This window comes from Drosophila takahashii, chromosome 2L (genome assembly GCF_030179915.1).
Source record: "Drosophila takahashii strain IR98-3 E-12201 chromosome 2L, DtakHiC1v2, whole genome shotgun sequence".
Lineage (NCBI taxonomy): Eukaryota > Metazoa > Arthropoda > Insecta > Diptera > Drosophilidae > Drosophila > Drosophila takahashii.
In genome coordinates this window covers 19,110,155-19,251,405 of record NC_091678.1, presented here as the reverse complement: position 1 = coordinate 19,251,405, position 141,251 = coordinate 19,110,155, and the positions used below count along the sequence as shown (strand labels likewise).

General features: G+C 38.9%; 15 protein-coding genes across 37 annotated transcripts; 7 read left to right on the top strand and 8 right to left on the bottom strand.

Annotated features, from left to right (window-relative positions):
- The first annotated feature begins 39,735 nt into the window (after positions 1-39,735).
- Positions 39,736-94,269, top strand: LOC108067452 (dual specificity calcium/calmodulin-dependent 3',5'-cyclic nucleotide phosphodiesterase 1). 6 transcript variants are annotated; one of them, XR_011419151.1, is made up of 10 exons: positions 39,736-40,240; positions 63,110-63,367; positions 68,767-69,331; positions 70,313-70,426; positions 70,861-70,923; positions 72,818-73,300; positions 87,605-87,854; positions 88,710-89,829; positions 90,679-90,773; positions 91,672-91,900. XR_011419151.1 is itself a non-coding variant. In XM_017156463.3 (9 exons), the coding sequence occupies exons 1-9, from the start codon at positions 39,751-39,753 to the stop codon at positions 91,830-91,832; spliced, it is 3,504 nt and encodes a 1,167-aa protein (XP_017011952.2). In that variant the 5' UTR covers positions 39,736-39,750; the 3' UTR covers positions 91,833-94,269. The 6 variants fall into 6 exon arrangements, 5 of the variants coding, with proteins under 5 accessions (XP_017011952.2, XP_044251225.1, XP_044251222.1 ...); XM_017156463.3 differs by lacking the exon at positions 90,679-90,773 and having other exon boundaries at positions 91,672-94,269; XM_044395290.2 differs by lacking the exons at positions 70,861-70,923; positions 90,679-90,773 and having other exon boundaries at positions 91,672-94,269.
- Positions 46,453-50,846, bottom strand: LOC108067455 (maltase 2). Of its 4 annotated transcripts, XM_070219484.1 has the most exons (7): positions 50,761-50,846; positions 49,227-50,388; positions 49,019-49,169; positions 48,608-48,803; positions 48,405-48,545; positions 46,694-46,780; positions 46,456-46,614 (listed from the first exon to the last, which is right to left on the bottom strand). In XM_070219484.1, exons 2-7 carry the CDS (start codon positions 50,364-50,366, stop codon positions 46,488-46,490), a joined length of 1,842 nt encoding a protein of 613 aa, XP_070075585.1. In that variant the 5' UTR covers positions 50,367-50,388; positions 50,761-50,846; the 3' UTR covers positions 46,456-46,487. The 4 variants fall into 4 exon arrangements, with proteins under 4 accessions (XP_070075583.1, XP_070075585.1, XP_044251227.2 ...); XM_070219482.1 differs by lacking the exon at positions 50,761-50,846 and having other exon boundaries at positions 46,453-46,614; positions 49,227-50,489; XM_044395292.2 differs by lacking the exons at positions 46,456-46,614; positions 46,694-46,780; positions 50,761-50,846 and adding an exon at positions 46,985-47,003 and having other exon boundaries at positions 49,227-50,486.
- Positions 51,630-53,740, bottom strand: Mal-B1 (Maltase B1). The gene is made up of 3 exons (XM_017156472.3): positions 52,516-53,740; positions 52,109-52,455; positions 51,630-51,911 (listed from the first exon to the last, which is right to left on the bottom strand). Exons 1-3 carry the CDS (start codon positions 53,704-53,706, stop codon positions 51,695-51,697), a joined length of 1,755 nt encoding a protein of 584 aa, XP_017011961.2. The 5' UTR covers positions 53,707-53,740; the 3' UTR covers positions 51,630-51,694.
- On the bottom strand, positions 57,923-58,434 carry LOC108067458 (agrin-like). Its single transcript, XM_070217177.1, has 2 exons — positions 58,310-58,434; positions 57,923-58,258 (listed from the first exon to the last, which is right to left on the bottom strand). The coding sequence occupies exon 2, from the start codon at positions 58,191-58,193 to the stop codon at positions 57,960-57,962; it is 234 nt and encodes a 77-aa protein (XP_070073278.1). The 5' UTR covers positions 58,194-58,258; positions 58,310-58,434; the 3' UTR covers positions 57,923-57,959.
- Positions 58,195-58,689, bottom strand: LOC108067459 (serine protease inhibitor Kazal-type 1-like). The gene has a single exon (XM_017156482.3). It carries the CDS (start codon positions 58,671-58,673, stop codon positions 58,440-58,442), a length of 234 nt encoding a protein of 77 aa, XP_017011971.2. The 5' UTR covers positions 58,674-58,689; the 3' UTR covers positions 58,195-58,439.
- LOC123003264 (uncharacterized) lies at positions 58,929-59,101 on the bottom strand. The gene has a single exon (XM_044395293.2). It carries the CDS (start codon positions 59,061-59,063, stop codon positions 58,929-58,931), a length of 135 nt encoding a protein of 44 aa, XP_044251228.1. The 5' UTR covers positions 59,064-59,101.
- Positions 59,549-60,061, top strand: LOC108067457 (serine protease inhibitor Kazal-type 2). Its single transcript, XM_017156480.3, has one exon. The coding sequence runs from the start codon at positions 59,677-59,679 to the stop codon at positions 59,914-59,916; it is 240 nt and encodes a 79-aa protein (XP_017011969.2). The 5' UTR covers positions 59,549-59,676; the 3' UTR covers positions 59,917-60,061.
- Positions 61,076-61,419, bottom strand: LOC138913431 (ovomucoid-like). Its single transcript, XM_070217181.1, has one exon. The coding sequence runs from the start codon at positions 61,377-61,379 to the stop codon at positions 61,170-61,172; it is 210 nt and encodes a 69-aa protein (XP_070073282.1). The 5' UTR covers positions 61,380-61,419; the 3' UTR covers positions 61,076-61,169.
- Positions 73,819-77,783, top strand: esc (extra sexcombs). The gene is made up of 4 exons (XM_017156479.3): positions 73,819-74,407; positions 74,490-74,623; positions 74,693-74,864; positions 76,123-77,783. Exons 1-4 carry the CDS (start codon positions 74,348-74,350, stop codon positions 77,032-77,034), a joined length of 1,278 nt encoding a protein of 425 aa, XP_017011968.2. The 5' UTR covers positions 73,819-74,347; the 3' UTR covers positions 77,035-77,783.
- Positions 94,270-94,964: 695 nt separating the features above from the next.
- CycY (cyclin Y) lies at positions 94,965-100,108 on the top strand. Its single transcript, XM_017156525.3, has 3 exons — positions 94,965-95,088; positions 96,761-97,803; positions 98,817-100,108. Exons 2-3 carry the CDS (start codon positions 96,987-96,989, stop codon positions 99,197-99,199), a joined length of 1,200 nt encoding a protein of 399 aa, XP_017012014.2. The 5' UTR covers positions 94,965-95,088; positions 96,761-96,986; the 3' UTR covers positions 99,200-100,108.
- Positions 100,109-100,997: 889 nt separating this feature from the next.
- On the top strand, positions 100,998-116,989 carry crol (crooked legs). Of its 13 annotated transcripts, none has more exons than XM_070217135.1 (8): positions 102,536-102,689; positions 104,490-104,607; positions 107,470-108,988; positions 110,989-111,156; positions 112,272-112,442; positions 112,527-113,012; positions 114,031-114,243; positions 114,333-116,989. In XM_070217135.1, exons 3-8 carry the CDS (start codon positions 107,899-107,901, stop codon positions 114,944-114,946), a joined length of 2,742 nt encoding a protein of 913 aa, XP_070073236.1. In that variant the 5' UTR covers positions 102,536-102,689; positions 104,490-104,607; positions 107,470-107,898; the 3' UTR covers positions 114,947-116,989. The 13 variants fall into 13 exon arrangements, with proteins under 13 accessions (XP_070073223.1, XP_070073236.1, XP_070073249.1 ...); XM_070217127.1 differs by having other exon boundaries at positions 102,537-102,689; positions 107,470-107,566; positions 107,680-109,072; positions 112,272-113,012; XM_044395231.2 differs by having other exon boundaries at positions 102,537-102,689; positions 107,470-109,072.
- A 1,180-nt stretch (positions 116,990-118,169) lies between these two features.
- On the top strand, positions 118,170-120,070 carry LOC108067424 (uncharacterized). Of its 2 annotated transcripts, none has more exons than XM_070217159.1 (3): positions 118,170-118,324; positions 118,390-118,482; positions 118,543-120,070. In XM_070217159.1, the coding sequence occupies exons 2-3, from the start codon at positions 118,461-118,463 to the stop codon at positions 119,844-119,846; spliced, it is 1,326 nt and encodes a 441-aa protein (XP_070073260.1). In that variant the 5' UTR covers positions 118,170-118,324; positions 118,390-118,460; the 3' UTR covers positions 119,847-120,070. The 2 variants fall into 2 exon arrangements, with proteins under 2 accessions (XP_070073260.1, XP_070073259.1); XM_070217158.1 differs by having other exon boundaries at positions 118,171-118,328.
- A 1,457-nt stretch (positions 120,071-121,527) lies between these two features.
- Tsp33B (Tetraspanin 33B) lies at positions 121,528-123,340 on the top strand. Of its 2 annotated transcripts, XM_017156457.3 has the most exons (3): positions 121,532-122,424; positions 122,976-123,083; positions 123,142-123,340. In XM_017156457.3, the coding sequence occupies exons 1-3, from the start codon at positions 121,672-121,674 to the stop codon at positions 123,259-123,261; spliced, it is 981 nt and encodes a 326-aa protein (XP_017011946.2). In that variant the 5' UTR covers positions 121,532-121,671; the 3' UTR covers positions 123,262-123,340. The 2 variants fall into 2 exon arrangements, with proteins under 2 accessions (XP_070067596.1, XP_017011946.2); XM_070211495.1 differs by lacking the exon at positions 123,142-123,340 and having other exon boundaries at positions 121,528-122,424; positions 122,964-123,083.
- Positions 123,341-123,354: 14 nt separating this feature from the next.
- LOC108067443 (uncharacterized) lies at positions 123,355-124,506 on the bottom strand. Its single transcript, XM_044395168.2, has 6 exons — positions 124,408-124,506; positions 124,283-124,339; positions 124,182-124,226; positions 124,076-124,117; positions 123,964-124,020; positions 123,355-123,901 (listed from the first exon to the last, which is right to left on the bottom strand). Coding segments are annotated over exons 1-6 (603 nt in total). The 5' UTR covers positions 124,410-124,506; the 3' UTR covers positions 123,355-123,501.
- Positions 124,507-125,759: 1,253 nt separating this feature from the next.
- On the bottom strand, positions 125,760-126,790 carry LOC108067438 (uncharacterized). The gene is made up of 3 exons (XM_017156448.3): positions 126,631-126,790; positions 126,456-126,577; positions 125,760-126,404 (listed from the first exon to the last, which is right to left on the bottom strand). The coding sequence occupies exons 1-3, from the start codon at positions 126,677-126,679 to the stop codon at positions 125,901-125,903; spliced, it is 675 nt and encodes a 224-aa protein (XP_017011937.2). The 5' UTR covers positions 126,680-126,790; the 3' UTR covers positions 125,760-125,900.
- Between the last annotated feature and the right edge of the window lie 14,461 nt (positions 126,791-141,251).

Below are 141,251 nucleotides of genomic sequence, written 5' to 3'. Positions count from 1 at the left end.
TTGCAACTGATGGCTCCAATCCTTTGGGTTCTCCCAGCCTGGGGAGCCTGCAACGGGATTAACATTTGTGATTGCAAAGGGGGTGGCAGTCGGGAAACAGGATAACGTCTTTCAGGATTTTCCCTCACCTGCACAAACGAGGCCATACAATTGGCCAGCGATTGTTGCTGCTTAGCCCTGTCATTGTGGCAACTGTTGTTCTCGTTCGTTGGCAATCGAAAGTGGGCGGCAGGTTGGGGCCGTGTGGTTTCCTGGCCATGGCAAATGCGTCTGCTATTGAGTTGTGGCGACAGTTTGCCCATTTCACCGTCACTTTTGCATTCGAAAAAGCCGCTTAATTGGTTTCTTTGGGGCTGACTGAATTCCGCCAAGAACTGGGATTATTTACCAAAATATTTCTCAGTCAGGCGAAGGCCCATCGCATGTCTGGCTGCAGTACGTGCATTAACCGGCACCCATTCCATCTGATTTATGTCCTTGGATAAGCATGCAAATGACCCCAGGCTCGGCATAAATTGCGGCTTTATTTTTTAATTATTAAACAACGTCGCGGTCTGGCAAGTTATATACGTAGTACGGCCTATAATGTCAACGAACTTGCTCATCAAGCTGAGCTGAAGGCAATCAAAACTTTTCGTTCTTGGTTTTTTTGTTTTTTGGTGGACAAAACTTTTACGCCCGTCAATTATTGTACTTTCGGTAATTCTCGACAACTTTGCTGGCTGCCTTAGTCGCCAATGACTTTTACTCTTTAACTGTCATTCGTCCGGCAATATTCCCCCGGGAGCCAGGACATCTCATTAATGGAGCAAAGAGCCGGGGACATTCCTTAAGCCGGAGGATTTCCTTCGGTCGTCCTCGTGTCCTTGACATAATTTACAATTTCAATAACATTTCTTGTGCGCTTCTAAGCTAGGGAAATGTCGAGCAATTTATTTAAGCATTATCCTTTTGGCACAACTCCTTTGTCGTAAGTCGCAATCATCATTGTCATGATGACGACGAGGATGAGGGGCGGGGGCAACACGCGCATTTGTCAATATTAAGGATGGTTTGCAGGACTAAAAATTAGTCCGTAGTTGCCGGCATAGACCCTTGGTCCAGGATACGATTTATGCGTGTGCAGTTCTCCTCAAGAGTCACGCCCCGGCATTCGTTCTTGCTGCTCATTATGGCTTAAAAAAATGTTGAGCACGTCGACGCTTGTTTGCATGGAAATCGTCCTGCCTCCATTGTCCATGGTCCTTATTCCTTAGTCCTCGCTCTCATTCTCGTCCCGTCTTGGACAGCACTTGAAACCGGTCGCTGGGGTCCAAGCAGCTCTGCTCACCACTGCGGCCACTTGATAGTCAGCGCTGACATCTCATTATGGTTGTCTGCCCGTCACCAGTGCGTATGCGTGATGTCTTCTTGCCTCCGCCGACGGCCCTTTTTTTTTGGCCCCCTCATGTGCTAGCAAAATGTCTACAACGCGAATTATTTTTATGTGCCATTGAGGACCAATTTCTGTGTGTGCATTACACCCACATATATTTCCCTTTGCTGTGCGAAAATTTAAGTCTCTGTGCATTTCACTGGCATGTGACAGGGAAAAATAAATTGAGAGTAGAAAGGGTTTATGTGGAAGATCTTCCTTTCCTTTTAAACTAAATATTTCTGCACCATCAGACACAAAGTGCAGTTTTAAAATTCTTTAAATGGTATTGATTGACTTAACCATCAATATTTTGAACACACTATACAAATATATTATTTCAATACTGTCTAGACTCATTTGACTATATTGCTTATTAACTTCACCTGCCATAATTGCAAAATCATTTCGACATTTGTAACTTTATTCTGCCAATTGTTCGCTTGTTCAAGCCAACTTTACCAACAAGTTTATTGTAAAGCCAATCGTAACTAGGGAAACTTGTTTAGAGATTAAATTTCTAAATGCAAATTCAATTTAGGTCAATTGAAATATGAAATATTAAAGTTATTTTGCTGAAGCTGCTAATAAAATAAAGAAAAACTTAACCATACGTAAATTATTTTGCAAAATAAACAAATAAAGAGCAAATAAATTGAATAAAATTAAACTGGCCATAAAATGTACTGGCTTATATTACAAATTGGAGAATTTACATATCCTGACCGTTAGCCAGAGAGTTTTCATTTAGAGATTCCCAGAATTCCTGGCTTTGGGCCCGGGCCCCCTTCTAGGCATATATCTTTCGTTTGGCCCTTAATGCAGCCGAGTCAATCATGGCCCACTTGACCGCAGCCACTAAATCACTTTGAATGAGCCCGTTTCTCTGTGTTGGCCAGGCCCGAGCCACTTATCAGATGTTTATCTTGGCAGGGAGTACTCAGACCCGGGGACTCTGGCAGCAGGCTGGAAGTACGACTATGTGTGTCAGTCCTGAACAATCTCTGCCCTGCATGTTGACAGCGACATTTACATAGCGGGCGAACCATCGTCGGGGGGCGTGGCAAAATCAATTGCATTGTTGCCAACGAGATGGGGGAGGCATGTTTGAGGAGTCGCTGGAACCATCGACAGCACATTAACCCGCAGACAGACAAAATACACAAGGACGCATGCATTATTTATTAGCATTTTCCGCTCCAAAGACAAAGCAAAAAAAAGGAAGAAAGACAGCAACCTTAGAGCCCGAACAAAGGCAACTTTCGAGGAGCTGCCGAAAAAGTGCTCAATCAGCAGGTCGAATGAATCGCTGACTGACTTCGTTCGTACGCACGAATTGACACTTGAGATGGATTAGCATGACGCCTCAATGGGCCGAAACTTGGAGTAAAAGAGACAGAAGAGCAGAGGGAAGGGGACAGCCTGAGGCGTAGGGACAATAAATCAAAGCGATTGGAAATTTACAATCCCGAGAATGTGGATAATGTTAATTCTTCTTCGCATGGGCCATTTTTATTCTTAAAAAATAAAGCTTTTTATCACGATTAATACCGAAAAATAATCTCCTTAGAGAATAAATCTTGGCTAATATATGGATATATTGGTATAAATTTTAATAAATGGGTTTAAATACCTCTTTAAAAACTTAAAATCTTTTAATTTGTGTTTAGCCAACATTAAAAAGTTTAAAGGCATAGTATTAAATTGAGATCAACGCAAACCAACCTTTTATTTTCTTTAAACTAAAGAAAAAAAATTTTAAAGAGTAATTATACCCGTTACTCGTAGAGTAAAAGGGTATACTATATTCGTGCAAAAGTATGTAACAGCTAGAAGGAAGCGTTTCCGACCCCATAAAGTATATATATTCTTGATCAGGGTCACTAGCCGAGTCGATCTAGCCATGTCCGTCTGTCCGTCTGTCCGTCTGTCTGTCTGTATGAACGCTGAGATCTCAGAAACTACAAAAGCTAGAAGGTTGAGATTTCCCACACATATTCTTTGGCTTCCTACGCAGCGCAAGTTTATTTTAGCCGAGCGCCACGCCCCCTCTAACGCCCACAATCGCCCACTAACGATTTTAAAATGGGTCCTGCGCCCACATCTTTAAAGATTTCCGAGAAGTATAAATGCAATTTTGTTGTGTATATTTATACCTATCGAAATGTAGAAGACATTTTTCAAATCGGACCATTCATTAAAAAGTTATACGCTTTATAAATTGTCAACATATATCTATCTCCCTCGCACTCCCTTTAGCTGAGTTACGATTATTAGTCGGGACACCAACCCGACACAGCGTTCGCACTCCCTTTAGCTGAGTGACGGGTATTAGATAGTCGGGACACGAACCCGACTATAGCGTTCTCTCTTGTTTTTCAAATATTTTAGATAAAAACATAAGAATTATTTTAGTCATAAAATGCTAAAGAAAAATTGGTTTCCTTGAATAGGAATATTTTTGCTATTTTTCCTTTCCATCAAGCCTTTGTTATTATTCATTGCTGAAGAAACACAAGTGAAAGCAAGAATCCATTATATTTAAATCCCTGAAAAATTTGTTTCGTCTTGTGGTCGCAGTTGGAGCGTCAAATTGAAGCATCTGTTTTCGGTTGTTAGCCTCCTTGGCTGGCTGTCGACTTTGGCTCATTTAGTCCGGATCCGCGGTGTTGGAAACTAACCACTTTCGCTGTCTTTTCCCACTCATTTTCCTCTGTCTCGGGCACTTTTGCCATCGTCATGCTATTTCCCGTTTCCGGCAATTCCGCCTTGTAGCGCTTGTAGTTAGCTAAATGTAAAATAGGGTTAGCGCCATCTAGGAGTCGCTCGGCGGTATGGGGTGTGGCAAAAGAAAAGCGGCAAGGAGAGCAACAGACCTTTCTGTCAACTTTCCCTTTCTCTATCTAATCTACCCGGCTAGAGGTTACCGCCATAATTGTGGCGTCTGAATCTGTCTGTTCTAATCGTGGCGTCAGAGGTACAAGTTGTGCTGGACAAAAGTTAAAATTATACAGTCCAAATTACATTTTTTTGTGCGGAAGTAATCCCCGGCAGCTTGGCGATCTGAGAAACGCAAAAGCGTTCAAATATCCAGCGCAGCGCTAAATCCTAGCTGGTGAGTTTGCAAAGCGTAGGGTTTGGGTGAAGTATAATTTAGAACGGAATTTATTTCATTAGGCTTGGCGCTAAAAAAAATCACAATTATCAATTGGGAAGTAAGCGCACCAAAATTGAGTGCATATTGGCAAAGTGAGGACCGAAGAAAGACGAAGGCTTGCAACAACAAGAAATCTCCAAATCGCCGCCCCTGCTTGAGTTTTTCTGGATTCGCGCAGTTGTCGCGCAGCCGCCTTCGAGGGCGAATTATTTTACGCCGGGAAGAGGATGACCGAAAGTCGCTAAACTTTCTTCGGGAAAATTCAGTTTTAGTGGGAAAAATAGAGGAAAAATTTCCAATCATGAGTGCCCCGACCGAGTGACGTGAAAATTGTCAAAGCCCAATTTAGATCCCCCAAAGCCAACAAATAAATGGCGCACATATAGTTGTTGAAATGTCGGAACGAATCCGAATGCCCAATGATAAAAAAATATAAAAAAAAATCAGGCAGCAGAAAATTTTTAGTTAAGTCTTAATTTAAAGAAGAAAAAGGAAAAAAAAATATATTAGTTTAGTTGCTTAACCTAATTTAATTATATAATATCCATGCGGTGAAAAAAAAACGAAACCCGATCAAAGTGCGAAAATGATGAGAAAAAGGCAAAGGTCGATTTGAGTGGTTTTAAAAATTGAGTGGTTTTTTTTTTGGTGATTTCTGCCCGGCGACTCAATCGCATTTTTTTGTGTGATTTTTTTCTTATCTTAAATGTATAAAAAAAATATATATATATTTAAATCCCGTGGTATGTTTGTGCCGGAAAAAAAGAATATTTTCTGAAGTTTCAGGTTCATCCCGAGAAAGCGCTTTCGTCGAGGAGGACCCCAGCAGAAATTGTGGTGAGCGAACAAAAGTTCCGTATTAATTATAAACCATGACTTATAGAGGATAATCCAACAAAGAAAAAGTCACAAGTTAAAATATGCGATACTGAGAATTTATACAATTTTTTTCCTTAAAGTAAAATTAACCAAAAAAATCCCACGGGAAGATGAAAGCCGAAAATAAGAAATAAAGAAAACAAATGAGCGGTGGAAAATCAAAAAAAATATAATTCAAATAATTTGCGTTTTGCTGCTCAAATCATGGCTATGTGTTTACACTTGGTTGCCAAAATAATCTGATTCGCTTTCTAAATTTTGTCCTTTTTATTTTTGATATCCAAGATATTTAAATCCGATCTCATCGCATAAAGGCCCGCATGAATATTTAACCTTTTATATAAACAATATTTTTATTCCATATTTTTATCGCAATTTTATTTATATATATTTTTATATTGTCCCATTTATTATATTTTTACTGTTCTCTAATTTATTATGATGTATAGCTGTCCCCATGAATTGCTCGTATTTGTCTTTTAGTTTTTAAATAAAATATTATAATGTTTTAAAATCCCCAATTTTTGACTCGGCATAAATGACCCCCTGACACCCCTGAACACCAAGGGACCGCTTCATAGAATATGGGTTTTTTTAATAAGGAAAGAAACGGTCAAAGGAAGGGAGGGCGAAGTAAAATCTCCACAACATCTGAGGTTTTAAAGTGTTCACAAAATAGGCGAAGTGCAATAGACACCCCCTAGTCATAGATTTCCGTATTGTCTGATTAAAAATATGTAGTATCTCGTCCCTTTTTCATAGCTTGTCCTGTCACGCGAATATTGTTTAGAATTAATAATGAAAATAGGCCAGTCAAGAGAAGTAGCTAAAACCTACACCAATGTCGACGAGCCAAGCCGGAAGATAATTTCGCGTGAGCTCTTCTCTTAGTCAACATCTTGGCCTGAGAATTATGAATGTTCGTTACATTTATAATTATATCTAATTATCATTATTATTTTATGGCGCCCAACGTGGGGCCACGTTTTTACGTTGCTCACGAGATACAATTCTATATTTTAGCCAGATTATAAATATTTGATTTTACTTAGGCAAAAAATCGAGCAAATAATTCTCGTATTGCTATTGGAGATTTTCAGATATTTTCACTCAATTCAGCTTCGAGCCTCGCTTAGAATTCCACTCAAACGCTTCGGAAACGAAGAGACAGAGTCCAGAGAGATGAGTCATTCGTCCACGCTTGACCAAAAATTTTAGGAAGAGGAAGAAGGCCCCACTAGTATACCCTTACATTTTTAAAGTCAATAGGTTTGGTTATTAAACGCTTAGGAACTACAGGTTTTGAGATTTGTAGCTATAATTTCGCTACCTGACCACGGTTAATTAACCGAAATTCAAAGTTTAAATTTTACAGGAGTAACCTAATTACTCATCAGTCAGATCAGCTTGCCATAATTCGCATTGGATATGCAGTGGATTTTATTTACATAAAGATTCGCTGACCACGATGAAAGGTTTAGCTAACATGCCCCGCAATTGTAAAGTGCGAAGCAGACGGCTCGGATTATAGGCATTGTCGCGAAAGTCGTACGATCGGCTAGCCGCTGTCTGCGAGTGGCGCTTATTGTTGTTGTTGCAGTTTTTGGCAAAGCGATAAGCGCAATGCACATGCAATTGCATTTTATGTTTTTTTCTATGCACTTGTCTTATTTTCGTTAGGTTTGTCAGAGGGGGAATATTTATGTCCGACGTCAAATTATTTTATGATATTCATTTCTTTTCTTTACGAATTAGTTTCATTTTAATTATTCTAATTTTTACTTTATTAATTTTATTATATTATTATTATATGTTCATATTTTTTTTGCTGTCAATCAATATTTGATTTTTCTCTGTGTATTCGAGCAGTTCGATTAGATTTTGGTTTGAGTTCGAGGCTTGAGTAATTTTGTACAGAGATTTGGACAGCTGATTGTTCAGCGGAGGTCATCGACCTCGCAAACAAAAGGAGATAAGGAGACCAATATTTCTGGTTTATGTAACGTGTGTTCTATATATCTCGGATTTATATGTTATTTTGAGTTTAGTTTTCACATTAGAATTTCTTTTATATATTAGCTTATATTTTTTTATAATTAGACTAGGATTTTTTTTATCTATTCAATATGGCTGATGGCGAAGATGCCGAAACCCGCCAGTGTTCGCTGTGCGAGTGTTATTTAGACTCCGCCAAGACATATAAAACTAAGTGTAAGCATGAGTTTCATCAATCTTGTATCGCAAATTATTCCAAGACCCACACTACATGTCCCATTTGCCAAACTGTCTGTTTTGAGAAACCAGCAACTCCTTCTCAAAATACACGACAGCAGAAGACTCAGGTGCTAGCTGCGAGTGGCAATACGCCAATAGGAGCTCGAGGTTCAGCAGGGTTGGGAACTTCTCAAACAGCATTAATTGAGAACACAGTCAAAAGCGCTATACAAGGCATGCAAAATGAATTACTAACCCTGTTGTCTGATAAAATGGCCCAGCTTATAGAAACCAACCTTGCGGCTCGCTTTCAGCCAACGGGTATAAATATCTCTGAGCATGAAGAAGAGGTAAATGTGGAGCGACAAATGTCAGTGGATCATTCAGGTGTTCGAGCAGGCTCGGGACGAGGAACTCCTAGGAGCTTCACATCCGATCTAAGCCAGAGGCCGGATAAGGTAGGCCACATCATAAATAGCTGGAAATTGCGTTTTAGTGGTAGTTCGGATGGCATTAGCGTAGATAACTTTATATATCGGGTTCAGGCTCTCACAGAACAGACTCTGGAGGGGAACTACTCGATCCTTAGTAGCAATGCGAATCTCTTGTTTGAAGGAAAGGCTAGGGAATTTTATTGGAGGTGCCATAGGAGAACAAGAAATCTTCAATGGGAATTCCTTTGCAATGCTTTGAGAAAACAATTTCGAGATGCTCGGACGGACATGGACGTAAGGGAGGCCATACGCGATAGGAAACAGCGAGAAAAAGAAGGATTCGACTCCTTTTACGATGCTGTGGTTGAAATGATGGACAGTTTGGAAGTGCCGTTGTCGGAAATGGAGATTGTTGAAATTTTAAAGCGGAATTTAAGGCCTGAAATTAGGCATGAGATTTTAAATCTGCAGGTTCTAACTGTCGAAAGGTTGCGAGAAATTTGTCGTCGTAGGGAAGACTTTTTGGAAGATGTGCGAAAGACTCAGGGCTACCAAAAGGTCGTACCGTTCAGAAAACAAGTCTCAGAATTGGTCGAAGAGGTCAAGTGGGAAGATGCCGAGGAATTTTCCGACGCCGATCTCAGTTGGGAAGTCGGGGCAGTGGCGCTTATCTGCTTTAACTGCCATAAAGAAGGCCACCGATACCAAGATTGTAAGGCTAAGAGAAAAGTTTTCTGTTATAAATGTGGCCTAATGAATGCCTACAGTCATACCTGTGTTCGGTGCCAAAAAAACGGAAGGACGAACACAGGCAGCTATCGCCAATCGACCTGTGTTCCACCAAACAAGGCAACCAACGAAGAGTCGAATCCCCCATAAAAGGTCCAAATGTTTGGGAGTCTGAGGCCAATGAAGGTCCAAAACTTTCAATTGGTTGGTCTAATATAGTTAGTAATAATGTTAGTTTAAACAGTCCGAAATTACCTAGAAAAATGTCGAGAAATACTAAAAGATTAAGATCGTTTTGGAATTCGATTAAAACCATTAATTGTATACGTTTTAAAAAACATGATAGTCGTCCGTACGCCGAAGTCAAGTTATTGAATAGGGTAGTAACAGGATTATTGGATACCGGTGCAGCTATAAATGTCATCGGCGGTAAATTAGCAGAGCAAATCATACTTAGTAGGGTTAAATTCAAAAGTGTTTCAATGGTAGCACACACAGCCGATGGAGCGAAACAGGATGTCATAGGTAAATTGAAAACCGAAGTGACTTTTAAGGACGTATCCAAGGAGCTTGAGTTTCACATCGTGCCGTCCTTAGGTCAGGATCTATATCTAGGGATACATTTTTGGAATACCTTTGACTTATTACCACCATCCATGCAAGTCTCTGAAATAGTATCAGGCAATCATATGCTGTCCGATATACAACGAAATACTCTCAGTCAGGTTGTTGCCAAATTTCCCTCTTTTGCAGTGTCTGGGTTGGGAAAAACTACATTGATTTCTCATGAGATCGATATCGGCGATGCTAAACCGGTCAAACAGCGCCATTTTCCCGTATCTCCCGCAGTAGAAAAACTTCTATATGCCGAAGTCGATAGAATGTTGGAAATGGGAGTGATAGAGGAGTCCCAGAGCGCTTGGTCGTCACCAGTTGTTCTTGTTCAAAAGCCAGGAAAAGTCCGTCTGTGTTTAGATAGTCGCAAAGTCAATGCTGTGACGAAAAAGGATGCATATCCGTTGCCGCAAATCGATGGTATTTTGTCACGACTACCCAAGGCAATGTTTATCTCCAGTTTGGATCTGAAAGATGCCTATTGGCAGATCCCTCTAGATCCAAAATCGCGCGATAAGACGGCTTTTACCATTCCGGGAAAGCCTCTTTATCAGTATAAAGTGATGCCATTCGGGCTTACAAACGCCTCGCAAACTATGACGCGCCTAATGGACAAGGTCATACCAGCCAATCTGCGCAATGAGGTTTTCGTTTATTTGGATGATCTGCTGGTGGTGTCGGAGAGCTTTGAAACTCATCTAAAAGTGCTAGGCTTAGTAGCTGAGCAGATAAAGATTGCTGGTCTAACTCTTAACGTGGAGAAAAGCCATTTTTGTATGCGATCAGTGAAATATTTAGGTCATATAGTGGGAGAAGGAGTTATACGGACTGATCCAGAAAAAATATCGGCAATGTCAGAATTCCCTCTTCCGAAAAACTTGAAATCTCTCAGAAGTTTCCTAGGGATGGTAGGCTGGTATCGCAAGTTTATTAGCAATTTTGCCTCGGTAGCAGCCCCACTAACTGACTTGCTTAAGCCCAAGAAAAAATTCCAGATGACTCCAGAAGGCGAAACAGCATTTAATCAGCTGAAAACTATGCTTTGTTCTGCTCCTGTATTACGCAGCGCAGATTTCAATAAGCCCTTTTTCGTGCAGTGTGACGCGAGTAAGTCTGGAGTAGGTGGAGTCTTGGTACAAAAAACCGAGGAAGGTGACGAATATCCAATCGCATTCGTGTCCAAAAAACTTAACAAGGCACAACGCAACTATTCAGTCACTGAGCAGGAATGTCTAGCGGCTATAGTGTGCATAAAACGGTTCAGGCCATACATTGAAGGACATGAATTTACGGTCATAACAGACCATGCATCCCTTAAATGGCTTATGTCCCAGACTGATTTGCATTCTCGTCTAGCTCGGTGGGCTTTAAAGCTGCAAGGCTTCAATTTTAAAATAGAGCATCGTAGTGGCAGGCTGAATGTTGTACCAGATGCCCTATCAAGGGTAAACGAGGCCGAATTAGCATCTATTGACTCAAGTCATGGATTATTAATCGATCTTCAGTCGCCACAGTTCAAATCGGATGAATATGTGAAGCGGGCAAAAAGTGTAGAAGCAAATCAAGATAAGTTGCCAGACCTGAAGGTAGTAGATGGACTGGTGTACAGGAGATCAGATCATGCCACTGGTGACCCATTGCATGATACCTTTATTTGGAAGCTTTGGATTCCCGACGAATTAGTCTCAGAGGTGTTAAAGAAATCCCACGATGACCCACTGGCTTCACATGGAGGCGTACATAAAACTTTGGAAAGGATTCGTAGACATTATTATTGGCCTGGTCTGATTAATGATGTCAAGTCATATATTCAATCCTGCGAAACATGCAAGACCACCAAGTATCCGAATAGAATACAGCGGCCACCGATTGGCGTGGCACCAGAGTCACAGCGTTTCTTTCAGCGGTTGTATGTTGATTTCTTAGGCCCATATCCCAGATCTCGCTCTGGCAATGTGGGAATTTTCATTGTGTTGGACCATTACTCCAAGTTTGTATTCCTAAAAGCGGTCAAGAAGCTCACAGCAGACGTTGTGATTAAGTATATGCAACAGGAATTATTCCATACGTTCGGATTCCCAGAGACTATAGTATCTGATAATGGTTCCCAGTTTAAGGCTGAAGCCTTTCAGAAGTTTCTAAGGGAATACCAAATATCTCATACCCTTACCGCGTCTTACTCGCCTCAGGCGAATGCTTCCGAAAGGGTAAATCGATCAGTGATCGCCGCTATCCGGTCGTACGTAAGGGCTGACCAAAAAGATTGGGATGAGCAGCTTAGTAGTATATGCTGTGCTCTACGTTCTGCAGTCCATTCAGCTATAGGGACCACACCGTACTATATGGTATTTGGGCAACATTTCCTCTCGTCCGGATCTTCCTATAAACTGTTGAGAGCGTTGGGGATTTTGGAGGACAGATCTGCGGTGTTTACGCGAGAGGACTCTCTGGAATTGGTCAGGAAAAAGGCTCAGGAAGTTATGAGTAGGCAAAACGCCAAAAATGAGCGTCAATACAATTTGCGGACAAGAGAGGTTGCATACAGCGAAGGGCAAGAAGTTTACCGAAAGAATTTTAAACAGAGTAGTTTTCCAGCCGGATACAGTTCAAAATTAGGACCGACGTATGTTAAAGCCAGAGTCCGAAAGAAGTTAGGAAATTCATGTTATGAGCTTGAAGATTTACAGGGGAATTTGGTAGGACGGTTCCACGCCAAGGACCTGAAGCAGTAGACTGAATGAACTACAAGCTTGGTGGTGATCATCCTTCGGGTTTGTAAACCCTAAGTCTGCTCTTAGGAGGGGGGCTTTTTTGTAGCGCTTGTAGTTAGCTAAATGTAAAATAGGGTTAGCGCCATCTAGGAGTCGCTCGGCGGTATGGGGTGTGGCAAAAGAAAAGCGGCAAGGAGAGCAACAGACCTTTCTGTCAACTTTCCCTTTCTCTATCTAATCTACCCGGCTAGAGGTTACCGCCATAATTGTGGCGTCTGAATCTGTCTGTTCTAATCGTGGCGTCAGAGGTACAAGTTGTGCTGGACAAAAGTTAAAATTATACAGTCCAAATTACATTTTTTTGTGCGGAAGTAATCCCCGGCAGCTTGGCGATCTGAGAAACGCAAAAGCGTTCAAATATCCAGCGCAGCGCTAAATCCTAGCTGGTGAGTTTGCAAAGCGTAGGGTTTGGGTGAAGTATAATTTAGAACGGAATTTATTTCATTAGGCTTGGCGCTAAAAAAAATCACAATTATCAATTGGGAAGTAAGCGCACCAAAATTGAGTGCATATTGGCAAAGTGAGGACCGAAGAAAGACGAAGGCTTGCAACAACAAGAAATCTCCAAATCGCCGCCCCTGCTTGAGTTTTTCTGGATTCGCGCAGTTGTCGCGCAGCCGCCTTCGAGGGCGAATTATTTTACGCCGGGAAGAGGATGACCGAAAGTCGCTAAACTTTCTTCGGGAAAATTCAGTTTTAGTGGGAAAAATAGAGGAAAAATTTCCAATCATGAGTGCCCCGACCGAGTGACGTGAAAATTGTCAAAGCCCAATTTAGATCCCCCAAAGCCAACAAATAAATGGCGCACATATAGTTGTTGAAATGTCGGAACGAATCCGAATGCCCAATGATAAAAAAATATAAAAAAAAATCAGGCAGCAGAAAATTTTTAGTTAAGTCTTAATTTAAAGAAGAAAAAGGAAAAAAAAATATATTAGTTTAGTTGCTTAACCTAATTTAATTATATAATATCCATGCGGTGAAAAAAAAACGAAACCCGATCAAAGTGCGAAAATGATGAGAAAAAGGCAAAGGTCGATTTGAGTGGTTTTAAAAATTGAGTGGTTTTTTTTTTGGTGATTTCTGCCCGGCGACTCAATCGCATTTTTTTGTGTGATTTTTTTCTTATCTTAAATGTATAAAAAAAATATATATATATTTAAATCCCGTGGTATGTTTGTGCCGGAAAAAAAGAATATTTTCTGAAGTTTCAGGTTCATCCCGAGAAAGCGCTTTCGTCGAGGAGGACCCCAGCAGAAATTGTGGTGAGCGAACAAAAGTTCCGTATTAATTATAAACCATGACTTATAGAGGATAATCCAACAAAGAAAAAGTCACAAGTTAAAATATGCGATACTGAGAATTTATACAATTTTTTTCCTTAAAGTAAAATTAACCAAAAAAATCCCACGGGAAGATGAAAGCCGAAAATAAGAAATAAAGAAAACAAATGAGCGGTGGAAAATCAAAAAAAATATAATTCAAATAATTTGCGTTTTGCTGCTCAAATCATGGCTATGTGTTTACACTTGGTTGCCAAAATAATCTGATTCGCTTTCTAAATTTTGTCCTTTTTATTTTTGATATCCAAGATATTTAAATCCGATCTCATCGCATAAAGGCCCGCATGAATATTTAACCTTTTATATAAACAATATTTTTATTCCATATTTTTATCGCAATTTTATTTATATATATTTTTATATTGTCCCATTTATTATATTTTTACTGTTCTCTAATTTATTATGATGTATAGCTGTCCCCATGAATTGCTCGTATTTGTCTTTTAGTTTTTAAATAAAATATTATAATGTTTTAAAATCCCCAATTTTTGACTCGGCATAAATGACCCCCTGACACCCCTGAACACCAAGGGACCGCTTCATAGAATATGGGTTTTTTTAATAAGGAAAGAAACGGTCAAAGGAAGGGAGGGCGAAGTAAAATCTCCACAACATCTGAGGTTTTAAAGTGTTCACAAAATAGGCGAAGTGCAATAGACACCCCCTAGTCATAGATTTCCGTATTGTCTGATTAAAAATATGTAGTATCTCGTCCCTTTTTCATAGCTTGTCCTGTCACGCGAATATTGTTTAGAATTAATAATGAAAATAGGCCAGTCAAGAGAAGTAGCTAAAACCTACACCAATGTCGACGAGCCAAGCCGGAAGATAATTTCGCGTGAGCTCTTCTCTTAGTCAACATCTTGGCCTGAGAATTATGAATGTTCGTTACAGCCTCTTGCCTTCTGATATCACAGCGGCAGCAACAACAATTACGCAGCGTTTTGCCATTATTCTGTAAATTATGAATTAGCAGTGAGTGGGATCCTTTCACCGCTGTCACAGCCCCATCTCCATCCGGCGCCTTTCTTTCCTTCAAAATTCAACCCAACCCTGCCAATGGTAATCCTAAGTGGGGTTTCCGCCAGCTCCTATATAATTCATTTAGCAGATCTCTGTCAACGTTGATTTAAAATTAACGAAAACCTTAACCGTAAGTGTTGGTTCACATAAAGATGGCTGCCTGAGAAGAATATTTTACTCTCAAGAAAGGCCATTGAACTTGAAGAGAAAATATTCCAATTTAATTTGCTTTATTTGAGTTTGGAAATATTCAAAAAAAAGAATTTGTAAAATTATCCTGTTTAATAAGTATTTAAAACTAAATATGATATTTAAAAACGTGAAAAATTGTATTTTTAAAAGCCACTCTTTTTATTAATCAATTTATTTTCCTCACTGGTTTTTATACCAGTGTATGTTTATTTTTAAAGTACCTTATCATTTTATTGCCTCTGCGCCTGTCCTGGGCCTATGTTAAATGCTTTGTCGTACATCAAAATTATGTCGGCATTTATTAATGAACTGTAAATGTGATTGATGCGCCTCTTGTTCCCCTGTTCATTACTGAACTCGGTATTTGGTTGTTGTACACAGCTGCATTTTCTGCGCGACTCGACTATAATGTACAACACACACATATACAGGGCGCTTTAAATTATATTGCACGCAATTTATTTAATTCAAGCTGAAGTGAAGCGGAATGAATCAAAATGAAATAGAATGAGTGCCTGTCTGTGACTGCCCTCCGCCTATTTGTCTGTCTGAGAGGATGCTCCCACATTTTTGCATTCCTCTTCACAGCCTTGTGATAGGAGGATTTTCTGGGAAAAATAAATTGTGGGATAAGCCAGTAGAAAATTGAGTAGGATAAATTTATGAAATATTTTCAAGATAAGAACGTTAAGGGAAAAAGTATTGTTTTAACCAAGTAAACCTGAAATATTCTTAAAATATTTTGTTAAACCAGCTTCCGCTTTTTTATAAATAACTATTTAAATTGAACAATTTATTATATTTGTAATTTTCTTTAAAATAATTTTGTATGATAGGAATATTTGCTTATGGGCTAACAGCAACATATTAAAATGGACGAGTTTATGGCATTAAATCGTATGATAGTTCTTTCATTTTATAAAAAAAGAAACATTTATCAAATGAAATTCCTGCTCTCTGCTTTATTCCTTTGGGTGTATAAAAGTCCATAACTTCCTTCCTGCTTATATCACTGCTCTATTTTCATTTCCTTCATCCACATAGCCTTGCACTTCCGTTTCTCATTTGAATTTCTTCAGCACTTGAGAGCTGGGAAGAATAAATACATTAAAACTGAAAGATGTAAACAAGTAGAGCTTATTGGGTGAATGGGAAAATAGAAATGCAACTCAACACGTTTCCCAAGTTTGTTGCAACAACTGCTGCAGCAGCATAGGAATGTCGCAAACAAAGCATCCAATTTGGCTTAGAAACTTCCCTATCCGCTGGAATCCCATTGCTCAGTTCCTCATTCTGGTGTAGTGTAATTACACGTAGTCAATTAGGCAAATCATTAGAGCCCAATCTGGAGAGCTAAGACAACAATGGGCAAACAAAGAAGATTAAGAGGCATCCGGTGTCGGTAAATAAGAGCTGGCCGAAAAACGTAATTAACCTGAGCAAGAAACTCTCTTAAAGGGTTCCAGAAAAGCCGGGATTTGGCTGGATTTGGGGGTCTGGTGCATTAAAAGTGCATTACGACAGCTGCAGAGAGGGTGGTGCAAAAACACAACAACGGGGGAAAAACGACAGACAACAAACTAAGTGAAACAGATTGCAGCTGTAGCAACTGAAGGACCCCGCTCTTCCTTCCACATCTCCCATACAAAAAACCCCGCACAATTTAAATTAATTAAGCCGGCAGGGGTGCGAGAAAGCAAGACATTGTATCTACTTTAAATGCAAGCCAAGCTTGTATTAAGCATACGCACTGTGGTGCGACCGTGCTTAACCTATTAGCGAACTTAACCTCAGAATAAAAATCTGATATAATAAATATTTACTTAAGAAGAGAAATAAAAGAAATGTTCGCATCCTTTTATAACAATTTTAAATGGAAATGAACGGAAATAATAACGTCAAACTGCTCGGTTTTTACGGAAACTAGATTATACTTATTGTGGTAATGTAACTTAGAGCTCCGATGTATGCATTTTTTGATAAAATAAGATATCAATATACATTTTTTTGGAAAAATGTATAATAAATTTATCCGAAATAATTAAATATTAAAAAAGTCGTCAGAATATTTCCCTCGCCGCCAATCCGTTTCTGTACGGATATTTACTTCGACCTCTGCCAATTAAGGGGTTGAGCATACGCACCGTGTTCAGCGTTCAGCGAGGAGGATGTGGTGTGGCTTAACCAACGATAATGACATTTTTAGCACCTGACATAATTAAACAATCAAGGCCCGCCGCTTCCCCAGCCAAGGGATCCCAGGGATTAGGTGTCGGCTTCATAATGCGAACGCTTGACCTTCGCCGGAGGAGCGTGAAGTGAATCCAAGAATCCGGCCAAGATGGATACGCACACACAACACAGCGGGCATTGTGTGCAAGGACCTGGCAAACATGAACAGGGGTACATAAACACACACATTACACACACAGCGACATGGAGGGCACTAAAATGCGCTTATGAGTTTTTGCGGCAGCCTCGACAGCGGCAACAACAAAACCAGCAACAACTTAAATATGCAAATATTTGCACAATGGCAATGCAAAGACGAGATAGGAAATTCAGCAGGGTAGTGGGGGTGTGAGGCTGAAAGGGTGTTGATGATGGCACACGACCACAAACCCCCTCGTCATGTGGTTCAGGCGACACTTGGCAGCGCCGAAAGCCCGAACCATCCAACCGTTTATGATTTACTATATACTTATTATCGCCCATCAGGCCAACAATCCTGGATACTGTCCCCGCTTTTGTGGCTTAATCTAGTCGAAAAACGAAATTGAAACATCCCCATGAACATTAGAATATCAATTTTGGCCAGTACACACATAATGACTGCAATTAAGACGGGTTAGCTGATGAGATTTCGCTGTTGCTAGTCGGCTTATGACATTTTTCGGAGGGTGGGGGTATTCTTATCGTCCTTATCAATGCGTAAGCCTAAGCTAAGAGAGTAAAATGGCCAAGTAAGAGAGTTGGCCTTAAAAAGCTTTCGAATGAAGCTCCACAAGTTGACAGGTTTTATCTTAATATGGTAAGCTTTTCACCACCCTCAATGCTTTTTCGAAAGTTCTGAGTAAAGCTGGTTGATTGTTGGTAACTTTTTTTGTCAACAGATGGCGTCAGCTCAATATATGAAACTGAAAACGAATATAAAGCTGAGTTTAATTGGCTTAAATATTTTTTTTTAATATACTATTTTTTAAAAATTGTTATTTCATTTGATATATTTTATTACATTTTAATCAACAATGATCACCCGGTTCGCCTGTTAAATTTAAATGAAGCTTTAGACACTAATTTCCCTTACGATTTTGAGGTTTAAAATTTAAACCATACTTTAAATTTAACAAAGGGACAAGAAAAAGGACCTTAGAGCTTAAACCTAACTTTAAGTCTTTAAGAATAGAGAAAGGATATACAAGTTTTAATAATTTTGGTTAAAAAGCCACACACTTTAATTCGTTTTAAATTTTGTTCATTATATAAAAAGTGCGTAAAAAAAGCTTTAGAATGCAGTAAAGCAAGAACAGTTTAAGATACAGGTTAAATGCCGCTGATACTGATTCTCAGCACTCCCACTGTCATTAAGTGGACTTTCGGCGCACCTATTTGAACGGCATTTAACCGCCCGTTGACAATCGGGCGATAAGGAAAAAAATTAAAACCGCTAACTTGCTGTCAAGTGGTGTCAAATAATAGGCCAATAGGCCGATGGCCAGATTCTCGATTCGGGCAACTCCGCAGCGGTAATTCTGGTAACGCTGCTCATTAGGCAAAACATCGAAAGTTGCTGCGATCCACAATTTGTATCGCCCGCTGATCGGTTGGCTTATTGAATTAAATTTAATTGGAGCCCAGGTAAACAGTCACTCAGTCGGGCAGTCAAACAGTCGGTGGTCAGTTAAGGCTACTCGTCTCTTTCCTCCTCGAACACGCGCTGCCCGGCCATATAAACGGTGATTTCGGATTGGATACTCCTCGCCCCCTTCCTGGCCAAAAAAAAAAAAACAGATACCCCGCGATCTGCGCATGCGTGGCGCGCATATTTCATGGCAAGGCGATAATTAATGCAACCAAAAACTGAAATACAAAGTGTCTCTTGTTGTTGCTGTCCAAAGTTGCGACGAATAAAAAATCCAAATATTATTTTTATTAAATTTGTTCGTTTATGGATACGCTACATAGAGTTGATTGGGGCGGCATTTTTGTTAGGTGGATAAAGAAACATTAATTTTGGATAGTTAAATATTTAAAAAGAAAATGTATAAATATACACTCAGAAAATGAATCGCCCTGAATTTTAGAAAATCGCCTATGGATTTGCTTCACTGGCGATTTTTTTCTTTAAAATAAAAAAATTTTCTACTGGTAAAGAAAATTTTCTTCCAATTAATCAAAATTCATTAAATTCAAGAAATATTCCAGAAATATAGAAAAAAATCGCCAGTAAAGCAAATCCATAGGCGATTTTCTAAAATTTTTTTTTGAGTGTACATTTCAATTTATTAAACTTCCCTTTTTAATTTTATTTGCCACTCGCAAACTTAATCAAACATTGTTTGTACTGAATCCCTTTTTCTTGTCAACTGAACTTGATTTTATGGCTTATCCTTGGACTCCGTAGGGCAGTCAACAAATCGGTCGATTGCAACCAGAAATTGCTTTCATGTCTGTCAACAGGTTTTTGACGTTTAACTCTCTCGACCACTGCGGTTCACGGGGTACGGGGTTCAGTATCCAGACTGCGACGGCAACGCGACTCAAAAATCTGTGCATGATGATTTATTGCCGGTGGCCCGCTTTTGGCATTTGACGCATTTGTGCAACATGCGTTTTGACATTTAAAGCTGATTTGTGTGAAATTTGAACGAACAAACAGCAACAACGCGCGGTGAATTAGTATTTTTTATACTTTTTACACCTCGCATTTGACGCTTGTCTAGTTCTAATTTTAATTAGAATTTGTTATTGATTTAGTTGTTGATTTATTAATAGCAGTGATTAAGTGCACACGGCTCCGGACTGAGACTGTGGCGCCCGATCTGATCCGATCCAGGCCGAGCCTGTCCAGTTTTGGGCAAGCCTCAAACCAGCTTTCTGGCCAACATGCACCACCAGCACCACTGGCACTACTAGCACCACACGCACCACTCGGTGGTTGGGCAGCTGCAGAAGTCCAGCGTCGCTTAAGCTGAGCACAAGGCTCCGGTCGCGTATCGGTCCAACACAGAAACTATTGATAAAGTTTAACAAGCCCGAATTAGATACAAAAATTAATCAGGAAACCGATTAAAGCCTATGTCGAGTCAAATTTTGGATAACCCTGAGGTGAGTGCGGACTCAATTGGATTAAATCGGTGCATTAGTTAATGTCATTGAAGCTTTTATGTTAGAAACTGCCAACCCCGTACGTTAAATATGAATAGTATTGATTTATTTTGAAATAAAAATTTACAAAGCTGTTAAAGTCAAATTAAAATAATATATTAATATTTACTGCAGTGGACTCTAGATTTTTAAATGATACTATTATTTAAAATAACAAAGTTTTATGCAAATATTATTCTGATAAAGCCTTAAAGATTTGAATATTTAAGGAACTGAAAGCAAAAGATAATAATAAAGAATTTTATGCTCAGTTCAAAGTAAAACTAAACTTAAGCCAACATGACACAGAATACAAATAATTAATTCAAGTTTAAGCCAAACCTAAGCAAACTTAGCCCTCACCTCACCTGCCTTTTCTTATCTGGTCAAAACTCATGGGTGCACATAACTTTGGTAAATTCACCTTGTCCTGGCATTCGGCAATTAGCATTTGGATAATTGTTGCAGACCAAGGCAGAGCTTCTGATGCTCTTTACTAATTGCTCTTCCTAATTGTTAATGCCCAATGCAGACCCCGTTCCCACTGATATGGAATTCCAGCCGCTCAACGTTGCGTATGAGAAATATTTACATTTGTGCAGCTGTAAATTGCATTTCGCACTGCTCTGCACATAGCCAAAATTTAATTACGTGTTTGCCGAGCGCAAGTCATAAACATTGAGTTAGCCAAGAAGCCAAATATTTAATGGATGAAATCATGAACTTAAATTCAATTTCAGAATGCCGGCAAAGGCTTCCATATTTAGACATTCAAATGCAGTGGCTTCTGAATGAAATTTCAGAGCAACAAAATTTGACAGGGTCCGATGAAGTGTGTAATGCAATTTGTCATCAGTTTAGGAAATGCATGTTATTTGAATTTTAACAAAATTACTACGAATACTTTGAAATAGTTGGTTATCTGATGGTTACACCACTCAAGGCCAACGTAATTTTCTGCCAAATACGATTTTCGTCTATTATTTCCTGAAAAGGAAGGATTATTTTGGAGGTCTATGTGACTATGCAAACATAATTTTACCATAAAAAGCCATTCACTTATAATATGGTGAGACATCTCTTTCAGAATAAGATATGGTTTAATATCATTAAATCAAATTGCATACTTTGTTACATAATATATTTTATTTGAAATAAAAAGTGCTATGTATATTAAGTTATTTTAAACTGAAGAGAAAACTTGAAGAAATATTAAAGTATTAGTATTACGATCTGCAATGGCAACAAAGGAAGACGACCAAATATCCTCTAAATCATTCCTTTGTGGCACTTCATGTATTGTTCGGATGATACAACTCCCCTTTAATTATCAGATAAATTCAGGCGATGCCGCAGTTTCATGTTTCCCTCAATTAAGGCTGATAGCCTGTCCGCTTCTATGAGATGCCCATTGTTTGGTCCTGACCCTAATGATTCCACCCTCTTGCACAACAGGGTTTTCCATTTCAAATCCCCGATAAGGTTGCTACAATTATTGCTCGTATTATAACTGTTTTGCTAACTGTTTTCCATCTGCTTTCTTTCAGGTAAGTCGCTGAGATACTTTGTGCTACTTAAAATCTTCGAGAGGCTTTGTTTATTTTTGATTCCTGGTAAGTCAGCCCTAAAAAGCAAATAATATGCAAAACAAAAGCGTACAAAGGGGAAAGAAAGAGACGCAGTAACTGGGAAAGGAAGTTGCAAACACTTGTACAACTTAAGGGAAACAAGAAATTTTTAGAATATTTTTATTTTCAGGGCGCCCTAAAAAAGGGCGTAGGTGTGTGAGTGTGGGGGTTTATTTTATAAAAGTATCAGTATGATTATATATGGAACCAGTGAGTGTGTGTGTGCTGGCCCCAAGGGTCGCCCTGTTGAAAATGCTTTTCATTTTGTTTTGACTCCCGAGCAGCAGCAGCAGGAAAAACCCCCCAGTGTGGGTGGCAACCTGTTGAAGGCGCCCCTCTGTAAACAACAACAAAGCCTCACACAAAAAGAGACAAAAAACAATGCTCCGAAAGCGAGGCCATAAGCGAGCAGAGAGCCCTTGGATGTGGGAGAGGGAAAACCAGCGGAAAATAATGGGAAATTGTTTCATGTGTTCCTGTATTCATATTCTTAAATTCCTTTCCACTATTTAAAATTCAGCCATATAAGTTAGATATGTTATTTCAAAATTATAATTTAATTATGTACCTTAATTTATTTAAAATAAAACTGTGTTCTATTTCAAATTTAATTTCGAAAAGGAAAAACCACCTAAAAAATGTTTCAGTTTTATTCGGTTCAATTGTTTTAATTTTTCTAAAATTGTATAATGAAATATTTAATGATATATTTATTGTTAAAAAATTGAGAGTAGTTGTATTAAAATTCTAAAATATCTCCTGTTAGAATATTACTTACTATATGAGTAAAAAAAAATTAATAATTTCTTTCAAAAATTTAACATATTATTTTTTTAACTCATACGATTCAGATTTAAGTTCGAAGCTTTTCCCAACTTTGTCTCAGCTTTTTCTTACCACAAGCTCTTTGGCTGGCCAAGCTTTTAGCCAATTTTCTTGAGCAAAAAATAGCGGGAAATGTGCCGCGAGCTTTCCCCGTTGAACCATGGAAACCATTCTCTCTCGCTTGGCAAATTTTCATGCGCAGATTTCTTCGGGGGCCTGAAAGCTTTCGGTGTGGGCCAATGTGGTTGTTGCTGCTGCCTTTGGTCGGGTTAGAGGTGTCTCTGTTTTGGATCTCGGTGTCTCTGAGATTCCGCTGCTCTGCCCGCTATCAACTCCGAATCCGAAAAATCCAGTTCCAGTTTATCCCCAGCAGGCAGCATGTGCGGACGTAGTGCTGCTCCTGCTGCCACAATTTCTTATCGCGCTCGCGTGCTTTCCACCTGAGCATCCAACCACCGGCTTATCGTGTGTTTATCGAACGCAGATCAAAATCGGAAACTCAGATCGAAGTTGATTTCTGTGAACAGTGTCAAAAATCAATTGTAATATTACCTAATCAAAAAAATATATTATTTAAATATTATAAATCAAGTGCATAACCGAACGAGTGTCTTTCCGCTGTTTTGTTTATAAATTTCTATTTTGTGGAAGTTTTCGTTTATCACTATCAAAAGCGTCCACGCCCTCGCCTATAATTTGTTTTTTATGCAATTGACTTTTATCTCTGTGTTGACTTTATTACGCCCTCACACACCCATCGTACAAAAAACGAACAGATAAATATATATCTGAGTATATTTTCAGTTACTCTGCCTGATTTATGTTCGATGCAATCAGCCCCGTGCAATTTGTCAAACTAACAAAAACAAATCGATTGTATCAATTACTGGGCTCTGCCTCTCGAAAATAAAACCAATAATTTCGCAAACCAAGTGTAAAATATGGCACAACAAGAATTGTTGCTAATCAAATTTATATTTCGCTGCTACTGGTTCGCTTGGGCGGGGGAAATCAGACTGTCAGATTTGACGTCATTATATTAGCATAAATAAATACAACAATCCACGCCACTCCATTAAAAAACACTTAAAATAAATAAATAAATTTATACAAATGATTAACGCAAATCTGACTCTCAATATGCTGCTCGGCCTCGTTTATGATATCATAAAAATCTAGTAAATATAATAATATCGAATACGCATTTGTGTGCCTCACATTTATTTGTATTTTATCGCATAATTTGTCCGCTGACACAAACGGAAACTTTACTTCCTTCCACGGCCCATTATGTCTGCGGCTAATACATAAATGTCGAACGAATAAGCAGACATAAAAAAGTGTAATAAAAATACACGAACATGAAATCTTAAATATTCAATAAGCTAACCAACTTGATTTTCTAATGTAATGGTCGGGACATATCGTCAAAATCACATCTAAATGTTGCAAAATGAGCTGCTCCGCGCAAATTGTTTATACAAATCTCAGAAATTGTGGCCACATCATGTTGCCGCTTTTATATGCACACACCGACGTACTTACTTCAATGCAAACAAAGTTGAAAAACTTTGGGCCCCAAACCGCCCCCCGAAATCCCCCAAATAGTAGTGCTGATCAAAGCCAACTGCGCACCGGACGCACGCGTCTACGCTGACGTCGAAGTCGGCATCGGCATCGGAATCGGAATCGGCGTCCAAAATATAGTAGTGGTCCGAAAATTCACATCGTTTGCATTCAGCCACACACACCTAACGGATGCAGTATCAACAGCACACGCACGCCACACGAAATGAAAAAGATACCGAGATACAAAAGTATCTAGCACGTTTTCAGCATTTCGCCTACGTCACGCCGCCAAAAGCAGAAAAAGCGTTGTATACGAATAAGAAATATCGAGTATATATAGATATTGTTAATTGCCCCTAGCAATTGTCGCCCCCGAAAAGTGGCACAGTGGTCGCCGAAGGGCGAATGGCTCATGAAATCGATCCCACTGTGCGGTGATCTTATCTTTAATCGTGTATTAAAACCAATTCGTTAATTGTTTGGATAGATAATATGTGTTTTATCTCACATATTTATAATAATTTGAACTTTAAATAGATTTTATGATTATAAAATAGGGGCTTATACATTCCTCGCAAGATCAAAGTGTTTATTTTAATTTAATTCACTGTCCGATGTGCATGTGAATGCATAGAAAAGTTAGTTTATTGCTTAATTACAATAACCTGTTAAAAGTTACAGTTTATATAATTTATTCATTCCCACATCCTAAGAAAGAAATTTAATTTCTTTAATGTGAAACATTGACAACGTTATTTATGAAAATTTAATTTAAATTTAATTTTGTAGCTTATAATCGCAATGCGATTTTAAAAATAACAAAATGTTTAATCCTATTAATAATATATGTTTATTTGTTTGTGTTTCTATATGTTGCGATTTCACTTTCATTTTTAAAGAATCTATTTAAATTGGACATTTTAAAATTGATTAATTTGGAATATTTCTTAACTTGAAAGTTAAAACCATTCGTAACAATATATACAAGACACTAAACATTTCACCTTTTAACTAAAAATTCCTAGAAAGCATTCAATGTTCATAAAAAAAACCTACCAAAGTATAGGCAAATACTGTTTTCACACTCTGGCTCATTCTGAAAAACAAACTTCCTCAGACACTCAACAAGATTCCTCCCCGAACTCGCCGCCAAAATTTTAATTGCGCCTATTGCATTTGCAAAAATTTGCAATGAGCGAACGCTCTCTGAATAGCTATGCCGTAGCTTGTTGTCATTCTCGTTGCTGTTGTCGATGTCTACTTCTAATTTGGACTATTGTTAGACATGGTCAAGATCCAGTCCAGCAGCTGCGAGATGCGACAGACGAAAACGAAAACGACAACGAAAAAAGTCGCGCCAAGCTTTTAGAGTGTCTTGGAGTGGACAACTGGTCGAGTGTTTGCTCTGGGCCAACATGCCAAGTTGGCCAGCGAATTGCGCCCATGCCCAGGGGATCAATTAGAGCCACAACCAGGTAGTGCACTCGTGATTCGGCTAGGCCTAGAAGTGGTCGAAAAAAATTGGAAATCAAAATAATGTCCAATACTTGGGTATTGGAATGCAATTCAAACAACGCGTGTACATTGCCCGATTTCGGTTACCCCTTTAAGCGGCGACAGGCACTCGAGAAATGCCAAAAATGTTTGACCTACATTCAAAAAAAAATTAATACAAACAGTTATGATACCAAAAAAAAAACCGAGCCGAACAAAAAAGCAAGACGAAAATCTCATTAAATTTCATGCAGCATTCGGTGCAGATACAAAGATACAAAATGTTACAAGACAACCGAAGATATTGAAGCGGCCCATCAATTTTCACTGCCCATCAGGCGGCGGCGGCGGCGGCGGCTGTTTCGTTGGCCCGAACTTGTTTCGGGCTCACACGCAACGTTGCCAAAAACCACATGGCCAAAACGGGGTGAAGGAGCAGGAGAAGGCGGTGCAGGAGCTGGCCATTCAGGACGGCGAGACAGGCAATTTAATTAAAGGCATTTATGTTGTTTACTGCCAGCTGCGTTGACTCTCAATTTCTGCATTATTCGAGGCATATTTGAGAAGTCGCGGAAGAGGAGCTCTAGAGAATTTATATTATTAACTCTTCAGTCTTATTTTGTATTCATTTAAAATGCCTTTAAATTGTTTAAAACTGGTGCTTACAATTTTGTTAATCCTTCAAGCCTACAAAATTTGAATAGAAACATTAACTGAAGCATGAAACTTCTGTCGATATCTTCTGCATTTATTACTATTTATTTTTTTTATTTTACAATTTAAAAAAACTTGTCATAAAATTGTTTTATTTAATTTTAAAGGGTACACCCTTGTCGATGGTTTCGCTTCACTTCTTTCCAGTTCCCCGGCCACTTCATATTCCAATTGCCTTTTGTCATCGTATCTGCATTGTCCACTTGCCATCTTCACATTCCTCGCGATGATCACAAGTGCAGAGGTCCGAGCCAGAAACGGGTTTTAATCTGGTCAAGAGGGACGGTTGACGGGTGGACCACTCGCAGTGCGCTTTTCTGGAACTGTCTTAACTGTCTTAAATGATGTTAACGATGCCCTTTGGGTGTTAATTACGAATACGATTTAATCTGGACAATCGAGTGTCATTAAGTGCAGCGCAAATGATCCGCAGATATGTGCTAATTAAAGCGACAGACCTTGACCAGAAACCACAAAGGAAAAAGCTGAAATTTTGTTCGTTCAAAATGTAAAGCACAAATAACACATATTTAGATAAAGACGCGTAAAAAATCCACATTAATTCAATTAGCCTGTCATAATGTTTTCGTTTTTCGCTTTCAAACGAACAAACAAGCAAAAATAAATAATGAAAAAGTAGATTTGTGGCTCTTGTTTATAGATAAATTTAGATGTCAGCGAGCGACCTCAGAAAAGTTCACAACAAAAACTTCTGACGCCACAGAAAAAGGGGAAGAGCGTTCCGAAAATGTTCTCAAAACATTTAATGTGCGGCTTTTCTTTCTGCCGCCTTTTCCTTCTTTTGTTTCCCTGTCTCTCTCTTATTTTTTTAAAATTTCGGTGTGTTTGCTTGGCGGCGTGGAAATGCCGACGCTCTTGTTTTGTTATTTTCCCTCATTGTTTGGCATTGTTTTCGTTGCCTTTTGTTTTGCTTTTTTTAAGTTTTTCTTTTCGGATTGGTGAGAAGTGAGGCGGAAAAGCGTCTGCTATAAAAATTAAACGCCATTTCGAGTCTTTTGATTGACTGACAGAAAGTTTGAAAATGTTAGGCAGGTGTCAACCAAATCAGACATCGCATAAAAATCAGTTATGCTGCCTGAGTGTTAGTGACATTGATAAGAAATTATTATCACTGCCACATAAATAATACTTATATATTTATGAATAAACTAAGTAAATTGTAGTTAATTTAATTACGAAATCAAATTATTTTTTAGAATAGGGTGTCACTTTAACCGAAAATATAATGTATTTGGTAAATCCCAAATAAAAAGTTAATAACGCCAGGGCCAAAAAAAAACAAAGTTTTCTTTCTTCCTTCTGGGAATTAACAACTTGGACTTAAAGTTTCTCTGCTAATCAAGGAGATCTACTGCTGACTCAATATACAATAGAGTGTCATTGTCTAATTCTCACCCACTCTCAACTTATCGAGTAGATAACAGTCGCTCCCACTGGCCAAGTTAAGTGACTTAAGTGCCGTCAAGTTAGCTTCTTTTTTTGTTATTTTTTAAGCTTTTACGGCGTCGGCTTTACGCTTCTTTTGTTTTTGTTTCCGCCGCCCTGGTTCTCCGGGGCTTTCTTGTGTGTGTGTTTTTATCTAATCAATAATCGCAAGAAATGTCCGAATAGCAAACGTGCAAAACCGTTGGGGACGACGACAAAGCAAGGACGTGCTTGAAAAAAAAGAAAATGAGAAAAATCAAGCGCTAAAGCCAAAGAGCAGACAGCGTTGACTTCGGTGTGTGAAAAACTTTTAAGCAAACAATTGTTGGGCGGCCTAATAAAATCAACACACACAAGCGAATATTGTTTCATTACACACACACACAGGAGCACTTGTGCTGACGATAATGGAATATTGGCGAAATTGATGAAGTTATTTCGTCGCCATTCCTGCCGCTTTTCGTAGCATACTTCGCAGCGCAGCCTTGCACCGAAATTCGATCCGAAGAGGCAGAGGCGTTGGCTTAATGGTCCTGGCGACTCTGAGCATACACCGACACGTGCCAATCGCCGCCTGCCAGCGCCTAACTATATGCAACGATTTTTCGATCCATCAGGCCATATATTCTGGTTCACCCCAACCAACCCACCCCTGCGGCCATTTGACGGCTTGCACTTAATGGCATAATGAATTTATGGCGGCTAGCCTAATTATTCCGATGAGAGTGCGGAGAAAGCACAAGACACAAGAGTGGCAGAGACAACAGAGCTTAAAGAGCTCGTTAAGAGCCGGAAATTTGGGTCATCAACTAAAAAAAGCTACAATCTTAATCTTATAAATACCTAATCTAATACAAAAGATAAGAAAAAACTTAAAAAATAATTTAAACTAAAATTTATTAAACTTAAGAGTTATCAAACCATTATATATACTTGACAGTATATTTCCATAAAATTAAACTACACACTACCTCATTCATCACTTTATGACAAACAACTCACATGAATAATTACGTAGGCTTGAGGCCTTATAAATTTGCCTCATTTGCATTCATCTCCAATTAGCCATTAGACCACACGACGTATACGTCATTTGTGTTGAATATATATCAAGAACCCACAAGATGACTTCTGCTTCAAGCCTAAAACTTTTAAACAACTTTCGATGGTTTAAATTGGTTGCCACTCGAAATCACTGCCATAAAACTCTAACTATTCGACTGTAGGAATCAAAACGCCTACCAGAGAAATCACAACTTGAAAATGGATAACGAATGAGAGCGGTGGATGTGGATACCGAATCTGAAAACTTTTTGCTGACAATTTGGAAAATTTTGTGAGGTCTGGGACAAATTCGCATTCATTGCCTTTGTTTGTGTCGTGTGTGTGTGTGTGTGTGTGGTGTGTGGGGCCCAGAGAAATGGTTTCACATTTCAGCGCGCCTAGAACTATACCACACATTGTGTATCTGTGTGTTTTGGTTGCCTGCCAGCCGCAGAGGCCGCAGAAACACAACGCAGTCATTTGTAGCCGCGCAAAAAGGGTCCTGGAAAATGTCCTTTTACTTGTCGGCTGGTAAACATATTTAAATTTTTTCCGCTGCCCTGACAGGCCGACCCTGCCCCCGCCCCCCTTTTTGTTATTTCTTCATTGACAATTTTCTGGCAGTTTTGGCCTGGCATTTTTTGCTACCGATTTTCAGTTGCGGTTTATTTTGAAAGCCATTTTAATTAGGAAAAACTTCGGTTGCTCGGGCCAGCTGTTGTCCTGGGAACTCGGGCAGGTGGGTGAAGTAGTCGGCGCATTTGAATTGCTAATCAAGTTGTTGATTCATGAAATGTGACGCAAAATTCTTAGCTAAAAAGAAGAAAACAAAAAGAACCTGTCCTAAGAAGTTTTTAATGATGCTGCAGCTAAAGTTCTTTCTGTTTTCAATGAAAACAAAAAGCAAGTGTAATTTGCTTTTAATTAATGCCGACAAAGCAGTTCAGAGTGGCACGGCAAAACTTGCCCAGCTCTGTCTTGCTTGACTTGGCCCTCGGCCAATTGGGCCATTTCAACTCGGTTCGGGCCAGGCGATAAACATGCCAAAAGCGTCAAAAGCCGGTGCTGCACAAACTGCTCAGGAAGTTGCTCGGCGAAGGGATCGAAAGGGGTATAAATCTGTGTTGGCCTGGCCTGCCAAGTTGGCCGTGGTAGTAGCATATAGTTTCTGGCATTTGGAAGTTCCTTTTGCCGTTCAACATTCTCGAAAGCCAAAAAGCTGTGCGAAAATGTTGCATACTTTCCCGGGCTTAGCAAAAGTTTGTTGCACCATGCAAATACCAAGAATTTGTTGAGGCCAAAATGGCAGAAGACAAGCGGAATTTTCCTGGATACACATAATCATAATTGCCATACCTTGTTCTGCAGCCGGGCGAAGATAGTTGCAATTTTTCGCTATTTGCGCCGCTCGGTAACCCCTAATCCAAAAAAAAGTTTACTAAAGACCTTAGTGTTTTAGAAATTTTAATTAAAAAGTACAGAATACATTTGAGCTTACACACAAAAAAATACGCCGGGATCAAATGGATATGAGCATGGTAAATTTATGGTATTTATACGCATATCGTTTTCACCAAGCAATAACTTCTCTGACTTAAAAAAGGGGAAAAAATGATACCACATAAAATTAAATCGATCATCGTTTCATATCAAGTTTTTTTTGGGTGTACGAAATATAGATTAAAATTTGATAGCTAACTATATTCAGTTTTATATAAATAAAAATGCACCAAATCCTTTTAATCCTTTGTGGAAATATGTTTTATAAAATTTCATTTATTTTTTTTAGCCATTTCATTTTGTTTTCATGGCTGTCATACATGAACGTTTCACATTATATTACCCATTTGCCTGACATTGCATCATCCAAAGGTACACAAATTAATGGCAACACTTGAGTATGCATTTGATGATGTCACTAATGTTTGTTCACCCTCCGTGCGCTCCAAAAATGCTAAGCATACAACCTCATAAATCGCATTTAATTGCTTGAATACCTTAACAAATGAATAGACGCTTCTGCCGAACCCCCAAGCAATTTTTTGGGGCCGTTAATAAACTTGATAAATGACAATGGCCGAAAGCAAAACCTCCGGGCGCCATTTTGAATTTCACACCATTACATGTGGGAATATTGCTCAAATCGTTGTTGTTGCGTGCCCGAAAAGATTTGAGAAATGGCGCATCATTTGGAAGGGAACAGGCCAAGTGGTGTCGAGTGCCAGGACTCTCAAAGTGATTCGCCAAATCATCCACAGAGCGGTGGAGCAAGTGGGGAGGATTCGGGGGGATGGGCATGTTTATTTACCCAAAAAGTCACAACTTTGTGTGCTGTGTGTATGGCAAATACAAATAAGCAAACATCAAAACGAAAATTGCACAAATACACTCAAGGAGGGGAATGAGCAGTAGGCTATCCGAAAAAGTATATTTCTGTATATGATGTAAGACAATTTGGTACACTTTCAACCCTTTTATGCAGAACCCGATGAGATATAAATTCTCTGAATGAGCACTTAAAAGATTTGGATGTGAATATTCATATAAAATGTCGTTGTAAATGTTCAAAATTAACATAACTGTAAATGCAAGATAAATTAGAAAATAATATAATTTACAATAATCATTTAAATATTGAAAAAAAATCTTTAAAAATATGGTTTAACCACTATCAAATAGAAATCTCCTGAGCCAAAAAGCCAATTTAATTCGAGTTTCGCCCAGTGGGGCATAAAATACAAGATGCATTTTCGAAAAACGAGTAAATCCATGCCATTTCTCCGATTCCTTGCCATTTCCCGCTTGAGTGGAACAAATTTCCCATCCAACCAACTCTTTTGGCCCAAAGAATACGACTTTTGTACAATCGTATGTACGCACACAGACCAACTTTTATGGCCAAAACAGTTAACAGACTTTGTTGGGGTTCCTGGCCAAAGTTGGTTGGCCATTCTGGTACTAATCGAAAGTTCCCTTCTTTTTGGGATGGCCAAATGAAGTGTTTGCATTTAACGGCCCAGGCAACAATTGTGGCCAGCAGAAGGGGGAGGTGATGGGTGGTAGGTGGTGGGGCGTTATGCAAAAACTGTTGCAAAAAGTTTTGCACTCCAAAGAGAAAACCCGAGAACGTGCCACAACACAGCGGCAACAATGACGTCGCCGCCTTGATTTGTTTTGGGCCACACTCGGATTCAATGAGTTGCACAAGAACTTCCAGACAATCAACGGTGGGTGCTATTGAGTGGGTGGGGCTCAGTGGGTGGTGGGTAGTGGCCAGTGGGTGGTGGGGTGGCACAGCAACAGCTGCAAGTGTAAACAGAATGAGGTCAGTTCTGGTGTTGCATGTTGCTCGGGCATTAGGGTAAACTGTTGATAGACGTTGGACGACGACTAATCACCGACTGCAGAGCGGCAGATAGGGATAGAATGGTCGATGCAGAGGAGGAGGACCGTATGCAAATGAAGCCACATTAATGACTTTAAAAGCTGCTCGCTGGACTCTGAGAATACGTTGTACTGTATATTATATTGCACCATACAGAAATATACAAATTATGAATAATGAGATGCTCAATTTATTACGTTACGCTTTTTTCCGTTTCACAAAGTTATTGATTTTACTTTGCGTTTATATGTTTAAAAATTTCCCCCATTTTGGGTAATAGTAATAGACGAAAAATTGATCAGTACAACAACATAATTACAATATAATATATTTTTTGAGATTTAGAAAACGAATTAGTTTTTTATTCGAATTAAATAGGTGAAGCTAAAATCACTTAAAAACACTGTTTAAGCTCTTTTTCACTTTAGGTCTCATATTTTCGATAGTCCTATCACTATTATTGATATTTCTAGCAAATTTTTAAAATACAAAAATGTATATTTCCATTAAACGCAACAAATCATAGAATAAAAACTGAAACATTTTTAGTTAAATGTGATCGGAAAATATGAAGAAATTTATATCTTTTCACCGAGCTCAGGCTTCTTGTTTAACCCTAAACGTTTAACGCAAAACTCAGCGCGGGGGCAAAAGATTTATGCCACCTTTTCCAGCAACTTAAACTTTTCCCTTCGGACGGGCTCAATCCTTCTACAAACTGGCGCATTCCTTACCCTCCTTTTTGCCCAGGGGCTCCTGATTCTCCCCTTTCTGCACTGCGTATGCCATAAATAATAAATACGTGGCACATTGCCACCCCTGTAGAACTTTTCTGCAGTGCGTTCTGAGGTTCCTTTGTGGTTTTGCTCGGTGCCAGGCCCTGGGGCAAGCTCCTCTCAACCTTCCATTTAATTGACAATTGTCTGCAGCTGAACAGGAATAAGACCATAAAACATTGACAAAGTCAACAGTGTGAAAAAGTATCCAAGAAAAGGAAATGTACGAGTACGAAATAAGGAAAAAACGCAAACTGTAGGGAAGCCTCGAGAAAAAAGTTCGGTGTACCAGGTCCCTTGCGCCCACGAACATTTTTATTTGTCGCCCTGCCAAGTACATAAAGCAAAGCTAAAATGTAAGCACAATAAACGCATCTGAAAGTTACTCCTCTCGGTCCCAAAAATACCTCCCCATTTCACCGCCTTTCTGCTTCGGCACTTCCTTACGTCTTTTTTGCGCACATATTTTTTGACAATTTATTTATGCGTTTAATAACGACATCATCAGCATGTAAGCGAGCACAGGCATAACGGACTCATATACATACTAGCATTTACATGTATGATGTGTCCAGGGGGCGGAACTGGGTGGCAATAAAAATGTCGCTGATTTGACAATGTTCTTTATGTTCAGAAAGTCGCCCCGAAAAGCTTTCAACGCCCCAGTTTTTACCCATCCGCCTGTGAAAGGTGGCTCAACTCATTATGCAGTAATTTAAAATGACTTGGAGCTGTCGGCGGGGGAGGAAACAACCTTGGGACTCACTTTAAAGGGTTGAACAAATGCTTCCTGCTCGCTATTAAATATTTAATATTTTTTCATTAGCAATGAAATCAAATCCCTGCCGAAGTCTTGCTTACCGTACAATTTACCCCGCCATAAAACATTCAAAGCAGCCCATTACTCTTTGTTACATTTTAATAGGGAGGTGAAGGAAAATAAAGGTCGGAAATCGGTGAATATCAATCAATTGAAGATTTTCGACCAGTCACGAGTAAGAGAAAAATAAACTCAAAAAAATACAAGAAATATCGATAACGATTAATATCACAAATATTTTAGAACTCATAGTTTTTGATCTTAATTCTGACTCTTCTGGCAGTGCAGCCACCGAAATATCTCTCAAAAAAAAAAGAAAGTTATTTATTTTCTATAAGATATTAATAGCCCTTAAAATACTTGTTTTCCCTCTCTAATACAGAACTCCTAGCTGCAGCCAAAAAAATGATGGACAACATTTTAGGTCATGCATAGCCTAAAACATTTTAAATGGACTAAAAGTTCCTTTTTAGGTCATGTACTGCCTAAAAATTTAAATTTTTGGTATATTTGCCCTACTATTTAGGTCCCGTATAGCCTAATATTTTAGGTCATCGTGGGCCTTAAAATTAATGCATTTTACCTAAATAAATTTGCACGGAACTCTGATACCGTTCTAGCGACGCTATAATTCCCAACCAGTTATAGCGCGGCTTGCATGGTAACCCACTTCGATCGTTGACCAAGACAGCGATTTCACTGCTAAACAGTGAAGCCTCTTCGCTCGTTTTTGTGTGTTGGAATAATGACGACTTCTTGAAGACTAAGCCGACATTGACCTCGAGTTAGCTATAAATTTCTCTGTATTTACTTTATAATATGAAACATTTTTCAGTACAAATTTTTAGGCCAAAGAAAGCCTAACATTTTGGAACCCCTATCCATTCTCATATTTTAAGGCATCCAATTACCTAAAATCTAGGCCAAAAATTACCCCATTTTAGGCCATTAATGGCTTAACATTTTAGGTCATACAATCCTAAATTTTAGGCCATTCAAGGACTTAGCTCCAGTTTAAGGCCAATTTTACCTAAATTCTAGGCCATTTTTTGACATTTTAGGTCATTTTTTTTTCTGGGTGTGCTCACTCCTAATCACTCCGCCTGAGCTCATGAAAATATAATAAGGATTTCATATCAAATTCTTCGCCCTCAGTCCATAATTTTTGCTCAGATGACCCTTGGCCAACTGTTGCATGAAGTTTTCCATGGTTGATTGCCAATCTGTGGCAATTATTTCATCCCGGGAAAACGGCAACTCCCCTATTATCGTTTTCGCATTGTTTATGCGTCAATGGGAAAACGAGTAAACAAACATGGCTATAAATAAGCGGCTAATAAGGATAATTGCCTGCTTTACAAATTGTCGCAAAGCAGGGAAAAAGAAGGGAAAAAAAGAAGGGGAAAAGGACTCAGGATACAGATAGGAAGCAGCACATCTACAAGTCAAAATAGTAATAAATTGCTAGAGAAAATTGCGTGGAGCGTTGGGAGAAAACCGAGCCGCAAGACCGAAACATATGGACAAGGATGCCGAGGAGGTCCTTTGAATTTTATGTGTGTATATGGCGAAAAGCGCGAGCCGAAGTGGGGAATCCGAGGACAGACATCCTTATTTATGGTCGTGCGGTGCGGCAAATTAATAATGCGACTTTTCTCATTTGTTTGCCGTTTCGTCTCTGGCGCTTGTCCTTCTATGTAAATGGGACTTTGTAGCAGGAACTGCATTTAGCCCCCAGCTGGGAGTCCTGTGTGTGTCGGTGTATAAATAACAAAAACAGAAACAATTTGCAATGTAAATGCTGATGATAATGTGGTTCCCAAAGCCAATAATGATGATGATGAGGTGGACAAAGTCAAGTCAGCTTGTCTGGCTTCCTCTTTTTTTCACATTTGGCCTCATATGGCTCCGAACTTTTCCTTTGCCCCAAAATGCTAATGAGCCGAGTCAAGGAATTCTCACTCAATTTCTCTCTCTCTGACTTTCTCTTTTACTTTTCCTTGGACTTTCCTTTGAAGTGTCTCCCCTTTCAAGGGGCAGTTGGAAAATTTATTGCACACTTCCTGTCGCTCAGTTTGTTTTTCCTGCTTCCCTTCAATTACATGCAATTCCTTCTGCTTTTTTATTGCATCCCGCATCGATCGGACGCAGAATGTGGTGTGTGATTAACGGGTGCGATTCGCCAGTCGTCCTTCGTCCTGACAGGCCGACATCCTACTCTTCAGGCCTGCCAGCTAGCTAGCTAGCCTTCCGTCCTGCGCAACATTCTTGGCCCCTACACTATCGCTCTTTAACTCATCTTTTATTTACACCAGAACCGAGACAAACCCGCAAAGGCGACGCACTGGCGCCCCCCTTCAACATCGGGGCGAAATTACACCAACAAATAACATGAACGGGTCATGTCAGGGGGCAACAACAACACCAAATTACAACAATTAAAACAGGGGGAACCCAAGAATACACAACCGTTTATATGTGCAAATGACAAAGGCGACAATGCAGCTCTATTTAATATACACTGATCAAAAGTCAGGGGTTTTGTGAGAATAAATAAAGCCATAAAATAAAGTTCTGTTTTTGTTTATTTTAAAATTAAAATATATTTTAACTACAATCAAATGAAAAAAATATCAAACTCAAATTTATTGTATGCACAAGCACTATTGCACACAAACAAATTGCATTAAAGAAATGAGAATTTTCTAAAATTTTCTTAATTAGAAGCCCCAAAAAGGTATGGCACATATGGAGATCCCAACTAAAAATCTAAAACAATTGTTTTCGTGTATGACTTCCTATGCGGCATTTTGCTCTCCCCTTTCTCCAACTGAATTGTGTATGCGCTTTTAATTATTGCCATGAGATGGTATTGTCGCTTCACTTTTATTATTCTCCTGTTATTTGCAATGTTTTCCTCCGAGCAACAGAGGACACGCCCAGCCTCAACTTGGCTTCAACGCCCACATTAACAGCTACATTCAGCTTCGGCAAGTGACAGCTTTTAATTAAATAATTGACTATGCAGTGACTAACTCTGTGTGTTCATTTGTTTGGGCCTCATCCAGCAGCTTTCATCTGTCAGATCAATGAGACAAAAGGCAAAAGGCAGGCAAACAAGATGTGGATGGAGTCCTCCAGATAGACATGTTTATGATGCTGGCCAAAACGTCTGACAGACAAACAGAGTTCATTGAAACTTTTCGACTACTGGCTGACTTTTGTGGCTCATCAGGAGAAGACCGAACAGAGAAACATATAAGCAGATATAGAGATAAATGGGCAAAACTATAATAAACAGCATTAGTTATGCGGGTCGCTAGACTTTGCTCCCAGAAACCAATAATAAATGTGGGCGGTCTAGATAAATAGCCAAGACCCTCGCTTTCACTCGCAGCGTTGTCCAATGCGAATAAATTTTAAATTTATTCCATAAAAGGAGTTCTCTGAACTCGAAATGTTACTGATGTTTCCAGAGGTTATCCACCCCCTCTGGCCACAAATATAAGGCGGATTTGGCGATTTATGATGCCACAAACGAAAATTGCAACGCAAAATGCTCTCTACTCGGCCATAATATCTTTTTGTTCGTCGCCCAGAGCGTTGGCATTGATTTCGGGCGAACATCTTTCGTTAATTGAGTCGTAAAGGCGGTGTTATTGATACCTCATTAGGCAGGCTGATAAACGCGGCGTATGCGCAATATTCCCACTCCTTAAAGAGCCGACGAGACTTAAAGCTGAGAACGGAGGGCAAAAGTGCTTTTAGCAGATTATGTAAGTCCTGTCAGCTGCTCCTGACATTTGCCTCTCGATTTTGCACCATTCAATCGAGTGGACAAACCAACAGCAGAGGCAGCAGCAACAACAACAACGACCCTAACCGCAAAAGGACAAAAGGACAGGCAATTGGGTTTTTGCGCCCAATGCGGGCTTTCTCAAACAACAACAAAAAGAATTTTATATATGTACATAAAAGCTTAATTAAAATTTTATGATTATCATTTGGAATTCGTCTGTTTACCTTGGCAGGGGTTAGGGTTTAATAAGGGAAAACAATCTCAAAACAATTTTGTTTTGTTTGCTGATTAACCTATATACACTACAGAAAAGCATTTGTTCTTTTTACAGTTTTTAAATTGTATCAAAGTGAGATAATTAATTATCTCAAGTATGCGCATAATATTAAACATTCATGATAACCACACAAAAGATTTTAAACGAAAGTTATTTGTCTGCACAACTATACAAAATTAGGCAAATTGTGTTTTAATTACAGCCATACGCAAAAAAAACTTGATAAGAAATGAAGATCGATTTAATGATTTGTGGTATCAATTTTGACTTGATGTGCACGAAATGTAAACAAAATATTCAATAATTATTATTATTATTATTATTATTAAATTATAATTTAAGTCCATATTCTTCAAAATAACGATATATATTTGATCCGGGCGTGTTTTTTTTGTGTGCAGACAGAATAAAGCAAATTAAAATAACTCATAATTCACAATTCTCTCTCAAGTCTTTTTGTCTGTCTTTTTTTGTAGTTATAAAGATTATTCTTCGTTCAATGAAAGCTCCCTGAGGCCCCATTTGTTAACGCTTTAATTAGGTGGCTAATAATGATAGAAGCCAGCTTTCGCATTGAACAAATAATCCTTCTCTAGCGTCACAGCGACCTGCAACACTCCCAAAAGGCGGCACGTATAGAAGCTGTCTTTTTTGAGCCAACTCAAGTCGAGTGAAACGCTTAGGCCACGTGCCAACAGTGAAAAGAGTTTCCACCTCCGATCCCCTGAGGCACATGTCGCCTTAAAAGTGTTGCCATTCAGCTTTATTCGTTGAACGTGACAAACCAACGACTTGAAAAAGTACGGATATATTTAAAATCTGTTTAAATATATGTTTATATAAATACTTTTTTGGGTAGGCCACACATGAAGTACCATAACAATTTAATAAAACTCGAAACGTCTGCATCCGTGTTGTGTTAAAACAAATCGTTTCGGCAAACACAAACAATAATAAAAATGAAGAACACAGAAAAGAGAAAACGGAAAGCCATATGGCATTGATGGATTTTTGATAAATGGACTGGCATTATGACAAATATGCAGAAAAAACAAAAAACCAATGACAAACTGACCAACCGAGGAGCCATACGAAAGGCGATAAAAATCCGAATCAAATAACGCCAAACAATGTCAGTCAAAGCAAGTGGAGTGGCGGGGCAATAGAGGGGACAGGCAGCAGACAAGCGAACCAAATAATTGACAGCAGCAGGGAAAAAAGTGCAATTAGAGTCAGGGCTGTATACACTAAAAAAAGGAAAAATAGACTACCATTCAGCCTTACATTTTTTGCACAGTAAAATCTCATAAAATACACAGCAAACAAACTAAAAATGAAAAAGTGTCATCAAAAATATTCATTACTATCCGATAAGAATTTAAAAATAAACTGAATAAACGAATGAAACAGTAATAAAAAATATTTAAAACACACACTTTTTTGGTTAAGTAAACTTACATTTTATATTCTTTTTGGAGTAGCTTGTACTTTCAATTTAATTGCTTTATTTGATTGTTCCCCACACTGCGTATGCGCAATTTCGTTGCATAGGAATTGTTTTGTCTGATTTAACCATTCAATTTTAATTTGTGCAACTGATTCAAATTTAATTTTACCTCAGAAAGACATCATAAAATTCCATAACGAAAGGATAATGTGATTTAAAGTGAATTTTAATAGTGAAATATGAAAATGAAATTTTAATCAAATACAAAATCCAACTGGCGTACGTCGACAAGGCAAATTGTTTCCCACGGTTTCGTAAAATGCATTTCGAGTCATAATAGTAATTCCACCGATTTACCCAGAGAGCGTGCTGATCTGAATCGTTGAAAATGGGCGATACATTGGACGAGACGCCGCCCACGCGCCGCGACAAGCCGCAAACATTGAACATTGGCCAGGAGGAGGGGGAGGTGGAGGTTGGAGAGGCAGCCACTCCGGCCACCGCCACCTCATCCGCGTCCTCCATGGCCATTCCCGCATCGCGCATAACGCGCAACCGGTTGCGCCACGCGGATCGGGATCAGAAACGCGATCATTCGAGCGACGGTTTGGTTTCGACCTGCGAACGTCGGGATGAATTTGTGGGTCTCGAGGCCCAGCCGCGTCGCGAGAGTCTGAATAGTTGCGAGGTCGGCAGCCCAGTGGCCATGTCCTCCAGTCCGGGAAAAATGGGTCAGCGGCTCAACAGCGGCTCCAGGTACCCGTCCGGCGGCTCCAGCGGCACCGCCGGCAGCATCGGCGTCAGCGTCCTGGGCAATCTGGTGGGCACCACCACACGCAAGTGCGTCCTGACGCTGGACGGGTACTCATATGTCATAGGTAAGTGGCTGCCACTCGGACTTAAGGCAATTTAAAACTCCAGTACTTGTGCTGAAGTACAATGAAAGGTCAAACAAAGAAGGCGTTGGACGAAGGAAGTGAAAGAGTAAACGGGTTGTGGTGTGGGGTAAAAATCAGACAAGGATACTTGAGAAAGTCCTTTAATGTAAAGGAAACTACTCAACAGCAAGTAGGATCTCTTACGTACAAGATAGGAGTCATAGAACTGGTTATTCAGTGCTTAATTATGTGATTTAATATTAAATATTTATTCGAAAGATTCAAACTCCTTTATTAGAAAGATTCAAACTCCTTTAGGGAGATCGTATTAAGCCTATGTTGGTAAAAGTTAATAAGTGTATGAAATTTTCAAAAATTTATAAGATTAAAAATTTTTTTTTAATTTTAAAAGTTATAAACTATAATGATACTTAAGAAATATTTAATACAAAATTGGAAAAATTAAATATTTCTATAAAAAACTCTAATGGAGTAAATATAATAAAATTGCTATTAAATACAATAATAAAATTTGTCGCCAATAAAACGTTAATTTATTATTTTTAAAATTTCAACTTAAAATCCATCTATTAAAGCTTTGAAATATGTTTAAGAAATGTTTAGCGTGTCTTTACTATTAAAGCACAACCAATGTGCAGAAAGAGTCACCTTGATGGTGGCCTTTGTTCCCGGCTTTGGCCCGACCTCATCTGAGCTCCGTGAACAATAAGGAGAACAAAAGACGAAGGGTCTCAAGCTCTAGTTTTAATTTTGTGCTACTCATTTTTCTTCTTGAATCTCATAAAATAATACCTCTAACAGCGAGTGTGTAACTTATTTTTCTATCATTTCATTGCAGGTAAGTCAATTCAAATGGCAACAAAAAGAGCTCCACAAAAAGAAGCTGGTTGAGGGTAATTCTCTGCAGAGCAGGTACGTTCTTCGTGGCTCGTTGCAGCATTAAATTGAAAATGAAATTGAATTTCCAACGAGTTGGGCTATTATAAAAGTTATCTCCCCGTGCCCCGTATGGCACCCATCCGGGTAGCAACAATTCATTTAGGATTCTTGTTGGCCATAGCCGGGTTGAGGTAGAAATTTATGAGAAACTTTTTATGCCCTCTCCATATGCCACGCAGATTTCCTGGCCACCGCTTAGAATCCCAGTGGCCCGTTGCGTATATACGGTGGGGAAATTTAAAAGTCTATTGCCAGGTAAACAAGGTTCGGGCCTCGATTCTCGTTTTGAGTGGCAGCCGTTCTGGCCAACTTTGATAACCTCCTTCTGTTGGCCATACGTACGATGTTTTTCCGTTTCCTCCGCAGCGCCCTTTTTGGCTTAGTTTACATACATGGCTGCCCGGTTGGTCAGTTGTGTTTTGGCTAATAAACTGCCCGGGACCACAACGTAAGCTCAGAATGGGGTGGGATGTGTTTCTGGGTTTTCCCGTATGTCCTTATGAGATTAAAATTCATGAATTGTATTTCAGAGGAAACGAGTTGGCCCCAATGCCGAAGTGCATCAGATATTCCGCAAAATACGCATGCAATTTCGGATTTTCTTTCGAGCAGCTTGGGAAATAGCAAAAGTATTTTCTTTGCAATAGATTGATGTCAGTTTTAATCTAAAATTTGTTATTAGTTTTGCTTAGAAAGCTAACAAACGTAAGTTCTTCAGTTCTTAATTTCTAATAATATATACTGCATTTAAAATATTTGAAATTGAAATTCGGTTATTCCTCTTAAAGTCAGCATTTTAAATAAATTAATTTTGGTTCCTAAGACCTCCTCTCCACTAGAATTATTACCTTTAATTCATTGTATTCTTTAAAAAAAAATCATTTCATTCTGTAAATCTTTTTCGCCTTTTAGCCATTGCCTTCATTTTCCTTTCGCACCGAAATAGTCGGCAGACAAAAATTAAACATTGGCCCAGAGTACTATTGCCAATTCCTTTAGCCCAAGGTCAGGTCCGCGCCGCACAGCCCTTTTGAGCTTTCGAATGTCCTGGCATGTCCTGGGGTGGCTCGTTTGCCCGGTCACGTAGCGGCCACAAATCGTGCGGCGATTTTGAGACAAAGCCGGGCCACGTCGAGTCTCAACCCCAGTCCCAAAAGCCACGCCCCCCGATTCCGATTCCGATTCCGAATCCAAAGCCTTCCTTTTTTTTGTCTTTTTGTGTGCCTTTTTAGCCAAGTCGCTCGGCGGCCGCCTGTCCTTTTGGGGTTTCAATTTATGGGCGCTGCAATATTTTGCAAATATCCGTAGCATATCCTTCGGCGACAGCGCAGACAGCACTGCAATAAATAGTCAAGAGTTTGCCAAAGTGTGTGTATATATGCCGGATTGGGTGAGTGTTTGGCTGGAAGTGTGTCCTTCAATTGACATATTACACTTGTTGTTGGCCCGGTCGCGGCTGTTTTGTCTTTCGCCCCTTTACTGGTTATGGCCCTCGATTTGTTTGGCCCGTCTCTCCCCGGGAAGGAGGCGTGTCTGACATGGTGGAGATGGATGGATGGATGGTCCTGAGGACGGGATTCGTACTGCTCCTGTCCGCTCGAAGGCATCGCTTGGCCGATCAAGCGTTCGACCGACAAGTTGGACCCATTGGCGGGAGTCTAATTGATGTGCCGGCAGACAGCAGATGGTCCCACTCCTTGGGCTCGTATTTATAATTTTTCTCTACCCAAAACCCTTGGCCTTGTGAAGAAAAGGGTTAAGTGGCTCATTTAGTTTGTGGTTCAACGGGCTTTCGTTTGGGCAATGGCTAATTTTCGGAAATGAGTTTAAAGTAATTAAATTTAGCAAGAACAAAGGAAACAAAGGGAGTCATTATGAAGATCGATGAGGCAACTTTAAGTTTCGATAACCCATTGAGTTATTAGCAGAATTATGAATAACGAAAAATCCCAAAAATAAATTTTTATTTATGTTTGAAGACCTTTTATTAGAAAGAGAACAAAATAACTTAATAATCTTCAAACTAAACTTTAATATCTATATATTTTTTTTTTGTTTAAACTTTTATGGTCTTATTACAAGAGGACTAGCCTATACTTTTTCTTAGGAAATTACTCTTTATAGTTTAACCCAAATTAACGCTTAGCTCGAGGAAGTTCTCACCAGTTGAGGACGGATCCTAGAAACTTCCAATGAATTACCAGAATCCGCGGCATACTCTCAGGCGTGGCAATGGAGAAGCGCATTGCTGAAATGCCTTGACCTGCCAGAGCTCCGTACTTCAGCCTTTCTGGCCGAAAGCTACCAGGAAATTTAATCAAATTTGCATAAATTCCGCTCGAACACAAAACGCTCAAAAATTCTCCGAATGCTAAGGAATGCGACAAAGGCAGCGTCAGACCAAAGCACATACATACATAAGCGAACATAAAGTTTTATTGTCATGTGGGGGAGGGCTTCATTGAATTTTCCCTTTTGCCTTGGCCAAAAGCATACTTTAAAGGATAATATATGCATTTTTGCTGTGTCCCTTTTGTACCCCCCTGTGTTTTCTTTTATGGCAATGGCCTCTCAATTGGCAATCAATTTGCCTTAGTCTCTGCGGGCCAACTTTTTCTTTCAAGTGTCAGCGACAGCGATAATAATAAAAGAAGAAAAAGGCTTAAAATCAATTTTCGTTAAACCCTTCGGAAAAGCAGCCAACACACAGACAAAGGCAGACATAACAAGAAAGGAAGCTACCTTCGGCCAGCCGAAGCTTATATACCCTTGTAGATAAAAGAATACTCACTCGGTGCAGTTCCAGGGATTCCAGATTCAGCGTTTCGATTTATTTCAATTTTGTTTTTAAGTAGTCAAGAATCAAAACGCCTACTTCCTACAAAGTTACAATGAATTTTCTTATATTTGATTGGGAGCCTTAAGATATAGTGGTCCGATCCGGCTGGCTCCGACATATGTACTACCTGCAATAGAAAGAAGACCTTCGGGAAAGTTTCATCGCGATAGCTTTAAAACTGAGAGACTAGTTCGCATAGAAACGGACAGACGGACAGACGGACAGACGGACAGACGGACAGACGGACATGGCTAGATAGACTCGGTTATTGGTGCTGATCAAGAATATATATACTTTATGTGGTCGGAAACGTCTCCTTCACTGCGTTGCAAACATCTGACTGAAATTATAATACCCTCTACAAGGGTATAAAAATGATTACCAATGGCCCGAACTCTGGAAATTTTTTAATTAAAAACAGTTAAAAGCGGCGCCAACGACTGTCTGCAAAATGTATGTGTAGCCGACAGTGCCGAGAACAAAAAAAAAACGAAAAAAAATCCCATAAAATAAGGCAAGGTCCAAAATGGCTGCTGCCAAGAGCAGAAGCACACGCGCCGAAAGGTTGGCGAAAATCTGGCGGAAAGGATGCCCGCAAGGATGCCACTTCTGGCATCAAGGTGCCCAGCCGCCTGTCAGAGCTTTTCCAACATGTTTGCTACAATTTGGCTAACTAGCACAAAGGCTTAAATACAGTCGGGGGGGTCGGGTGAATGTGTGTTTGCCCTCCCTGTTCGCCTCCCGCTCAAATGTCAGAGAACAAAAGCCAGACAGCGCGACGTCGTTGTCCTGGCAATTCGACAAGGTGTTCTTGCCATAATTTGCAACTCAATTTCGCTCAGATTTTTCGGGGCACTTTCCAGTTAGACGCTCTGAAGTTTGTGTAGCGCAAATGTTTCACTAAGTAAACTTAAATGTAATTTAAACTTTTTAAGTACTCCTCAGCATGTTTCAAATTACAGTCGCTAGATAACTTTTTGGAGGTTTTAACTTGCTCCTTTTGATTAAAGTTTTGGACTCGAAGTGACAAACATTTTTTAGATGTCACTTGTTTTATTTTGGGATTATGCGATCTTATTTTTCAAAAAATATTCTAAAATATACATTTTAGAATGATACTTCCCACTCATGTAACTTTAAGCGCTCTATTTCGAATTCAAAGAATAAGTTTTATTCGCTAATTTAAATTAAGTTTATCTCAGAGACAGAGAAATCTGTATTGCATAGCGAGTATAAGTATCAGCAATTTACCATGCGCATATCGATTTTATTCTGGTACGATTTTTGTGTGCACGCTAACATCATAAGTGTCAGAACATTCCTTTACTGGCTAATCTGAGCTCCAGTTCCGCAGTCAATAGTTCACTCACAGAGGTCCTTGTTGTCCTTGCCAGCCTTTCGCTCTGGTTAATTTGCAGGCACTTTGCTGTAATTTCATTGGCATATCCGGTTGCTGGTCATGTTGTTTCTGTTGCCAAGGCTTCTGTCATTGGCCCAACTAGTCAGCTCCGGAGGATGTCTTCTGTTCGGAGGCAGCAATGCGTTAAACTTGCAGCGACGGCTGCCAAATGCGGCGGTCCTTGCAAATCGCGAAACTATTTGAAAGCGGCAACAAATTGAATAAGAACGTTTGTTGACACTTTTCCATTCACTGCTGAACTCACTCACTTGAAATTCTGCCGCGCGAAGATAATTTATCCAGTTTGCTGGCGCTCAAGTGCAGCCGAAAACAAAAAAAAAACCCTTCCTTTTTCCGGAACGAGTTCGGATTTGTAAAGTGATATAGAGGGATGCAGTTTCAGTCGCAGGATAACACTTACATTTATTTGCCTTTTGCCAGCGCAGAGTGTCAAACGCTTAGCAGGAAGATAAGTGGTTGAGCAGACATTGAAACCAGTGAAATCTCAGACATTTAATGGGGTTTCAGGATAAACAAGACAAAAAGAAAGAATGAGTGGGGTCTGATGAAAAAATATTGTCACTCCATATTTAAACAAGGTATTCCAAAAAAAAAAAATTTACAGCAAAATTATGGAAATAAATATGATTATGAAAATGTATTTCTACTTAAAATATATTGACTTTATTCCAGTTTATCGCATTGAATATAATTTATACCTACTTATAAATATTTATAATATATGTAAGCTTAATCGGAAGCACTGCAATCACTACAAAATCAATTCCCCATTGTTGCGTAGCCCCTTCCCAAAAGAAAATCCATCTATCACCCCCGCCCCAGGATATTTCTCGCCATTTGACAGATCTACTGGTTGAGGAAATTAAATTTGCAAATCCCATCGGCCACATTCAGGAGTCGTTAGTCCTGGCCAACTGTTAATGACATTTAAGCTGATGTTCGTTTTATTAATTAATTAATCAATCAATCAATCAATCAGCCAGCACACACATATACAAAACCAGCGCCCGGGGAGTAGCGAAAATCAATCAAAACCGATGCTGATTGAAATTCACTTTGGTCCATTTGTGACGCCACAAGTTGTAGACCAGCAGTCCGACCAAAACCACATTGGCCGACTTGATGAGCTGCTTAACCAAGTTGCGACGTTGTTCGCTAAGAGCAAGAGGACCAATAATTACGATAACTGGACTAAAAAGTTGTCTAAAATCGGGCATTTTCGGCCGGAACTTACCTCATTATCGTTGAGCTGCGCTCGCTTAAAACAATTCCGCCTCCTGGGGGCAGATGAAGTCCAAAGGCCTCGGCCAGAATGCTGTCGCTGAATTATTCAAATAGTTTATATTTAATACGTCTACCGATTCCGGTGCAGGCACGGAGAAAACGAGTACGAGATGAAGCTCAGCGGGGCATATAGACAGCAAAATATATATCTCTTAATCCGATGAGAGCCTCTGTTCAACGTGGCGTATTGGCAATGAAATGTTTAAACTTGTGTGCGAATCGGTTAAGCCTCGAGGCATTTTTAATTTACTTTTGTTCAACTGAAAGTAGACTTGTCATTTAAATCTTGCAGCTTAAACTGCATTGATTTAAGCTTTAAGATTAAAGGAATTGTTGAAACTGAATGTGTTTATGCTTCGTTTATAAATTTATAAACTACAAATAAATGTGTTTATCCATGACTTTTTTTTACAAAAAAAAACATTAATTTGCAGACTTATTTTTTTATATTCTGTAAGAACTAAAACTTGGTCAAGTATGAAATTCCAAGGGATTTCCACAAAATATCCATCACTTTTCCGACAATTACAAACTATTAACTTCTTATCCAAACAACTGATATTTGTTGGGAAAATGTTTGTGTAAGCATCGAGCAATCAAAAGTTTCCAACAAGTTTGCGATAGTTGGAAATTCACAAACATTTAATTCAGTTATTAAAGGACATTTTCAAACTTTTCCATGTGATATTATATTACATTCCCGGCTTGGCGACATTTCCGAAACGTTTAGGGGGAGTCTGTACCAGTTCCATAAATCTTTTTTTTTGGTTTGTGGGTGTGTTCTCCGTCCATACATGAAAAATTACAGAGGCCAAGAGAGAATGAAATACAAACATCAGCAGCGGCCAAGTTCTGGGCAAGTTGCCAGGAACAGGCGACGATGTGGCCACTTTTTTCCGGACAGGATCCGAACCCCCTCCCCCCTTTGCCTTCATTAGCACTGGACAGCGTTAAATTCAATCTATCCGAGTCGAACGAAAAACACACACACACACCAGCTCTCTATGGTCATTAATTTTCCCCCATTTTGTATTCAATCGCGTGACATTTTGAACTGGAAATGCAATTAAAGAGCAAAGTTTGCCGCCATCAGCTGGTAATTCCTCTAATCCCGTTTCCGGCTAGACGAGCCGACAGACGAGACCCTCACGGGCGGCCAGGTACAATGCACTTGCGGCGAGGGATTGACTGCAGCGGGAATACAGAAAGAAAATGATGTAGGGTTCAGTGAGATTTAAAGGAAACCTGCCATGACTATTAACACCTAAATTTTATATTTTAAAATCAATAAGAAAATGTCTTCAAAATTATAAGAGCTGTATCTGATTTTATATTAATTTATAAATACGGGTCTGATATAATTTCATTTTATCAGAAAATAACTTTGCTAAAAATTAATTCTTGGGCTAATCAGGAAATGATTTTAAAATTTTATAAAATAGTTTTCTTTCTTAATGTTTGTCATTTTTACAAATTATAAAAATAGGTAAAATTTTAATTAAATATTAGAACCTATTTTAAATAAGATTTAAAACTCTCCTACAAAAAAAAATACTATCTTTGAATAGTGTTAAGTGAAACATGGGCTTAAGTTTTGATTTCTTTTCGGTGTAATTTTAAAGCGGGAAATGAATGACTAGAAATCGAAGAGGCAAACTTACCCAGGTTGGTACTTAGAATCCACTCCGGAAACTTCAACAACCAGTTTCTTGGGTCGGTTGAGAAACTCTGTGAGATTCACCAACTGTTCCTTGTCGCTCACATTAATGATGGTAATTATCGACTCAAAATTGGGGTAGGAGCTGCAAAATTACTTTCAAACTAATCAATGTGTCTATGGGACATACATATTTCGGACACCCACCGCTTGAAGGCGAAGACCCAACGCGAAATGGGCTCGATGTTAAAGCGACCCAAACGCATTATGGCTGATCTACGCAGTTCAAGTAGGTCCTTGTAGACCTGGTAATGGCTTTTGTTGGCTGCCTTCTGGGCCTCCAAGTTGAGTTCGAGATAGTTGGGATGGACGGGCAGCCAAGTTTTGGGGGCACTAGAAAAGCCTGTGGGAAATAAAAGGAAATCATCATAGGAAAAATAATAAATAATTTTTAAAAATATTTTCATAAATGTATATGAAATATAAGTTATCTTTTTAATATAATACTTCTACCATTGTGGAATTCTAAGTGATTTTGCTAAATTCAATCATAATATATCATAATTTGTTTACGCCCCACCAATATATTTAAATTCTATTATTATAATGGTAACTTACCCGCATTTTTCTCATTACTCCACTGGAAGGGTGTGCGCACTGGGTCCCGAGAGACCTCGTTGTAGAGCTCCTCTCCCACATTCCTGGCCGGCGGATCCACCGTATCCTGCCAGCTTATTTCGCGGTAGTCCTGCATGCCCAGCTCCTCGCCCTAGAAAAACCAGAGGGATAAAACCGAAAGCCCGCAACTTCAGGGCCAGGAACTCACATTGTAAGTGACGGCCACGCCGGGCAGGGTGAGCAGCAGCATGTTCATGGCGTCCACGCTGGCGGTACCGAATCGGGAGGCGACCCGGGGGTTGTCGTGGTTGCCCATGACCCAGTTGGCCGCGTGCCCGCGCGGCATGTAGATCAGCCACTTCTCCACGTTGTAGACAAAGTCACGCGCATCCGAGCCGCCTTTGACGTCCGTGATAAAGTGGAAGTTGAAGGGCAGATGGGAGCCCCGCACCCCGTTGGCGTCCTCGTAGTAGTCCGCCAGCTGGGTGAGTCCGGCATACGCCTCCGTCATCATGATGCGTGTGGGTCTTTCGGGGTGCTTGGCACTAAAGTCATCCAGCAGTTGCCGCCAATGTTGAATCATTTCCAAGACCTCGGGCAGATCCCGGGAATAAATGTGCTTGGTGTACTCATAGGAGAGTGGGTCCGTGGTCTTGCCACTCGGGGGCTCATCCTTAAGAGCTGGATCCTCGAATAGATGATTCACAGCATCAATACGAAAGCCAGCGACGCCTTTAGACAGCCAGAAGAGTATCACATCATCCATGGCCTGAACAACTTTGGGATTACGAAAATTCAAGTCCGGCTGCTCCTTGGTGAACTGATGCAGGTAGTACTGCTGGCGGCCTTCGTGCCACTCCCAGGCGGATCCGTAGAAGACCGACGGCCAGTTGTTGGGCGGAACTCGAGTGCCGTTCTCCTGCAGGATGCCATCTTCCCACACATAGAAATCCTCGTAGCCCGGCTCCTTGGCCGCGGACTTCTTGAACCAATCATGCTGATCCGAGCTGTGATTCGGCACAAAGTCCAGAATAACCTTGATTCCCAGCTCGTAGGCCTTGTCGATGAGCTCCTCGAAATCCTGCATTGTTCCATACTCCGGCTGGATCTTCTTGTAGTCCGATATATCGTAGCCAAAGTCGACCATGGGTGACTGAAAAATGGGACTCAGCCAAGTGGCCGTAATGCCAGTGTCCGCCAAATATGGCAACTTTGAGGTGATTCCCCGCAAATCGCCGATGCCGTCGCCATTGCTATCCTTAAAGGACCTCGGGTAGATCTGATAGAAGACCGTGTGCTGCCACCAGTCGATAAAGTCCTCCGAATCGCTCTTCACCAGACCGGCCATCGTGGAGCCGGAATACAGCTGACTAAAAAGAAGGATTTGGATGAGTGGAGCGAGCATTTCGGCCAAGTTTACGGCTCGTTGTGTTCGAGAGCTGGCAGTTTGGCAGCCACTTTTAAAGCGATTCTGCCGTATAATTAAAATAATTTTTGCATTAGTCTGTGTCTAATCATCAGCGGTCGCATTAAGGGTATAATTTAGTGGGAGATTTTTATCAGCTCAAATCAAAACAAATTGCGGCGCGAATTAAATGAGTAAACAAAATTGTTTCTCCCAATTTTACGGCACGCTGCACTTGACAAGCCAATGTATATTATAGCGGGTGATGGGTGCAAAAACTTGGGGCTTTTTTTAGAAATTGTCGCCGGCCGATCTAAGCGAAAATCACTTTGCTCACCTCAAACAAATCAGAGTAAACTAAAAACACACTTTTGTTTCCCACTTCTCGAGGCGTTTTTAGCAGCTGCCGGCGATCAACTAAAAGCTTTTGTGGAAGTGATTGCCAACAGCTGATTGAAAGCTTTCGGTCCACAAACAATTGAAGCAGATCATGGTGTAGGGAGCGTTCTCGTGGTTCAACATAATAATAAATATTAAAAATAAAAAAATAATATAAAAAAGAAATATTAAAAAACATAAAAATCCTTCTTTAAAGCTTTTTAAATATAAAAAAAAATTTGAACACGAAGCAATAATAAAAGTTATGACCTGTCGAATAGTATTTTGTTATATTTAATATTAGAAAATTAAATTTGAAGTTTTAGTTTTATCAATTATTATTACAATAGCTTCCCAACAAATCTCTATTAATCATGAAATTGTATAAAATAAAATTTTTGTATACCTGTACTTTACTGTTATAAATATACCTGCTAATCACCTTGTTCATCTCGCTCATAACAGCTGATAATAAATACAATTGAAATGAAAATCAAAACAATTTCAGACCCATAGGGCAACCGCATTTATTTATGTCATTCTGCTAAGGGAAATTTAATTAAATTCGGCAAACCATTTATCAGCTGCCCTAAGCCCAAAAAAGGGCCAAAAACCCGACGACAATTATGAATTACGACTTTCAATTCAAGTTGGGCAGCAAGTGGAGTGGTGAAGTAGAAGGTCCGACACCGAGTGCTCTCAATTCAATTACAATGTTTGCGAAGCGCTAATGTAAATGGAAATGTGTTTTGCTGTCAAATGAAATGGAAACTCGAATCAGATGGCCCCTGTGAGATACATTTAAATGCGAAAATAGAAAAGCTCGGCTGTGTGGCTAATGGAAAGTTTTCTCGTACTTTAATGTTGAATACCAAGTAGTGTGTAGTGTAAGGTTACTTTCGCTTGTTCAGCTGAATAACTAATCCCTCGTAGGGGGCCAATTCGATGGCCTCGGCCTTGAGTCGATCACCCACCCGGTGTTGCGAGTCCACTCCCACCACAAGGGCCGCCAAGCGATTGGGTTGATCTATAAAGTCCCCGATATCCACTACTTCTGTGCGATTCTTAACGTTCACGATGGTCAGCAGAGTGTACTCGCCCTTGAGCTCTCTGAAAAAGTGAGAGAAAAATATAGAAAATATGAACTAAAACAGAAATCTACTAAATTAAAAAATTGCACAACCAATAATTACAGATTGTGAGGAAAAATAAATGGGACAATTAATCAAACAAAATTACTGAGGATTGTAATCGTTTGAAAAATTGTAAACAACTAGTAAACAGCTATATATATTTTCTGTACTCACCGCTTGAAAGCGAAAACCCTGCGATTCACCACTTCCGGGACAAAGGATCCGTTCTTCAGAACGGGCAACTGTCTGAGCTTCAGAAGCGTCTGATAGATCTTGTAGTGACTTCGCCTTGCCTGCTGCTGATTGCGAAGATTGAGCTCCCTATAGTTGGGATTCACGGGAAGCCAAGTTGAATTCGCTGTGGAGAATCCCGCATTGAGATCACTATTCCATTGCATGGGCGTACGCTCGGGATCTCGAGAGACCCACTTGTAGTTATCGATTCCAGCATTGCAGGCTGGCTGATCCACAGTATCGGCCCAACTGATGTCTCTGTAGTCCGTCATACCCAATTCTTCACCCTGAAGTAAAAGAAAACTATTATTATTAAACACTATAAATGGTAATCTTCCCATACTGACATTGTAGGTTATAGCAATTCCTGGCAGTGTCATCAGCAGCATGTTCATAGCATCCACAGCCTGCTCACCGAATCGCGAGGCCACTCGGGGATTATCGTGATTGCCCATCACCCAGTTGGCCACATGACCATGTGGCATATAGATGAGCCACCTGGAGATGTAGAAGACAAAGTCCGCAGCTGTCGAATTGGCATTCAGTTCGGTGATGAAGTCAAAGTTGAAGGGAAACTCGGGACCCTGGACTCCATTCGCGTCCTCGTAGTACTCCATCAGTTGGGACACTGAGGCATAGCCCTCGGTCATCATTATCCTCAGCGGTCCCTCATGGCTGGCTGTGTAATTATCCAGGAGCTCCCGCCAATGCTGGAGAAGACCGTAGTCCTCGGGTTGATTTCTGGTATAGATGTGTTCCAAATAAGCCTCATTGGTCGCATCATCGGTTGTTCCACTAAGAGGCTCGTCCCTCAGTTGGGCATCCTCGTAAATGTAAATAATGGCATCGATGCGAAAACCGGCAATTCCCTTGTTTAACCAGAAGAGCATCACATCGTCCATGGCTTGAATTACAGCAGGATTTCGGTAGTTAAGATCAGGTTGTCCGTAGGTGAATTGCCTTAGGTAAAACTGCTGCCTTTCCTCGTTCCACATCCAGGCGGATCCGGAGAAGACGGACAGCCAGTTGTTGGGCGGCACACGAGTTCCATTCTCCAGGAGCACTCCATCCTCCCACACATAGAAATCCTCGAAACCCGGCTCTCTAGCCACCGACTTGATGAACCAGGGATGCTTGTTAGAGCTGTGATTGGGCACAAAGTCCAGAATGACCTTCACGCCCAGCTCATTGGCCCTGGCTATCAGGGCGTCAAAGTCCTCAAGGGTGCCGTATTCCGGCTGAATATTCGTATAGTTCGATATATCGTATCCAAAGTCCACCATGGGCGACTCGTAGATGGGACTCAGCCATACGGCAGTGATGCCCGTATCCTTGAAATACTGCAATCTGGATGTGATACCCTGAAGATCGCCAATTCCATCACCGTTACTGTCCTGAAAGGATCTCGGATAGATCTGGTAGAACACCTCGTGCTGCCACCAATTGTACTTGGCATCCTGCTCCTTCGCCTGGTGCTTGTTGGCCAAAACGGCAACTAGACCCACACTCAAAACGAAAGCTATTTTCAATACACCCATCGCGGTCAACGAACAAACTAGTTTTCTATTATCACCCCAATTTTGCCGGCTTTTTATACCGTTTGCCGGCTTTTCAATTCCGGTTTTGTTTATTTGACTTGGCGATTTGATGGCACAAATATTTGACCAATTGTCGTGTCACTTTGAAATGTGTTTAAATGGAATTAAACACTTAAACTTTTTTGTTCGACAAGGCGTTTACATCGCCCAGTTGACCAAACACAGGGAAATTTTTAAATTTTATCAAAGAAAACAATGAAATGCGGACGGGAAGAAAGGACGGAAGTGAGTCGATACTAAGTTATAAGTTCAATAGTTAATTGTTGTTCAAACAGCTAATTTATAATACAGTTAAACAGTAGAGGAACTTGTTAAATAACAAAAGCTAAAGAAACATAAGTTTGAAAATTGTATGTTTTGAGGGTGATCACGTTTTTTTCATGTCCTGTAAGAAGATGCAAATTATAATTTGTTTTTAAACAAAATTCATTAATTAAGTTAGTTAATTAAAATTATACTAATAAGTAATCAGGAAAATTAAAAAAAATTACAAAACATTTGTATAGTTGAACCTAAATCTCTTGTCTTAAAATTAAAATGGGTTGATTGCTGAAACAAAGTTAAATTATTTTTATTAAGATTTCGATTAACCTGCGATACTTTGCTTACAAGACTATACATTTCGAAATTTCTAAATAATTTTATTTTTAATCAATATAAACTTTTAAATCTAGTTCAAAATTGACAATAAAAACGTGTTATGTCTATACTTTAAACCCTTATTTCAAAACTAGCTTGTTTTTAATAACTATAAATCAGAGTTCAAAAAGCTTACCTCTCGACACCTGTTAATTACACGGCTATTCAGCTTTCCAACCGCGAACTTCCGTTGCGTGACCAGGGCGGCCAAATGGAATTTTACCCAATCCCTTATAGGTTTACACTGGGCTGAAGCTGACAGTTTAATTAAACATTTTACTTCAGTCTAACCGGGAGAAACAATGGGCCACCAGTGCCACACCGTTTACCTTTTTACCTGCTTTGAATCTAGAAGTGTATTGGAAATTTTCGCACAAATATGTGCAGAAATCTTCACGTGTAACCAAGCAGAGTCGGCATAATTTTCCCGCTTTTCACCGCGACATGAAAAGGGTTTGACAAGGGGGCGTGGCTGTTCACATTGAGATTCCTTTGCCGACGAAATCAAAGCGAAGAAAATTCGCTGTAATTTTGAGGCCGCACCCCCAGGGAAAAGGGGGCGGGCAGAGTGAAAAGTTAAAGCGAAATGTTTTAGGAGAAGCACCGGCTAATCCGCATCCGCCGCCTGTCTCCCCAAACTGTGCCAGCTCTCACTCAGCTGTCTCACCTGTCTGTGGGCTCCTCGCAGGACAACGGGGTTTACCTTTCATGTCGCGACGCTGATTGAATTGCCTTTACGCGGGAAAAGGACGACTTTCAGACCTTTTGTGTTAGAGAATTTTCGTAGAGGGGGAAATTCTTTTTTCCGAGCACTTTTCAATTTAATTTTTTGGGCCTCGACGGGCTCGAATAAATAAATATACAGCCTACATTTTTTATTATGTAAATATTTAATCATATCAGAGAATTTCGGGTGCTTCTCGAGCTTGGCATATTAAAAATCAGCTCCCACTAATCCAGTGGCCCCAGATATTTACGAATTTAACACACGCGCCTAAACATATGCTTCGCTTTTCCTCAGTCGCATTTTCCTCTTTTCCGCCTTATCCATTTTTTATATCTCAGTGTGTGTGTGTGTGTCGTTCTTTGACAACCCTTAAGCATCAACAAATTTGAATTGGGCGGGCTCTCTCTTTGCTTTTCTTTTTTTGGGCTGCTATTTCATGATGTCAATACGTTTACGCTTATCAAATACTTGTTATCACAAATCAAACGAAATTACAACAACAGCGATAGAAGCGGTACGGGTTTGTCGATTTGTTGTCAGTTGTAGAGATTGCCCGTTGTCATAAGTAGGTTCCACATGTAAATTTCCGTATGGATATCATATCTATCCATGTGTATTTGGCTGTTTATACCCGTTACTCGTAGAGTAAAAGGGTATATTAGATTCGTGCAAAAGTATGTAACAGCTAGAAAGAAGCGTTTCCGACCCCATAAAGTATATATATTCTTGATCAGGGTCACTAGCCGAGTCGATCTAGCCATGTCCGTCTGTCCGTCTGTCTGTCTCTCCGTCTGTCCGTCTGTCCGTCTGTATGAACGCTGAGATCTCAGAAACTACAAAAGCTAGAAGGTTGAGATTTTCCACACATATTCTTTGGCTTCCTACGCAGCGCAAGTTTATTTTAGCCGAGCGCCACGCCCCCTCTAACGCCCACAATCGCCCACTAACGATTTTAAAATGGGTCCTGCACCCACATCTTTAAAGATTTCCGAGAAGTATAAATGCAATTTTGTTGAGTATATTTATATCTATCAAAATGTAGAAGACATTTTTCAAATCGGACCATCCATTAAAAAGTTATACGCATTCAAAATTGTCAATATATATCTATCTCCCTCGCACTCCCTTTAGCTGAGTTACGATTATTAGACGGGACACCAACCCGTACAGCGTTTGCACTCCCTTTAGCTGAGTGACGGGTATTAGATAGTCGGGACACCAACCCGACTATAGCGTTCTCTCTTGTTTTCGTTTGTATCCCATCCGACCTTTACTATCTGGCTGTTATTGTTATGACTGTGGGCGGGGAAATCCTCTTTTGACAGAATATTATCATATTATCTGCTTAGGCTCTGTTAGATAAGCTCACAGTCAAGTCACTGACTGATAAAACATTTTCGGTGTAAGCTCACACTCATTACAAATTGGTATTGGCCCAAAAGGTCTTAATTTGAGCTCAATAGTTTGAGTTCGTTTGCTCTACAACAACCATTATATTTTCCAAAGATCGGAGCCAATTTCCTCCACTTTGAAAACATTATAATCAAAATATTCTCATTATCGATAAGATGGATTCTATGCTGGAAAACAAACAAATATAATAAAGATTTTAAAAAATCGAATAAATATAGTGTATTTAAAATCACACGTCATATTTATACCCGTTACTTTTAGAGTAAAGGGGTTTATGTTATATTGTTTATTTATATCAATCGAATTATAGAATACATTTTTCAAATCGGAGCATTTATTAAATAAGCAAATAATGGAATTTAAGCAGTGCAAGCAGTTGCTGTACTGCATTTATATCCCCATATCTCCATTCGCACTTATTTTAGCTCAGTAAGGGGTATCTGATAGTCGGATACTCAATTACAGCGTAATCTCTTGTTTTAATTTAAATTTATTAATTTACCTAATAAAACTTCTTTGCTTGAAATCATCTCTGAAAGCAACTTAGTTTTCATGACACATCTTGTTTATCTCATGAATGTTATAATCCCTAATTTGAACAAGTCTCGGGAGATAAAACCGATTTACGGCCGTGATTCAACCCGTTCGTTATTATCTTTTTAATAACATTCTGGCGAGCCAAATTCCGGGCTGCAGCTGTCAGCTTCCTGTCATAAAGTCAACGGTACCCGGTAGTCCAACCTCATCCCATAAATGCGGCCCATTACCTTTATTAGACTTGCTCTAGGCCTTGTTATTACTTGGCCCATTGTATTAGCCGGGTGGTTTGGATTGGGTGGTTTGTTGGTTTGTTTGCACCCAATTTCGTTGTTTGCGTCGCACGTATTGAGATTCAATTAGTCAAGCCGCTGCGCTGGGTTAATAAATCACATCCCAACCATCAGCAATCCCCGAGGGAGACGAATCGCTGCTGGCGAACGATTAATTATGCATAAATTTGATTGATGTGCGTGAGGCGACTGTTTATGCGGTGCCAAAACCGCCTTCGAGTTACACTCCCACCCAAAGTGTCAATGAAAACGAGCTCCGCCCGTAACGATCCACCGATTGATTTACTCAGGTGATGACGCACTTGACGCAGCTTTTAATTAACATTGAATGGCTTTATTTGCATATAATACATTCGGATGCGCCTCGTCGAGAAACAGATTTTTAATCAGAAGCGAAAGCTATTTTAGAACTGCGACTTAAAAAGCAATAATTGAATTAGTTTGTTAAATTTGTCAAAAAAAGTAGTAGGCATTCAAAAACATTTTATAAATTTTAGGAATCATATCAGAACTTACTGCCGTGCTGCTAAGGAAAAAAATTGTCGTACCAGATGTTGCTGACTTAATTAGTTCAACTTTATTTTTTATTTCCATTTTACTTGGAAGCAAGGCCCCTGTTTGCGGATGTTTAGAATTCGACCGAGCTTCTTGTACTCCCGCTGGGAGCACTCGAACTCACAGCGATTTCTGTAGGTTACGCCATTGGATCCACACACCTCCGACTTCCGCGGATTGCAGGGGCAAAAGCTAGCCTCAGTGTAGCCCACAAATAGTGCAACCAAAAGGCCCAAAAGAGCCATTAAAGCCATATACTTCATATCTGCTGAAATATCCAATTTTATTCACAGCTCGTAGTCTTATTCCACCGAGAGTACAACTAAGACTGAGTTTAATTTAAATATACAGTCAGCTATATTTATTCGAGGTATCTCACCTATATGAATTACTGATAAGAGAATTTGTTTATTGTTAAATTTATTAATGTAGACTAAGAGAGTATAACATTTGATGGGAGTTATTCCATTTACAAAATTCTCTCACAGCAGTCTAGATACTCGAAGATATTACTTTAACAAATTGCAAGCTCCCTCTTTCTGGATGTTTAGGGTCCTTCCGAGTTTCTTGTAATCCCGCTGGGTGCACTCGAACTCGCAGCGGTTCTTGTAGGTTACACCGTTTGAGCCGCACACCTCCGAACCCTTCGTCTTGAGGTCGCAGGTACAGAGGCCGCCCTCCGCGGAGCCCGCAAAGAGGGTGATCGAGAGGGCCAAAAGGACGAACAAAGCCAGGCACTTCATATTTGCAGCGTGGATCTTCTATTAACTGAATGGAATTTACTTTATACCGAAGACGTCGTCGTCGTTTCGCTGCGAGTGTTCAACCAAGACTGAGATTCGGAATTGGTTGTTTATTCTGGGTATGAGTTATGTATAAGTGGCTGCCTCCGTTCGTGTGCGTAAGTTTTGCTAATTAGCCAAACAAGCTGCTGATTATTTTGCACTGCTCTCCCGACCTTCCGACTGCCTCTGCCTCCGCCTCCCTCCCACTTTTTCTCACTTTGGCTTCGTGTGGGTTTCGTTCGCATGTGTCTTACGGGCCTCCAGTAATTTACACGGCTGGCAGTTGAGAGCCCGGGCCGTCACTATGGCAAAAGCCAAGAGCATAAGACCCAGAAATAAACCTCGCATGGCGGTAGTTACTCCACAACTGGAAAGAACTTAGTCAAATTTCCCCTGAGTATAAGCCGCTAAACTAATTGAAATTGAATGGCAATTGAAATTGAATAGCTAGAGCGTCGTGTAAATTGCCTGACAAAATAACTGGCGTTTCATTAATTACTGGGGCTCATAAAAGAGCGGAGCAAAGTGTATGTAAATTGTTGTCGAGGAGGAAATTCCCTCGACCTGATCGTTGATAAAAAGGCGGTGAGAAATGAGGGAAAAGCTCTCTAATAGAGTGAGTAATATATAGCTTTTAGTGCAAGCTTTTTTTAACTATAAACAATTGCGTGTTTGGTTCCGCGATAAGGTGAATAAGTAAATTAATTGGAAGTGCTGAAGCCCATAAATTATTCAAATAATTTGAACTGCATTTACTTAGCAAAGTAAATTCCACAAACTAAATTAGCACATATTTCAACTGCAACCCAGTCATAATGTTCTAAAAAAATACTCACAACTCCAAAGCCCCAAAAGAACTGATAAGATAAGAGACCAAATCGAAGCCAACCAAAGCTCCATTGAATAAAAAAGAAGTCGAGCAGTATCAAATCAGTCTAGCAAGTGGATTAACCTCGCAACCATGAAATTCCTGAGCATTCTTCTGGCCCTGTGCCTTTTCTTGGCCCTCGCCATATCGCCAATTCGCAGCGATGACGTTGAGCAGGATAAGAAAGAATTCTGTCCCTGCCCCAGGAACTACGACCCCGTTTGTGCCAGCAACTTGGTGACCTATCCAAATCGATGCGAATTCGACTGTCAGCGTCGCAAGGCGGAACGCCAAGGACGCAGCATGGGACTCTTGAGAAGCGGCAGCTGCTAAACCAAAAATTCCCTCTAACAACATACCAAAGAAATATCCAGAAACAATAAAATGAAATCAAATAAAATAAGTGCCTTGTATTAATCATCAACGTGAAAAATATAGAAATAAATCAGCTTATCAACCAGAGCATTTGGCATTGCAATTGATAGCGTTTCAATGCCTTATCGGCAATACGAATCATCATATATAACTCGACACTGGGAAAAACTCGTACCCATTCACCGAGCGCCACAGTGATTTGCGAATTCATTTGTTCCGATCCTCAAGTGCTTGGCTATCGAAGATAGCACTGCACGAATTGAGCAATAATCTTTTATGAGTCATGTTTATTAAACTTAACTTTTATATTGCATATGAATTGTTTATATTGAATAAAGTTAAAACACAGAAGTTCTTTGTAGAATAATAATATTCAAGTCAGTGCTCTTACATAGAAAACAAACTTGTAAGAAATAAATATTTGTTCAAAAAAAGAAAGGAAAGAAAAGATTCTAAGCCGGTAATAAAGAAGAAGATCTAATAAAAAAAAGGTATATTTTTTATAACTTATATTCATTTTTTTTTAATTTACTGTTAATCAAATCACACACCCACTTTCTTTTCCCAGCCCTGGTATAACTTTGGATTATTATTGTTGTTTTATTTGTTGGGTAAAGCTATTCCAACAACTGTCTAAATAGAATCCAAGCCAATGAGAAAAGTCGTTAAACAATTGGGTCAATAACATAAACCTCAAAAGTACTCACATAGAAATTGTGTTCACTGTTATTTGTTTTTCATGTTTTTATTTTAATTCCGGCAATGTTGGACCACTAAAATAAATATGAATACTTGTTGTATTTAAATAGACAACAGATGCAACCAACAGCTAGATACTTATACTTTTAAAGTTTTTAACGTACTGGAAAATTGTGAAATAAATTTAAAATAAGACCGTGACAAAAGAAAAAATAATCGGAGTTAGTTATAAAAGTGTCATTTTGAAAAGCTGTTGAACTTGTTAGACAAGAATTTATGACGACACTGATTTTCAATTTTTTATTAACCCAAGTAAATACTTACATGACGTTTGATCATTAATGGATACTATAGAGTTTAAATATACAATTCCAGCTTAGTTAATTCGAATAATTTATACTAGGAGAATATAAAAATATTTAATGTTTTGTTCTCAATTAACACGTATTTATTTTTCACTTTGCATCATACATATGTCGGTTATAACCAGTCTGTTTTCCATATTCCGTTTGTTAGCACTTTCCCGCCTTGGTCACAGTGATGGAGCGTCCCTGGTTCTTCGCTGCGCAGTTCAAATCGCACTGGTTGCTGTAGGTAACTGAGTCCGATCCGCAGACAGGCTCATAGTTGCGAGGACATGGGCAGAAGCCCTTAGCCTCCTGGCCCGCAGCCAGGGCCAAAAGAGCGAACAGGCAGAGTGCGATCAGAGCTAGGCAACGCATGGCTATAATGTTAGACTGGTTAAGCAAGACTGGAGCTTTTACACACGATCGGAACTTATTTATAGAGGTGCCAGAACCAGCTCCCTTTGCAAGCCGCAGTTCGTTGGAAAAACTACACATTAACAGCGATAAGTCGTGACTTTTAACACTTCCTAAGGTCCAATATAGAACCTTTTACAGGAAAAATGGTTCATCTGTATTTTATTCTGTTGACAGCGTGACTTAATGAACACTAAAAACATCAAATATTTGAAAAATGAATTATAACTAAGCAATTATTACAATTTACGTTGCAAAATAAATCCCACAATTCGCACTAACCGGGAATTCACATCTCTTTAAACAGATAAGCTTACGTGGCGTATACGCATTATTTAAAATGAACGAGCGAAACTGAAATCGTTTTATTCATATATGAATAAACATTTATTGTTACCCTAGTTTGCTAGCAGCTCGCAGCTGTTGGCCTTGGCAATTTGCGCAAAAATCGGTATTAGCTTGGCCTAATAAAATCCTTTCAAGGCACAAAAGCAATTTCAATCTAATCTTGTAGTGCCAAAGGAGGAGGCTAAGCCTGGCCAAATCAAAGGAGAGGATATTACAAGATGAAGCTGAAGAAAAGCTTAAACGCAAGGAAAATGGTTTAAGATTCGTGGATGCCTTGGTGATTGGGAAATGCTCTTTTTATTATATTTAATAAATATTAAATATTCATTTCAGACCCTTATCAGGTTTTAAATAAAATTGTTAAGCTAGCATTCCGTCAATTAAATATAAAAATAAGACGAACAGCTGATAACTTCTAGTGTGTTCAGCATTTTAGCAATGTAGTTTACTTATATTATAAGTGTATTATTTTGCTGAGTTCTTCTTTATCTGTTATTTTTCTTTTTTTTGTTGAACTGCTTTCCATCGAAGTTAAATTTTCTATCTCAAATGTACCTTAAAGCAGAAGATACGCCTTTCCAATCACCGAAATCCGCAAAAAAGTTGTCCGACCCTTCTGGCCAAGAAGCAAACAAAATACACAACACAAATACACTTTGGCTAAGCCCAACAGCATTAGAAAGGAGGGATTTCCAGCAAGTGAAAGACAACAAAAGGATTTAGGGCTCACATAGATGTGTAGACAAGCACAGATAGTTTGAATACTGATTGCCATGCAGAGACCTGTTGGAGCAGTTAGTCAGCTATGGGATACACATATAAAAAAACGTTTTTAAGATTTAAGGTTTTTTCCTGAACAATAACAACAGAGAGAGCATTGATCAATTATATTTATCTGTTTAGTATATTTACGATGTAATAGTAACCAGTTTATTCAACAAGTACCAGCTTGTTAGGTATGACTTTTCATTGGGGTTTTAATTAACAAAGTAGTCTGTTAATTCTAACATTAAAACCTATGTATTTTTATAAAAACTTCCATGAAATTTAAAAATAATTAAACATACTCAAATAAAAGTACTTGCACTGCTTCAATTTCATTATTTGCTCATAACTTTTTAATGAATGGTCCGATCTAAACATTTTCTTCTACATTTCGATAGGTATTAAAAAGGACAAAATAATTAAATTTTTTCTTTTTCAAAATTTTTAAAGATGTGGGCGTTAGACAGACACAAAAATTTATTTATTAAAAATTTCGAACCTGATAATGGTAATGTTTAACTAAATGTTACGTTCAAATTCAACCCATAAACTAAGAATATTTCGCTTTACCATTTCAGTTGCCAGCACGCCGGAGAGTTTGCCCAACAAGCGGGAGGAGGCAAGTGTTGGTGCTGGCACCACCGGCGGCAGCAGTGGTGCAGCGAGCGGTGCAGCAAGTGGATCGGCTGGACCTGCGACTAGAAGTGGTACAGGGTCGGGATCTGGAGCCGGAGGAGCAGGTGGCGTCAGTACGCCGGCACAAGAAGTTGTCAGTCCCACGGTCTCCGAGCTTAGTGGCAGCGGCACAAATGCGACAATAAATGGTCAAGTGGCAAGTAAGTAAAGAGCAGCTCATGGCATTCCGCATTTTGCATCCGTCCCTCGCTGTTGTGTGTGTTATTTTTGCATATTTCATCATCTGATCCTGGTGGCCACTGTGGGGAGGTCGCATTATAATTTCCATTTCGAGTAGCGAACAGGACACCGCAAAGCTTGTACATAATCCATCCTGCACCAGCTGCGGAGATTGCGGTGGCTAAGTCGGTCTGACATCGCTCGGAAATTGCGGGAATTTAGTTAGAATAGTGGTTCGTGGATGGTTGTGGCTAAGAACTGAATTGGCTAATTGAAATTGCAATGTTGCGCAGTTGTCCTAATTACATTTTTATTTCATTGTTTGGTTTTCATTCAGCTAAAGCAAATTAGTTGTTTCTGACTTATTTTTTCTCCGGTATTTAAATGTGTTTATGAATCCAATTTAGATTATCAAAATCTAATAAAAATAATAAAAAACAAGAGAGAACGTTATAGTCGGGTGCCCCGACTATCAGATACCCGTTACTCAGGTGAAGGGAGTGCGAGGGAGATGGAGATATAGATTGAAAACTTTGATCACGCATAACTTTTTAACGAATGGTCCGATTTGAAAAATTTATTTCTACATTTCGATAGGTATTGATAAACACAATAAAACTGCATTTTTACTTTTCCAAAATATTAAAGTTTTTAAAATCGTATATAAGCGATTGTGGGCGTTAGAGGGGGCGTGGCACCATTTTGAAACAAACTTGCGCTGCGTAGGAACTCCTAAAATCTGCATGCAAAATGCCAATCTTCTAGCTTTCATAGTTTCCGAGATCTCAGCGTTCATACAGACAGACAGACGGACAGACGGACAGACGGACAGACAGACGGACAGACGGACATGGCTAGATCGACTCGGCTAGTGATCCTGATCAAGAATATATATACTTTATGGGGTCGGAAACGCTTCCTTCTCCCTGTTACATACTTTTGCACGAATACAATATACCCTTTTACTCTACGAGTAACGGGTATAATTACCTTTTTAGAATTTTACAAATAAATCGAATAACAAACGAAAACTAATCAACAAAACATATTTAAATTGGTAAATTCTGATAGGTACATCGAAAACACATTTATGGAAATTAATTTAATAAATGTAGTTGCTTAGGTATAACAAATTTATTAAATAAAACAACCCAAAAGCAATTGCTGGGTTGCTTCAAAACTGTTGCGACATTTTCCTTGTTACAAGAAAGACTTATAAATCATATAAAGGTCAGCGATACAATAAACTCTCATGCATAGTTAAATTTTTATGAGTATACTCTATTAAAGCGTTTAATTGTAATTTAAGTGTATCGTTTAAAAAAAAACGAATACGCAGAGGTCCAATACAACTGTCGTTCAAAGTGGTCAGGAATAAAAACATATTAATAAATGAACCAAAACTAGTTATATATTCCTGTCAATACATTTATTATACTTTGATTTTCGATACACATTAGGGGTTTTTTAGAGTAACGCGTATCTAATTTTCAAAATACTCGACACGGTATTCTTCTTGTTTTTTTTTAATAAACTCCATTTAGGACTTGCATGGTCCGTAATAGGCCAGTGTGGCACCACTGCACCTCATCACGCACGGGTTGGAATGGGTTGTTTTGTCACTTCCGCATACCGGATTCGACTCGCGGGTACAAAGGCATCCAGCAGACAAATCCAAAAGGGCCAACAGGCACAGAGTCATCAACGTAAGGTAGAGCATAGCTGTATCTTATAGTGCTCTACACCCGATGTTTCTTATTTATATACGTTCAAGCCAGTACCACAAAGTGGTTTAAGCGTTAAAATTTAACGGTTAAATCATAATTGAATCGCAAGGTTCAGCTAAATAAATTATTTGTTTTAAATACAAATGTTTATTTAACTATTTCAAATTTATATATTTTAAAAAGCTTAGTTTGGACACCTCCCTTTTCGATAAATATCGGTTTCCACATAGTAAGGGATATCTGATATTCGAGTTACTCGGCTATTGCGTTTTTTTTTTCTTTTGACATACAGGGGAGAGGTTGGTACACATTTTGTTTTTAATCTGCCATTTCGACATTCACTTATGAATCTTTACGCATTTACTTTACTGATCGAAAGGTTAGTCTATTAGCTTAATAAAAAACAAAAAAATATATTTTTTTTCCTTAGGGAAAACTGAAAAATTATTTTATTTGAAAAGTGCCAGTTGGGACACTTTTTAAAGTCAATAATACTCACACAAAAAGTACTCTAAACTAAAAGGAACTATTTATTTATGTTAATTTAATCAATTTTAGTTTGTCCTAAATCATTTCCCATCCATTTTTTAAAAACTTAGACCAAATAACAATTAAAATCAAAAGGCTCTTTGAACATTCACTTTTCCCCTAATATCAAAGAAATGTACTAGGCAGAAAGCGACCTCTGTTGGCCTAAGGCCTTTTTGTATGAAAAACGGGTGTCTCAACTTACACAAAATGGGATGTTTCGGGAAAAAATGAATAACTTTTGTTCTGACTGTCACATTAAGCTGATTCTTTTTTTAATTAGTTAACATACTAATATACTAATGTTTTAAATCTCTTACCAAGTTAATTTAAGGACGTTGTTAATTTTAAATGGAATTTTGAAAAAAATAGACAACAACTTTTTTGGTGAAAAATGGTACACAACTCTCACAGCTTTAATCTGGCTAGAGCCTGGCTTATAAAGTTTTCCCCAAAAGTTTTGTCACTAAAAAGGACTACAAAAAAAAAAAAAAACAATTTTTTTAGTCGATAAGTTTTGAGAAAATTGAATGTCTCAACTTACAGACCGTCTCAACCTATGTATTTATTTATTTTTTTAGTTTGAGATACATATATTAGATTTTTTATTCTGGGTATTAGCACGCTTCCCATTTGACCACAGTAATTGCTTTATTTTTTGCCTTGCAGTCGAAATCGCACTTGTTGGGATAGGTCACTGAATCCGATCTGCAGACAGGCATATAGATGTAAGGACACAAGCAAGGGTGCCTAATGATTAAAGGTTTATTTAAAGCAATAAATTCTAATTTTAACACATGAAAAGGTCTTATAAATTACTTTAAACCAAAAAAATTTAATTTTATGGTATGAAATTCATTCTATTTATACTATGAATTTAAAAGAAGCAAATCGGCTGAGACCCATTACAACTAGGCTACGTACTGATTGGTTTTAAAGTTTTCAGTCATAGAGACTTGCTTATAATTAAACCAGATCGAGCTATTGATATAAATCAATACTTTTATTATACTTCGATTTTCAAAAATATCGGTTTTACCCAGATGTTTGAGGTATTCGACTCGGCATTCCTTATTGTTCATTTTATTAAGTAACATTATAGGTCTTGCACGGTCCGCTATGGACCAGTGTGGCACCTTTGCACCTCATCACGCACGGGTTGGGATGGGTATTTTTGTCACTTCCGCAAACCCGATTATACTCGCGGGTACAAGAGCATCCAGCAGACAAATCCAAAAGGGCCAACAGGCACAGGGCGATTAAAGTAAGGTAAAGCATGGCTGTATGCTATAGTGCTAAACAGGCGATGTTTCTTATTTATATACAATTGAGCCAGTACCAGAAAGTCTGACACGATTTAAGCGTTAAATCATAATTTTTATTAGATTTCGATATTCTGGGTACTAACATTTTCCCCATTTAACCGTAGTTATTCCTTTATCTTTCCCCTCGCAGTTTAATGCGCAATAGTTGAAGTAGGTTTTTGAATCCGATCCGCAAGGGTCCCCAAGGGCCAAAACGGGAAACAGGCAGAGTGTGATTATAAGTAGACCATGGTATAAGTTTTAGACGTATAAGGAATTAGTTTTAAATGGTCTCTTACAGCCCATCGACACTCATTTATATACACAAGTTCAAGCCAGTACAAGAACGTCCTACGCGTTTTAAGCGTTAAATCACTAGTTTAAATCAAATTATTCGGCCACTGTATTTAATCGTAAAAATAGTATAATATCTTGTCGAGATCAAACAAACTAAGCACTACTTACTATCTTCAGTTTGCAAAAAGAAGATTGATGCGAAACCATCGATCATGTTACCATTTGCGAAACGCACTTTATGCGGCCATCAGGCGATTTAATTGCCGGCAATTTCCACCAACATGGGTCAAAACAAGCGGAATTGGGTTTTAGCCGTAAGCTGATGCCAGGTGGGACCAGCACAGCATTTTTCTCCCGGCTTACCCAACATTGTGGGGTAAAATGAAGCGTTGAAAGTCATTAAGGACGTGAAGAGTCGCCAGTAAAAGGAGCATAAAACATTTCATCCCAAAACTCGAGTCGATAAAGAGCCCGCGTATCTAGCAGTTAAGCTAAGGAATCTCGGGTGTAACATAAATTTAAGTGCAGCATAAAGCGGATTTTATGACTGCCCCATCACCTTTCTCGGGAGGTGCTTGCACTGTCAAAATAAATGGAATGCAGTTAAGATTCTAGCAGCCAGGACGAAGACGCTGTGTTTTCCTTCTTTGGTAGGCGGAGAAGGAGTAGGTTGGGGAATTCGCAGATAGATTGCTCTGAACAGGGTACACCCTCCTCAGCACTTGACAAACACACACAGATAAATCCTTTGCACTTTTTTGTCGACACGCCCGGGAAGGCAACTTTGGGCCAACTTAGGATGATGCCACTCAGCCAACTAGAGGAGCGGGGCCCAAGGGTTGGGGGCCCAGGACTTGGCTCGCAGGAGGAACTTCTTCAAGGGCTTTTGTTCGCTGCTCGTTAAGCATTTTCCCCTCACTTGGGGTTAAACTAAATAAAGAATTCTATGCTACAATGGCCTTAAATGATGGGAATAAATTATTGATTTCTTGTCGATTGTATCCAACGATTTCTGACCAAAGAAGAAAGACAAACGGTGGTACAAAAATGTTTTTTTTATTACTTATCACTTATTTAAGTATTAAAAAATGTATAATTTTTAAATTTTTTAAACTTTAATTTTTTAAAAAAATTTAACCAGACTTTTAGTAAATAATAGAAGAGTTACATTTTTTTTTTAAATTTTTGGAAAATAATAAAATTGTATTGGAAAAGTATTCTAATAAAATATTTACCTTTTTAATAACCCTTTGAAATGAGCGAAAAAAATTGGAATAAAGTAATCTTGATCTGGAATTATTGTAGGCTATAAATCCCCTTTTTTTGCATCCATACATTTTATGCATATTTTTTCCTACCCACTGTACTCCTTCCATCGAACCCTTTCCTTTGGGGCCTTTGTGTGCTTCGTTAGATCCCAGTAGGGCCTTAATCAATGTGTCAACAGTGAGAGTGATGTAACTTAATAATCAGCCGGCAACTAAATCAGTTTCTTCTTCTCCAATTCTCTTCGGATTTTCGCAGGACACGGCTCACTGACGATTATCCGACGCACAAACAGCCGCAACTTCACGCAAATCGACAGCCAGTTGGCATCGCCCTCGACCACCGCCACCAGCAGCACAGTTCCGGGAATTAATTTCGCCCAGACGCCGCTCAGTGAGCCACTTGCCGAGCGTCTGAGTTTTCGTTCCGGCAGCAACGGATCTTCCTCCGCCGGCGACAGCCGATCCATCAGCAATCAGGCCACCAACTCGGGAGCAACCGCCAACGCCGCAGCCGCCGCTAAAATGCAGCCATCATCGCCGAATGCCACCAACTATCTGGCCGATAATATTCAGATCTCTTCGGCCAATCTATCGCAAACCGAAATGGTACCGGGTCGCGACTCGACGGACTATACCAACATGCACTCGATAAACGTCGGCGTCGGCAACAACTCGTTCCTGCGCGGGGACACCGACATTCCGCAGGAGTCGGGACACTCCTTCGAAACGCCCTCGAATATATCGTTCGCCGCCGGGCAATGGGATACGGAAAGTTTGCCGCCAGTCGACACGCCAGACGCCCTTAACAAAGCGGCCGGGAGGTAAGTTTCCAACAAGATTTTTCCAATTAATACTTCTGTCCAATTTTGTATGCCTTTCACACCTGATCCACAGTAATTTTTAAATGTACCAGGAAATAACTATATTATTTATATTTAAAACGATAAATCGGTATTTTAAATACACTAATGTCCGTATTATGCTCATCCACTTCCGGTAGCGGTTTAACCTGTTGCATTCACACCTTCCAGCTACTTACACTCTCCATAACTGGCCAACATAATTTTGCCTCCTTGCTCTGCGGAATCGCATTCCAAATTGCACAGGTTGCTGTAGGTTTTGTGGTCCGATCCGCAAACAGGCGCATATATTCGATTACATATACAAGAGCTTCCGACTTGAATCAGGGCCAAAAGACCGAGCACATGGATGACTATTAAAGCGATTGAAATCATGGCTTTATTGTTAGACTAGTTGGGAAGAATTGGAGTTTTCAAACCCAATCTGCACTTATTTATACACTCGTAGGCCCCAAATCGTTGGTAAATTTACATTAACATCGTTAGAACGTGACATTTAATAGATCCTAAAGCCTTATTAAAAGGTACTTAACGAAATTAGCTTATTTTGTTTAAACTTTGTTTTATTATCAACGTGACTTGAAAAATGAAATACTCGTAAATAGAAAATATTTTAAGAGCTGTTAAAAAGTTATATACTGCTTATAAAGGGCAAAATAAAAATGATTTATTGAGCTGCGGTAATAAAAAATGATGTTTTAATAATTGGACAGATTAAAGTACTGTTCAAAACTAAGTAAACCAAAATTTGACTTTCAAAATTTTTTACAATATGACCGGAAACGCTTTCTGTTTGCTATTTCTCTATTTCTTATTTGTGTTATTGAATCGATATTGTCAAAATATCGAAAATATCATTTACTATTCAAGCTTTATATTCCAAGTTCTACAACTTGTAACCTGCCTAAATCGTTAATCTAATATTTATCTAAAATTCCACAGAATACGCAGTCTTCTCCGTCGCATGGATCATGAGACCGTTGCTTACGAGGATATGCAGCGAAATCTGCACTATGCGGCTCGTGTACTCGAGGCCGTCTTTATTGACGAATCAAGGTAGGTGAAAGTAGAGGTCTAACACGATAAGACATCCCCGAAAAAAATGAAAATTTTGCAAGCTTCTTGGCGAGCTAACCCAACCAAGAGGATAGCGAGTCGAATCAAACTGATCTTTGGACAACTCTGCTTCAGCTTGGGCTTCTTTGGGGCTCCCATCGAATTGGTTTAGGCTTTGTAACCCATTTCTAGAGTAGGATTTATACGACTAATGCTGCGTAGTTTCAAAATTTCGGATTTGCACCCAAGGCAAGCTTCCATTTACCCATCAAATCATCTAACTTCGCTGTTTAAAGAGAAAACAACTATTAATTTATCTATAAGAAGAAACCCTGTTTGAGGACCCTTATACCCACTGAATGTATACATATATCTGAATATTTTTCTTTTTATATCCGTTCTGTTACTGTTTGTGTGTCTGTGTTATTGAGCAGAAGCCCCACAACAGGTAAAACAAAGTTGGGGCAGATTGCGTCCTCATCCGTTGAGAGCGAAGAGTAAGTGTTCCCATCGAGTCAAACTTGTCGCTTTGGTTTTGTCGTTAACTCTGTTGATTTTTAACTCTAACATCTCGTCTATAATAAAAAACCATACCCCCAACTCGCGCCCACATCAAAACCCGAAAAAACCCACAATAATCACTATTATTCACCTTTTTCCACAACTTTCTTCTTCTTCTAACTTCTTTCTAACTCTGTTACCGACTATTTCTATCCTCATACTTTGTAGTGCTCTCTTCAGTTCATGTATTTCGAGAATCAAGATCTATACTTTGCCTTGCTCTGCCAGTAAAAAAAAAACTAGCCCATCATCATCATCAAATCGTATCTATTCTATCTTCTATCTCTCATTGAACATCATATCATAAAACGTTTGCAGAGATCGAGTAAATTTTAGCCCTAGCCTAGCCTTACGTAACGTATAACTGTGTACTCTGTATCCTTCGGCTCTTGAGCGTTACTAAGTTAAGGTTAAGACCCCGAAACACCGTCCTCTAACGATTCGCAGCACCGTATTTTATTGAAGAACTGTCTCTAACTCACCCGTCTGCCAACAATTCTCAGTGTCTTACTTTTGTGCTCGCCATTTCTCTCGGTGTATCTGCATTATTTCTACTCAGTTCGTTTGTCAATTTACCAGATGGAATTCTCTCTGTGCTTCCTCTGAATCTAACCCGTATTCTTATCTTTTTTCCCTAACTTCGCCTATGAAAAGCTATTCGCTATATAACTTCAACTCTTTGTGGTGCGCAGAATGCGTTCGATATTTTTGAAGGGTTGCATTTTGATTAGAATTGGAAGTGCAAAGCTGTTTTTAGGGTTAACACTGAATTGCTATACTTACCTCTATTATAATTAAACTCACATTTTGACAGTAATCAAGTAATCTTAAAATATTTAAAATGTATTCCGGTAAGCTTTGCATTTCCCAACCCGATTTTGGTTTGCTCTTCAGCCGCAGAGGGGTACTCTCCACAACTATAAGCCCAATGCATCAGTGCATTTTTATTATTTACCACACTTTCAATTAAATCCCCCACCGATCCACTCCCGAATGTCATCTGCATATGTATGGAATATGTATGGAGTCCATTGTATTCAGGTGTGGGGGTCACATGAATTATTAACATTTTTCTACCTTCCCAACCCACTCATGACACGATTCTTCGATTTGCATAGCCAAAGTGAGGCTGGGTTGAAAGTCGCTTTCCCTATTTACCCCACTTATTTTATCCCTTTCCATTGCCAACAACTCACAAAGTTTCGGAGTTAACCTTGCTTGCCATCAGGGCTAGCTTTGTATGTTGTTGCGGAATTGATGCATTTTAAAAGTTCGCCCTAAAGGGAAAAATTGATTTCATTTTTTAATAAAAAGTTTGTATTTTTAGTTGGTTGAATCCAATTAAGAAAATTAAATTTGTTTTAATACTTAGTTTATGAAATATTTAAGCCTAAAAACATTTATTGCGAACTAATAAAATTTAAATACTTATTTTAAAGGGATAGGGCGAATTTTAAAATGAAAAAAACTAATTTATAGACATTCGGTTGCCTTCTTCGTGGGAAAAGTGCGATCCTCTACCCCTACTAACCCCAAAAGCTTTACCACAATCTCTCAACTGATGTTCTATTTATATATTCTTTCTTTCTATTGCTAAAACTATTTATCTAAAAAAAAAAACAAAAACTAAATAAAATACTCTCACACAAAAAACACAAACAAACCGAATGCAATGCAACATGAAATCAACGTGGTGTCTCGTAACCTAACAATTGCCCAATGCAACGGTTCGCTGTTACTCACTGCCAACTGCTGGTCGCCGAAAACACTTGACCGCCTGCCTTGGGACACAAAAATTGGCGCCCAACGTGGGGCCACAAAATCCTGCAGAGAGGGCTGCAATGGGAACTGCAAGAACCTGAACTGCAGTCGCCATAGCCACGGAAGAGATGACCAGAAGCAGGAGAACAACAACTCGAATAGCAGTTGCAGCCTGCAGGAGGCGTCTGGGGCTCCTGGGGGACCAGATGGTGTTTCTACCCCAGCGGGTGATAACCAGGACAGCATAGAGGGTCGCACCAAGGGCGTTTCCCTGGCACCGCAGACCCACAGTGGACCCACTGGTCCGCCAGCCACGACAACAGAAACTTCGACCCCACCTGCCCCCAAACTTCAGCCTGCTTTGGAGACCGTAAGGGAATCGGTGATGGAGGAGAGTCCGGGCAACAAGGGAGAACCATCCAAAGAGCCAAGTGCCAAGGCGGCGGCGGAGAGTTCAGTGGGCAGTGGCAGCTGCAGTAACCCAGCGACCGTGCACCGGCAACGGCGCCTCAGGACACCCACCTGGGCCAGGTCCATGTCGACGAACAAAACGTACTTGAAATCTCATTTCTAAGCTAACCGTTTATCCGTTACGCCTCTTCAGTTCCTTCGATTTGCCTTCTTTTTTTCGTTTGACGTTTGCGTTAACAATTAAAAACATCAACAAAACACAGCTCCAGAATGAACTACTCTCTATGTAACAACTCTATAAAACTCTGTCTCTCTATCTCTCCTCTATCCAAAACCAATCTATCTGTCTGCTGACCTCTGTCTGCGATTTCCACTGCTGTAATCTTCTGTCTAGCCTCTGTCCCCTACCCCAAAATCTTTTGCTCGCTTCTGTTGTAAATAACTATTTTATCCTAGTATAAAGTAAAAAGTATTTACTACGTTAGTAAAGTTTTTTTAATCGTGTTTACTAGCGTAGTAGGTAAAAAGCTGGTCTTTTTTGTAGTTTCTGTTGAAAGGAATTTGGTTAAAATTTCAAAATACAACGATTATTCGGAAATAAATAAAATATTTACCATAAAATCAACCATATTCCAAATGAAATATTTAATGCTTTACTTGCAATAACTACTTTTTCTTTAAATTCAAGTAAAAGGAAACAAATTCTCAAATACTTTTAAAGATCCACATGAAACTACAAGAACTTCCAATTTCTCCTAGTTTTGTCGACCAATCTAATTTTGTACATACATGTAAAAGTTTGTTTACCACACATGAAACCATGGCATGTTACTTGTCCCTTGTTCGTTTACTTAATAAAACTAGCTTGCGCATGTGTTTTGTCATTGCCAATTTTGAATGTGGCGCCCGAGTGTCGTATGCTATCGTCCTATCGATTAATGGTTAACCAACACTGGCCAGCTGATCGTGACCAGGTGGCCACTCTGCACAATGGTAAGACCGTATTCGTTTAAGTGCTGCGTATTTTTCGCGATCTGCGGCTGGGGTCACATTATTGCCGCCAAAAGAAAAAAACATTTTACTCTCGACACAATTTAAACATTTTAAGCAGCGTAAACTAATAGTTTATTGCAATCGGGGGCCTAATTTGGGGTTCAGTTAACCGTGCAAACGTGCCGCGCGTTCGAAATGAGCAGTGATAAAGTGAAAAACGGCAACGAGGCCGAGGAGTCGGAGGAATCATGTGGCGTGAGTAGAGCGAATGATAAATGGATGTTTCGGAATGGGAATTAATGGATCTGTTTTTCGGGACCTCCGTCATCCGCTGCAGGATGAGTCGGCCAGTTATACGACGAACAGCACCACCTCGCGAAGCAAGTCGCCCTTGTCCAGCACGAGGAGCAAGCGCCGCGGACGCCGGAGCACCAAATCGAAGCCAAAGAGCCGCGCGGCCTACAAATACGAGTAAGGAAAACTAATTAAATATCGAACTGAACACAGAAACTGATTCGGAAATGATTCCACCTACCAAAGCACCCACGTGAAGGAGAACCACGGAGCCAACATCTTCGGCGTGGCCTTCAACACGCTGCTCGGCAAGGAGGAGCCGCAGGTCTTTGCCACCGCCGGCAGCAACCGGGTGACCGTCTACGAGTGCCCTCGGCAGGGCGGGATGCAGCTGCTCCATTGCTACGCAGATCCGGATGTGAGTTCCTCAGTTCGAGAATCATTTGGAAGACGTATCTGCTCAGTTGGTTATAGTTAGGGGCTCTTAATACTCATGATAATGTTCTCAAAAACTAGAAACTTTTTTTTAGTTTGAGAATAAGGGAAATCTTTAGGAGTTCCATACCTTTTGATGTTCTACAAGTCCTCGCGACACACGGAATGCAGATCCGGATGTGAGTTCCTTAGTTCGAGAACCATTTGGAAGACCTATCTGCTTAGTGGACTATAGTTAGGGGCTCTTAATACTCATGATAATGATCTCAAAAACTGGAATCCTCTTGTTAGTTTAAGAATAAGGGAAATCTTTAGGAGTTTAATACATTTTTGATGTTCTACAAGTCCTCAGGACACACGGGATGCAGCTGCTCCACTGCTATGTAGATGCAGATGTTATTTCTTTAGATACAGAACCATTTAGAAGACCCAACTACTCGGTTGGTTATAGTTAGGGACTTTTAATACTTATGATAATGATCTCAAAGACTAGAAAATCTGTTCCCCAGCTTGGTAAACCCTTATATCAGGTTATCTTATTTGTTATTAGTTCAAAAGTAAGGAAAACCTTTGGAACAACAACCCCATTTAATGGTCCATTTTAATCCGAATATGAGTTCCTAGGATAAAAGGCTATTTTCATGATATCAGTGGGTTATATTACGACATTCTTAGAACACTCAAAATAATTTTAAAAGATTAAATACGTTTTTTATATGCGACCCTATTTTTTATAAAAGTTTAAATGTCACAATGATCTCTAGAAATTTATTCTATGGTTTGATTTTACTGGTAATACCAGTATTTATGTACTAGTATAGCTGGTACATACAAAGATAATTAAGATCCAATATATGGGGATGTGCCCTCAAAAACCTAGTTAAGGCTTAGTACTCAACCCAACAAAAAGTCGTCCAAAACAAAAAACTTCATATGAAAAACAACGTCAAAAAATTTTGTTTTTTATGACGTTTTTGTTTTGGACTTTTTGTTGGGTTGAGTACTAGCCCTAATCCACAATTTAGTTGACCTTTACATAAAATGGTTTGTTTATTCTAAACCAGTAGAATCTTAATAGTTGTATTTATGAGCAGTGCTATGGACCATTTAAAATGTAGCCTTGATACCACAATAGCATTAACATTTCAGTCTAAAGAATCTCAGATCGTCTGAAAACTTAATTCAAGAAAATTGGTCAAAAAACCTAGAAAATATAGAAATCCTTTGAATTTGCTCCCCAGCCCGATGAGGTATTCTACACCTGCGCCTGGTCGTACGACCTAAAGAGCTCTGCCCCACTTTTGGCTGCGGCCGGATACCGCGGAGTCATCAGAGTCATCGACGTCGAGCAAAACGAGGCAGTGGGCAACTACATTGGCCACGGGCAGGCCATCAACGAGCTGAAGTTCCATCCGCACAAGCTGCAGCTTTTGCTGTCGGGCAGCAAGGATCATGCGATTAGGCTGTGGAACATCCAGAGTCACGTGTGCATTGCCATCCTGGGCGGAGTGGAGGGACATCGCGATGAGGTGCTGTCCATAGACTTTAATATGCGCGGCGATCGCATCGTTTCCAGCGGCATGGATCACTCGCTGAAACTGTGGTGTCTGAATACGCCCGAATTTCATCACAAGATCGAACTATCGAATAGTTTTAGCCAGGAGAAATCGACACTGCCCTTTCCCACGGTGACCAAGCACTTTCCCGACTTTTCAACGAGGGACATACACAGGAATTACGTTGACTGTGTGCAGTGGTTCGGCAACTTTGTGCTCTCCAAGTCCTGCGAGAATGCCATTGTGTGCTGGAAACCGGGACAACTGCATCAGAGCTTCGAGCAGGTGAAGCCCAGCGACTCCTCCTGCACGATCATTGCGGAGTTCGAGTACGATGAGTGCGAAATTTGGTTCGTGCGGTTTGGGTTTAATCCCTGGCAGAAGGTGATTGCCCTGGGCAACCAGCAGGGCAAGGTTTATGTATGGGAGCTGGATCCCAGCGATCCCGAGGGCGCCCACATGACCACCCTGCACAATCCGCGCAGCGTGGCCACCGTGCGACAAATCGCCTTCTCGCGCGATGCCAGCGTTCTGGTTTACGTGTGCGATGACGCCACCGTGTGGCGCTGGAATCGCAGACAGGCGGCTGCCATCTGATGGCGGATCAACGCGAAACCACACACCAAATCTCACGTGGCCAAAACTTACAACATTTCCCTCACTTAGTTCCTAGTTGGATATCTCTAAGGTAGAATTAAGATACTTAAAAGAAAGATACTGTCTATATGCCTCAAATAATTCCTATTAAATCCAATGAATAATTAATTATTTGTTAAATCGATAATTCCTTTATTTAGTCGAAATAAAGTGAACAAGTTAAAGATGTATTAACCACCAAACCAAACTGCTGCTCTCTTTAAGCCATGTAAAACGTCTACGAGTTGGCTGAGTGTCCCCAGTTGGCAATTCTAATTGTGGAACAAAGCAAAGCTTCGCATAACAAATGGCTTTCAATTGCTGCGTCATTTATATGCATTGCTGCACTGGCAAGGAGCTCGAATTGCGGGGGAATAAACGCGACGAAATTGAAACTGCCAACGGGAATCTGAACCGGGATGAGCGAGTAACGAGTAACCGAGCGGCGGACAGACATCCCAGGCAGCCATAACAGCTCCCAGCAGACTGATTAAGCGAGCAGGGTCCCACAATGATTTGCCATACCCTGGCTGGGTTTTTATTGAACGCTTTCGTCTGATGAAAGTGCAGGCCATTTCTATCATGGCTTCTTTTTTTTTTTTGGTTGTAGGTAATGGAAATTTATGAAAATAGCTTGTTCTATTATTATGGGAACTTTGATGGGGTTCCATTTGGGGCACGCCATCCAGAACTATTTCGGCAACATAAACGTGAATAGGAATTTATGGGAAAGGTTGTGCTGAATTTCTTTTTTTGGTGCGCAAATAGTTGGGGTTAGCTTTTTTTTCGCACGGCTTTTTTGTACAATTTAACTTATATTGTGAAGCTATATATGATTAAAATAAAACAAGCTTATTTGAGGATATAAATAGAAAAGATACATAAGCTAGATAGATGAGAAAAAACTAAGGTCCGTTATCTCGACCGTTTGTAAAATTTAAAGTATGGTTAAAACCTTGAAATTGAATGAGAAATCAGAGTTTAAAACTTCCTTTAAATTTAGGCGTTAAAGCGGACCTAAAACTATTTATTTGTAAATTTAAAGTAGGGTTAAAACTTTAAAATTGTATGGGAAATCAGTGGATAAAGCTTCCTTTAAATTTAACATGCTGATGAGAAAACGGTTCTCAAACTATTTACATTTTCAAGTTGATCGGTTAAGAATAATACAAGTACTAGGTATTCCTAACAGGGTATTCCAAAGTTGTGAGATTCTCGGTTATATAATTTTGCTCACATCGTTCTTGGCTGATTGGGTTTTGCATCTTCTTTGTCCGCCGTTCGTCGGTCGCACTCCTTTCATCTGCGAACAACCCGGTTCCACTCCACTTGGTGGCTGTGAGTAATTAGCTGAAGTTGGCTCAGAACGACTTGCCAGCGGCATTAAGTTGTCGAATTGCGATTCCCAGAACTCGTCGAGGGTTTAGCCTTGACACGCAAAGTCAAGCTAATCCGGAGCCATTGTTCTAGTTTCCCTTTTTTGGTTCTTTTGGTTCGTGGGTGTATCGGGGTTGTGGCCATAAATTAAATTGAAAACTGAAGCCAGCGGGGAACTTTCCATTGTGTGTGCTGTGGAGGAGACATGCCCCTCCTCCTCCTGGGCGTCTGCATTATGTTTGTCATTTGTACTTGTTTGTCTGTCTGTCCAGATGCAACTCGGCACGCTCCTCGGCCACCAGCTCCACGCACGTCCTCAGCTACGCCCGTCGCCACAGTCACATCCACGAGAGCGACTACGGCGACAACTCCAATAAACGACGCATCATCCGCCTGCGGTTTGTCCCCCATCATCCTCCTTCTCCTACATATTCCCACTGTCTGTTTTGATGTTGTCGCTGGCACTCGGAAAAATAGCACAAAACGTATAAAATTAAATATGCGAGCAAATGTTTTTAAAACTTCTTTATAAGATGCACAAATAAGTGGTTAGAATATTATATGAAAACCTACTTTACCGAAATGTAAAAATTAATGTTTTAAGTATCAGAACAAGACTTTATAATCACCTCAAGTTCTGAAAAAAATATTAATCATTAGCTGAAAAATACAATATTTTATACGATTTTTTTTTATTTAATAGGGCGGTGTTTTAATCTATAGATCCCTTAAAAAATCGCCGAAATTGTGTTTACATAATATATGGACAGCCCAGCCCCATTATAATTTTTAGATATTTAAGAAATTTTATCCAAAAAATTGTTTTTTGTTGTCTATTGTCTTCGTTACTTACACTTTTAAACCATTTATATAAAAATTAAAAAAGTACAACCAAAATGAAGTGTTAAATCTTAAAAAACCCATCGTTTCTTCAAGTGCATTTGTGTGATTGCTTCTGCTGTCTTTTTGTGTGTTCACTCGCAAAATACGCAATTACCCGCACCCTGCACTCCGTCGCCAGGAATCCCACTCAGATGATGATTTGCGTTTCCCACTTGTCGGGCCAAAAATTAATCAAGCCAAGCGCCGCTGGTTGGGAAGAATAAGGAGGATATGCCTTCTCCAAGAGGCTGTCACTTTAATTCGGTTTACATGTGCCGTCGACACCGAAATTAGTTTAGCGTGTCAGTTTTGGCAAAGCTCACAAGTCAGTTGGTTGGGGACGACGGTCTGCACTAAAAGCCCCCCAAATCAGTCCGAGAAAATCCCCGGCTTTGGTTTTAAGCTCTTAAAAGGGGGGCGTTGCGGACGCCCATTTTCGATTTATAAAGACAAATCGTCAAAAGGAAGCCGACGCGTACTAAAGATTTCCAAAAAGCCCACAAATTACTTCGATCTAAAGACCTGCAAAAACGACGAAAAATAAAAGAAGCCCTAGAAAATTTACTTTGCTAATAATAAGATTTAAACATTTAAAGGAACTCAAGTCAGTAGAAAAAAGGCGGTTTAATACAAAATTAAATTATTTTTAATAACAAGTTCTAAATAATTATATTTAATTGTATTTAAACATAAAACAAATTAATCAGAAATTAAAATACCAATAAAAGGTATATTTTTAACTTCTTTCCAAAACACCTTATTTAATTTTTAGTTTTACAGGATTTTCTTTGGCCAAATATTCGTCTGTGTTTCAGTTGTTTTTATTATTATGAATTTGCATATCTGCTTACACTGAAGCCCAATAAAAGTACCCACAATATCCGAAATATCTAATCATTGCCGCCGTCGCTGACGCAATTTTGGCTTTGTTTAATTATGATAAAAACAAATAGCAATAAAACTTCAAAAAGCTTATACGCAGAACTGCAGGAATCACGAATTCTGTAAAATTTGAGGTAGATATAAAACTGTTCATAGGTATGTGGCGCATGTGAAGTGTCGTAATCAACGGGGCGCAGATATCTATTGTTGAAAAATTCACAAATTAAATGCCATTTTGCGGCTTCATTCATGCCGATAAGGTGGAAATAAATTTAATGTGTTTTTGCCTTTTCGGACGCCGCACACATCGCGCGCTGATCGGGCAAAATAGTGAAAAATATGTGAAAAGTGGCAGCGGCGAGCACCGAAATAAATACGAATTATTCAATAAATCACAATTAAAGGGAATTTTTGCAATTATGCCGCAGAAGAGGCGTCAGCGGCGGGAGGGCGTGGCAAGCAAGTAATTGGAACTGTAACATTAATAGTCATTAACTTTGATTGGACGAGTGGCGTGGTGTCAGGTCGTCCCGTTCAGTGATGTATGTGCATTATAATTAATGGGTTAGCAGCAGTTTACATACCTGCAGCAGAGACCACTTAAAATTGCGAATAATATTCAAATGAGTCAGAAGCGAACACCCCCATCGACCGCATAGAAATTGGGTCAACAGTCCCCTGAAACCCATCCCAAGCGACCCAAGTTGAAGGTTACTCTATATAGTAGATACATATATAAACAGTGGCTAAACGTCGTCAACTCTCTCATCAATCATCTTCCGACCAATACAATATACAATGGGAGTGACCCAAAAAAAAAAGTAAATAACCCCCCGGTCGCAGGACAATCGACCCCACCTTGAGGAGCGCACAGCTGATATTACCATTACCCAATGCGAAAATCAATAACAAATGATGTTAACTGCCAATTTCTGCCACATCGGCAACTCAGAGTGCCAAGGAATGGGCAAGTGAGTTGGGAAATGTATCCAAAATAGTCGCATCAAATGAAAGGACCTTCGGGCCGTTCTCTTGTCCTGCTATTACGTTTACGTCCTGTCCTGTCCTATCCTGTCTTCCGCCTTTCGGGTAATACAAAGCGAATACGCACTTTAATCGCACAAAGCCGTGGGCGTTCTCTGATATGCGAGGGTTGTTATCGGAAGTTTATGGGATCAACTTGCTTTTATTCTTTGGTTAAGATAAGTTTTAAAATATAATATTTTTTGAAAAAATGTTTATTTTTTAGGGCTAGTACTCAACCCAACAAAAAGTCGTCCAAAACAAAAACTTCATATGAAAAACAATGTCAAAAAATTTTGTTTCATATGAATATATAAATAAATAAATAAATATTTATATAATTTAAATAAATTTAAATGGTTCATTATAACCAAAAACTTAGTTTTGTTCTTTTAAATTGCATTTTAAACAATTGAAATTGGAAACCGAATATATTTTATTTTTATTAATGATTACAAAAATTAGTAATATTTTTTTATTTGTTTCACCTAATTACTATCAATAAAAATTCGTTACTGCTGAAAAATAAGGATCGTTCAGACTATCATTGAATTTCTTACAAAAAATCTAAATTTTAGTCAAAATTTTTGTTATGATAATAATATAAAGTCTTCAAGCAGCCCTCGGCTGTAGGATTCCCAGGTTTTTCCTTGGCTTTTGTGTCACGTTACACGGACGTCCTTGTGCATCTCCGCCCATTCCATAACTATTGAGCAATGGTTGGAGGAGAGAGTTGGGGGTAAGGTAATGGGACATGTGAGCCGATTTCGTGGGTGAGTTTTCAAAAAGCCGCCGACAACACAAAATCATTGGCACAAACACAAAACAAAGCTGTCAATTTGCCAGCAATTTCCCGTGAGCCGTCAATGGCGATGACAACCAGGAATGTCACACAAAAACATCATGGAAGCAACGACGACAAAACGCTTGAGGCACAAGTACAGGAAATTGCACGCATAACTATTAAGTAGCCAGCTTCCCGGGGAAAGTGGGTGGTTATAGTTGAGGGGGTGAAAAAGCTGGGCTTTCAGGCAAACGCATTATCATTGGCCCTTTATGGCGCAATAGTGGCATCATTTTTGCCCCAGTTCCTGTCATCAAATGACCCCTAAAATCAACCAACGCCCAAAGAAACATTAAAGGGCATTTTCCAGAAACTTTCAAGTTTAAGTTTTACGCAGCATAATTTTTAGTGGTGCGCAGGAAACTTTAACAACTTTGCAAATTGCCATTAAAAAATATAATATTTTATTATTTCAAAAGTTAAGCAACAGGAAGAAGTTTATTTTATTTTATGTTTAAGTTTATGTTATTTAATGCTTTGAAGTCTTTTTTTATCGAAACGTTTTAGCTGAAATGTAGCACTAGGATGTTCTTATTAACTAGGTAAATAAAAATAAATAAAATATAATATGCTACAAAAAGTGTCGTAATTTTTATATTTTATAATCAATAAATGTCGTAAAATTTTTAACTTTAATTAAGATGTATTTGTTAAGTTACACTTTCACGAACATTGGGTGTAAAAAAAAACTGTAATTAAATATTCAAACACTTGACCAGAGTTTTCAGAGCAGCTCTAGTTGCAACCTGTTGCAGACTTTAAGCCATTTTCCCGAGATTAAAGCTCGCGTGCTGGCCAACTGCATTTCAAAGGGATAGCGGAGTTAGGAAGTCGAGGGAATGCTTATGGAGAAATCATGCAAATGTGCCAATAACTGATGCAATTTATTTTAGCAAACGCCGCAGCACGCAATTTGCCGCACGCTCAAGAAATGAAAATTGAATCAAAAGAAAATAAGAAGAGCCAGCACGAATGGGAAATGCAATTGGTAAAAGAACTGGGTGAAGAGTGGTGGATTGTGGGTGGTAAATTTTATGGCAGCCTACAACCCAAAACCTCCTTAAAACCGTTCCCATAAAAATCCCACGGAGAAACGTGGGGTCGCGGCAAGTCATTAAACAAAAGGCAAACGCCAAGGACCCAAAAAGGAAGTTACTTTCAGTTACAGATACTTTTGTCGGTTGCTAAGAATTCTGGCTAAATGAATTCGTGACGTTGTCGTGTTTATCAGGCTCCGGTTATTCCCTCTGCTTCTGCTGGTTATTACAGCCAAAGCTGTTCTTCTTCAGGATAGTTGGTTGGTATTGTTTCGTAGATGCCTTTTAGCATTTTGTGTAATTGTTTTGTGGCAAATAGTAAAAATATACAAGTTTGTATGTGCACGAGTGGACTAGCTCCAGCTTGGGAATACACAGGGAAGAAAAATTGTCAAAAGATATCCAAAAAATAGGAAGGATAAAATATTTAAGGTAAAATAGTTTGAAAATAGATCGAACGTAGAGTGATAGGTTATAAAGTATTTATTCCCAATTTAGGGCTAATCATTTTTAGTTTTGAAAAAACTAACTTTAAAATATGTAAAGAATAATAAATTAAAAAAGAGACTAAAACAGTAAAATATTGAGGAATATTCTTACAGTAGTCCGGAACCCTTAACCGAACCAAATCTTTGGTTTTGGTTCACCCACACCATTTTCAACATTTTCGATATTTTGTCCACGAAATGTTCTTATCAAAATATTAGAAGCTTCATTTTAAAGGTAGAATAAGAAAACCTAAGAAAATAATTTAAACTCTGAATTCCCAAGCAATCTATAAATATTAGAAAATGTTTAAATTTTTTAAGGAAAATGTTATACAAAAAATTATTTTAAAAATCCTTTAAAAGTGAAAAATTCTCTCAGTGGCCAGTCTTTTGGTACATAATAGTTCTGTGTTGTTGCTCGGCATGACTCGGCGATGTCTTACTGCTGACATAATTGATATGGGCCACCTAGCACAGTTTTATTTTTGCTCCTTGCTCCAAGTTTTCCGTTTTTTCTCCGTTCCTTAAATTTTTCCCTCGTCCTGCAGTTGGCGTGTGCCGAGCCGTGTACACGCAATCCAGCTGGGCCCAGGACTCTCCCAAAGGCTCCCAGAGGCACGCAAGTGGAGCTCGGGAATGGCTTCTTCTTCTGGCAAAATTTCGCCAACCGTTAGCGGGTTTTTTTTTCGCTGACGCTAGCCGCAATTCAGTTTAAATTTAACTCGCGGCGGGCCAAGTACACAAAACTCGAGCAACGAGCGGCGACAAGAAAGAATTCCGTTTTGTTGGAGAGAAATAAAAAAAAAGTGCTGCACAAATATTGGCTGTTGTCCCGTCATTAAAAGCGCATTTTGTTTTGCCAGCTAATTACGAAAGTGAAGTGTTGGAACGGGGTAGCCCCGAAAAACAGTGGAAAAAGTGTGTGTTCCCCCGGAGTGATGTATTAATTTCAAGTGCCAAAAAACGCGGACACGACATTGCCACAAAGTCAACCTCCACCTGAACTCCTCCATGTCCGAGCCGGTTCGGGGGGAGGAGGGTGTTGTATCTGAGCCACAGCCAGCAGGAGTATCTGCGGAGCCATCGGTGAGCTCCAGCCGGCTGACAGTCATTACCATGAGTCGTCTGAGGCGTGAAAGCAGCCGACAAAGCGTCATCACCGTCGAGCTGATACAGTTCATAATTCAGTATCGCGCCAAGGAGACGCAGGAGAAGAAGAAAAGGTGCGATCTGCCATTGAAATACAGTACACAACTTTAAAGTGTTCCAATCCGCGATCCTTTAAAATCAAAGAACTTACGAGTACTCTCGAAAAACTGCAAATGTTTTGTGTCTCTGAAGCGGAACATGCCATGCTGAGCGAATGGTATTAAATACGAAATAATTCTACTGCAAAAACCAAAAAACCAACACAACCGGCAAAGAAAAACCAGTAGAACAATGCAAAGCCCAGTGAATTATCTTGCTGGACAAATAAACATCCCAACCGCAGCACTTGGTAGGAAATGCACAGAAAATAAATCCACATGACAAAGTGTCGCCGCAGTTTATTGGGGAGTGTTATGCAAGAACAATGATGGGGAGACATTTTCGGACCAGGAAAAGGGGGATACAAAAAAGTGAGGACTACAAAATGTGTGCAAGCAAATCAAGTGAATTCTCAAGGACTCATGGAATTTAGTATCTTGTGATAATCGCATAAATATATTTACTTATTGACAACTATTATTCTGAGATACAAATAACTATTATTCTGAGATATAAACTAAGTTGATCATATTTATGATCAAAATTAGTGGGTGCCTAATGTTACTTTTAACCTTAATTTATAAATACCTTTTTTGAAATATATTAAATGGGTTATTTTATTATGATTTAAAACTACATTTAAAAAAAAAATTTGCCATTAAAATTTGGTTTTTCTTTTCACTTATTCGGGGTTTTTAATCTTCGAAGAAAGTCTTGTTTACCTAAACACCTTAAATACTTTATTAGATACTTCGATTTCTTAAAATCAAAACCCTTCCTTGCTTATTAATAACCAATTATAAATGCTTACTTCTTGAAAATAAAGCCCCCAATTAAACTCACCGCTAATTCAGTGGTTCGGTATTAATGCCATGGTTTCCATAAGCCACCGTGGTAAGTGATATCCACTCATGTCAGCCCACTAATCCATGAGCTACTCGGAAATCTTGGTCAGGAATCGTGTACACACACTAAGAATTAGTTGTGGAAAGTGGAAGGGATGGAGCCCATTTACTGAGCTCTGAAGTTTGTCTAATTAACCATAATTGAATCTTTCGCTAATTTGCTTAAGTCAAAAGCGCTTTAAACAGTCTTTCTATCCCCTCTCTCCCTCTTTCAATGTCTGTCTGTCTCTCTCTCTCTCTCTTTCTATCTGAGACTTTCAGATTCTAAGGAGCGCTTGAGTGCGTTGATAAAAAAAAATCTGATGGTAAGAGGAAAATGCCAAGTAATGAGAGGAAAATGGTTTTCCAAGAAAATTTCATCTTCGTTTGATATTTTATAAGAAATTTAATATTCACAATTTGTGTCAACTAATATTATTAGCTCCTAAACTAATCGGGAGTGCTTGGCGACTGGGCATATTAAAATTGAATGTAAATTTAGCTAAGATATTATTTCATGATGGACTAACTAAGTTAAAGTTCCCTATATTTTGTCTATACGGATTTACTTAAGGTCGCAAAAATGAAGACAATTACAGAAATAATATAACACTTTATAAAAACACCCGTGTGTTCAAATAAAAAATTTTTAAAAATTGTTGTGTGCGGTAAACTTAGAAACACATATGTTTTATTTTAGAATTTAATTATTGAATTTTTTTAAATTAATTCTAAAACAAAAACATTCATTTTAGCACAATCTTGGCATATTTTCTTTTTCATTATTAAATGCATTTTTTTGTTACATGTGAATTTTAAATATGAATTAATATCCAAAATTTTTAAGTTTTTTCCTAAAGTATAAATTTGTTCCATTCCATTATCTCTTTTATAAGAGCTGTTAAGCTGTAGCACTACTTAAGCATGTATAATTTTATGAAACTTGAGCTGGGGTCAAATGCTGGAGGGAAGAATGCATTGTCGTCATGGAAATGCATTGATTGGATCTCTGACAAAAAGAGGGACTTTAATGGGCCAATTATTAGGGATTTTCGCAAAACTGTGTGTGGGAAGGTACATAAATGTGTGCGAATGCGGGAGCCAATTAGGAAGACTAGGATCTCTTTGTGAAGAAGTTGGCGACTTTGGCAAGTGAAAGTTGTCGCCCCTAGCACGAAGTCTTGCTGCTGCTGTTCTCGTTTTTTGATGTTGCACATAATATGCACAGATACTTGGCATGCAATTAAGAAAATCCGTTGAGTCGCCGCGCCCATAAGACACACACAAGCGCCCCACATGCCACACGAAGCATGCTGCACTCTGCCTGCTTTTGTCAGCTTTTTGCATAGTAGCAACTTTTGCACCTCTCACTACTTAGCTCCCCCTAACAAAAACACAAGACCACACACCCACCCGCCTCCAAAACTTTTTGAAATGTTAACTAGCTAATGCAAATATACGTATCCACCTATCTGTATCTATAAATGTTACTTTAACCAACAAAAACTACTTATTTTCCTCGCTCACTAATTAAACTTTTAGACAAAAAAAAACTAAACTTTCTTTCTACCCCCGAAAATAAAAAAAAACTTTCCTTTTTCCGTGCAAAATTTTAATCAACACAAAAACTTACTTTTTGTTCTTAAATTTGTATTGTTTTAGACTTGGCTTTCATTTGAGTTGAATTTAACTTTAGCTTTGCGAACTCGAAAGCAGATAACAAATTTTAAGATTCGGTTTAATTTTGTACATTTATTGAGTATTGTTTTGGTAACTGATTAACCCGGAAAATGTCAGCTTTATGCAAATGAACTAACGAATGTCTTCTTTTTCCACCCCCAACCCGAAACCCCATCGAATATCTAGGCGCCTGGCGGACGAGGATGATGAGCTGTCGGAGGTGCAGCCGGATGCAGTGCCTCCGGAGGTGCGCGAGTGGTTGGCCTCCACCTTCACCCGCCAAATGGCCACCAGCCGACGCAAGAGCGACGAGAAGCCCAAGTTCCGCTCGGTGGCCCACGCCATCCGGGCGGGCATCTTCGTGGACCGCATGTACCGACGCGTCTCCAGCTCGGCCCTCACGGCCTTCCCACCGGACGTGGTCAGGCTGCTCAAGGTGAGTGGTTAAAAAATAATAACTATTTTAAATCATTAATAAAGTATCACCAAAATGTGTAGTTAATTTAAGTTGAAACCAGTGACGGATCTAGGATTTTGTTGTGGGTGTGATATCAAACAATTTGTTTGTTGAATTTTATTTAATTCCTTTCATTTGTGCGCCCGAACACCGAAATATCCTTAACTTTAAAAGTTGTATTGATTATGATTACAAAATGGGGAGAAGATTTCTAATTTTAGATTTATAAATTGTAATAATAAATGATAATATATATTTATAAAATGGAGTTATAAACAAAAAAAAAACGTAATGTTAGACAAACAGATGCGGTCAAAATAATATTAGTGCCACCGCCCTTCATTTTTCAAAGTTGGATGTTGTATTTAACCAAATTTGAGGTCATTTCTTTCAGAATCCTTGCGTGGGAAAATTTGAAAATAGCGATATAAAGAAAATACGGTTTTTTAATTACCCTTTCTTCAGATGAGAAATTTATTTCAACAAAATCAAATAATTAAGTGGTTCACAAAATTTGCAACTTTTTTAAAATTAATTTTGGTTTGTATGTATTTTGGTTGAAAACGAAACATTAGATATTTATCGATTTTTAGGCCATTTTTACATAATTTTTAGCAATAGGGAACAGGGAAAAAAAATTCATGTTTCTAGTAAAATCACCTTTAAATATAGAAAATTTCTAGAGGACTGGCGATTTAAAGTCGAGATTTCTCAATGTTACCCATAAAAACTTTTTAAATTGTTACCCATAGTTTGCTAATAAAGTATGTTTATTTATAAGGAAATCCTTGTAGCACCAGGAAATAAGAAATAAATAAATATGTTTTTCCGCAGAACCTGGACGACTGGACTTTCGACGTGTTCGCCCTGACGGAGGCGGCCAGCGGCCAGGTGGTTAAGTACGTGGCCTACGAGCTGTTCAACCGCTACGGCTCCATACACAAGTTCAAGATAGCGCCCGGGACGCTGGAGGCGTTCCTGCACCGCGTGGAGGAGGGCTACTGCCGGTACCGGAATCCCTACCACAACAACCTGCACGCCGTGGACGTGATGCAGACGATCCACTACTGCCTGTGCAACACGGGCCTGATGAACTGGCTGACGGACCTCGAGATCTTCGCCTCGCTGCTGGCGGCCCTGCTCCACGACTACGAGCACACGGGCACCACCAACAACTTCCACGTGATGTCGGGCTCGGAGACGGCGCTGTTGTACAACGATCGGGCCGTTTTGGAGAACCACCATGCCAGCGCCAGTTTCCGGCTGCTCCGCGAGGACGAGTTCAACATCCTGTCGCATCTGTCACGCGAGGAATTCCGCGAGCTGCGTGGCCTGGTCATCGAAATGGTCCTGGGCACCGATATGACCAATCACTTCCAGCAAATGAAGGCCATGCGCCAGCTGCTGACGCTCCAGGAGGCAACGATTGACAAGCAGAAGGTCCTGTCGCTGGTCCTCCACTGCTGCGACATCTCGCATCCGGCCAAACAGTGGGGCGTCCACCATCGCTGGACGATGCTGCTGCTGGAGGAGTTCTTCCGCCAGGGCGACCTCGAGAAGGAGCTGGGCCTGCCCTTCAGTCCGCTGTGCGATCGCAACAACACCTTGGTGGCCGAGTCGCAGATCTGCTTCATCGATTTCATTGTGGAGCCCAGCATGGGCGTAATGTCCGATATGCTGGAACTCATCCTGGCCCCCATTGCGCCGATGAACAAGGGCAAGCCGGCCACTTTGGTGGAGCAGGAGCCGATATCCACGTCGATTGCCATCCCGAATTCGGGGATCACGCCCAGCATGGACAAGCCGCGGGATCGCAACGAGGTGAAGGCCACGGCAGCCGAGTGCCTCGCGCGGAAGAGCGTCACCGGAAGCACCTCCAAGTTCCAGATACCCAAGCCATGGCTCACCTGCCTGGTCGAGAACAAGAGGATTTGGAAGGAGCAGGCCGTCAAAGGTGGGTTCCTTACGCTGTGAAAAATACGCAATTGATTTTAGTTTAGATCTCCCTTGAATAAGAAATTGTTTCTGCTTTAAAGAGGTAGATTTTCTAGATTTGGTAAAAAAATATTTCTGAAATCATAAAATCATATCTCAAATTTCTGCATCGAGATGATGGGACTTTAACTTTAACTAGAAATTTTTACCTTAATGTTTTTGAAGAAAAATAGATCTTTAAAATTTTTGAAATATATTTCTAAAATTAAAAAGGTTATATCTCAAATTTCTGCATTGAGATGGTGTGTTTTCTTTCCATAAGATTTTTATTCCAAAAATTAGTTCCCTGTTTATGTCGAAATTTTAGAAATTAATGTTGTAGAAGACAAAATTAATAAAAATATATTAACTAAATTCTGTGCCATTAAAAATATAAAAATATATTAACTAAATTCTGTGCCATTAAAAATATAAAAATATATTAACTAAATTCTGTGCCATAAAAACTAAATATAAAAAAAATGAAAAAGTAGTTAATTTAATAGCTGATAATTAATTAAAATACCTATATTTTGGATTATGATCTAAAAAATGTACAATTTACAAAACGGAAAATACCTGTAAACCTACTTAACTTATAAGAAATATTTTCTTAAAAATCAAAACCACGTTTTAAAAGTAGTAACAAATTCTTAAAATTAATAATTTGTTAGTGTAGTGCTTTTTTCATTATCATATTAATTGCCTGTCGACTTGGGCGCTTTTTGAAGTCACATTAACTGCGCTAATTGAGTTTGACCTGGCCTTCGCTTTGATCTGTCGTCTGCCTATGGGCGTTTATTATTCATGCATAAACCTTCTTACGCAGAGCTCATGGAACGGCGCCGAAAGAGCGGTCATTAGGCGAATCAAGACCCCCATCCCTCCCATTCAAGACCAATTCCTATCCCATTACAAACTAAAGTAAGTCTTTAAGGTGTTTTTTCTGGTAGTTATGTCATTTTCAATAAAATATATATTTGCAATAATATCATTAAAGACAAACATTTGTTTATAAAATCAATTACAAGATTTATTAATACCCTAGGGCAGTCCAAAAAATGATAGATTACAGTAAGAAAAAAATGTATGTGAAAACTAAACGTCCTCAAAGTTTTATTAAAAATTACTCATACGACACGTATAAGACTTTTGGTCGAAATAATCTTTTCTAGTCTTTTCAAATTATGAATTTTATCGAAACAATTAAGTAAAAAAAAACTAGAGCATAACATCAATGAATTGTTAAAAAGTACATCACCAAAATTAAAAAAAAGTGGTGGTTAAGAGCAACAGTGCGTATGGGTGATAAACTTTAAAGCCAATTGGCAGACCTTAGAACGCAATTTTTTTCAAAAACTTATTTGGTATACCTTAAATACCTCAGAGCGCACGTTATAGGCGGGGTAGAGGAGTACCTTAAAAATGTCCATACAAATGTGGACCTCCCTAATGTAGCTACATACGTATATTGAAGTTAAAAATTTATAAATAAGCATCTGTTCTTTCAAATGGATCTTCCTTTAATTTTTATTATAAATAGGTAATATTGATTAAAATTTTTTAAATAAGGTTATGATTTTCTTAAAAAAAAATTATTTATCCTTATTGCAAATATTTTTTTAAGTGTAAGCCACACTAAAATATTTGGTATGTCTAAAATTAGCTGAGGAACCACAAATGCAGGTTATTAACCCATTTTAATGTGTAAAAAGTTATATAAATAATACCAGCCCTTTTAAAATTTTAGCTTTAAACTCATTTTTGATTAACTACCTATACAAGGTAAAATTCTAAACCAAAAAATGTTTTTTTCCTTCAGATGCCGAGGCCCGAGCTTTGGCCACGGCAGCGGAAGAGGCCGCAGCTGCGGCGGCGGCGGAAGAGGAGGAAAACAAGCTGAAGGCGGAAACGGAAGCGACAACGGCCGATGGCGAACAAAGTGAGGATACCGCGGAGCCGGCAGATGGCGCTGCCGCCTAAAGTGGCCACGACGCCACCTGCCGGGCAACAGCCAGCTGAAACGAAAAAGGAAAATCGGAAAAACAGAATTCAAAATAAAGAAGGAGACTTGGGAACGAATATGGATGGCTACACTGAAAGAAACTGAGGAATAATGTTTACTAAGCTTAGAAGCAGCCTAGAATATTAATAACAAACCGCTTCAGATGCGCTCTCTATGTGAATTGTGGTAGAGTTAGACTAACGTACATCATCTAAATAGAACATTAATATCGATATATATACCTATATATATATATGTATAAATACTGTATACTTTGTTGTTGCAAGCGGAAAAACAAAAGAAAACTTAAGGAAATATTAGGGCCAAGCACAAAAACAAAACAGAAGAAAACGAGTAGATGTAAATAGCGAGGAGTTCAACTGAAATTTGTTGTGAATTTGTTGGTTCGTTGCGAGCATTTATACCTAGACTTGAGTTGTACTTGTCTTTTATTAGTTTTAGTCAAATGTGGAATTTATTGTATGATTTCTATAAGTTCGATGTACGCAATTTCGTTCTAATTAAATACATATATTTTTGTAACCGCTTCCATTTATTATTTTCGACTTTATTTTGTGTGTGTTTTTTGCATTTACCAAGCATTCGAATTGCTCAATCTATGGAGTGGTTTTCGCAAAGGGAGGACAGACTCTTTTGGGAGCTGTCTAGATATTAAGTACCTAACTAAAAACTAAACCAAAAAATACCTGACAACTAGCCGTACGACTTGTATATACTCTCTCTCCCCAAACAACAACCCCTAACAGACTTTCCTTTAAACCGAAGGATTTCGAAAACTTTCCACTCTACAAATGCACATAGCTACCTATACGAATGGATATTTAATACGTATTGTTAAGGATAGAATATTCACGTTTCTACAAAACATATTTATTTTTATACGAGAGCGCGGGACGAAAGAAGAGAAGGAGAAGGGCTTGAGTCGCAGGAGGTTTTGAGTTCCCTTCGTTTCGGTTTTCTTTTCTTTAACCAACTTGAAATGTTTTCAAACGTTTTTCAAAATGTCTGATAGCGGGACCATTCTTTTAAGATTTACCACTGCTCTTTACAGTCGAAAAGGAGCAGGATGAAAAGGGGGAAATGGAACCGGAAATGAAAGGAAAATAGGGAAAGCGATGGGAAAACCCCCAGAGACCGCGTCAAAGGGCAGTGGTAAAAGTGCTTAGCAGTAAGGTACCAAATTATCAGCTGAAATTGGGATCATAGCTTTATTAAGGTAGTCAATAAATGTACGAAAAAAAACGTGGTGCAGATGTGTATAGCGTTGGGAGGCTGGCAAACCATGTCTACCATATCTGGTGGCCACAAATTAAAAACAAACACAAACAGAACAAACGTACACAGCAGATTAATCTACTCCTAACCATTAATGGGATAAATATAGCGACAGAATATCTATTATGTGAACGTAAATATTATTGAAACAACACACACAGAATGTATGTTATAATGTATATCAAACTTGAACGCTCAAAGCGATGCGCATATATATCGTATAAATATATGTATAGCGACCTCTCTCAAAAAATCTGTACAAAGTCCTGATAACCTAGCGTTAGTTGCTGTATTGCTGTAACCCAGGCTCTGCAGACAGACCTTCAAAGTTGTTATTTATCTCTGTTGGAAAATTGAAAAATTAGCAAACTACAGAAATACTAATCGAACGTATATGCATATGGATATATATGAGGTTTACGATTCAATGTTATTAGCAAAAAGTAGCCTAGTAGTATCATAAACACACAACATATAAGACCGCATATTATGGTTCCAGTTAGCGAATAAAAATAACTTTGGGATGCTTAGAACTCAGCCATCTATCCCTGAGCTGGTGGAACATACAGTATATTTATAAGTTGAAAGCAATCATTACATTTAAATAATAATAATATAACCTAATTAAATAAAAACCACAACCCTAATAATACAAATAAAAAAGAAATACATTTTGTGTAAATACAACTTGCACAGGATGCAAAAAAAGATGTAGAATATTAGCGAAATGCACTCTAACTAACGGTAATCAAATAGCCAATCCAATCCACACCACCCAAAAAACCGAAGTCGCATATTACTGAGAGATCTGTAAATAACTTTGTTTCATCTATTCATTTCTAGCCCAGTTATTTCTATATCGAGTATAAGCAAACTAATTGTGTACTTTACAAGTTTTCGCAAAACAAAGGCCTACTAATGAAACGTTTTTAATTTTCCTACTATGTTAAACTCAACATTTAATATGCATAAACTAACGGCGATGGTAAAACAAATGCAAAAATATTTGAGAAACATGAATACGGCTGAGATGTATGCTTATTACGAAATACTTTCAAGTAAATTATAATAACACCATATGACTTTTAATATACTAATAAAAATTCTTATTAAACCTAACCGAGGGAGGTATTTTTTATAGGGAAAATAATTGTTTGAACAAAAGATTTACATGGCTTTTTATAAACAGAAGGATATTTAATAGTTTAATGCGTTTTCATAAGTAATATTCACATTGTATTTATTTGAAAATGATCTTGGAAATTTTTTTCTTCTATTTTCTTTTGTTTCTTATGTTACTTATTTTAAAAATCCGCGTTAAAATTGAAAACAGGAAATCGAAAGATGAAGTATATTTATAGACGATTGGTCGTCAATAAAAAAATTCTCGATTCACTTAAAAAAAATATTGTTAAATCTTCATTTTAATTTTAATTTAAATTAATGAGTTTGAACGAGAAATGAAATAATTGCCTGATTCATAATATTTTAAAACTATTATATTTTTTATAAATAATAGTTCTCCAACTTGAAAGCAACGTACAGTAATAATAAATAATAAATTAACGTCAAAAAAGACGTTACTCATTTCAAATTCAAAATGGGGAGCTGCCAACCGGTTTTGTTGTTTTAAGTCCCTCGATAGGTGTGTGTACGGGCTATGTCTCAAGCGGTACCTATAAAATGTGCAGTTGGTGTCACCGCTAGTGCAAGTCAACTTTTAAGAAAGACCGTATTTTTGGTATATTAAAAGAAATCAAAATGGTATTAAAAGTATATTTACCGGAGCCGGATGGTATAATTGATCGGTACATCCGCGGTCACACTGGGTACATTTTAGAGACCTCGATGTTTCGATGTTTTGGAAAACATCGATGTATCGATACATCGCCGATGTTATTTCCAGCTCTAGTACATTTCATTTTATTTTTCGAGCAGGTAATTAAACTAAAAACGCGAGGAAAACGCTTAAGATGTGTGAAAAGTGGCAGATTAAGTGAGAGCCAAAGTGGCGGCCATCGCCCCAACATTGTGATGGTCATTATAGATGCCCAACTGGGGAAAACCTCCGTTTGGTGGCCATTCGTGGGTGTTTCTCCGGGCAGAGGCCGAGCAGCGCTGCCGGCGTCGACGGCGACGCGAGCGTTAAATTCATTCATTCATTCCATGATTAATGTGCGGGGAAAAACGCTGCGACGTTTGACAAGCGATACGGCAATCTAAAAACTGGGCCATCAGTTTGCGATCCCGGTGACAATTCGTCCCACAGCCCCCGCAATTCCCCTCCGCAAACACGGTCACAAGTTTCTTTTTGCTGCCGCCCCGCCCCTCCAACAAAAAGCCAGAAAAAAAGTATCGGAATCGTGCTCCCCCTACAACAAAAAAAATAAGAAAAAGAAAATAAAACAAAGACCTCGCCAAATTAGGCAACTTGCAGCCCAGTTTCGTGTCTGGGGTTAATTAATTTTTTTGCACAACAATCTGAATCTGGCCGGCCTCTAAGCCAAAACGATTCCGCCTATAAACAGAGCAAATAAACGGTAGATAGTAAAGATATCAGGGCTCTCCAGGTCGAATTCGGAAGTACCCTGTATAAACTATCCCCATTTTTAATGATATATGTGTGTAGTTCTGTGGAATATTTCTATTTCATTGTCATGTGATGGCTGCCACTTCATTATCTTTAAAAAAAAAAACAAAGTTATCATATCATATCTGTGTATATAGATCTATTACAATCTAAAAGCTTGTTAAAAAATATCAATTTCACTCGATGTTTCTTAACATTAAAGGTTTTTTTTCCATGTAACTAAGTTTTACAAATCCATTTTTTATTGTTTCATAATTTATTTTAATTTTTTTTTTATTTTAATAAATGAAGGATCATTTTTTAAGCCATGTTTATGTTATTTCCCAATAAAACATTTAAATGAAAGATCATTTTTTAAGCCATGCTATTGTTATTTCCCAATAAAACATTTATTTTAATAGGATAAAAATCGGATTAATAACACCATGTTAAATATTATTCAATTCACTTGATGTTTCTTTTCATTAAAGGCACTTTTCCATAGAATTAGGCTATTAACATCCAATTTCTATGGTTTTATAAAATACTTTAATTTTGTTTAATATTTTAAAATATAAAAAGATCAATCCTAGCGCAGTGTTTATAATATTTGCCAATAAAACATTTATTTTAATAGAATAAAAATCGGATTAATAACACCTTGTTAAAAAGCAATCAATTAACTTGGTTTTTCCTTAAATGAAAGGCCATTTCTCCATAGAATTAAGCTATTAACATAAATTTTCTATTTTTTCATTAATTTTTTTTTATTTTGTTTAATATTTTAAAATATAAAGAGATCAATTCTATCGCTGTATTTATAGTAATTGTCAATAAAACATTTATTGTAATAAATCTAATTGGATTAAAAGTGGTAGTTGATAGGAAGTCATATAGCTATTAATAACCCTTCTCTAAAATCGTATAATACCCTCTCTTAGAGCAACTCAATTAATAATAATGGGCTGGGGGTATGAGTAGAGATTTGCAGATAAGATCGAATAGAATCCGGCGCTAATCGTTATCTCTCCTTTTTTTCAGCAAACGCTCGCCGGCAGCGGTAATTGTGGAGCGATAGAAACGCCAGCGCCATGCCCATAGACATAGACGCACGACGACCAAGTGCCAAAAGCGAGAACCGAGCGTGAGCGACTGCCAGGAGCAGGATCCATCCGAATCCGCTAGTCAAGAGTGAGCGAGTGAGCGCTTGTGCCAAGCCAAGTTGCATTTAGTTTGAGCCCCCACCCGACCAACCCAAAAGCGAGAGATGGGCAACAAGAACTCGTGCTGTGCGTACTCCAGTCCGCAGTCGGATCGCAAGTCCAAGGACATGCCGCCGGTCTTCGAGGAGCGCCACCAGCTGAGCCATCCGCCGCACACGTCGCAGCATCAGCTGGACGGCCACCACGGCTCCACGTCGGCGGTGCATCTGCATCACCATCATCATGGTCATCAGCAGAATCAGCAAAGTAGTGGCGACAATTTCGAGAACCAGGCCAATCTGCAGCACATCTCGGAGCGAGAGGCGCTGGAGGGCGAGGAGGATCCCTCGGTGGATCCCACGGCGGCCACCATGTTCCTGGAGCGTTCCAAAGTGGAGAATGGCGGGATGACGCGCAAGCGTTCGCAGCAGCAGATTGCCCAGCAGACGGGAAGTGGCGGGGGCGGCGGAGGAGGCAGCACTCCTGGTGGAAATAGTTGCGGCGGAGGAGGCGGCGGCATGAAGAAGAGCTCCTCCTGCTCGACAATCTATCTGGATGACAGCACGGTATCGCAGCCGAATCTTAAGAACACCGTCAAATGCGTCTCGCTGGCCATTTACTATCACATCAAGAATCGCCAGTCGGACCGACGGCTGGACATTTTCGATGAGAAGCTGCATCCGCTGACCCACGACCAGGTGCCGGAGAACTACGATACGCACAATCCGGAGCACCGGCAGATCTACAAGTTCGTGCGCACGCTCTTCAACGCCGCCCAGCTGACCGCCGAGTGCGCCATCATCACGCTAGTCTACCTGGAGCGGCTGCTCACCTACGCGGAGCTCGACGTCGGTCCCTGCAACTGGAAGCGCATGGTGTTGGGTGAGTCGCGGTTGGGAGATCTGTTTTGTAAATAACAAACACTGCTGCGGCAACGTTGAAAGGAAACCTGAGCTTTTGGAATGCACTACTATCAAACATATCTAAAATAATCAAGATAATAATCCAGACCTCAAGTCATTATTCATTCATTACTCGAGTAATTGTAGTAAAATTTGATTCTTATAAACTTTATTTGAACATTTTAATTATCTTATTTTAAGAACTTAATAGAACGTTCCTAAAACTCCTATGTTGGTTTGAAAAAATTTAGATATGAGTATTAAAAATATTCCTTTATTCAATCTCAACCAATATTAAAACTTTAAAAACGATAAAAAAATAAATAATAATCGAAAATAAATAACTCATGAAAAAATAGTCAAGATATAGACCTTATAGAAGGGATTTTTCTTGCAATTGTAGTTATATTAGTTTCCAACATTAAGTTTAATGATATGAGTATTGCAAAGTATGATTCTTTTGCAATTTCAACAAACATAAAATTTTTGAAATCGATAAAAAAATTCTTAAAATCTACTAAAAACATTTTTTTAAAGTTTATAATATAGAAGGGATTCGTTTTGTTATTGCAGTGATATTAGTTTCCGATAGTAATGTTTAATGATATGAGTATTGAAAAATAGGATTAATTTTGCATTTTCAACAAATATAAAATTTTTGAAATCGATAAAAAAAATTACTAAAAACATTGTTTTGAAGTTAATAATAAAATGTAATTTAAATAACATTTTTGTTAAATTGTTAAGAAAAAAAGTCTTGAAGAAAAGAAGTTTAGACTTAGTTTCGATCACAAAATATTTTGTCTAAAAATCATATTCTTACAAAAATAATGAATTAATTAATTTCAAGTTACTTTAATACAAGTTACACATTTTTTACTTTCTTTCATAAATTAAAAATAATTTGTAAATATATTTATTACCGTTGACTATTTATTACTACTAACAATTTTATTTCAATCAAATTACTAAATTATGTCCAATTTCCCGCAGGTGCCATTCTCCTCGCCTCGAAAGTGTGGGACGATCAGGCCGTTTGGAACGTGGACTACTGCCAGATACTCAAAGACATCACCGTGGAGGACATGAACGAGCTGGAGCGGCAGTTCCTCGAGCTGCTGCAGTTCAACATCAACGTGCCGTCCTCGGTGTACGCCAAATACTATTTCGACCTGCGGACGCTGGCCGAGGCCAATGAGCTCAACTTCCCCACGGAGCCGCTGTCCAAGGAGCGGGCCCAGAAGCTGGAGGCCATGTCGCGGGTGATGCAGGACAAGGTGACCGCCGAGGCGCTGAAGAACGGGATCAAGAAGTGGTCCTCCATGGACAACATCAGTCAGGGCGGGCCGCGTCGCAGCGTGGCCATACTATCGTGATTTATATTAGCTTACTAAAGAAACAGAACAACAACCATCGTCGGGCAGCATTGAGTCAGGAAATGTGTAATCCGTAGTCCGTAGTCCGCATCCGATCGATCGTAACTTGAGAACGAACAACCGTAGCTCTCCAGGATTTTTAGCCAGCACTCTAAAGGAACATCCATGCAGAATCATATACAATACACTCAAAGAAAAACGTTTTAACCACACGTCTCGAATTAAGGACCACTTTTTACATATACATGCGAACGATGTATATTCTTGTAAGCGAAACTACCGATTGCAGTCAAGGATTTGGATGATTTTAACACAGAAGAGAGGAGATACAGAAGTACTACAGCAACGCGTAACCAATTGCCAAACGAGAAATCACAGAAACAGTAGAGAATTGTTTGTAAAAAGGCTTAAATATTTGTAATTGAGTCGGATCGGATCGGATCGGCATCCAATCAATTTAATCTCAACGCGAGAAATCGTCATTTACTTAGCGTCCGCGCCCAGAACATTTCCCTGTACATTTGTTACGAATTTAATTTGTTTACTTTGCCCCATTTTCTTAATACCTTAATATGATTTCGTGTGATTCTTATAGTTTCCATTTAGCTTTATACGATGAACGATATATATTCGGCTTCCCCGCAAATCAGGCTTTAGGCACAAAAAGAAGAGGAGTAGAAGGAGGGGCGCGGCCTGCGGCAAGTTGATTTGTTTTTTTCGGTTCTTAGCATTAGAAAACAAACAAAATATGAGCAAGAGTATGGAAGAGCACAGCGCAATATTAACCCAAAAGATTTGTGAGTAAATTAATGTACTAGACATATAAGGATACGAATTATATGCAAAATGTATTTTATTTTGTAATTTATTTTACGATAAAGCTAAATAAAAGCAAATCAAAGAGGAAAAGTTGTTTGCTTTCTGGGGAGTCGCGTAGAAAAGGTAATGTATGAGTTATAGCTGTTGTTTTGAATTACTTTCAAGTCTGGAATGGGAAACAATATTTAAAATCCTTTCAAAAAATTCTTTAAGTCAGCCGAAACATTTTTTTCTAAATATTTACTTTAGATCAATTTTAAAATTTCTATCAAGTTTTGTGAAATAATATCTCAAAATCTTCGATCCAAAATTATTTTTTAAAGTAAAAAAAAGTAGCTCGCAGAATCGTAACTTTAATTTGGAAGATCTTTAAATCACCAAATTTTTTATTTTTGAGGTTATTTTTTTACAAAAGCAATGTTTTCTAGACCATAAAAAATGCTTTTGTGTATTTGTCAAAATTGGTAATATAAATTTAAATAATTTATTGGTTGTTGTAGAGTTCAACTGCTTCAAAAATGGTTAAACTATCACATATTACTTTAGGTGATATGATGTGAGCCTTTATAAAAATACGGTGTTTGTTATATTATTTAAACAAGGATTGGCTATAACTAATATTTCTAATTAAGTGTAAAATTAGAAACAAACCGAATGCAATTTGCAAAATACAACATTAAAACAAGAAGCATTCTAGTGAATGCTTAACTATTTCTAGTTAATAAATAATGTAATCTAGGCTTATATCGAAAATCAATTTTAAATCTTAAGTGAAAGTTTTAACAAGCGGAGACTCCTACCAGTCATTTCATAAGCCAAAAATATACCGCCGGCTGAAAAGTGAGGATGGTGTCTTGGCTAGGTTACCAAATACACCCCCCGCCGTTGCAGTATTACCGTTTTTGGAATTTCTTTTGGTATATTTGAGTAAACAAAACTGGTATATTCCATGGAGCCGGACGGTTATTACGCGGTCACACTGATACACTGCTTCTCTCGCTCTTCCGCCCGCAACTAAAACTCTGGATCCGCGTTAAATGTTAAGAAAATAAAGACACCGATCTAACTAATTAGCCAACTAAAAGTGTATGCTGTACAGTGCGCGCAATGCAGTTAGTGACCAGATGAGAGTGATAACCGCGATCGGGGGAAATACGGAGATATATAACTGGGATCGCCATTGAGCAATTCGAAAACGGCGTCTGTCGTCGACGAGGGACGCTGCTGCTGCAACCAGAAAAAGGAGTGGTAGCTGCTGCTTCGTTTTGTGGATAAAAACTAACTCAATCGCCTGGTGAGTGCAATTCGAATTGGCGAGTCCTGCACTCAAATTGGCCAATTGGACCCGGTCGAATTTTTGTGCTTAACCATTTTGCCGCCTTTTTGTGCCCAAGCCCCGAAAAAGCAGCACCATCAGTTGTCTGGGGGAGGGGGGAAGGGAGGGCAGAGACAGCGGCAGCGAATCGTTAATAAGAACAACGCAATCACACGCACACACATATGCAGGCTCTAGCACGCATTGTATCTGTATCTTGCGGTGTCTCTCGTACTCGCTCTCGCTCTCTCGCTGCCTCCACACCTCTTGCCAGTGCTGCTTGTCTAGCGATTTGGTAGCTGGGTTTGAGTGGTGCTATAATTGCAGGTGGACGGTGGACTGTCTTAAATGCTATTTGTTAGTTGTAAATATAGCTTTTACTCAGACACTCAGACAAAATCATTCATTTTCTATTGATATTTCCAATTCTGTTTTTAATTATTTTATTTGTCTGATATTTTAGTTTTGGTTAAAGTAAAAGACTAAAAAAGAACTGATATTTCTCATGTTCCTACTGCCAGGATTTCATTGAAAGGGTTTCCAGATAAAGCTTTGAGAAATATCGACAGTTTGCGATTTCTTTATATTTAATTTGTGGTTTAAAAAGTTTTGAATCAAAACATCGATATTATCGAATGGATCTTTTTATAAGATCGAAAATATAGATAATACGAAATAATGTTTCTATATGTTTTTACCTTTTTACTGAAAATGAGAAACTTGTTTTCTTGACAGACGGATTATACAAAAAGGGGTATGTCACCTCAGTAACTTCAAGGTTAATTTTATCTGATCTTTTGAATTACTTTTAAATTACGGGCTAAGATAATGACTTAAAAGTTTATATTAGCTTTCCAAGCCGATAAATAAATATATCGCTAGAAAGATCAAGTGTTCGCTTTATAAATGCCAGCACTGTCGATTACCAGGGCTGCGTGGACCACAAAAGGATGGCTACAAGTGCCAAGAAAGAGAGAGGATTGCCTTATTGTCAAAACGTTAAATAAGAATGTCGAACAAAGCAAAAAAAAAAAGTTCAGCAGGTAAAAACCCAAAACGAATCCGCGAGAGAGGGATCCTCTCGCCAAACCGGCTGCACTGGCTCTCCCACCGGACTTGTGTGCTTTCGGCTGCCGCCCGAACGCGCCGCACGAAGAACTTTACATCGCCTGCTCGCCTTCTGCTGCCTCCGCGTCTCATTCAGTTTTCAGTTTGCTTTGCTCTGTTCGCCGTTCACCACCGCCTCTCACCCGCGCGGCGTTTCGATTCTGATTGCCACTACTGTTGCACACAAACACACGCACACGGCCGGAGAGTGTGTCCGTGTGCCCGCCACCACCACCACTGCAATATCAAGTAAATTTTCATATACTGGCGTCATAAGAACGAACAACCGTACTTTTAAAAAGCTTGTAAAAACTGCAGTGCCGACGGAGGGGTGGGGATGCAGGTAGAGGGGGGTGGGGCCGAGGGGTGGGGGGTAGTAGCGGGAGGACCGGGGCTGATTGGAAACAATTGTGTTTATTTGTGAAATTCGCAGGCAAAAAAGAATGCGAGAAATATTAATCAAATGACTTTGCGGTCGACTTTGCTGCCAGTGTATTGGTGTGTGAGAGTGCGAGAGTATCTGTGAGTGTGATTTTGTATGTGAGCTGCGCACATCCACAGCCACAGAGTTCCCATTAACGTCATCATCGTGTCATTCTTGCAAGAAGACGATGGGAGAGGAGAGAGGCGGGGACGCAGGGTTGCATTTTTCTGAAATTTATTAACATTATGCCACTTGGAGCGATCCGATCGGCAGCGCTCTTTGAATTGGCAATATTTCGCCGCCATATGTTAGAACGAAACTCCTTTGGCTTTTCCAATTGCCCACCGAACGTTTGTCAGTCTGTTTTGTTTAACAATTATGAAATGCACACTAATTGGCTGTAATGAAAATGTGACTCTCCAACTCGATCCTCCATCTCCTTTCGCCCATTCGATTCGCCGCTCTCTCGCTCGAAATTTGAGCGACAGCCAAACAAAATTAAAAATAAAAAAAGCGGCAGCGGCGGCAATAATTATAACTATAACTCGAGTTTCGGATCTCGGCATATAGAATGTGAGCCAAAAGGCAAAACTTGTATTGTATCGACGCGCCGCCTGTACTCGCTTCCATCTCTCTCTCCCTCTCTCGCGCTCGCTGCTCCCGCTCTCGCTCTCTCAGCTTTCATTTTTTTGTCTCGCCTCGCTTTATTTTGTACTTACGCTTTGCGATTCAATTCGTTTTTATTGGTTTTCCGCTTTAGGCGGCTGGGAATTGTACGTAGCGTCGTTCGTGCAAAACGTTGTTGTTGTTGCTGCGCCCACTGGGGGCGGGGGATGGGGTGGCGTTGTCGTTCAATGAATAATGAGAGACAATGTAAGGCAAAGAGAGCGAGAGAGGCAGACGGGCCATCGAGAGCGAGCGAAACAAGAACAACACATATAAAAAAAAGCAAAGCAAAGCCGTGTACAAAAGTGCACGAAAAGCCGTGGGCAAGGGAACGAAGAGGAGGAGGCGGGACAGCAAGAAAGAAAAGATACAACTTTTTTTCCCTGCTGGCAGCCAAAAGCAAAGCACGGTGGGGAGCGGGAGAAAAGGAGGAGAGGAGGCCCCCCGTCTAGAATCTAGAAGAAAAGCAGAGAAGACTGACTGGCTGAGATGCACGCACGCACATACAGCTCTTCTAGATATAGATACAATTAATTTGATTTGTTAGCACCGCTCGTTCGCCCGAATGGGGAATATAGTTGGAAATGTAAAATTTGCAATACCCCCTCCCCACCCGATCCGCCCCCTTTCAAATTCAATTCCCATTCCCTTTCCAATTAGAGTTAGAATATTTTTGCTCTTCCTACCACGCAGACGCAGCTTTGGTTTAGATGTGTTGGTGACTTTTGCATATATTGGCTGCAAATAAATTTTCGCTTGATTTGCTATCGCCCCCCGTCCACTCTTCTCTGCATGTGTGTGTGTCTGCGTGGAAGTGGAACTGAAAATGAAACTGGAAGCAAAGGGAAAAGGGGAAACTGTACCGCGGGCCGTTTGAATATTTCGCGTAAACATAAACACCGCAAACAAACTGTTGCTCACTGGTTATTATTGTTGCCATGCCTCCCCTCTCGTTTCAGCGCTCAGGTGGCCCGAAGGAACGTCCCCGTATCCATCTAAATATATACCTCCAAGTCCGCTCCTGGCGAGCCCCCCAGTGAAATCGCCTGAACCGGGCCAAAAAGAGAACCACATGAGGTAAGTGATTTCAATTGCTGTCACATCAAAATACAGGGTGACTCTACAGCTCACCGCTCACCACCCAAAGGGGTAATTCCACCCCATTTATTGCGGAATATTTTGTTGTGCCATATGGCCTATTGTTTTCATAAAGAAAAGCGGCGTTTTGGAAATTTATAATCCTTTTTGTAAACACTAAATAGGATGGAAAACTACTGTGAATCTTTGGGCATTCATTTATTCATGTAGTAAATCCGTTAAGTTATTAATAAGTTTTTTTGTTTTTTTCTGTCGAAGTAAAAATTTCAAATATCTTAAAATATTTCAATTTCACCAAATATTTTAACAGTTTAACAGGTAACAGTTATGTTTAAAAAAAAAACAGATTTTAGATATTATTATAAACTTATTTCAACGTGTTATTTCCAATTTAAGATTATGAGGCTCAAACCTTTCTCGAAAAAAGTTATATTGGAGACGAACCTAAGACACCGGGTCTAAGATCTGTGATAATGGCCAAATATATTAGCCAGTTTCTCGCTCAGGCACCGATTTACAAAGTCAGGCTTCATAAATTGACTTACATTAAGCCTCGACACCTTGCGAATAAAAGCGACTATAAAATGTTAATTTGTGGATTGATCTTTTTGAGATACTTGAAATTCTCTTTAATGTCTAAGCTTCATTCCCATCATTATGTTAAGCTAAATGCTTCTAGAAATCTGAGATATTTTCCAACCTACTTTTAGCTTGAAGTAAACATAAGTTGGCGTACAAAAGTACTTAGAGCCACCAACGTATAATACCTTAAATACTTTGTTAAATTTGTTCTTTTCTAAAAGTTCTTAAAGAGGAATATAAGGGAGCTTACGAATTTTTGACCCTAAAATAAGAGATGTAAATAAGATGTCAAAAATTGTAACACAATTTTATTGATATGGTACCCCCGTTTGCGGTTTGCACTCGATTAATTCGTTTTATAGCGATGCTTGAGTTACAGTTACTTAATATGGGGCGGGGGACCACCCCCTTGCAGATTGGGCCATTTGTCTTGTGTTTTGTGCTTGGCTTCATCAGCACTTTACATGCTCCAAACGAAACCCACCCACTTTTTTGTCTTTCTGCCCGGGCTTGGCACTCGCACACACATGTGCGTGAAAAAGATATATGTATTTGAGCATTTGCACACACACACAAACTTGAAATCATTCCTACCTCACCACATTAAAAGTGGCGCCCTTTTTAGTGTCCTTTCTCCCGTTCCTCGCTCTCCTCTATGTTTGCTGAATTATTTGCTCCAGAAAAACAAGAGAGTGTGAGAGAGCAATCAGTGGGGGCTCCTCTCTCCTCTCCCTCACTCTCTCTTCCATTTGCTTAGCCTGTAAGCTGTAAGCTGTAACTGTAAAGCGCTTAGCGAAAAGGGACAAAACCAGGACCTATGCAAACACTCCCCTCTTCTCCCGCTCATGCGCGCGCTCTCCCTCCCTGTGCTGTTGGCTCCCCTTCCTAACCTCTCGCACTCTCTCATCTATCTTTAATTCGCAGCTCGGTTTTTCCTAAACACGCACACACTTACGCGTTGTCTTTAATCGATTTGTACTTCTTGATATTTACATCAGCTCCCCACTCTTACACCCCACTCTTTCTGCTCTACCCTGTCTCGTTGCGCGCTCTCTCTCACTGCTTGCATTCTCTGATTGGATATCTAAATCCTGGATCCTGCCCCTCCCTCAGTTTACCAGCCTCAAATCCCAGCTCCACTCCCTTTTTTCGCTTCCCTTGTCATTCGTTTTGCTGCCTTTTGCCATTTACAATTTATATAAAGTTATTTCATTGTGCTCACTCTGCTTCTGGCCCTTCTCCTTCTTCTTTCTCTTCTTGTGCTGATGAAGACATAGCAATATGGGTATGTGTTGGTATTGGTGTGGGTGTGGGTGTGAGTCCTGCGGTCCGCTAATGGGCAATTTATATCACTTTTAATGCCCAGCAGCAAAATCAATAAACTGGCCAACATCTTTTTACATAAATTAGTCCTGGGTGATGATTGTTTGCTGTAAGTGGATATGAGTATGAGTATGAGTATGTGTGTGGATTTAGGGCTCAACTGTACTTGCATTATGTATGTACAATGTACACACATGCAGATGACATTCGCATTGTTGAAGGGTTAACGGTCGCACATTGCACTGCAAATCCGTTATGTCCTTCAGCAGCAGAATCCTGACAACATTCCAAGAGAATACCATACCAAACCCCCCAAATGGCATATGGATAGATTATTTTTAAGGATGTTATGGGTAAAACGCCTTGGGGTATGCATCGAATTCTTTGAATTTGGAAAACTTTATATTCCAGTTTGTTTTTAAAACCATATTGTAGCCATAGTCAGATGTTATGGGTAGAACGCCTTGGGGTATGCATCGAATTCTTCGAATTTGGAAAACTTTATGTTTCAGTTTGTTTTTAAAACCAGCCTTAGTCAGAATTGAGCTTAACTAACATCCAAAGATTCTATTACCATTTAATTCATGACTAATTTTGTAACTATGAGCCATTAAAACTGTTTATTAATCTCCTATCTCGTTTACTTTTATTTGGTTTATTTACAAATTGTCTTAATAATGCAAATAAGAAAAAAAATTAATAATTATAATTTCCTGTTGAATCATCTAAGGATTTAAGAACACAAATATTAAATAGATAAAGATAAAAAAATTAAAAATTATAATTTCCTGTTAAATGTTCATGGAAATATGTTAAGGCTAAGCATACAATCATACAATTATTATTTATTATTTCACGCCCTCTAAGAACCTAATATAAAAAATCCTTCCCCTTTTTCGAAAAGATTTGATTTCAATTAATTTCATCCATTTCCAGGTGAACGATAGGAATTGGCTGAGCGCCAATTACACACACTCTACACACGGATCAACTGTCTCACCAACACCCCCACAGGAGAAGCAGCAATTTCATGGTAATTGTCCCCCGTCAGCGACGAAAGATACAGACCAAGAAAAATACCTGAGCAGCCAGAGATTAAGTGACACCACCTCTCCACCTTCCACTTGCATTTTTTGTTTGTTGTAGCCACGCTCAGCGAAAGCAGTCGACAGCAGCAACAACAGCAATATGTAGGCGCTCCACAGCAGCAACAACAACACATGAAATACAAGCAAGAACAGCAGCAACAACAACAAGAACAACAACCCCCCAACAACAAAACAAACATAAAACGACATAATTAAGTTATAGAAATCAGGGAACGAGCAACGCCGCAACGATCTTCGCCAGGATCTGCACACAAGAATGCAGCACGTGAGCGCTGCTAGCTCGGTGCCATCAGTAGTAGCCCCTGTTGTGACCACTGGTGGGACGACGATCACCTTGGGCGGCCCACCGCCGCTCCCCAAATCGGAGCACAAAGAGGATGGCAAGCCGCCGCACGGCATCGAGATGTACAAGGTGAACATCGAGGATATTTCGCAGCTCTTTACCTACCACGAGGTCTTTGGCAAGATCCACGGCGATGTGGTCAATCATCAATTGGCGGCGGCCCACGGTGGGCAATTGCCACCACCTCCGCCGCTGCCGCCGCAGGTCAGCAGCCATGCGGCAAGTGCAGCGGCAGCAGCAGCAGCCGCATCGACTAACAATGCCGCCGTTGCAGCGGTAATGGCCTCAGCGAATGCAGCAGCAGCGGCGGCGGCAGCTGCATCGGCGGGCGGACAGCAGCAGCAACAGCAACAACTACCGCCGGCAACCAGCGGCAATGGGGGCCAGCAGGTGACGGTAACGACGACCAGCAGCTCGACAAGCAGCGGCGGCGGGAGCACCACCAGTGGGGGCACCACGACCACGGCGGGTGAGTTGCTAATGCCTAAAATGGAGGGCGGCATACATGGCGTGGACGGCAGCGGCAATGGCGGCAATGGCGGCGGGCAGAACGTGGCGCTGGCGCCGGACGGTACGCCCATTGCGACGGGGACGCATGTCTGCGATATCTGCGGCAAGATGTTCCAGTTCCGGTACCAGCTGATCGTGCACCGGCGCTACCACAGCGAACGGAAGCCGTTCATGTGCCAGGTGTGCGGCCAGGGCTTCACAACATCGCAGGATTTGACGCGCCACGGCAAGATCCATATTGGCGGGCCCATGTTCACCTGCATCGTGTGCTTCAATGTGTTCGCGAACAATACGAGCCTGGAGCGGCACATGAAGAGGCACTCAACGGACAAACCGTTCGCCTGCACCATTTGCCAAAAGACCTTTGCCCGCAAAGAGCATCTGGACAATCACTTCCGCTCGCACACGGGCGAAACGCCCTTCCGTTGCCAGTACTGCGCCAAGACGTTCACGCGCAAGGAGCACATGGTCAACCATGTGCGCAAACACACGGGTGAGACGCCACATCGTTGCGATATTTGTAAGAAGTCCTTTACGCGCAAGGAACACTATGTTAACCACTACATGTGGCACACTGGTGAGTGTGATTGATTGGTGGGGGCGGACAATGCGAGCGGCGAGCGCCAAAAACAAACAAACAAAAAGACAGATCAGAATCTCTCAGAACTAAAAACCAAACTCCAGTCAGACCAAATTATATCCATAGAGTACAAGAACAAGAACAACAGCCATCACCACATCACACCAACCAACCAAAAAACCAACCAAGAACCAAATCAAAAAAATTCAACCAACCAACCAAAAACCAATCAAAAAAGAATTGACAAAAAGCACCGCAAAAAAAAAATATATATATTATAAACTTCATCGTGCGTCCTACGTCTTCTTCCACCCACTCTCTTACACTCTTCTATCTCGCTCATCGCTTGTGCTTCTTCTACCCGCCAACTCCCACAGTCCCGCCCACTGTACTCACACAGAGAGAAAAAAGTATTAACTCAAATTGGTCGTACATTTGGTATTAGATCTTTCCTATCAAAAAAATTAAATATAAAAAATTCACTTGAAATCATTCAAAATTTCATTCCGTCTCAAAATTCCATTGTTTGAAATAAAACACTACATCTATATGAAAAATATTTAACATTTAAGAAATGATTTAAACTTAAAAGCATTTTTATCGCTTTTAGAATTTTTTTTATTTCTGTTGGAGGTATTTTCAATGAAATAAGATATGACATCCCAAAAGATTTTAAAAAATATTTTTTTAAATCTTCCGAGTTCTTAGAACCAATCTGAAAGAAATCCAATAATGCTGATAATTGTACTCATTTTTTTTCTCTGTGCCGAACTAACGCTTCAAGCGAAGGAATCTCCAGAGATTTGGAGAACGCTTCTCGCCTAATCCCGCTACAAAATAAAAAGAAAACACGCTCACTCGCTCATACCGCTCCATTTCCCCCCAACCATGATCTCTGCATCACACATCCCCAGCTTCACCACGTCTAAATCATGCTCACATGCACCACCAATCCAAAACACACACTCTTCATCCAGTGCTCGCTCCACTCCACCACTCCAAGTCCAAGTCCAATCCTTCACTCCCGATTCGATTCGATATATAAAATGCCTGTGTAACTTTGTCTACGCTCTCTCTGCTGTCGAAACAGGGTGCCCAAAGCAAAGAAAAGTCAAGAAAAGAAAAGTTCGTTGTTGCTGCTTGTCGATTGCCAACGTCTCTGTGTAACTGCGACATTTAACACTCGATCACACAAAAGCAATTGGAACACACATACACACAACACAAGACATAACCAGCTCACCTGCATAATAAATATCTGCTATGTAGGGATCTACTATCTTTAGCTCTTTGGCGAAACTTTCTTTCGGAACTCCACGTTCCACAATACAAAGTCAAAGCATCCTGGAGACGACCAGCATTGAGTAGAAGCAGAGTTGACAGGCACACACAAAACAAAAAACACACATCCAATGAACATCCACACCACATACAATCCACATCACATCTGACACCACCACCACCACCACGCCCACGTCCATATGCCCGAGCCAGCAGCCTCCGTTCGCTTCGTTCGTTCGAAACCACAACAACGCAAGCCACGGCCAGTTTCACACCAAAAAACAGAAAAGAAAGATGAAAGATTTAAATGAAAAAAAAAATTAAATTATAAACCCACCCACCCACGCAGCCACCCAACCACTAAACAAAAAAATGAAATAAAAGTAACTGGTGCGCGGGGATGGGTCGGGGGATCTGAAATTTTGTTTTTTCTCCAATCTGCCACTAGTTCTCCAAACGCTTCCCAACGATCCTTTTGGAGAAATAGCCGACAGATACGAGTTGTGAGAGAAAAAAGAAAATGCTTGCGCTAACGAATGCGATTTTGTCTTGTCGAACGAGATCAAAAGCCATTCCCTATATACAACAATTCCGTTTTGTTCTGCCTCCCCTCTCCAAAAAAAAAAATTCAGGTCAAACGCCCCATCAGTGCGATGTCTGCGGCAAGAAATACACGCGCAAGGAGCACCTAGCCAACCATATGCGATCGCACACCAACGAGACGCCGTTCCGTTGCGAGATCTGTGGCAAGAGCTTTAGCCGCAAGGAGCACTTCACCAATCACATACTCTGGCATACAGGTAAAGAGACAAAACGAATCGTAAGCCCGCCTCTGACTCCGCATCCTGATTTCCGATTCCTGAGTCCACGAACGATCCTGCCAAATCCAGAACCATATTTAAAGGTTCCTTCCTCCAGCTACTACAGTCCACGACACATCAAAAATACCTTGTATACACAGACACTTGGCGGCGCATTTGGTGCAAAGGCAGCAGCGATAACGAACTCTCGCTAGGATTGGGGGTTAAAACCTGTCATTTATTTTAATTTTTAGGATTTACTTAGCTTATCGAAGATATAATAATATCTTTAAAGTAGTTTTCTTTGTTGAACAATTTTAATGTATTCTTTCATCATATCTTTTATATGATTTCTTTTTAAATATCGCATCTATTTATTATAACTGAAAATCTCTAACCACGTTTTAAAAATATTATTGATATGAGATAACTTAGCTAGTTGTTTAAAACATTTAAATTTTCGCAAAAGAATATTAGATTAGAAAATATATATATTGATTTGTATTGCAAATACAATTAGTTCGAATTATGTTATAATTGTGTTCGAGTTAAGTTATAGTTATGATCGAGTTAAAAAAAAATTTGCCTTTTTAAAATCACAGTAATTTTTTTTATTTTTTTGATTTTATATTAACGATTTCAATTTATTTTATAATGTTTTCCTAACGCTACAAGTTGATAACTTATAATTAGTTGCCTTTTTAAAATCACAGTTTTTTTTTATTTTTTTACAATTTGGATTAACGATTTCAATGTATTTTATATTGTTTTCCTAACGCGACAAGTTAATAACTTAAAGTTAATGCGATAGTCACGTATTATATTAAAATACTTCGAACTTTTTAAGTATGTTAGTAATACATGTAGTATCAACTTGGGTTTTATACTTTGTATGCCAGCTATTTTGCTAAAATGTCGCTGCAACTTAAACATACTGTCGCCTAGACAGGATGCATCCAAAAACCAAGCCACGCCAGGTGTCCAGTGACCCGCATCCAGCTAGTCCATACCATGACCGCCCCGCACCCCCCCATCCATTTCCCTTAGCGATGATTACTAATCTCTAAATGTTTTCTCGTCCCATCCGCGCGACACACACACATTTGCCACGCAAGCAGGCGAGACGCCGCACCGGTGCGACTTCTGCTCCAAGACGTTTACGCGCAAGGAGCACTTGCTAAACCACGTGCGCCAGCACACGGGAGAGTCGCCGCACCGCTGCTCCTACTGCATGAAGACGTTCACGCGCAAGGAGCACCTGGTCAACCACATACGCCAGCACACGGGTGAGACACCGTTCAAGTGCACGTACTGCACGAAAGCGTTCACGCGCAAAGATCACATGGTTAATCATGTACGGCAACATACAGGCGAGTCGCCGCACAAGTGCACGTACTGCACCAAGACGTTCACGCGCAAGGAGCACCTGACGAACCATGTGCGCCAGCACACGGGCGACTCCCCGCACCGCTGCTCCTACTGCAAGAAGACGTTCACGCGGAAGGAGCATTTGACGAACCATGTGCGCCTGCACACGGGCGACTCGCCGCACAAGTGCGAGTACTGCCAGAAGACGTTTACGAGGAAGGAGCACCTCAACAATCACATGCGCCAGCACTCGAGCGACAATCCGCATTGCTGCAACGTTTGCAACAAGCCGTTTACGCGCAAGGAGCACCTGATCAATCATATGTCGCGGTGCCACACCGGCGACCGTCCCTTCACCTGCGAGACGTGCGGCAAGTCGTTCCCGCTCAAGGGCAACCTGCTCTTCCATCAGCGCAGCCACACGAAGGGCCAGGAGATGGAGCGACCCTTTGCCTGCGAGAAGTGCCCCAAGAACTTCATCTGCAAAGGTGAGTGAGTGCGCTCGATGATTGCTGCTGTGCGTTGCATGCATCCAGTGGAGGCACGCGTGGCGTGGCGTCAGCATAGTGTCCCAGCCCCAGCTCCAGCTGCAGTTGCAAGCCAAAAAAACTAAAACCCCCAGCCCGATCCCGATACCGATCCCGTCCTGCCTTCCAGTTGCTGTTGTGGGTATTGCTCTCACATTTTTTTTGGGGGGAAACGTCTAGTTAGAAATCTAAGGAAAATGTATTTCTTACAAAATTGTTAATGTTGAAGGATATAATACATGCAGAGACTGTTTCTTGTGCATTTATTGTTATAATTGTAATAAATCTTTTAATATTCATAGCCTTTTTTATAGCAAGAAACAGCCTCCAAAGTTAAATCCACAGCAGTCTTGAAAAAAATGTTCGTACGAATACAAAAAACTATGCATATTTGAGTACAAACATTGTACAGGTTAATAATTTTAAATTTGTGATCATCACTAATAATGAAATAATTTTAAAACTCATAATGTTTTCTATAAATTGCAACAAATTATATTTATATCTATCTATCTACAAAAATTGTATTTCTTACAAAATTGTTAATGTTGAAGGACCAAATACTTGCGCAGATTGTTTTTTGTGCATTTATTCTTTTATTTGTAATTAATCTATTAATATTAAAGCTATTTTTATATCAAAAAACAGGTTTCAAGTGAAATGCACAAAAGTCCTGAACAAAATCATATTACGAATACAAAAAACTATACACATTTGCATATAAACATTATACAGATTAATAGTTTTAAATTTGTGATGATCACAAATAATGAAAAAATTGTAAAACCCATAATGTTTTATATAAATTGTAACAAATTATATTTAAGTCTGACCAGACGTTAACCCCTTGAGCCCAATTTGTATGCAGACGACAGCGACTGTGAGAGCAATTCCCCCGAAAAACCTACCCGAGCCATTTTCGAAATTCGAGATCCCCGACGATCAGATCTTCATGTCGCTTCCATTGTCCGTTTCGCAGGTCACTTGGTCTCGCACATGCGCTCCCATTCGGGTGAGAAACCGCACGCGTGCACTCTGTGCAGCAAGGCGTTCGTCGAGCGCGGCAATTTGAAGCGCCACATGAAGATGAATCATCCGGATGCTATGATGCCGCCACCACCCGTGCATCCGCATCCGCAAATACCGGCTGGTGTGCTGACGCAAGTCAAGCAGGAAGTGAAACCGATCATAAGTGAGTCGGCAAACACACGACTGCGCTAGCGCAAGCGAGTCTCCAAGCGCCAAAGTTGCCCATTTTAACCGGCCCTCCTACCGTTTCAGTTCCCCACCACTCGGCGACCACCACGATGCACACCATCCAGCAAATTACGGCGGGCGCGGCGGGCGGAGCCGGAGCAGTGCAGCTAACACCGGGCCTGGTGCCCCTGGTCACCTCGACGCTCATCTCGCACAATGCGGCCGCCCAGCAGCAGTCGCAGAAGAATCAGGCAGCCGCCGCAGCAGCTGCCCAGCAGCAGGCCGCAGCAGCCGCGGCTGCTCAACAGCAGGCAGCGCAACAGGCGGCACATCAGCAGCATCAACAGCAAGTGGCCGCCCAGCATCAGCAGCAGGCGGCAGTGGCTGCCCATCAGCAGCAGCAACAGCAGTTGCAGCAGCAGCAGCAACTCCTGCAGTTGTCCATCCAGCAGGCGGCTCACCATCATCAGCAAGAGCAGCATCGCCAGCAGCAGCAGCAGCAACACCAGCAGCAGCAACAGCAGCAGCAGCAGCATCACCAGCAGCAACAGCAGGGTCATCCTCAGGCGCCGCCGCCACAGCAGCAACAGCAGCCGCCGCCAATCGCCTTGATCAGCGATCCCGGTGCTCTGGCACGCGCCGCCATCCAGCTGCAGCACCTGCCGGCGAACGTGGAACAGCACCCGGTTGTTTACTAACAGTAGCCCCTCCTGCACGGCTACACTCCCACCACAGCCCACTCGAGCAGCACGACCAGCACCTCCATAGCGGCTACGGCGTCGTCGCAAGCGGCGTGGTGAGGCTGAGGCCAGTGTGCTAGTGAGCTAGTGAGCCGAGCTGACGCGACATCTCTAAATAGGACACACACACGAACCATAACAAGCACACCCCATATAAGCAGCTAGTTGTATGTACAATAGTTTTAGCAGCGCGCTGGTTACGCTGATCTGTGGCCCCCAGACGATAGAGTAGTATGCAGGGGTTTTAGGGTGTATTGACTTTGAAACTAAGTTATCTTGGGGGATTCTAAACCATTTTATCCAAAAGAGAAACATCATTTTTCGATGCCTTAAAAATGTCTATATTTTAAAACAGAAAATTTAATGTATGTATTTCATTTATGACAATATGCTCTGGAATTTATCTGATTTTTAAAATTTCTAGAGATTTCTGTGGCACCCCCAAATAATAACAAAATTCATATTGCTTTTGGTCCCCCAAAAATCAAAACACCCTAGAAAGTCAAGTACAGATTGTGCTCTGTACTCCCAAATGCCATACGCACTCGTCTTTGAGCTATCTTCCTCATTTCCCAATCGCAAACGAACTCAACACTCCTTAACTAGTCTGCCGCCGCCAGCTTTAACGTGCAATACGAATCATCTCATAGTTTGTTCTCGGTATCTCTCTTTGTGTATCTTTAATGCTTAGACGCCTAGCGTCTAATTTTATTCACGTGTTTTCAACATTTCTGAAATGTGTGCCAGGCGGCGCGTGGTTTTGGATAAGTCGATTTCTAATTGTTACTTAGCTGCGCTCAGTACATCAATCGCTCCCAAAAGCCAATTCGACTCATCCACTCTTCTCGCTAGACACTTTAATGAAGGGGTTTTTGTGGCCGTAACCAGCGAAAGCGCACCATCTTGTATTTTTATTGTGTTTTGACTAAGTTATGATTATATCCATACGGAGCGACATTCATAGAAAGCATCCTCATCATACATAAACATATGCAGCATATGCATAGGCATACAATTATAATATATACTTATAGTTTGTAAATAACACGCAACAAGACCCTTGGAAATCTATCGAAAATTTGTATCACAATTGTATTATTTTTGCATTTTCCAAGGAGGATAATTGATAACGAGCAAAAACGCGTACACTTTCACATATATTGGCCAAGTGTAGTCCTTAACCCAGTTTACAATGTCGAGCCCCGAAAGTGGGGGCTGTGATCATTATGAGATATATATTATTATGTGACAATGGAAAATGAAGCAGCATAACAGCAGACACGACTAACGAGATAATGAAAAGGGATTAAACAAACAAATTATTATATTTAATGTTAGTTGAACTACTAAAAGTAATAGTTGAGAACACGGATCGCAAGAATGGAGAGGATAGGAGTCCCGAATGAGCGAGCGAGTAGTTTTTAGTTGGGCGTGTCGCCCAATCATTATAATTACAATTACAATTACGATTATGATATATGAATACTAAACCTATAACAACAAGTTATTACCCCACTATTAAAGTTAACAAACAACAACAACAACAACCCATACATATATATATACGACTAGGCACAACTCTAAAATTAATTACATATAACCCTAAACTGTGCTTATGTTGAAAACAACAAACATTAAGAACAAGTTAAAACAGTAACGAAATGAAAGTGAAACAATTAACGAGAAAGCCCCAAGCGCCACAAGCAACAACATATCTGCTTTAAATTTTACAAAAAAAATAAAACTGAAAATTAAAAAAAATATAAACATATTAAACATGAGTCACCGTTTAATAATTTTACGAGGAATCACAAAACACAAAAAAACAGACACACTGACAGACACACACGCCCACACATTATGCTTCCTTTTAAATGCAACATTTTACACATTTAATTGTCAAGAATTAAATGCTTAAAATACAATTTAAATTTAATTTAACAAACTGTAACTTTACACGAATAAACGGAAAATGTAAAACTGTTTGTTTGACCATTTGAAGACACGACTTGGTTTTATTTAACTTAATCTAATTTATTCAAGTTTATAGGCAGCAAAGTGAAAGTTTTAAATACACTAAGAATGCAGGGAACAATTGAAAATTGTAAAAAAAACATCATTTAAACATTCAACATGTGCATGTCTTTGCTTTGACACACTGAAAATTCTTAATTTTGGAAGCCTCAAGCACTATCATACGTCTATAATTATGTAGTTGAGTATCCGTGTTAGTTTTCGGTGTTTTTGGATTTTTGGTGATGTGTATAGAGCGCAGTATATAAAATGCATATAGAGATATATATTATTGTACGATTATTAACTAATATATAGCGGATATGTATGTGTAGTATGTGAAAGGCAATTTTAAGTAACGACCCCAAGGAGAAAATTCACTTGTGTTGCAATATTAAAACAAACGAAATAGTTTATATGTAAGTTGCGTAGTGCATAACGTGAGAATAGAATTAACTATATCCACCCGACACTCACTGACTAACAGACAGACACACACACCCAATAACCTTAATAATAATATGCTGGGACAGCGCTGAAAATGTTTCCTAAATGCAGCGAAAGACGTGGAGAAATTAACAGGAGAAGCTGAAGAAAACGCTTGGAACGCCCCAATTAACGTAAATATTTAAAAGCAACAAACAGTAACAATACTAAATAGAAACAATAATGTACTATAAATCAGATACAATACAACACTATATATACCTAAAATATATGCCTATACGACAGAAATTGGACAACAAATGAAATGCATATAAATATATATATATATATTATATATAGTATATATTGTACAAGTTACGAGTAAAATGTAATTAAAATTGATGAAGTAGTAAGCACTAAACAAAACAAATAAATGAGCAGCAAAAAACGCGCAGCATAAGCATACAAAAAGGACTTTCGAAACAAATTGTATTTTCAGATGACTCGTGGCTAACTATCGAGATATTCTTGTATTAATTTGTATGTTCTTTATAAATGATCTTTTTATAACTTCTCAAAGGTCGGATATTTCAATGACTATTCGTTTCTGAGCTATCTACTTGATCTTTTTAAAACCTTTTTGAATTAAACTTAACAATCTTTTTATTTTATTCAATATTTAATTAAGTTTTTAGATATATTTTCCAACACATAATTTAAAAAAAATTGATTTGAGTTTTCAATCAAAGGAAAAACTTCTATAAAAGGCAAAAGTGGTATCATATTTTAAGAACCTATATAAAAAAACAGCTTTTTATAAAAACTAAGTCGATTGATCCTTACCTTGATCCTTCTTCCAAAACTATCGTTTCAATTGCCCATCTCCAGAAGGATAAGGTAGGTAGCGAATTGCGCCCGTTCTGCCTGGAAAACCACCCCTAAATGACCTTCGCACTAGGTAGCCATCATCTGGCCATGGCAACGGCGTAAATTCGTTAGTATTGCAAACACCACGATCGAGAACACACCACAAATGACGTCCGCAACGGAAACAGGTAAGGAATGTGCAAAAATAAAAACCTTGAACGCATTAAGATCGTCTATCGACCTTTCAGCACCCACTGCCACCTCCCTGCTGCAGCTGAATGATGATGTCCTGGCTTTGATTGTCCGACAGCTGAATGTTTACCAGCAGTACGAGATCGGAAAATTGAACAGGCGTTTGGAGAACATAGTTCAGATGCTCTGGAGGACCCGTGCCCGCAGTGTTGTCCTGCAGGACGAGATGTTCCGGCGATCGGGAACCAACTCCCGCCAGTTTTTGGCCTTTTTCTTGGCTCTGGCTCCTCATATGGAGCGCCTAAGTTTTCACAATTTAGATGTCCGAAGATTACGCCTCCTTAGCAGTCAAACCATCGAGGGAATCCACTCCGTGGAGTGGCTAGGCGATGGAAATCGACGGGGACGCATCCGATTCGTGGACGAGGATGTGCGATTGCTGCGACGGGTATTCCCCCAGCTAAGAAGACTCAAACTCCGGAGCTGTCAAATTACTGGGAAGTACCTGTGCGACCTCGAACACCTTAGCGAACTCTGCCTGGATGACTGTCAGTTTCTGGAATCGCAGCACTTTAGGGATATCTTCCGGCAGCTGAGACTGCGCAAATTCGATATCATGGAGGACTGCGATGAGGTGAACTGCTGTGATCTCGTGGATTTGCAGCTTTGTCCCACATTAGAGCACATTAAGATTGCCGACTACCACCTGTGCATGGAGTCGGATATTACGCAGCAACTGCTACGCTTGCCACGCCTCCAGAAGCTGTCGATTTATTCCAAGAACTTTGTCTTCGACGTCCTGTCTCGAATAGCCCGTCCCAGCAGCCCACCCGGCGCAGTCAGACTTATAGAGGCCTTTCGCTTCAGTGGGATTCTCCATGATTATGGAAGATTCTTTAAAGAGCTTGGAAATCTTAGACAGCTCACGCGACTGGAGCTACATGGCCAGGCGGAAGAGGAGGAGGGCGGCAAGCTGCAATGCCTGCAGGATCATATTCTGCGAAAACTGGCCAATCAACTGCGCGACTTAACCGATCTACATTTGTGTGGCTATCAGTTGGAGAGTCCCTTGGGCCTGCTGGAATTCGTGATCAATTGTCGGCAGCTGAAGATCCTTGACATAACACGATCTCAGTGCCACGGAGAGTCCTTCGTCTGGAGTTGCATTGCCATTTTGGCCAAGCAAAGGTGGCGCAGTCAACCTTTAGAACTATGGATCAGACATAGCGACATAAATCTGGAGATCGTACACAGTCCACGCTGCCTGGACAATATAAAGCTAATAAAGATTGATACGAAGCAGATCGGACCAAATATGGACTACACTTCGGGCGTGCTCAAGTTCAGCTTTATGCGGTGATCAATTTCCAAGTAACTATATATTGACCTATGAATGATGAAAGACTGAAGAATCTACTCTTTACGGCATACTATTTAAGGTGAACTGGAGAAGCCCCAACTGCTCAGAATCAATTATAAAGTTTTAAACTGAAATCTAATTAAGTTCATATGTATATTTCCATACATCAAATACCATCCAAATAAAATGATGAAAATTAAATAAAAGAGGTTAGAATAGTATTATTCAATAGGTGTTTAATTTAATTATTATTATTTTTACATCTTAACTAAACTTTTATACCCGTTACTCGTAGAGTAACAGTATGTAACATTACTAGTATGTAACATCTAGAAGAAAGCGTTTCCCACCCCATAAAGTATATATATATTCTTGATCAGGGTCACTAGCCGAGTCGATCTAGCCATGTCCGTCTGTCTGCTTGTCCGTCTGTCTGTCTGTCCGTCCGTCCGTCTGTCTGTCCGTATGAACGCTGAGATCTCGGAAACTACAAAAGCTAGAAGGTTGAGATATCCCACACATATTATTTGGCTTTCTACGCAGGCGCATAATCGCCCACTAACGATTTTAAAATTATTCAAGATTTCGGAAAAGTATAAATGCAATTTTGTTGTGTATATTTATACCTATCGAAATGTAGAAGACATTTTTCAAATCGAACCATTCATTAAAAAGCAGGGACCGTAAATAACAGTTATTTGTGATTTTTATTTTAAAAGGCCTACTGAGATTTGTACAAGTTTTTATTAATAATTTAACCAGGGAACGTAACTGTTATAAGTTTTATTTTAAAAATCACACTTTAACAGTTATTTTCTGATTTGTAAAGTAAAACTCAAAGAATAACTGTTATTTTTTGAGTTTTATAATAAAAGTTGACAAATAACAGTTATTCGTCGTGATCAAAATAAAACTCAAACTTGATTTATGGCGATTTTGTGGGTAAACAAAATTTTAAAAAAATATAGGTATAAAATATGCGCGGTTGCCTTTTTTAACAAATTTTTAGTAAGTTATAAAAAGCACGGGTATTATGTTTTTTTTAATTATTTCATTTTTTCAAAAATGTCAAGGGAATAACTGTTATTCATAAAAATCAAAAAATAACAGTTATTTTTTGAGTTTTATTATAAAAATCAAAAAATAAAAATCATTACGGATTTGTAAACTACAATGGCTAATAAAAATTGTGGTGTATTTAAAAATTTTTTAGCACCCTTCTAAGTGCGTGATTTTTTTGTATGAAAAATTTACAATAACAGTTATTTTCGTTCCCTGAATTTAACTGGTTTTTATGCACTTTATAGACATGAACAAATAACAGTTAATTTGCTTTCCAGATTTGTTGAAATGCATATACTTTGTGGACAAGAGTAATAAGAACGTTATTTTTTACGTTTAAAACCAAATATCACAGTAGTCTTTTTAAAATAAAAATCACAAATAACTGTTATTTACGGTCCCTGTTAAAAAGTTATACGCAATCAAAATTGTTTATATATCTATCTCCCTCGCACTCCCTTCAGCTGAGTGACGGGTATTAGATAGTCGGGACACAATTTTACAAATATTCTTTTTTTAAGAGAGTTTTATTGAAGTTTTAACTTTGAAATGCAAATCCCTTTGATTAACTCTATGGTTTAGTCTTCCGAAATTATTTTGTCAGTCGATGTACATTTTAATATATTCTGGGTGTGCTACCATAGTCGAGGCAAATATAGAAACAAGTCCTTGCGATCAGCGTCAATCCAAATGAAATTCGAGTTCAGAGCTAAAACCTCGTCGACAAGGCAACCTTGTGATCGATGCCCACGAGGATGACCAAATGCGCCAGCCCTTCCGCCGAGCCTCCGTCTACTTCAACCTGCTGCTGATAACCGAGGCTGTGATTGGACTGCTGATCCTGGTGGTGACCGCCTACTACCACGCTCTGTTCACCGGCTATTTGTCGGAGATCGAGTGCCGCCTGATCTACGGCTATCTGTTCGGGATCTACGTGTTTGGGGCCCAGTTGGTGGTGACCTTCCTCTGCAGCATAGCCATGTGGCGGCGAATTTGGAGGCGACGTTGCACGCCCAACATTCGCCTATTGCTCTCCGTGTGGGCCTTCTTCTCCTGCGTAATCATTGCCTCCGGTTTCGGATGCGTTTGGAACCTTTACCGGGGCGTCGATGTACTGGAAAATGCGGCGGATACCTCGCTGAGCCGGGGCATTGACATGTACTATTCGTGCCCCGAATGGAAGCTCCTGTGGGACGGGCTGCAGTGGCACAAGGAGTGCTGTGGCGTGCATGGCTACAAGGATTGGATGAGTGCCGAATGGATGCCGCGACTGGAGGATAATTGCTCGTCCATGGTCCTGGCACCGTACGCCTGCTGTAAGCGATCCTGCGAGAGCTGCTTCAGCAATTTGCTGTCCGGCGAGGGGCAGTCGATCGGTGGCAGCAGTCGGCAGCCCTTTCCCGCTCTCACCGTGGACTCCATCAATGCGAATGGGTGTCTGCCGATCTTCGTCGGTGCAGTGTGGAACTTCTTTTACATCCTGCTGGCCCTGTGGGTTCTGGCTTTAAAGTTCCTGGTGAGTAAGAGTCTAGTCGAGAAGGTAATTAGAGCTTTAGACTTCCGAGACTTTTAAATCTACATCAGAAATGGGAACGCGATAAATTCTGCCAAATATTAAGTAAAATGAGAAAGTTCTCTTAGAGATAATTAACTATTATTTGTATTATCTCCTGGAGTATCATATTCAAAGATCAGGGAACATTTATTTGAGTTCCACAGTCTGTGCTAATTTTTCAACATCACATTTTGGTTAAATAAATAGTGCTGACTTTAAAAAACAAAAAATAATGTCTTATATTAACAAAAAATAATTTATTTAATTTTAGAGTACTAATGCTCTAAAAACTTCTTCTAAAAACTATTTTTTTTTACCATTTGGATGTTCGACTGTTGATACAAATATTTTTAAACTCAGATAGAATTACTGCTAATTATTTCCAGCTTTAAAATATGTTTCATGGTGTACTCAAATTTTTAGGATCAATATAAATACACAAAAAATAGCTTTAATAGATTCATTATTACAGCATGAGTATTTAAAACCAATTTAAGCAGTATTTTCTATAGATCTTACTCTGTTGTTTGACAAAGTTCACACTTCACCGGCAGAATGAGGGAAATGGCTGCGATAATGTGGGACTCACAGACGAAGATGGACATCCGCTGGTCGTGGTGGTAGGTTTAATAAATTTTATATTCTTATAAAAACTATTAAATAGTGTAAATTCCTCAGAAATATCCCTGCAATGTGCGGTGTGTGACAATTGCAGAGGACGATTTGGTTTCTGACAATATTCCTGATGCTAACTACTGCAATTGCTCCGAAATGGATGACGAACAATGTGGTTACTAGGCTGTTTTTTGTTCCGTATTTATTTTTATATTTTATATTATTTGAATTTAATACACATTTGTGTTTTTCAATGTTTAAATTCAAATGCTTTAGTTATTTTAATACTTGCCATTGAAAAAAAAAGTACATATATTCGTTTTTCAGTTAATGAACGCAAAATATAATAGATGTTTTTCTGAACCAAATGTTAAGCATAAATTTGGATAATGATTAAGAAAGAGAAATGGGTAAATATTTAAACTACTTGCGCATCTTCTTGGATTCGTTCAAAGTTTTGGTCACCATAAGATTGATGCGCTTGCGCAGAGCTTCAAAAGACTTCAGGGAGACGCGCTGCTCGACGAGATTAGCAGAAATCCGGTGGAAGTAGCCAGTGACATCCACGGATTTGGCCAGCTGAGCAGGCGGTTCCAAAGCTGGATCCACTGTTTCCGGACTTGTATTTCCATTCTTGATATGAGAATTTCCTCTTAGACGCCTGGAAAAACGTTTCCCAATAGATTCCGAAGCGTGATTATTACGAGAAGTGAAAGGACGTTGGGGTGTGCCCAAGGTGGTGGAATGCAAGGGTTCCGATTTAGGGATACTGGTGTTAGCCAATGGAAGTGTATTAGTAATCTCGGGAGGTACGGCACGTTTCCTGGCGGAAATTCAAAATAATATTTAGAAAAAGTTTCCACATCAATGAAAATCACAACTTACGGTGTTCCCGTTAAGTAGATAACATTCTTGGACCAATCCGAACCATCCAGATCCATCCTAGAAGATCAAATATTTATAGAAAGTTCTAGTTGCATACAATTTATATACTCACTCATCTTCGTTTGAATTTTCGTCCTCCTCCTGCTCGCTGTTCCTAATTATACAATTAGGCAATGGTACTTTAAGAACTCATAACAACATAAACAAAAAAAACTTACAACTGAGAATCGTTCGAGTTTGCGTCACTTTCTTGATCACTTTTCCTATTTACAAAAAATATTATTCGATTGTTAAGAAATAAAAGCAAATGAAGACTTACAGAGCTTCTTGGGCATCTTCATCATCGCCCACAATATGGGGAATTTTCGGTGGGGACCTGCAATGTACAGATGTTTATATATTTTATCTATAAGGAACATACTCAATTCAATAACTTTTAATTACATTTTGCACAATTTAATAATTTTGACCGTCTGCGAAGTAAAAATGCGATGCGAACGGTGTTAGAAAAAACACTGTTTGTTAGTGTGACCATTCAATACGACCACGTGTTATTAATTGGGGTTTTGGTTGACATAAGTTCATGGTTAAAATACTTAAAACATGGTTTACATCTAATTAATAAGAATAGATGTTGTCGAAAATATTTCTCCTACTAACTCGAAGCTGAGTATGTAATACGAGACTATAAAGAAAACTAACCATTTCAAGCAGTGCTGTACAATGGATGAAATAAATCCCAACTAACTTTACATTTTTATACCCTTGCAGAGGGTATTATGATTTCAGTCAGAAGTTTGCAACGCAGTGAAGGAGACGTTTCCGACCCCTAAAGTATATATATTCTTGATCAGCATCACTAGACGAGTCGATCTAGCCATGTCCGTCTGTCCGTCTGTCTGTTTCTACGCAAACTAGTCTCTCAGTTTTTGAGCTATCGGGATGAAACTTTCCCAAAAGTCTTCTTTCTATTGCAGGTAGTATATATGTCGGAACCGACCGGATCGGACAACTATATCTTATAGCTCCCATAGGAAGGATCGGAAAAGAAAACGTTAAAAAAATTCTAGCTTCGGTGTTTTTTGAAATATTACCTTCTACTTTTGGGGATGTTATTTTTTAAATATTTCTGAATTTCGAATTAAATATTTAAAAAGTCGGACTAATATATCATATAGCTGCCATAGGAACAATCGGAAAATTAATGGAAAAGTAATAGGAAATAAATTCTAGCTTCTTTGGTTTTTATTGTATTATCTTCTACTCTAGGATATGACTCTTTTTAAATATTTCCGAATTTCCATTTTAATTTGATCAAAATCGGACGACTATATCATATAGCTGCCATAGGAACGATCGGAAAATTAATGAGATTAATGAAATTAATTGAACATTTTTGCGATTTGTTAATTAATAGGAATGATCTGCAAGGGTATTTAAGCTTCGGCTGGCCGAAGCTAGCTTCCTTTCTTGTTTTTTTGTGCTTTATGTATATTTCTTAATAATTATTAAATTCCTAGTAGGTATATTTTAATCTAGACCAGCACACACATACGTTGACATTTTGTTTTATATTTGTGAGTAATTTGCACTGGGCAGCTCATCGATGTGTGTGTGCAGACCGCTGTTCTACAGTGTACGTTAGCGAGCAGCGGCTGGGCAGAACAAAACCCTATGCTCACTTAATAGGACGCTGCCGACCGCTGATCTAGACCAATAGTAACCTGTAATAAAATTTGCTGAATTGTGGAAAAAATTCGAATAACATCTGCCACCAAATAATTTCATTTATAGAATGCATTTCAGGAACTTCTTTTAATTTTCAGATTGAACAAAACATCAAGTTTTCTTTTTAATGTTACACTAGTTCGTTAGTTTAAATAGATAACATAGCATATTTTAAAAATCTCTTAAGGACATCAAATGGCAGTCAAAACCTAATCATGGCTTTGCTCTTGGATGTCTGAGAAATCGGAGACGACGACGCTGCTGGTGCTGATCAGGTGGCGATCGGGCATTTCCCCAATGGACGGAAAGGAGCTGGAATCGCTGGCGCTGGACAGAGATATCTCCTCCCAGCTGACGCCCGAATCGCCCTGGTTGCCCAGGGAAACAGGGGTGGCATCGGGATTTTCGGGCTGCAGATCCTGATTTTGCTGATCCATGTTCCTGCTGATCACCGGTGGTCTCGAACGCTTGCCATCTAAGTCGGTAATCTGGTTGTCTTCCCCAGCGGTTCTCTTACGATCCGGATTTTGCCCTTCGGCCGTGGGACTCCAGTCCATGGGATGATGGACATCTGCCCGTATAGTCACGCGAATGGGTTCGCTGGGCGGGCTGTCCAAATCCGAGGGATTTCTCCTGGACACTTGGGGCGACATGATCATCGTCGAGTTGTGCAAAGCACTCGGCTGCGAGGACAAGAACTCCAGTTCGCTTTCCTGCGAGAATTAGTAGTGATTAACTGGGATGAGTCATTATAAATATCCCACCTGCAAAGCCCTTTCTAGTTCTTGATCAAGATCCTCAGATTTGCTGCAGGCCGACTGCTCCATGGCACTTGCCAGCTCCCGCATTTCTTCAATATCCATTTCATCCTCATAAACGCCAGCGCCTGCGCAAATAACACTTTACCAAATGCATTATAAGAATTATAGCATTTCTTACTTTTAAGGAAATCCAACAGCTTCTTCTTGGTTCGGCTGCGCAATTCCATGCTGAATAAAAGCTAAACAGAAGTTCTGGGAGTAATTTTATTTTGGTTTAACTATTTTGCTCTTCTTCTTGTTCATAACGGAACTATTCTCCTGACTAAATATCGATAGTTGTGATCCCTGATGATGGTTATACTTAGAGGTGTGAAATAAGTTTCTAAGCTTCGAGTCACGCTAAAAATAAATCGGTAGGGGTATTCAATATATATTTGCACATCAGTGCTTGTAAAACTGTGAAATTTTAAGCTGGTAGTCGGAAAATCTTTTTATCGCCCAAAATGATTAAGAAAATAATGTTAATAAAACTTAAAAAATTAAGACTTTTATTTAACAATATTAATAATATCAAGGGTTTGTGCATCAACAAACGTAATTTATGGCTAATCATTTATTTAGCGACCTATGTTAATATCCTTTTATTGCACTTAAGTCTCTTCAAAGTTTAGTTAATTAAAGATATATTTAATAATTTGGTTTAATTATATTAGGGAATTTTTTAAAAGAACATTTTTACATCGAATTTAAACCTAATTTATTCTAGTAGCGCTGCGATATAAACCAATATCAAATAATAAAATTAAATGTTAATACTAATTTTAATATAAAATGCTAGCTAATAATATTAATTTAAGTTTTATTTTTTAAATTATTTTAAAGTTAGTGTTGGAAAAGATACAATAGAAAAGTAAATATGCAAGTAAAAACTGCGGCTATCGGTATCGTCGGAGTGATCGAATGATCTTCCATCTCCAATCAATATGTCTTCAAAAGTTTCAAGTGTGTGTGTAAATAAGTGGCAAAATAAACCCAAAAAAACATAACAAAAAAGCAAGTAAGTAAAGTCAGTCCACATTCACAGGCCCTTGAAGGAACACGCACAATTCGCGCCGGGTAGGGCAAGGGACCTCGTGGTGTGGATTCACTTTTAGGTTAAGTGAATTTGAAACACATACAAACGAATTTTGCCTTGGCGTTTTCCTGGAACTCAGGGCGGCCAAATAACTCCGCATCACTTACGGGTGACGCGGTAACTTAAACCCCAAAAAAAAAAAAGGAAGTAAAGTATTTATATTACTAGTTATTAGTTACTTATACGTGAAGAAGCATACTTAAAACATGTACAGTGGCTCGCAGCTTATTTCGTGCAGAGACATATTTTAATTTAAAAGTTGTCTATCCGATAAACTATTAAAGGTATCAACAAAATATAAACGCAGTCTTATTTGGTAGAATTCTAAGATATTATATCGTAATCTACGCTTAACAATTTTTTAAAAGAACATTTAAAATTAAACATAAACTGAAAATATCGACTTTTTTGATGCTGCAGCTTATTTCGTGCAACAACTTTATGTTCGTTTTATTCGTAAGTTGTTTATTTTTAGAAGGTTTTTCTACTTCTACATTGTTTTGAACATTATTAATAAAGTATTTTAAACTTTCGAAGAATTTAAATACAGTTAAAAAAAAAGTTATAAAGAAATTTAAAAAATTACTCAACTTTTGAAAATTTAATGGCCAAAACATCAAAAAAACTTCTTAAATTATATAACAAATCACAGAATCTGTTGATTTACGAGCTAGATTTTCAAAATATGTAATCCAAAGCTTCATATGAGTAAATTGAGTGGTGTGAATGGTCCCAAAATGCATTCTTTATAACTCTAAGGAAAGTAGAGAGAAAGTAGAAAGAAAATTATCCAAAAAGTTAAAAAAATATACATATACGGTATCCAAAATTAGCTAGTCTTGATCAGAAAAGAATGGGCTAACAATGTTATGTGGAAACCATTCGCGTCCTAAAGCGAGATCTTACACTTATTGACCAATCAAGTTGAAATATGCTACTTATCACATTTAAGAACAATCTAAGCATATTTAAAGAGGCTATAAAGCACATCATTCGTCCCATTTTCATTTGGAATCATTTTTTTTATTTATTAGAGTGCTCACTGACTAATTATAGTTCCTATTAAACGCATTTTATGTGCTTTCAACGGAGTTCTGATTCTTACCACACCCACCTAAAAACTAAGGCTAAGCAAAGTGTCAGCACTGATATAGGGTGGAAGAATTTTTTTTCCTTTAATAATGAATGATTTAAACATTTATCTTCCACATTAAATAAAAAAAATTATCAAAAAATTTATAAAACTAGGCCAAAAAATTAGTTTTAAGTTTTACCAGGGCACCGAACCACAGTAAATATTCGGTTTTTGCGTTCCTGGGATATCAAAAATGCATCTTTCGTGATAAATTTAGTTTCCCAATTATATAATTTTAATTAAAGAATAAAATTGTTGACTGTCAAGAATAACCTGATTCTTATTTTATTTTTAAGGATTTTTTTTCAATAAAATACAATTTTAAGCACGTTAATTACGTAATATACTAAATTATCCAAAGATATTCGCTTTTTCTGGTGATAATATGTTTTGAAGATATTACCAAACATAACAAAAGCCCCACAACATTTTTCATAAAAGTTTTAACATATATTTTAAGGATTTTGTTGCGTGCACGAAATAAGCTGCGACTTGTAAAAAGCTACTTTTATTGAAATTTGTTCGATTTAAGTATTACCTAACAGAATAAAAAAATAATAAAATGGTTTAATTTAAATTAGTATAACACTGAATAAAGCTGCAAAGAAATTTATTTGATATCTATTTTACTTTATGAGTAGGGGAGAGTGGGGGAATTTCGTCACAGGGGCAATTTCGTCACCTGCAATATCTCGGAATCCATAAGTCGTAAAAATATATAATTTTTTTGTTTTAGTCCTTCAAGACGGCCAGACACAACCAATGCATTTGTTTTGCACACAAGGCCAAGATAATTAAGCTATAATATTAAATGTGTTTTAACAGTTCAAAAGCTACATTTAGTTATCGACGAAATTTTTTCTGTATGCCACAATTCAAAAGGAATAAGATACACGATTTTTTATATAATACACAGTGCTATAATGTGCATTTCTGCGTCAGTCATTTTTAACTTCGCGCCTAATTTCGCAAGAAAAATAATTATTTCTAAAAAAGTACGGTCTGGGGAAATTTCGCCACCCTACGCTAAGGGTAAATTCGCACCTATTTTAAATCAAATAAAAACACCTCTTAACGAGGTAAAAAACTAGTGACGATCGCACCTTCAACATACAAAAGTTCTGATATCAACATTTGTGACGAAAAATTATTACACTCGTCATTAAATAGACTTTCTAATCTTTTCTCATTCGGCCCGCCCTAGCAGACTATTCCAGCCTTTTTCCCTTCACAGGCATTTTCTATTGCAGCGTGCCGAATAAAAAAATATTAGAAAGTCTATTTAATGGCGAGTGTAATAATTTTTCGTCACAAATGTTGATATCAGAACTTTTGTATGTTGAAGGTGCGATCGTCACTAGTTTTTTACCTCGTTAAGAGGTGTTTTTATTTGATATCAGAAGTTTTTGTTTGTTTACATTTGCTCTCATAGGAGCTAATATATACATTTAAATTTAAATTGGTCAATCATAATTTGAAAGCCATTGTATTTAAACAAATTAAGTTAAAAAGTATTTCAAAATACCTTTTAAACGAGGTATGGCACATGTCTGTACCTTTAGTAGTGTAGAACTTACAAACTAACGAAATTTAGCCATTTTTAGCTTTTTTCCCGCTAAAGTAGCGGCTTTTTCCAAAAGTCGTAGAACAAAATATTCCTATATGGAACTCTTAAGTGCAAATTTACTGATTCCATGACCCTAAAATACAGTTCGGATACCCTCACACAAAATTCAATACTCAGGAAGCTTTAGTTGTTCGAGCTGGCAAAAGTGGATATTTTCGTATAAAAATAACTTTTAAACGTGACTTTTTACAGTAATGTGTTATATACCAAAATTTAAGGAATCTCAAGGGCTATACAGTTTAAAGTTTTCAAGAAAATCGTTAGAGCCGTTTTTGAAAAAAATAAAAAAAAGCTAAAAAAAAGTTTTAAAAAATTGTCTTTTGTTCATATCTTTTTAATTATTACATTTACACAAATTGCATATAGAAGGCGTTTATAGCTTTTAAAAATACCTTTCAAACAAGATGCAGCACAAGTCTGTAGCTTTAGTAGTATAGAAGTTACGGCTTTCCGAATTTTAGCTATTTATAGCTGTTTTCCCGCTAAACTAGCGAGTTTTTCCAAAAGTGGTAGAACAAAAGTTTTTTATATCGATGAGATGAACGTCATATTAAATTTTCAAAACTTAAGAAACATGTTTTGGACAAACTGACAAACTGACAAACTGACAAACTGACAAACTGACAAACTGACAAACAGAATTAAATTTTCATTTTGGGAAGAAGAAGGAAATCTTATTTTGGCTATAACTTTTGAACGGAGCGTCGGATTTTGACAAATGACCCCTCATTCGACGGGTATTTTCAAAAGGAATACAATTAAAACATTGCGAGGGGGCATTTATCCCCACCGGCCCCAACAGCTCCAAATTTCGAAATTTTCATTTTTTCACTTTCACCGCTCTCTCTCCCAAGCCAATTGATTTTCTTAAAGTCTTGGTATGCAATCCTTTAAGTTATTGCAATACCTTTCGATTGGTGTATTACTCATTACGATCGGACTATCACAGCAGATTTTCAATTTTGCGGCTATATAATAGTAGTCGCCTTCGCACACTCTCCTGGTGCGCTTCGTCACTACATGGACTGCCGTCCATAGTGATACATATTTTTATATTTGACGAGCTGGCTAACGAACAGACTACCAGCAGTAGCAACAAATTTAGGACGTCAACAAAAATGGTACGCTTGATCAGTGTAGCATATTTTCAGGCGTTAAACTCCCTACATTTTTCAGGTGACGAAATTTCCCCAGTTGTGTGGTGATTTTACCCCCCTGTGTGGTGAGATTGCCCCAGTATATTGGTTTTACATTTTATTTTTTTATAAATCACCAAGCTAATTAAAAAAATAGGGGAATGTCACATTTTAAAGCTTGGTGCTAACCGCATTCAACAATAAAAATAGAAATATGATAACGTGTCTCAAGATGGACAAAAAATAGCTTTGAAAAAATGCTGACGAAATTCCCCCACTCTCCCCTAATACGACTTATAAGTTTTATTTTAGCTCTGCACGAAATAAGCTGCGAGCCACTGTAAGTAGTAGTATGTAAATAGGTGCAGTTTTTTCTTACTGCACATTTCGTTGTCAAACATCTGTTTGTATGTACGTGTGTGCAAGGATGCATATATGCATATTAAGACAATTTGATTGTGCAGCGCATAGGGATTGCCTTTAATGCTTTTAAATTCCGTTTTTCAATGGCCAAGCTTCTGTCATAATTATACAAAATAAAATCCGTATAGTACGTGGAGTAACAGGGTTTAAAAAACAATTTATGTGTAAAAAGCTTCAGTTCAAAACTGAGAACTTTTAACACTACTAGCTCAGCGAAGTTAAAATGCGTCGTGTAAAAAAGTAAACGCTTTGCGAACTTTTTGTGTGGTCAACCTGCTGACCAAAGTTGCAGCTTTTGGTGCCCGCAACGCTGGCAATTGTTTTTCTAATTTAAGCAAAAAAAAATGCGTCTCTCTGCATTTCGTTTGCATGGCCAGCCACCTGCGAGTTCTGTGGCCCCTGGATTCATCCCGCCCCTTTCACTTTTTACATACCAACCGCACCTCGACTCCACCCACTGACCCCTGTCCTTTCACCCCAAACGACAACCGAGTTGAAATTCAACAAAATGTCAAAATGCCACTTGAAGTCAGTTTTGCCTTTTTCGCTGCCATGCAGCGCGTTTTCGACCCGAAAATTGTTCTTTATGTGGGGCAGTTTTTAGCTTGACTTTCTCTCCGTGGTAAGTTGAAATACCCTATACGTTTTGAGATCATATGCGAGGAATTTTGGCCTTCCAACCAATTTTTATGAAGTCTATTTCCAATTTTTCGCATTTGTCTTGGGACCACCTTAAGTATTCTTAAATATTTTCTAAAATCCCACAGAAATTTTTTAATTTTCAAAATAAGTTATGACTTTAGAAAATCATATTTCTTTTGTCAGTTATTAGATCAAGTCTTTCGTGTACGGTTTGTTCGTTAGGTCTTCAAGTAACCCAAAAATGTGATTATAACATTTTGATCTGATGAAAGAGTTTTATAAGTCCCACGAGTTTAAAGCAATTTTTTCTCAATGCACATAGAATATTTTCTGAAATATTTTCATATATAGTGGTAATTGCTGGATGAGTATTTATTTGTACCCTCGAACCCCTGAAGCTGAGCTTTGTCTATTTTTGGCATAATTTTTTTTTCTGACACATTTTTCTATATGACCGAACCAAACTCCATTGCTGGTTAAAACAAGCGACTGCAAAAATAAAAAGTACAAAAAATTGGAAAAGTTTCGATGTCGTTGCGTTGGCGAGCATTGCTTCTTTTGCATGGGAGTCGCCACGAAGTCCCAACTGCATTTTGCTCCACTTCACCCTCGTCGTTCCGTCTAAGCCTCAGCTTCGGTGGCACATCAAATGCAAATAAATAGAAAAAATAAAAATAAAAAGGAGAAAAACCTGGACCAAAGCCGTTTGTGTTAGCCCGCATTTTGTGCAATTTTTGGCTGGCATTTAAAGTCCGTTCAATTACCGCGGAACAAGTTTGACATGGAAACGCAAACTCCATTTTTAGCTAAAGAAACGAATTTAAACTCTGTTCTGACTGGGGAAAATGTACAACAATTTTATGCTTTCCTCTAACCCTTTAATGGCCTTTTCGCAGGCAGTGAAGCAGCTAACACTTATTGGATTAGCAAATATGTGCCCCTCTCGATTTGCTTTTAGTGGCTCCGTTTTATGTTTTCATCATGGGGGGACTAAAGGATTTTCGCCATTAACTTTTGCTCGCCAGCTTTCCGGCACATTAGGCAGCCATTATTTGGCTAATTTTGCATCTTTCGGCCATATAATTTACACCAAATAACACACGACTGCACACACATACCCGCACAAATACCTTACCATGGCCAGTTGTAAGTGCTGCGTGACTGCTGCTAAAATATTCGCGCAGCACTCATACGCCATGTTGGCCACCGGTCTCCGGTTTCCGGGCCTCCGGGCTGCCTAATCAATGATTTGGAAATACCATACACAACATTAATTTTACGCTTCGATCCTTTTCTAACCACTCTTTAAGGCGTTCCTAATTTTTGTCGAAATTTAATTTAAAGATTATTTTTATTTAAATAGCATGGAAATAATTAAAAAAGTTAGTAAAGCATTAGGATGTAAACTAGACCCCCTGCATAATTAATTCAAGGAGTTATTTGGAATTTTTTTGTTTTATGTGAATGAATTATTTAGAATTAGAAGTTTAATAAAATTTAATGAATTCAAATATTAAGTTTAATAGAAAGAAAGAAAGTATGAAATGAAATTCCCTAATTTTGTGGCTCAATCTGCCTAAATTTTAAACAAAAGACACAAAAAATAATTTGGCAAATTAAAAAATGTATTAATAATATTTTTCCATTCATTCAATTCATTTCAAATAGAATCGAATTAAATTAAATTAAATAAAAAAATAAGTAAACATGATTTTAAATAAAATGAAATCGCAAAGCATTTGCATTTAATATGCATTATTTTTCTTTAAGATTATAGTTGGCTATAAAAGTGCAATATATTTTAATTTTAAGGTAATCCAATCGCCTTCCATTTTTGCTATACTGTGAATTTTTGCCCATTTTTATCGGCTATTTCTCTGCCGATTCGGCCACCTTCCTTTTCAAAGTTTTCTGTACCATATTTGCATTTGCATTTTCACAACATACGCTACACAAATAAAATATGCAAGCAGCAAATTCGTAGCCAGACACAGTCAATAGCACAAATTTATTGGCAATTTTTGGGATTTAGCCTGCTGGCTGCTCCTGAACCTCCAGTTCCTGCCCATTCGAGCCTTGGCAAGAGTTTGATTGTGCAAAATTGCAAATCAAACATGACTAAGGGAGCCACTCGATTCCAGGGAGGTCTGTTTACAAATGGCGAAGAAGCGGCAATAAAATGGTTCGAATATTTTACTAAGGGAATGTTGCATTTTTGGATGGCTGTTCTTTTTTTGTTGTTCACGCTGCACATCTGTTGCTAGCAGGTTTTCGGTAAAGTAATGTAAATGGGTTTAAATCTTACAGCCTAGAAGAGAACCTAAGAAGCGAACTAACTAAATTGAATTAAATAAAAAAAATTTCCATCTACATCTATAAAAATAAATATTTTTACTAAAAAATGAGCAAAATACATAAAAAAAAATTATGGAAAAAAATCATATTATCATATGTTATTTTACTTAAGGGGTTATATACCTTTTTTTTTTCAAAAAAACGAATTTTTTTTTTTGCTGAATCTTAATGTATATCCCCTAGAGAACATCTTCCCAAATTTTCATACAGATCCGAATAATAGTTCGATAGGAAAACAGCGTTTTGACGCGCTCGACTTCAATAGTTGCAACGTCAACGTAAAACTTTGAATGCGATTATCTCAAAGTCGTGTTTTTCCAAAAGTGCCTTCGCTGTGACCACGATTGCGCAAGAACTATTTGATCGATCTTCTTCAATTTTTTTTTAAATTTTTCGTAATGATTGTGCCGAGTTCGTGAACGATTCAGTTTTTATGCGCCAATTTTAATTTCGCAGATCAGAATTTTTTAATAAAATTTTTCGAACTTGAAAAATCAACTTTTTGGAAAAATTGTTACTGTATGCAGAAAAAAGGAATTATTCTTAAAAGTAATCGTTCACGAACTGGAAATAATACTATACTAACTAAAAATTTTTGGTTTTTTGATATCAGTTGACCTGCTGGACTTCCATCGTGGTTACCGCAAGCCGCTATAAAAAAAAGGGTTCCGAAAGAATTGCCATAACTTCGTAAATTATTCATATTTTTTCAAGAACAAAGGCTTGTTGTTTCGATAAAAACATGTACTATCAATAAATAATAACTTCACTGTCATAAAATAACTGCTACACACCAAAAATAAAATCCAAAGTTCCCTCAATTTTTTCGCTCAAAAAAGGTATATAACCCCTTAATACAAACACTAGAAATGGGTTTATATCTTACAGCCTAGAAGACAACCTAAGAAGTAAGATAAATAAAAAAAAAAAAATAATAAAATAATAAATAAATAAATAAATAATAAATAAAATAAAAGTTATTAAATAAATAAATAGTTTCACTAAAAATCTCACAAAAAAGACATCGAAAGAATTAAAGAATCATAATCATTGACTTATGTTATTTTACTTAGGGGCTGTCCATATATTACGTAATCATCTAGGGGGGGGGGGTCCACCAAATGATTACTCTAGTGTAATTTTTTTTTTTTGTATGAAGAATTGATTACATGGGGGGAGGGTTTCAAAAATCGCCGAAATTGTGAATACGTAATATATGGACAGCCCCTTATTGTTGTTGTAAATACAAACAATTTCAAATACAAAAGTCTTTGTGGCTTTTAGATTAGACATTAGTATATAATTATAATTATAGATATTGGCACTTAAAACTAATAGACTTAGCTTAGTTATTTTACATTTAGAGATTTATAACAATTTAGGCCAAATTTAATCAATTAAATCTATTAATTGGTGTTTACTTCAAAGTATTTAGGAATTCATTTAAGTTCTTCAACTCGCCAGCACTTTATTATCAATTCCTTTCTTGCCAGCACTTAAATTACTTGCATTTCGTTTAGTGGAAATTTGTTTGCTGACCAAATGGTAAGCTGCTTATGAACCGCAGATAAATTTACATACCTAAGTTGTGCACATGTGCGTTTCTGTTGAAATACATTTCAGCTTGTATTGCATTCTGCTGTTGGCAGTTTTCGGATATTTAGTTTTTAGAGTTCAAGGAACTAGAGCTTTAAATTTGAACTTTTTCACGTTCTGACCATTACAGCTATTTGTCTACTAATTTTCCGACCTTTTTCACAGTAGCAGATGCACTTTCAGATACAAATACACCCCGGGCGCTCAGAAGTATGCTATGGTTTGCTTAGCTTAACCACAAATTTCGCGTGGTGTACGACGAGATAAATGAGGGTGTTTTAGTTGCATTTCCTCTCCTCTATTTCCCCTAGAAAAATAAAATAAAATAAAATATATGCAAATAAACATAAATAACGTGAAAAGAAGGAAACCACAAGCAGACATAACTAACAGTGAAAAGTGAGTGCGGAATAAAAATGAAATGAATGCCGGGCCACAACTAATGCACGTCATGGTGTGTGTGTGTGTGAGTCCTGGATGCGTCAGTGTGTGTGCATATGCTTATATTTATGCTTGTGTGCAGCTTCCCCTTCCCTTCCTTCCATGTACGAATATGCATGTTCATGGCGAAATAAATATGTTTGTGTGCTTCTCATTGTTGCAAATTTTGTTTCCTTGCCCGCATTATTTCCGCTTTTGGGGAGTTGAGTTTGATTAGCTGGGCGGGAATGGAAAATTTGTGTATTGGGAAATGTTTCACCATTTTTTCATCTATTTGTGTGCTTACTCGGGAGAAATAAATTTAGCAATCTGAAAAAAAGTCTAGAAATGGTTGACAATATGTTGGATTTCTTGTAAAATGATGTTCTAAACATCCTATATCTTGTGATTTTTATATGTTTTTTTTTATAAAATTATAAATTAATTATTAAATATTTATTTTTACTTTAAATCCTAAGTCTATTAATGACAAACAAGGAAAAAAAAAGGAATTTATTAAATGATTTTAGAAAGGGTTGACAATGAATTGGATTTTTTTAAATGATATTCTAAACACTCTATATCTAGTGGACTTTGATTAAACACAAATAATTTTTATAAAATCATAATAAGATTTCATTATATTTCGGTTTTTTTTTTAAAAATGACGAACAAAAAATGAAAAAAAAGTAAATAAATGACTTAATTTATCGAAAATTTGGTTAAAGCACATGGAATGTGGAAAAAAATCCCTTAAGACAGGTACCTAAATATGGAAACATTAAAATCCTTGATCGACAAATCGTTGATTGTCAAAACCACACATTTTTGCCTAACTCGAGCGTCATTCGAATTCTATTTTATTTCATTTTATTACATTTGCATTTGCTTGGAGCTGACAACGTTTTGTGTCCTTAAGTCCTCGCATCATCATCCTTCGGATGCAGTGCAACATCCGCTGTGTCCTTTTCCACATCCTAGTCCCTTCAATGGAGCGAATTTTTCCTTGGCATGTGTTTTGCATTTTCTGCGGTTGTTTTCCTTTATGTATGCGTCTGTGTGTGTGATTGTCTGTTTGCGCACACACATTAACACGTTATTGTTGCTGTTTTCGCTTGCACACCAAAAACTTAACGAAGCAAAATATTTTTTGGTTATTGCATTTCCATTTTTTGTTTGTTGAATTTTATGCCAATTTTTTAGGTTTCCTCCTTGACGCTTAATTCTCGACTTCTTCGCTTTGCATTTTGGCATTGCATATGTAATTGTATATTTTTGGAACCAAAAGCAACAAAGAAGGCGCTTGTTTAACAGCTAATATATGTGCGCCGAGGGGGAAAAGGGGCGGTGGGAGGTGGGCGGTCTGTGGGTTGCCACAGAACGGTTATCTCAGCTTTGGTTGCAACTTTATCTTCAGCTGCAGCTTTGCCTTGGTAAGCAGAGGCGTATTTGTAGGTGTACCGGGGGATTTTAATCCAAAATACATTTTTTAATATACTGGAAAATATTAACGAACAATAAAAAAAATGAAAAAAAATGTTAACGATTGAGTATATTTTTTAAAACATTTTCTGAGGAAATCCTTTTTTATTTAATTTTATAAAACTTGATAACGAAGGATGATGTTCATTAATACAACTAAACAATTTGTGAAAAAATAAAAACCCTTTTTGAAAGCATTTTTCAAATCCACATGTGGGGCATGTAAATTTTTAGCTTGCCCAACAACGTCGACAACGACATTGACAACTTTGTTGTTTTGTTGCTTGCGTGTAATTTCTTTCTGCTGTTGCCGCTTGTTTGGCTTGTGGTTGTTGCACGGCTGTGCCCTTCAGCCCCACCCCATTTTCCGCCCAATATCAGCTGTCTGCCTTTAACGTGCCAATCTCAAGTCCCCGTCTAGGTGCACTTTGATAGTTCCCCAGCAACCTGCTTCCGTTACTCTGAAAAAGTGAAGAAAAAAATTGTCAAACGCAACTGCAAGTCGCATGGGAAAACGTCGAGAAGCTCACTTTCAGGTGGGAAACGACTTTCCTGATGTCCAGCTGTGGTTTTATCAGCCATGTAACTGAAGCTTTGTACCTTGCTTTCTTGTCCTCCGGTTTTAGGTTTGACTGAAATAAATTATTTATCAATGCCATGATTGAATCGGAAACAGATTTATCTTTAAATGATTAGCTGAAAAATGCAAGGACTTTAGATCTCAAGTCATTGGAATATAGCTTTTACTTTTAATTTTTTCAATATGTTTTTTAATACATAAAAATTACTTATAAACAAAGCATATGTAAAAAATTAAAATATTTATTCATTTAAATGATATTTTTTAATTTCAGTAAAATAGTGCGAAACAAATTGTTACCTCACTTTGGTTAATTCCATTAGCATTAATAAAAGCATACATTTTATTTACTGTGGTAGTTAATGTGATAAAAATTAGGCGAATTAGCTAAATCAATTCCATCAGTTGCTAAAATTTGTTTTCTTTTCAAACATTTAGGACTTCATTCAAAATTATTAAAATACTGCTTTAAATATTCATCAGCATCTAATGTAGTGGAAATGACAAATTGCATAACAATTTATTTTAATATATTATTTATAAAGCTCGCACATCTTTTATTATATTTGTTGCTGCATAAAGTGTACAAAAACATGTTTTGCAGGTATTTCTGATTTACAACAATTGCGTACAAGAAAATGAAAAACAAAATACATTTTTGGTTTTGGTGCATTTAAAGCTTTCTTTTTATGCAAATGCATTTTCAGATATTTGAGTATATTTTGCAAAACGCTGAAGGGCATTACACGCATATAGTTCGTATTGCTGACCCGTATAGCTGAATAATCATAATCAATAATGAATTTGCATAAATATTAAATACCATTGGCCTTTCATCAGAGTGGAATGTTTTGTTTTACCATTTATATTGTGTGTGTGAGGCATTTTCGGGTTCAATAGCCGAAATATATTCGATTTTAAATGCATATAAACATACATATAACGCCTTAAGGCTAATAAACGGAGTTAATACTTAGCACTTGTTTAAAGACTTTCTCGGTTCCGTATTTATGAAATTTTATCTGACTTTGTTAAGCGGCGTCAACACTGTTCCCTTTTCCACCCAGGGTTGCCATTTCTACCATTTAAGAGCGCAATTAGTTGGCCCTGTTTACTGGCGAACCCTAAAACGTTTACACTATAAAATACACGTTTCTTTTTGGTAGCCAAAACGAGGATAATATAAAATTTTTTAGTGCTACTCCAGCAAGGTGTAAAATGTGTCCAGGCAGCGGGCGGTCCCTGTTGTCCCTGTCAGCCTCATTCGCCGTGGCGTTTGCTTAATGTCTTCTTTATTATACGAAATTTATCACCGAAACTGAATTTCCCACCGACTCCCGTCATTGGCATTTTCTTCTGCTGACGTTTAAGCCATTTCGACTGCAGAATTTCAAGCACATTGGACTTTTACGAATATTTAAATATTTAGATAAAGATTTAAAAAGATTAAAATCTGTTTCTCTTTTTCTTTCTAAAATTTTCTAATTTTACTATTAAGTTACATTTCTCTGTTTATAAAATATTTTTTTCTTTAAAATAATCGTAGAAATACCTGACCTGACAAAAGAGGACCGGTTATGTTATTGGGTATTAAAATATATTTGATAATAAAGACTAGAAATTAACCCCGTAGTATACATATATTTTTAAGGAGAAGTTTCCTTTTTTAAGTACTCATTCTTTGTTTTTAATATTTACTGAGTATTAAATAGTCGTAAAAAGTTTTTTTATAATTCTATTTTTTTTCTGCTGCAGTCGTGGTGCTACGTAAAGTTACCAACACATGCACATTTCAGGGCGTGTTAGGAACACGGCTTATATCCTTTATGGCCACAAAGGCAACGCACACCAGCATGCATTTTTACCCCCCAAAGATTACACATCCACACAGAGAAAAGAAATTAATGTGTGGGTTTTGTGCTAATGAACGGCACATGGACATCGGTGTGTGTTTGTTGGCGCTGTTTTTGAATTATAGCATAATTTTTACCACTAAAGTGGGTGGCAGCACTGGATTTTTTACTGCCAGCTTGTAGATTGTTCAAGGAAATTTATACCACATATATTTGGTTAGCGCTTAGGAAAAAAGAAAAAGCGCTAAAAGAAGTATGCAAATGTGTGCATATACATTGCTTTTTTCGTTTACTTTTTTTTTTGTTATTAAAGAGATTTAACAGATTCTAAATATGGGGTAAAATAAATCTATATGGGGAAAAAAATATATGTAAAAATATTGACACTTGTTTAAAATTTAAGAAGTATTGTTTC

Coding starts and splice junctions, on each gene's coding strand:
- LOC108067452 (XM_017156463.3), top strand. CDS start 39,751: ATGGGCGATACATTGGACGAGACGCCGCCCACGCGCCGCGACAAGCCG. Junction 40,241..63,109: donor CGGGTACTCATATGTCATAG/GTAAGTGGCTGC, acceptor TTACCATTTCAG/TTGCCAGCACGCCGGAGAGT. Junction 70,427..70,860: donor GTCTTTATTGACGAATCAAG/GTAGGTGAAAGT, acceptor GTTATTGAGCAG/AAGCCCCACAACAGGTAAAA.
- LOC108067455 (XM_070219482.1), bottom strand. CDS start 50,423: ATGCTCGCTCCACTCATCCAAATCCTTCTTTTTAGTCAGCTGTATTCC. Junction 48,804..49,018: donor GAGTAATGAGAAAAATGCGG/GTAAGTTACCAT, acceptor TATTTCCCACAG/GCTTTTCTAGTGCCCCCAAA. Junction 48,546..48,607: donor TGGGTCTTCGCCTTCAAGCG/GTGGGTGTCCGA, acceptor GTAATTTTGCAG/CTCCTACCCCAATTTTGAGT.
- Mal-B1 (XM_017156472.3), bottom strand. CDS start 53,706: ATGGGTGTATTGAAAATAGCTTTCGTTTTGAGTGTGGGTCTAGTTGCC. Junction 52,456..52,515: donor GAATTGCTATAACCTACAAT/GTCAGTATGGGA, acceptor CTTTTACTTCAG/GGTGAAGAATTGGGTATGAC. Junction 51,912..52,108: donor AGGGTTTTCGCTTTCAAGCG/GTGAGTACAGAA, acceptor TCACTTTTTCAG/AGAGCTCAAGGGCGAGTACA.
- LOC108067458 (XM_070217177.1), bottom strand. CDS start 58,193: ATGAAGTATATGGCTTTAATGGCTCTTTTGGGCCTTTTGGTTGCACTA.
- LOC108067459 (XM_017156482.3), bottom strand. CDS start 58,673: ATGAAGTGCCTGGCTTTGTTCGTCCTTTTGGCCCTCTCGATCACCCTC.
- LOC123003264 (XM_044395293.2), bottom strand. CDS start 59,063: ATGCGAGGTTTATTTCTGGGTCTTATGCTCTTGGCTTTTGCCATAGTG.
- LOC108067457 (XM_017156480.3), top strand. CDS start 59,677: ATGAAATTCCTGAGCATTCTTCTGGCCCTGTGCCTTTTCTTGGCCCTC.
- LOC138913431 (XM_070217181.1), bottom strand. CDS start 61,379: ATGCGTTGCCTAGCTCTGATCGCACTCTGCCTGTTCGCTCTTTTGGCC.
- esc (XM_017156479.3), top strand. CDS start 74,348: ATGAGCAGTGATAAAGTGAAAAACGGCAACGAGGCCGAGGAGTCGGAG. Junction 74,408..74,489: donor AGTCGGAGGAATCATGTGGC/GTGAGTAGAGCG, acceptor CATCCGCTGCAG/GATGAGTCGGCCAGTTATAC. Junction 74,865..76,122: donor ATTGCTACGCAGATCCGGAT/GTGAGTTCCTCA, acceptor TTTGCTCCCCAG/CCCGATGAGGTATTCTACAC.
- CycY (XM_017156525.3), top strand. CDS start 96,987: ATGGGCAACAAGAACTCGTGCTGTGCGTACTCCAGTCCGCAGTCGGAT. Junction 97,804..98,816: donor CTGGAAGCGCATGGTGTTGG/GTGAGTCGCGGT, acceptor AATTTCCCGCAG/GTGCCATTCTCCTCGCCTCG.
- crol (XM_070217122.1), top strand. CDS start 107,899: ATGCAGCACGTGAGCGCTGCTAGCTCGGTGCCATCAGTAGTAGCCCCT. Junction 109,073..110,988: donor CCACTACATGTGGCACACTG/GTGAGTGTGATT, acceptor AAAAAAATTCAG/GTCAAACGCCCCATCAGTGC. Junction 114,244..114,332: donor GGAAGTGAAACCGATCATAA/GTGAGTCGGCAA, acceptor CTACCGTTTCAG/TTCCCCACCACTCGGCGACC.
- LOC108067424 (XM_070217159.1), top strand. CDS start 118,461: ATGACGTCCGCAACGGAAACAG. Junction 118,483..118,542: donor GACGTCCGCAACGGAAACAG/GTAAGGAATGTG, acceptor TCGACCTTTCAG/CACCCACTGCCACCTCCCTG.
- Tsp33B (XM_017156457.3), top strand. CDS start 121,672: ATGCGCCAGCCCTTCCGCCGAGCCTCCGTCTACTTCAACCTGCTGCTG. Junction 122,425..122,975: donor TTCTGGCTTTAAAGTTCCTG/GTGAGTAAGAGT, acceptor TATTTTCTATAG/ATCTTACTCTGTTGTTTGAC. Junction 123,084..123,141: donor GACATCCGCTGGTCGTGGTG/GTAGGTTTAATA, acceptor TAAATTCCTCAG/AAATATCCCTGCAATGTGCG.
- LOC108067443 (XM_044395168.2), bottom strand. Junction 124,118..124,181: donor AACTCGAACGATTCTCAGTT/GTAAGTTTTTTT, acceptor TTGTATAATTAG/GAACAGCGAGCAGGAGGAGG. Junction 123,902..123,963: donor ATCTACTTAACGGGAACACC/GTAAGTTGTGAT, acceptor AATTTCCGCCAG/GAAACGTGCCGTACCTCCCG.
- LOC108067438 (XM_017156448.3), bottom strand. CDS start 126,679: ATGGAATTGCGCAGCCGAACCAAGAAGAAGCTGTTGGATTTCCTTAAA. Junction 126,578..126,630: donor GCTGTTGGATTTCCTTAAAA/GTAAGAAATGCT, acceptor TTATTTGCGCAG/GCGCTGGCGTTTATGAGGAT. Junction 126,405..126,455: donor AACTAGAAAGGGCTTTGCAG/GTGGGATATTTA, acceptor TAATTCTCGCAG/GAAAGCGAACTGGAGTTCTT.